General features: G+C 44.1%; 9 protein-coding genes, 1 long non-coding RNA gene and 2 pseudogenes across 14 annotated transcripts; 10 read left to right on the top strand and 2 right to left on the bottom strand.

Annotated features, from left to right (window-relative positions):
* The first annotated feature begins 13762 nt into the window (after positions 1-13762).
* On the top strand, positions 13763-14926 carry LOC133910177 (uncharacterized). The gene has a single exon (XM_062352690.1). The coding sequence runs from the start codon at positions 13865-13867 to the stop codon at positions 14831-14833; it is 969 nt and encodes a 322-aa protein (XP_062208674.1). The 5' UTR covers positions 13763-13864; the 3' UTR covers positions 14834-14926.
* A 13408-nt stretch (positions 14927-28334) lies between these two features.
* On the top strand, positions 28335-30099 carry LOC133909240 (E3 ubiquitin-protein ligase PUB23-like; annotated as a pseudogene).
* A 10493-nt stretch (positions 30100-40592) lies between these two features.
* LOC133909235 (UDP-glycosyltransferase 91C1-like) lies at positions 40593-42771 on the top strand. Its single transcript, XM_062351572.1, has one exon. It carries the CDS (start codon positions 40691-40693, stop codon positions 42113-42115), a length of 1425 nt encoding a protein of 474 aa, XP_062207556.1. The 5' UTR covers positions 40593-40690; the 3' UTR covers positions 42116-42771.
* An 8466-nt stretch (positions 42772-51237) lies between these two features.
* LOC133909239 (uncharacterized) lies at positions 51238-113494 on the bottom strand. Of its 2 annotated transcripts, none has more exons than XM_062351576.1 (2): positions 112936-113494; positions 51238-51330 (listed from the first exon to the last, which is right to left on the bottom strand). In XM_062351576.1, exon 1 carries the CDS (start codon positions 113396-113398, stop codon positions 112949-112951), a length of 450 nt encoding a protein of 149 aa, XP_062207560.1. In that variant the 5' UTR covers positions 113399-113494; the 3' UTR covers positions 51238-51330; positions 112936-112948. The 2 variants fall into 2 exon arrangements, with proteins under 2 accessions (XP_062207560.1, XP_062207559.1); XM_062351575.1 differs by lacking the exon at positions 51238-51330 and adding an exon at positions 111026-111221.
* On the bottom strand, positions 53896-55620 carry LOC133910176 (uncharacterized). The gene is made up of 3 exons (XR_009908490.1): positions 55120-55620; positions 54833-54973; positions 53896-53934 (listed from the first exon to the last, which is right to left on the bottom strand). It is a non-coding gene; the product is annotated as an uncharacterized LOC133910176 (long non-coding RNA).
* On the top strand, positions 56967-60498 carry LOC133908177 (IN2-2 protein-like; annotated as a pseudogene).
* On the top strand, positions 69817-74098 carry LOC133909234 (uricase-2). The gene is made up of 8 exons (XM_062351571.1): positions 69817-70144; positions 70239-70331; positions 70424-70499; positions 71487-71596; positions 72170-72261; positions 72601-72774; positions 72894-72987; positions 73770-74098. Exons 1-8 carry the CDS (start codon positions 69944-69946, stop codon positions 73851-73853), a joined length of 924 nt encoding a protein of 307 aa, XP_062207555.1. The 5' UTR covers positions 69817-69943; the 3' UTR covers positions 73854-74098.
* Positions 85708-92322, top strand: LOC133909233 (serine/threonine-protein kinase Nek5-like). Of its 4 annotated transcripts, none has more exons than XM_062351567.1 (15): positions 85708-85958; positions 86259-86495; positions 86583-86649; positions 86743-86808; positions 86894-86940; positions 87026-87071; positions 87158-87238; positions 87315-87357; positions 87449-87498; positions 87690-87771; positions 87853-87902; positions 89503-89576; positions 89921-89972; positions 90063-90707; positions 90787-92322. In XM_062351567.1, exons 2-15 carry the CDS (start codon positions 86398-86400, stop codon positions 92071-92073), a joined length of 2688 nt encoding a protein of 895 aa, XP_062207551.1. In that variant the 5' UTR covers positions 85708-85958; positions 86259-86397; the 3' UTR covers positions 92074-92322. The 4 variants fall into 4 exon arrangements, with proteins under 4 accessions (XP_062207551.1, XP_062207552.1, XP_062207553.1 ...); XM_062351568.1 differs by lacking the exon at positions 85708-85958 and adding an exon at positions 85971-86141; XM_062351569.1 differs by lacking the exon at positions 85708-85958 and adding an exon at positions 85972-86132.
* Positions 93126-93824, top strand: LOC133908147 (NDR1/HIN1-like protein 10). Its single transcript, XM_062350237.1, has 2 exons — positions 93126-93404; positions 93504-93824. The coding sequence occupies exons 1-2, from the start codon at positions 93126-93128 to the stop codon at positions 93822-93824; spliced, it is 600 nt and encodes a 199-aa protein (XP_062206221.1).
* Positions 104328-105413, top strand: LOC133909236 (NDR1/HIN1-like protein 10). Its single transcript, XM_062351573.1, has one exon. The coding sequence runs from the start codon at positions 104510-104512 to the stop codon at positions 105221-105223; it is 714 nt and encodes a 237-aa protein (XP_062207557.1). The 5' UTR covers positions 104328-104509; the 3' UTR covers positions 105224-105413.
* Positions 111170-112154, top strand: LOC133909237 (NDR1/HIN1-like protein 10). Its single transcript, XM_062351574.1, has one exon. The coding sequence runs from the start codon at positions 111341-111343 to the stop codon at positions 112034-112036; it is 696 nt and encodes a 231-aa protein (XP_062207558.1). The 5' UTR covers positions 111170-111340; the 3' UTR covers positions 112037-112154.
* Positions 113495-141352: 27858 nt separating the features above from the next.
* On the top strand, positions 141353-142722 carry LOC133910175 (transcription repressor OFP8-like). The gene has a single exon (XM_062352689.1). The coding sequence runs from the start codon at positions 141624-141626 to the stop codon at positions 142275-142277; it is 654 nt and encodes a 217-aa protein (XP_062208673.1). The 5' UTR covers positions 141353-141623; the 3' UTR covers positions 142278-142722.
* Positions 142723-144179: the final 1457 nt, after the last annotated feature.

Here is a 144179-nt window from a genome sequence, read left to right as displayed (position 1 = left end):
TAGATTTTGTGTATATGAACCGTATATAAAAGTTAAGAGATATAATTTAAGTGGAGTTATATTTATTAAAAAAAAATATCTGATTAGTTGTATTTGTCTGGACACGCCGATATGACTTTTTATTTGATTGACTGAATTTGAAGCTACATAAGCAGATGTAAGAGTTAGAGACTATAATTGATTGCTTGTATGAAGATAATTTTGTAATACTGATAAATATATTCTTTTATATAAACGGATATATGAGCTTACGTTCGTCGGATCAAAGTGTAGACGTACATTTACATCGGTCAAACCAAGCTATAACAATGCATATGGGTAATTAAACATATTTTTCTCTAAAATTACACATCTTCACTAAATCAAAATATATTTATGCGAATAATTAATCGCACCCAAATGCACCGTTTGCCGCTGCAGTGTAAGGAAGGGAAGGGACACCCGCGGCACACTCCACCGCCCCCACCCCACCCAGGCGCCAGCCCAATCACACGAGCCGGGCAGCGCGTGCAGTTGCGTACCCGGGGCTTAACCGTGTGAGCACTGAGATCCCGCTCCCCACAGCGTACACGTCGAAGACGAACGACGGCCTCCCTCGGGTGGCGCGACGGGAAACCAATAACAAAGTCGTAGGCGATCCCGAGGGATTTGCTTCCCTCGCACCCCACCAGTCCGGGGCGCCTAGGATTTCACGTGGCCCGCCAGTGGGGAGCCGCCACGTGCTCCCCGGTCCCCCGCGCGTCGTACCCGGCTACGGAGCACCGTGCCGTGCGGGCACGTACGCGCTCCCTTGTCCCGCCCGTCGATCCACTGGGCGCAACGGCTCCGCCACACCGACCACGCCAAGCTCCGTAGCCATGCATGATGCATCTCACCTCATCTTAGACTAACCGAAGGAATTCTCTTTAGAGGTTAGATTCCTATGAAAGAATTTTTTTTTTCAGGGTTTTAACGATTTTTTTTTATGATTTCTATCACAAAAGAATTTCAGCGTCATTCCTTTCAGGACGGGATTATCTTTCTTTCCCCTTCGCGGTTCCCCTCGAAGAAAAACTATTGAAAATAAGAGAAAATAAAAGGAATAGGAACATGAAAGGGAATCAGGAAGAGAATAAAATAAAAGAAATATGATTGTAAATGATCTTACAACTAAAAGGCACTTCTCCATAGGACAAACTTAAATATTTTTCACCCATAGTAATACTCGTTGTAACGCTAGTTCTTCCCCTCTCCTCCTCTGCCGGATCATTTTTTGGCGATTCAAGATAGCAGTTTCTTAATCGTTGGTGTACATGAGATAGTAGCTTGTTCATTTGGAACACAGAAAAAGTCAGGGAAGTTCATATAAACTTGTCTATAGATGTTTTCCCTTGGATTTTTTATCATGTTGGAGCGGGTTCATTGATACGGTGCAAAATGAGTGTCGAGGATTTGTAACTGATAATGTGTCTGAAAAATAACATGTTATTTTTTGAATCAGAGATCGAACATGAAGCGAGACACACAAGATGCATATAGGTTCGGGCATCCAGTTGGAGTAATACCCTACGTCCTCTATGGATGATTATGTATATGTACTCACTCGAGTACAGACAATGTGGCTAACATATTATAATGAGTAGATCGGATCTAGTCTAACCTAAGACTAAAGTCGTCGAGTTCCTTCTATGTCAAGGTCATAATGTTTGCCTCGAGTAGCCGGAAAAAGAGAACCCAGGGGATCTGGGTCCCCTCCTTATATAAAGGTGATGTACCGTCTCATATCCATCTGTGATCGATAGGGAGTCCTTGTTATCGTCTAAGTTGATAAATCTGTTATGGATACTAATCTTCTCTAGTTGGATAAGCAATCGAAGTTTTCCTAGTATACACCTTCTGGATTCCAGGCATATCAAGTACCACAGATTCAGTTCCATAATATTCGAAGTTATCAAGTATGCACACGACATACCCCATCCGTATATGATATACTTCTTATACGTATATACATCATAGTTAGATATTCGACAGTAGCCCCCATAACTCTACTCGGCAGGGAGGATTTCTATAAGCGCTTACTCGAGTACTACCAAGTCCAAGCCTGGTCGAGTAAGGTAGATCGAAGTTACAGTCGAAAGAATCGAATAAGAAGAGGCTCTGTTTCGAGTATTGAGTGAAAACACTTTTGGGTCAAGTGCGCTGCTATTATCCACACTTAAGACTCAATAAGGGCCAGTAATATTGACTTCTCGACATCCGTCTCCGAGTAGAGTTAAAAAACCTTTCAAAATTTGAAACGACGGGTATAAGCGCATTAAATGATTTCAGATGGGCGTGCAGAGATTTGCACGACACCATCATCCCGCTTTCCATGCCAATCGAAACGCCATAGTGACAAGATTGATTACCAAAGAAATATCCTAAACTATTTAACTATACAAACTTGAACTGTAGCAATTATTCCTTTGATACAAACCTCCATCTCTCTAAGCCCAAACACATGCTTCCACCAGAAAACATAGGTTCATGGATTCCAGTTCCCCTGTAAAGACCTCCGCTTCCTCCTCGCTGGAGAGAGACTCCAGCGCGAAGGCCGCCGACATCGCCCCCGAGTATCTAGATGAGATGAAGCTCTTGACCAAATCTTGGGCGATCTCAACGATGCAAGAGTTAAGGTTCAAGGAACTTAAAGCAGAAGGAATATTGTCTCGTCAAGATCTGGTCAACTGGAGGCCTGCAGCGGGTGAGGAATCCCCTTTCTACCAATTTGACCATGATATTGTGGCTTTTGAATCATTTTTTTGCTGTGGATTCAACATTCCCCCTATTAAGTTTCTCCTCAACGTACTTGACTGGTACCAAATTGAGCTCCACCACTTGAATCCAAACTTAACCACAATGCTTAGCATTTTCGTTCACTTATGTGAAGACTTCCTTTGCATCGAGCCCACCTTGAATTTGTTCTAGTACTTCTATCATCTAAAGAGGAATAAGGAGAACAAATGTGTTAGAGGTTGTGGTTTCCAGTTGCAGCCTGGAATGAAGAACTCCTATATTCCAGTTGCGTTAACCTCTTTTTGGCAGAAGGTTTGGAAAAAACTCTGGTTTTACATCTCCAACCCTGAACAAATCCATTATCCCCTAATATATAAGAACCTTCTGCCCCACCAAAATCCATCTTGGTTGAAAAAGCATCGCGAGTTCAACCACACTGCCTATTATGTCACAAAAACTGGTGAACTTAGGCAAAGTGACTTAACCAGGTGGCATGTAGCAAAGGATTTCATTAGTCGAAGGTTGAGTCCTTTGAAAATGTGAACTCACTTTGCCTGGGAGTATTCTAGAGATAAAGACAACTCTAGGGATGCGGCCAAAAGTAAGAGCACATGGCACTTTGCTACATCTATTGTCATAGTAGAATTCTTTCAAGTAACTTTACCTCGCCTTTTTCAACTTTGTCTCTTTAGGATACAAGGCTCGATTGATCAAGCCCTTCTTTGATGAAGCTCAAGAGTTCTCTATTCAACTTTACTCCTGTTTGAATCCTCGACCAGAGGTGGGGATTCTTGAGCAAGAAAGTAGTGCTAATTGCTGCTCAATCATCCTGACTCGTTTTTCTGATAACAAGCTCCAGTTCTACATCAAGAACACATCTTTCCGACCGAGGTCAATGAGCTTGATGGTTCCTCCTCTAGCGCTGGCGACAAGGGGAAAAAAACCAGTAGATGAATGGGCCAAGGGGTTTTTCGACAAAGAGATTATCCTCTCATTTGATCCTCTACATGATCCAGAGCTTCTCAAGCGCTCTCAGAGAATAAGCCAATTGGTATTGACATCGAGTTAGTAAATAATTATGTATTTTCTATTTTGGTTATCGAGTACTCACTTGTTGACGCCTGATTAGTATGAGTGGTCCTTTGACAGGGAACATCCGAAGCTCCCTCTCGACCGCCTCTTCATGCAATCAACGTGCCTGATGACTCAATAAATGAGGTAACTCTTAGCAAATCGTCTCTCTTACATTGGTCATTCTTTTTAGCATTGGTTCAATAAGTCCAGAATGATGATGAACATTATGGGCTGATTTCTTGCAGGCACTGGCGACTTTGGCTTTATCCGATCCCCTGATCATCCCTCATGCACAATGAACCATACCGCCAATATGATGAGGAAGATAGTAATCAAGAGACAAAAATCAAAGTCAAGGCACTTATCCCTGTTGCCAAAAGGTTTGGTTCGAGTATTTGTATTAATCTGTATCCTTCTATCACATTCCTAATCTCATTTCTCGCAGCTTACCGATTCTGGAGATGTCCAAAGAACATATTGAAAGTGGTTTGGTCATCCAACTGAACCCATCTTCCACCGTTGCTCTACTGCCGCCTTCTTGAGTAGAACAACCTCTTGCTGACGTTCACGCATCAAACTTGAAGCTCAACGAACCTGAAGCTCCTACAAACCTTCTTGTTTTTGAACTCTAGGCAACAATAAAGTCTCATATTATGGCTATCTATGGTCAGGTAGCAACGGTCGAGTCCTAGCTTCTATCAATTGACCCCAAGAGCTATCATAGTGCTCTTGAAGAGAGAGATAACAAGCTAGCTACTTGACAAAGGACAATTTAAAGTTTGTTTACTCCTTGATCATTAATATATGATTTGTACATTGAGCAACTGATGATAACTTTGATCGTTTATTCCTCTAGATCTTGAGTCCTCCTTGGAGACAAAAGTAACCCTTCTCAATAATACAATGTAAGTCCTCGACGAGAAGTACAAGTACCAAAAGAGGCTCAAATATGCTTTAGATAAGGCAAAAGCTGATCGAGACGCGATGGTTGATGCTTTAAATAAGGCAAAGGCTAGTCGAGACGCCGTGACCGCCAGTTGGGATACTGCGGTTGCAGCACTCCAAGAGCTAAGTTATGACCCAAATCTTAACACCTTAGTTGTGACGACGGGTTTCAGATGCTCTGCAGAGGAGGTAGCACAAATTCTGGAAAGCATTGAACCTCTGATCCCTGCCTTCTTGAATCTTTAAGGCTCAACTTGTCTGACTATGAAAGCGAGGGTAGCCCTTCTAATCTTTAGGGCTCAATCTTTAGGGCTCAACTAGAACTTTAGAACTTTTTTTAGCCGTTAGGCGTGAGATGTCTGACAATCTTTTATGTTATTGTGCTTTATTAGGTGTATTTGTCTGTTATAAACCTAACATATGCCTCTACTTTCTCTTATCCAAAGCAGTCAATGCAAAGCTAGATAAAATTTTGCAAAAGATATATACATGTTTTTTGAAAAGTATGGTATTATTATGTAGCCCCTGACGCTATGGTCAAGGAGAAGATTACTCGATCTAAGAGTAGAAAAAGGACACACGTGTACAATTGAAGATATATGTTGCTATAGCTATCGACTATCTATTCAATGACGGAATCGAGTGAAGAGTAAAGCCATAGCATTGAAAGTATGCGATGTAGTCCCTGACTCTCTGCTTGATGTGATAATCAAGGCAGAGAATAGAGCATATGCATCAAAATAGACCTGACATGGCCCCTATCTCTTCGCTCAATGACTGAATTCGAGTATAGAATGGAGCATAAGTATTCACACAATGTGGCTTCTGGCTCTCTAAATGATACGATAACCAGAGACAAATAGTGAAGCAAAAGCATCGATGTAGCCCCCGACTCTCTACTCAATGAATGAATCAAGTGGAGAGTAAAGCATAAGCATAAAAAAATGCGCGATGTAGCCCTCGACTTTCTGGATGATATGATAATCAAGACAAAAAAGAGCGTATGAATCGACACATTACTCTCGACCACATGCTCAAGAGCACTAGCCCCCGAGCTCATGTCTGTGAATATTTCACGATCATCGAGTAAAGTCGAACAGACGAGTAAGTGAGTATTAAAAACCCACTCCCACTCATGCTCGTTTCAACCACAACCCTTGATTGATGTGTCATCACGACTATGCACTCCTCTTTACTGAGATTAGACATGTCATAATACTGCAGCGATGCCTCGACTTTCACCAGACGTGCTACGTGACCGAGGTGACCTCACTATCATGCCCAACGATATCGGATCTTGACGATTTTGTGTGTACAATGCGATCCATTCCTGTCACTATAAATAGAGGGGACTCGAGGCCATTTGTTTTTTACCTCGTGTTCCTCCTTTCTCCCTATACACCCAGTAGAACTCGTAGAGCTTGAAGCCATGTCCTCTACTCTACCGTCGTCTCCAAAGCCCGGTCTAGAAAGTGAAGATATAGGATTTCTCACCCTAAGGCCCCTTGTCATGGTTCCTCCAAGAGTCATCATTATTTCTTCCGATGAGGAGGAATCGAATGAGAGGCCTGAGAGGAAAAAAAATAAAATGTCCGTCAGAGGTCATCGACCCTTCACCCACCACATCCAGCGTCTCCTTGACATCGACGTCATGGAACGATCGACACAAGAACCCGCGACACGAGTCATGCAAGAGGGAGATGAAGATGGTGGTGATCTTGATGAAATCATCAACCAGGTCACCGACGAGGCCTTCGGTGACGAAGCCCCTGAACCTCCGGTGGTAGTGGGAGTGTGGTCGTCTTCTCTGTCGACAACCACCAGATCGCCTTTACATCCTATGCAGGACCACTCAGCATCACCAGCGCCAATCAACAACTCCAGCAATGTCTTCACCTCAGCTACTCTCCCTAGCCTTTACGCTGACAGGCGCCCAATCCCTGGCGTGATCAGCTACAGTTCGAGGGATGAGTGTAGATGGTTCCTCAACTCGTTCAAGGGGAAGTAGAACCTGCACTATTTGCAAGAGCTAGACGAATACTTTCTATCAATTTTGCACTAACCACGCAAGTTAGATGGAATAGAAAAGGAATGTAATTGAGTAGTTAATCGAATCAAATATAACTAACTTACCTGTAATTTATCTTTTTTATGAATGAAACTTTCAGAGTTGGTCGATATTCCATGAGTGCTTGAGTATCTCGCCGTTTAGGGTAGATAGTTGTACTGATTCTGGTTGACTAACTTCGACTACTATGTAGGATCCATCCCACTTAGGCAATAACTTATGGCATCGGGCCTGCTTCTGCACCTATCGCAGGACAAGATCCTTAGCAGTGAGTTTCCTGGGTTGGATTTTCTAACTATGATATCTACGCAACACTTGTTGATACTTAGCCACTCGAATAGATGCTCGATCGCGATACTCCTCGAGTAAATTGATATCATTCACACGTAACTGCTCTTGTCCCTCATCCGAGTAACTTTCCACTTGCGGCGATAAGAATTGCAACTCAGTCGGGAGCACTGCCTCTGCTCCATAAACTAAGAAGAACAGAGTTTCGCCGGTGACCTTGTTAGTCGAAGTATGAACAACCCATAATATCGAGAAAAGTTCTTTCACCCAGCGTTAAGAGTAAGTCTTTAGCCTATTGAAAACCCAAGTTTTGATGTCCTGTAAGACTATACCATTAGCACGTTTAACTTAACTGTTACTTTGTGGGTGAGCTACTGAGGCGAAACATGTTTTGATGCCAAATTCTTCACAGAACGCAATGAAGGTCCCGCTTTTGAACTGGCTACCATTATCCGTAATTATTCGATGCGGAATAACAAATCGAATAATTATGCTCCTCATAAACTTCTTAGCTACTTTTACAGTTATCTTTCCCACGGGTTCGGTCTTGATCCACTTAGTGAACGTGTCGATAGCCACAAATAGGAATTTATAACCAAATTGGGCCTTTAGGAATGGTCCCAGGATATCCAAGCCCCAGATGGCGAAATGTCATGAAAGAGGAATTGTTTGCAGAGTTTGGGCTAGTCAAGTGGTCTACCTTCGGAAAAATTGGCAGCTCTCGCACTTTTTTACCAGCTTGGAAACATCCTGGTAGGCAGTCAGCTAATAGAATCCTTGGTGAAAAGTTTTTCCTACCAAGTTGCGGCAAGGTGCATGATTACCACACATGCCTCCATGGATACCAAGCAATGTTTATTGCTCTCTTCCTGCGTGATGCACTTCATTAAGATTTCATTCCCCCCCTCCTTTAGAGCTTACCGTTTACCAAAACGATGAGCTTGGACTTATGAGAAATTTTCTCTGCAAACGCATCATAATCAGGAATGTCTCGACCTTCGAGATAGGCTTGGTACGGAGTCATCTAAGTTATTTCGTGTTCGAGTAGTGCAGCATCCATGTCTGTAGGTTCAGCCTCGCTAACTGGACCAAACTGCTGGTCGAGTTGGGCAACATCCGTTCACCAAACTGTTGGGACAAATGGTTTGAGTAGTTTCTCAATGAAGACTCCTACGGGTACCGTAGCTCGAAAAGAAGCAAGTCTAGCAAGTTCAACCACACCAGAGTTGTCACTCCTCCTTATGTGCATTACTTCTAGCCCTTCGAACTTTTTCTCGAGCTTTCGCACCTCTTTCAAGTAAGCTGCCATGTTGTCATCTGAGCGCTGGTACTCTTTTTTTTATCTTGGTTTATGACTAAATGTGAGTCCCCCTCCACTAGAAGTCACTTGATTCCAAGTGATGCAGCTATGCAGAGTCCATTTACAAGTCCCTCGTATTCTGCAATATTGTTGAAAGCTTTAAAATCTAGTTGAACAATGTACTCAGTTCATCGTCTGTTGAAGATTTGAACACAATGCTAGCCCCCCGAGACCTGAAGCATGAGCGATCCATCGAAGAAAAGCGTCCAGTGATCCTCGACCACACTTGGCCTTGTTTCTTCAACGCTTGTTCATTCGGCAATAAATTCCATTAACACTCCCGACTATATATCAACTTCTGCAGTTGTGGGTATCGTAGCTTAGCATCGTGTAGAACTTCGCTCACGTAGTAAACAGGTTTCTGGACCTTGGTTTTTTTTCTCGGGGCATTCTCGTTCGACCACCAGGACCGTGCTTACAACTTGTGGGGTAACTGCAATGTACAAAAAGAGCTCATCTTTTTCGTTAGGCTGTGTAAGAATTAATGGAGATGATAAATATCTTTTTAAGTATTGGAAGGCGCGCTCTACTTCTTCCGTCCACTTGAACTGGTCATGCTTCTTCAGCAACTTAAAGAAAGGCATCCCTCGCTCGCCCATCCTAGAAATAAATCGACTAAGAGTTGCAATGCATCATGTTAATTTTTGAACCTTCTTCAATGTTCGAGGTGACCACATCTAGTTAAGAGCCTTGATTTTGCGTGGATTGGCCTCAATACCTCGACTCGACATTAGGAAGCCGAGAAGCTTGTTGGATGGAACGTTGAACATGCACTTCTTCGGATTGAGCATCATACGATACATCCTGAGGTTATCAAACATCTACATTAGATCGTCAATCAAAGGATCCTCGATTCTCGACTTGACTACAATATGATCGACATAAGCTTCCATATTGCATCCAATTTAGGGTTATAGATAGTTTTGCATGCACCATTGATAAGTAGCACCAATGTTCTTTAAAATGAAGGGCATCTTTAAATAGCAAAATACACTGAAAGGAGTAGCAAAATCAGTTTTATCCTCATCCTCTATTCCCATGCTAATTTGGTGATACCCCAAATAAGTATCTAGAAAACACAGCAATGTACAACCCACTGCAGAGTCGATGATTTGGTCAATGCGTTGAAGAGGAAAAGGATCTTTTGGATAGGCTTTGTTGAGGTCGGGGAAGTCGACGTACATTCTCCATCTACCATTAGCTTTCTTGACGAGGACAGGATTTGCGAGCCATGTAGGGTGACAAACTTCTAGAATAAAGCCCGCCTTAAGGGTTTTGTCGACATCCTCCTAGATTGCTTGCCACCTATCCTCCTCAAATCTTCGCTGCTTCTACACCATAGGTTTGGAGTCGAGCTTCACAGCTAGTCGATACTCGATCACCACGCTAGGGACTGTAAGCATATCGGACAGTTTCCACGCGAACACGTCTTGGTTTGCTCGGAGGAAAGTGATGATCTCGAATTCCAATTTGGAGTCAAGGTTAGCCCCAACCTTAACCATCTTGGCTGGTTTAGACAGGTCGAGGGGCATCGCTTGACGCCACCATTATTCTTTTTATCGTTAGCGTCATCGTTGGTCTCACCCATGGTAGCATCGTTAAACTTGGAGGTGTCAGCAAGACTTAGATTGGAGTCCTTGATCTCAACGGTGGTTTGATGCTTCTGACGCTTGGAAGCCGCGCCTTTAGAAGTTGTTACCGCTCGACTAAAGTGTTTGACCATGTCCAATCTCCGCTTGTCACATTTGACCATCGCACGTTGATCTCCCCTGATAGTTATGACTCCCGTGGGACCCGAGATCTTGAATGTCTAGTATGCATAGTGCACAACAGCCATAAACTTGCCCAACATTGGGTGGCTTAGGATCATGTTATATGCTGTCTCAAAATTCATGACATCAAAGGTAAGCTTCTCTGTACGGAAGTTGTCAGGCGTGCCAAACGTGACTAACAACTCGATCTGACATAGGGGCATGGTCAATAAGTTGGGGGTTATGCTATGGAAAGGTTCGACTCCCGCCTTAAGCTCCAACCTCTGAACTCCCATCTTGTGTAGGTTAAGCGAACTACCACCGTCGACCAGAGTTTGAAAGACTTTGATGTTAAGGATAGTTGGTTGGACATTAATCGAGTATCGATCAGGGTGTGGAACTGTGGCTGGATGACCAACTTGATTGAAGGTGATCGGAACTACCAACCAATTGAGGTATCAAGTAGGCCCAATCAGAGCCAAATTAACCTCTTATTCAACTGCCTCGTACTGCCTTTTAGATTCATACATGGTGGATCCTATGAAGATATGTGCTAGACTTTGATTGACCTTGTGGAATTTGGGCTCATCACCGTTAATGTTCAGCTTGGTCTGTTTCCTGTTATGCTTAGCAACAATAGCCTTGAGATTTTCTTCGACCTTCTTTTTGATGATGTAGCATTCATCGAAGTCGTGTTGGCTGGTCCGATGGATAGGACACCACTTCCCACCACATCGACTCATGCCCTTGTTGTCTCCAATGTTGTGCGACTTGCTCCTATCAACCGCAGTTATGATTGTATCTAGACCCTTGCGCTTTTCACCAGATTTGTTCTTCTTCCCCCCGTTCTTCGAGGACTCAGACTTGTCCTTGCCAGATTGAGGATTTTTGGTGCTACCTAGGTTTTTTATCGCTTTGCACACTTATCAGTCAACTCGAAGAGCTCTTTGACTATGTGAATCTTCCAAGTAGCCATCTTTTCGAGCAAATCTGTGTCCCAAACACCTCTCTTGAAGGCAATGATGATTGACTCGTCAGAGATGTCTGGGATCATATTACACCTATCATTGAACTAACGAATGAAATCAAAGAGTGATTCGTCCAAACCTTTGTTCATCTGATGGAGATTGTTCTCCATTCCTGGTCGGTCGAATGTGCCTCGGATGTTAGCTATGAACTGAGCCTTCAACTTGGCCTATGATCGAATCAAGTTAGGAGGCATGTTCAATAACCAGGGCCTGGCAGGTCTATCGAGCGCGGTCAGCAGATAATTGGCCATTACCATGTTGTCGCCGTGTGCATCTCAAATAATCATGGTATAGATCTGTAACTTCTCGTTGGGTTTGATCTTCCCATCATACTTCTGGATAGGGCCCGCCTTGAACTTCTCGGGCCACCGTATCGACCTAAGCTCATGTACGAAAGCTTTACAGCCTTTATTGAATTCTTCAGGTGGGGAGGACTATCACACCTGTTCCTCAAGCAGGGGAGTCACATCGACCATCTCGTCCTGGAGATCTACAATCGTAATAATGGCGGTCGTCCTCGTGACGTTCCTCATGGCGGTTGTCTATCACTGTATGTAGATCATGCCGATTTTGGGGAATGCTATTCCTCATGTCTCCCTGGTTCCTGCGCCTATAGATAGGGTAGTTACAGTTTGGCCTGCAAAGTGGTGCTCAAACTTGATCACCTGAGTTTTCTGCCTTGGATCCCTCGACATGGGGATTCTCGTGTATGTGGCTCCTTGAACTAGCACCTTACCGGTTGGGGCGCCTAGAGTTGCTAGGATTGTTCGCTTGAGCAGCTTGGATCTGGACCGTGTCGAGTAGGGTCTTGACCTGGTTAACCATAGGGGTCAAAGGATTCGCTAGATCTAACTTCAAAAGATATCTTAGAATCAGATGTGCTTCCTAGACATTAGCATCTGGAGTGCTGAAAACATTGCTGCCTAGACTTAGCTGTGATCGAGACGATGCTGCTCCACGGTTTATATTCCGAGGGAGCTCGTCCCTTGATGTTTGAGCCACTGGAGGTGGAGGTGTGCCCACCGAAAGTCGTTGTTGAAGACCAGGAGGCATTTGACCTCATGCGGTTCATCGTTGGAAAGTTGCATCAAGGACACATAAGGCTCCAGCTGTTGATGTCTGTGATAGCATATTGCCAGCAACACTGGTATCATGAGAGGCCACTACCACTGCTGGATCCTCAAGAATTTTCGTGCCATTGTTTACCATGATGTTTGGATCTACCGCCATTGGGTCAACATGTGGGATATTAGCTCTCTTGGCCATGAATACGAATCAATTTGTTCGGTTGCTCTGGCTGGTGGTGGAGTTGTCGTCACCACCCTTGTCGTTGTCGGTGTCTATGCACTAGAGAATATTTGGCTCCTTGGGATCAGTTCACCTTGATTGTCCCAGCAGAAGATCATAGTTCCGAATGTGATCTCTGATCCGGCTAGGGGCGATTCGAGGGTGATCTTTGTTGACCCGAAGTGGTCGTATAAGACGTGATTGGAGAATTCGGTGCCGATGTGTACTCGAAACATAGTCAATTCTGAAAAACAGAAGACCCCTACTTGGCGCATCAAATATCGAGGATTTGTTCATGACAATGTGTCCAAAAAATATCGGGATTACCTTCGTGAATCAAATATTGAACATGAAGCGAGTCACACACGACATATACATGTTTGGGCCTCCAGTTGGAGTAATATCCTACATCATGTGTGGATGATTATGTATATGTATTCACTCGAGTACAGATAATATGGCTAACCTATTACAAGGAGTAAATCTGATCTAGTCTAACCTAGGGCTAAAGTCACCGAGTTCAGCTCCTTCTGTGTTAAGGTCCTGATGCTTACCTCGAGTAGCCGGAAAAAGAGAACCCCGGGGAATTTGGGTTTCCGTGATGTACTGCCTCCTATCCATCCGTAATCAATAGAGAGTTTTTTTTATCGTCTAAGTAGATAAATCTGTTATGAATACTAGTCTTCTTGAGTTGAGTAAGCAATCGAGATTTTCCTAGTATACATATTCTGGATTACAAGCGTATCAGGTACCGCTGATTCGGTTTCATTATATCCGGAGTTGTCAAGTATGCACACGGCTTATCTATCTGTATATAGTATACTTTTTATACATATATATTCTATAGTTAGATATTCGATAATAGACCTAGCTTGAATTGAGTATCATTTTAGATGTAAAATTCTTCAATGTCCTTGGATCATTTGCACAGTGGTTGTAGCATCATTATGCGATAGCAAGACTACTGTATCCACTAAAGGGGACTGTACAAGGACAGTTTGTTGGGTAATTAATTACGAGCTGCCTAATTTCTTAAACCACAAATCAAAGCATACTATTTTTCTTACTAGTTTTACACTACAACTCAGCCCAAATCTATGCTGCACAAACTCACATGCACACGCACGACTCAACCAGAAAAAACTCCCACACTAGCTCACCCCATATAAAAACCCCATCACCTCCTCTCAGTCTCGCCCTCCCCCCGCTTCCAAGTTCACCTCCTACCCCTCTCACATCACCACGTTCTTCATTCTTGGTGAGTTCTTCCGACTCCAAGCTCCAGTTCTGACCACCTCTGAAAATACAAATGTTGTCTTCACACCACGAGGCCATGATGCCGTACGCGCCGCGGCCGCCGTCGCTGTTGGTGGACCGGCGGTACAAGCAGGGCGGCGAGGCGGCGCCCAACTGCCCGCGCTGCGACTCGCCCAACACCAAGTTCTGCTACTACAACAACTACAGCCTCAGCCAGCCGCGCTACTTCTGCAAAGGATGCCGCCGGTACTGGACCAAGGGCGGCTCCCTCCGGAACGTGCCCGTCGGCGGCGGGCACAGGAACAACCGCCGGAGCAAGTCGTCAGTGCGGTCGGCGGCCGAGTCTATCGCGGGCGGACGCGACGCGGCGTTCGTTAACAGGTTCCCCGGCCCTGTCCGGCCCGACCTGTTCCTGGAAGGCATGGTGGGCAACCCGGCAAACCCCGGCCAGGCGATGCCCAACGTGCCCGCCGTGGCCGATGCCTCCACCATTGACCTCGCAATGCTGTACGCCAAGTTTCTCAACCACCCGCCGGCCGAGGCAGGCGTCGGCGCCGTGACGCCGGAGTCGGCAGGACAGGTCGACGAGGCATTCGACACGTTCAGCTCGTCCAGCGACCTGAGCCCCGGCGTTCTGGTGCCGGCGCAGTTCGATCCTGGCCACGACGGGTTCGGTGAGTGGTCCGGGCCAGTGAGCAGCACTGACCCGACGAGTACGACTAGTACTACCACCGCAACCACCATGCTGTGCACAGACATGAGCGTTCAAGCTGCGCTCGGCGAGCTCAACTTCTCCATGGATCAGAGCTGCTTCGACTCGCTTGGGTTGCCCACCGATGTTGGCAACCTCTCGTCGTGGTGTTCGATCGTGCCCAGCTTGTCGACGTTGGAGGATACCAAGTACGACTCGTTGGATTCGTTCCCCGACGACGCCCTGAGCCTCAATGATGGCATGATTAGCGCGGCTTATCAAGATTGGAGCGTGGATTGCCAAGGATTGGAGGCTCTCTACATGCCTTAACTACGCTCAAAATTTTCTTCTTCTTTTTACTAATCTGATGGTTGTTCTTGTGATTAGTTTGTTACATTTTTCTCTTTCTTTTCTTTCATTCAATTTGGTTTGGAACAAATATATATAGATATAGATATATATGTATGTTTTTGAAGAGAGGAGAGGGAGAAGTCGCTCATGTAATGGAATTAAGGGTTTGATATACTTGTGAGATAGAGGCAATACAATGAATCTTGGAACTAGTTGTATCTAATTACATATTTACATGGTGTAATTACCACAAGTCTTTTTTTACCGCGCATGCATGTGCAGAGTCTATGTACTTCTATCTTCGGTCTCTACATGAGTCTGCTCGTTGAATTGTTCACAGTTTCACTCAGCTATTTACCTAGCAGGGTAGAACTATCTGCATTGAACCGAAGATTTTTGCAAGAAAATTGATACTACTGACACCAAAAATTGATAGTGGGCAGCACATATATATGGATGGCACTGCTGATTCTCTTGGTCAGCATCTTCACAGTACGAACAGACTTCGTTATACTAGACAGTTCGGAGTACATGGCGTAACTTAGGAAGCAAATAATCTTGCATGCCAAGTATTCAACAGTGCATGTGTCGCTTGTCTCCCTTCTGCTCTGTCGAAATGGTTAGTCAAACAAAAGTAGTGCAATCAACTCACATGAAAGGAGTAGCTACCATTACCTAAATGGTTAGCGGGATTGCTCCGATCAAATTGATACACCTCTAGGTATCACTTTTTTATTTTAGAAGTAATTTTTCATGTAAATTTTACAACTAACTTTTTGTGCACCACTTTGTTAGCCTAAATTAAAGCTAAAATTGACCAGCAGCGGATTGAAATAGATCAACAAGCTATGCTTGTGATTCATATTCATATATAATGTTTTGTACCACGCACCAATCGCTATAAAGCGAGCCTGTGCTCTTCAGAATTAGTGAACGATTGGTCCTCCATGAAAGAGTGGTTATTACTTAACAAAAGATAATACTAGTAACTATCTTGATTGGCTGACCTTACATGCTCTTATATGTGAGAACTCAAGAGAGAATTGTGTGTTAATGATGAGAATTGTTATTTAGAGCCTTCGGTTTGCAAATATATTTCAATTATGTTTGATTATGTTCATGGCAAACGGGGTGAAAACAGAGGATAGCGGAGAGACATGTTTCTTGGCTCATGATGTGTAGGTGTATAGATGCGATATGGTGGTCAATGGCAAGGCGGTGAAGGGAAAGTGGAGGCTTAGTGCCAACGAACCGTGCTAGGCTGGGTGGAGCCATGGGCAATCCGCTCGCTCACATGGAGGGCGTAAGAAAATATAGTGGGAAGAAAAGGTGATGATGAAGATGGCGTCGACCAAGTCAAGGCGGAAATGCGATGGCAAATCAAGAGGCGGCCCGATGGCGGGAGCGCAAAGACTTGAAGGCGTCAAAGGTCATGGCGGAGGTCGGACACGCGTCGACATGGAGGAGTCATGCTTGGAGAAGCATGTAAGGCGGTTTTGACAGTTTTTCCTCAAAACCAGGGCGAAGTCGGAAGACGCATGGCACCATCATGAAGCTTTCTTGGAGACGAAGTAGAGTGGTGAAGGTGTTGAGTACATCCTACGGACAACAAAATAGCTGTACTATTTTTGCCCTTTGGGGATAATATCTATGTATTAGTCTTTAGGGGCATTTTGGGAATTGTTCAATTACCTATATATATATGGGAGAGGGCTGGTGCAGAAGTAGGCATCAACACCTCTCGGGAACCTATTTTTATTTGGATATTTCTTAGGCTTCGTTAGATTTTCAAGAGAGAGAAGTTAGGTTCATAGCTCAAAGCTTAATCTCATCAAGAATATGAGGATGAAGGGTGGCTTCCAAGCTATGTATCTATGAATCTTGCTATGTTCTTATTTCTATTCATCAGTTGTTTAGCAAATTTGAGATGATGTTGATCTCTCCTATTAATCTCTTGTTCTTGAAGATTTTGTTGATTTTTCACTCTTTGCTTTTGGCAGTGGTTTCGAGTGATTTTGTTAGGGCAAAAGATTGCTAGGACATGTGTGAGAACATCCCGAGTGATTCCAAAACAATTTCCTCACACGAGCACCTTTCAATTGATTTTCTCTAAAATTTCCCTCTCAGTGTGATTTTGGTCAAATCCACGAAATCTAGGGTGTAATCTTGATCTCTTTGAGAAGATCTTTTGGATAAAGATTCGCCATGTATGTGAGAAGATTTGGCTAAAATTTTGTTGCATTTGGACTATGTTTGGGTGGATTTCTAGTTTAGATTTTAAGTTATGTGCTGTCATTTTTCAGTTCTGCTATTAGTTCGAAACTTCCGGTTCCTATCATGAAATTCTATGAATAGTGCTTCAGCAAACAGATCTTTTTTAACCTTCCTGTAGGCCGGAGTTACTGTTCACAAGTACTGGTCGGAGTACTGTTCATCAGTGTTGGTCAGAGTACTATTCATCTGATCGGAGAACTTTTGGTGCTCGCTGTGAGCGCTCTTTCATATTGTCTCTGTTGTTCATTTTGTTGCGCTTAGTTGTGATTTGTTCTTGAGGTGCGTCAGGTGCAAATTGGACATAGGCCTTGTTATTTTTGAAGAATTTTTTATAAGTCTCCTATTCACCCCCCTCTAGTCGTTGTTTCGGTCTTTCAATTGGTATCAGAGCCTGGTTAAGGATCATCACACCTTTATCGGCTTTGTGATCCAAGAAGGCGACAATGGAACGAGAAAGCAAAGTTCCGTATTTCAATGGTTCTGACTATGCCTACTGGAAAACTTGCATAAGATCCTACCTTAAAAGCCAAGGGTCTGCAGTGTATAGTGTAGTTCAAAATGCTATATTTGTGGTTCTCGATGTTCGTATTAGCCAAGCTCAAGTTGATGAGTTTGAAGCTAATAGCAAGGCGAGAAACATTCTCTTCTCTAGCTTTAGTTGCTCTGAGTTTGATCGTATCTCTGATCTTACTACTATTTATGCTATTTGAACACGATTGCAAAACTTTCATGAGGAAACTACACAGGTCAATGCCAGGTTGTTCGACACATACCAAAGAGAGTATGAGAACTTTAGACAATTGCCTCGTGAGAGTGTAGAGTCCATGTTTAGCAAGTTCCAAGGGATAGTGAACAAGATGGGAGGGAATGGTAGACTTCCCTATGATGATCATGAGAGAGCTATAAAACTACTTTATAGCCTAGATTGCAAGGTTTGGGAGGTAAAAACTGCTGCTATCATTGACTCCCTCAACTATGAGACTCTCACTATGGATGAGTTGTATAGCAAGATTAAATCAACCGAGATTGATAATGAGACTAGAGCCAAATATGAGATTCTGTCAAACTCTTAGAGTATAGCCTTGGTTTCGGGAGGTGGTCAGTCGAGTGATAGTTCTAGTTTTCTTAACATCTCACAGTTTAATTTTGCTTTATCATCTCTGGTTTCTGTCACAGAAGGACATGCGGATGCTCTTGGAGATGAGGAGCTAGTGCTGATCATGAAGAAGTTCAATTGCTTCTATGACAACAGAAGGAACCGAAGGAGAGGTAACTCCAAGGACTGTTTTGAGTGCGGTGATCCAAATCACTTTATCGCCGACTACCCAAGAAGAAGAAGAAGGTCGAGGCTGACAAGCCCAAGTACAATAAGAAGAAGGACTTCCGCAAGAAGTGCAAGGCGAAGGAACACGCCTTCCTTGCCTCCCTCAGTGACTTCGATGTCGACTCCAGCGATGATGATTCCTTAAGCTCAAGTCAGGACGAGGACAAGAAGAAGAAGATCATCGACAACCTCAACGGCTTGTGCATCATGGCCGATGACAATAGTGACGCTGAACTTGACTCGGAGGTATAGCTTTCTGCCGATGAGCTCTCTATGAAAGTAGATCAACTAGAAGATGCTTTAGTAGCTCAAGATCACAATCTCAAGTTAGTTGTGCGTGAGCTTAGAGAATACAAGAAGAAATTTGAAAATGCTACCATGAAACTTGAATTGCCAAAATCTGTTCCCGTAGTTGTAGATAAGACAGAATGTGATACTTGTGGTGTTTACATGATTCAAATATCTGATCTACAAACTAGGCATGCCTCTATGGCAGATGAAATTGAGAAAGCTAAGCTTGTTTTAGAAGAATTTAAATCTAAGCTTGTTTTGTTAGAAGCTTGCAAAAATTGCTTAATCTTGAAATCTAAGATTTCTGATAAATATGCTAAGCTTAAGGATTTCGAGAAGAAACTAGTTAATGCTAGCTCTAAGGTTGTTATCTTTGCTTGTGATACATGTGCTTTCTTGTTAAATGAATTGCATACTTGTCAAGCTGAAATGCTTAGATTGGAAGATGGGAACAAGTTGCATAGGTTTGTGTTGAGTTGGGTGTTTACCAGTGAACCATAGTTGGGCATGATTGTGGAATAGTTCAAGAGAAAGGATAGAGCTAGTGTTGGACGTGACTACACCAGAGTGTCTTATGAGTATGGGAAGATTGGAGAGTGCAATGCCTATGGAGTGAATGCTTGTGAGAAATCCACCGTCACCAACACACAAAACAAGTGTGAGGTTATTCTAGTTGAGCCACCCAAAATTCATCCTAAGGAACATATATGGATACCCAAACCCAACAAGTACCGAAACAAGCTTGATACCTTACCACCAATTCCTAAGAAAGGCAAGCCTAAAAAGCCAAGACAGTCTCCTAGAGTGAATCCCAAACCTAACAAAAGAGTTAGATATCACTGTGAATACTGCCACCATGAGGCTATGGCTCATGTGCTCGTGGTCATGATTCTCAAGGCTTTGACGGACCACGTTTTCCCCATCGTGGTGCTCGCTCCTTGCCCATGAGAAAGGATGAGTATTATCGTTCTATTCCTGTTTTTGAACGAGTGGCTCGACAGTGGAATGCTTCATATTTCACTAACCCCAGTGTTGAGTCATTCACTCATAATTTCTCTCATTCTCAGTAGGAGGATGAAGGCTTGGAGAACATGTGGATCATGGATTCCGGTTGTTCACGCCACATGACAAAAATAATTTATCACTTTTGGGGATGACAACAAAGGAAATGTAATTTCAGTTAGTGCCATCAAGGTAAATGGTTACTTTGTACTCAAGGAGGTCGTTTTGGTCGACAACTTGAAGTACAATTTACTTTTAGTTTTGCAACTTCTTGAGGATGGCTTTGAAGTGCGCTTTAAGAGAAATGCTTCCCGTATTATTGATTCTTCTGGAGATCTTGTGTGTGGTATTTATCCAACTGGACGAGTGTTCAAAATGGATTTTTCAACATCTTTTGGTTCTTCTCGTTACCAAGTGATCTTGGAGAAGCATGCAAGACGATTTTGCTGGTTTTTCCTCAAAACCAGAGGCGGAATCGGTGGATGCGTGGCACCATCACAAAGCTTACTTGGAGATGAAGCAGAGTAGTGAAGGCGTCGAGTCCATCCGATGGACAACAAAATAGTTGGACTATTTTGCCTTTTAGGGATAATATCTATGTATTAGTTTTTAGGGGTATTTTGGAAATTTTCCAATTGCCTATATATATGAGAGAGGGCTAGTGCAAAAGCGGGCGTCAACACCTCTCCAAGACCTATTTTCATTTCGATATTTCTTAGGCTTGGTTAGAGTTTCAAGAGGGAGAAGTTAGGGTTCATAGCTCAAAACATAATCTCATCAAGAGTTGGAGGATGAAGGGTGGATTTCAAGCCATGTATCTATGAATCTTGCGATGTTCTTATTTCTATTCGTCAGTTGTTTAGTAAATTTGAGATGTTGATCTCCCTCATGTTAATATCTTGTTCTTGAAGATTTGGTTGATTTTTTACTATTTGCTTTTGGCGGCGTTTTCGAGTGATTTTGTTGGGGCAAAAGGTTGCTAGGACATGTGTGAGAACATCCCGAGTGATTCCAAAGTGATTTCCTCACATGAGCATCTTTCTGTTGATTTTTTTCTAAAATTTCCCTCTCACTGTGATTGTGGTCAAATCTACAAAATCGAGGGTGTAATCTTGATCTCTTTGAGGAGATCTTTTGGATAAAGATTCACCATGTACGTGAAAAGCTTTGGTTAAAATTTCGTTAAATTTAGATCACGTTTGGTGGATTTCTAGTTTAGATTTTAAGTTCTGTGATGCAGTTTTTCAGTTTTGCTATCAGTTCGGAACTTCCAATTCCTATCCTAAACTTTTATGAACAGTATTTTCAGCAACCATATCTTTTTTCAGACCTTCCTCTAGGTCGGTGTACTGGTCGGAGTTACTGTTTTTCAGTACTGATTGAAGTACTATTAATCAATGCTAGTTGGAGTATTGTTCGTCTGATCGGAGAACTTTTGGTTCTCAATGTGAGCGCTCTTTCGTATTGTTTTCGCTGCGTATTTTGTTGTACTTGTGATTCGTTCTTGAGGTGCGTCGAATGTATATTGGATATAGACCTTGTTCTTTTAAAAGAATTTTTAAAAAGGCTTCTATTCAACATCTCTAATCATCGTTCCGATCCTTCAATATGCATAACTGGAAAGCTAGTCTTCTGAGGTCGATCTCTGTGTTGGATCATGATAGATTACTATTACTACTAGTTTTACTGTGCCTCTAGACTACTAGTCTCGATGCATAAATCTTTAACAGTTATGGACAAAAGATCGCGCAAAAAATGGTAGTATGAAGAAGAGAAACACTAAAAAGAATTCCGTTGACCAAGGAAGATCAGGGGCGGTGCTGATCACACTGCACTCCCCGTGCGCGGAATATTATACAAGGTCAACGCCTGAGCAACGGATCCGCGCGCCATGTAATTTCGTAGGGGAGAGAGCTCTACGTTCACGGCATCATGCGCCCTCCCTTGCATCTTATGCTTGGCATCCACTGCTCGTCCGAGTTGGGACAGTAATGATCAACCTTGGGAGCTCCCCTCTGCTCCACAGAAATCAAGGGGCCTATGGCTGCATGCACATGGGTTTGGATCGGAGAGAGATCAGAGAACAAGCCGCTGGCCCATGATCCAAGAAGCGATACACTGCAATACTCATGGTGATCACCGGTGCAAGATATCTCACCATCTCTCTCCTTACCCTTGGCTTATCTTTGCAGCACACGCCGAACAAATGGCACCACCGCTTAGCATAGTTCCCTCTGGAACTAGAATAAAGTACCTTATGTGTTGACTGAACCCGTACTCCTCCGCATTCCCCTCATCTTACTAGCCGGCAACATTTCGCAACTGAAACAGAGATATTTTCCCGTCATCTCTCTTCTACTAGCATATATATAGCCAGGAGAAGTAAACAGAGCACACCAACTTGTCTCGGATGGAATGCTTAAAACTGTTACTATGTCGCATAATTCCAACCATTTTGACTCGTTTCTTATCGTGATCTGTAGGGCTTCCTTTGACTAGAAGAATCTGATTACTTGGACTGACTGTTCATCGGTTCATTTCGCAACTTGATTGCCTGAAACTGTTGTTTATTTTGCCTGTTGCGCATAATAGTGTCTCGAAGCTAAGCAAGCCTAGTCAGGCCCAGTTACACCAAATGTAGTCTGCCGGAGAGTAGTGGGCCTTCAGTGACCGACTAATACTTGGAAGACGGTGCCTGCGTGGCTGTGTTAGCTCAGCCAGAAACCTACATGGGCCAAGTCCACCAGCCCTAAATACATGGGCCAAGTCCACCAGCCCTAAACCTACATGGGCCAAGTCCACCTCTATTATGCGCATTCGAGTGTTTCTCGATAGGGAATCACGTGCTCATCTCGCGCTCATTGTGGTCGTGATTCGTGAATTTATCCTGGCCTCCTCTACTCTGAGACTTCGCTAGGAAGCTCACTGGCGTGTGTACGCTCACGCACGTAGGAATTCACTCGTTATTTCCCGTGGCTTTTGATTACACACCGTAACCCAATACATCCCAATTCATCTCCCTCTTTTTTTAGATAATGCGCTACATCTCTCCTAATGCACACCTACCAATGAGACCGAACAATTAGTAGTACGACGGAAGCCATGAACATCAAACACCGACGTTTACCAGTACCGACCATCTTGAGTTCTTGACAACGACACACTTTTAGTGAGCACTTGGATCGGTCAGCCTTTTTGCAAGCTCAAACCAGCCAGCCAGCAGCCCAGCACGAGTTGCGAGTTCTTCACATGTTCGAACTCGGTGATGGTGAGAGCTCAACGCCGCGTGCGTTCTCACTCGCACAAGCTCCTATCTCCCATGCAATTTCCCAAACGGAGCAAGTCAGGAGCAAATCAATAAAGGTGAAAAGTAAACGACGATGTCGGCGTTCGATGGTCAATCGCTACGATCAATCGATCCACGTGGTACCGTTCGCCGCCGCCCAGGAAAAGGTCAACTCAGAATTGTTGGGTTCGAGTTCCTTACGGAGAGAATATAATATCATTATCGTTGACATCTTGTAAGTTTCATGGGCAACTTCCAATGATGTCATGAACATGACTCACACGAACGTGAGAGAACGTGCATGGTTAAGGGCAATAGCCTTCTGCGTTCAGCTGGTAATAGCTGTACGCAGGGATTAAAGTTACAGTGAAATTTTACGAATTTCGGAAATTTTAAAGAGGAACCGAATATCTAACTTTTGAATTTTTTTTACTGATATATAGAACTCATATAGTAGAGGACGAAAAATAAATGAAATTTTCGTAAATTTTAATATTTTCATTGGTGAATAAAAAAATAAAACGAAATTGAAATTCCTGCGGTAACCGAATGGCACCCGAGAGTGGGATCAATGATGAATCGACCCATAGATTTGACAAAACTATGAGCGAACCCACATGATCGATCCGACGGTGGACAAGTACCTGTACCCTTATTAATACTAGATTAGGAACAACAAAAATTGGCATCATGAACGTGCCGACGTGCTCCAGCTAGATCCAGGTTTCAAGTCTCCAGCAGTTGAGCATTGATTATTCTGATAATCTATTTTTCCCCTGAGCATACTATCCTGATCATTGACAAAATAACGCTATATTTTGTTGGTAGCTGTCTAGTGGATTGTTGGTTTTCCTCTTTGTTGCCATTACTAACTTGCAACAAGGTGGAACACGCTACATCCATCTTTGCACCATCCATTTACGTACCACAATGTTTTTTATTCTTTTTGTGGAAAAGTTACATGGTCCAGAACAAATCTAACGCACTATATATGCACAACTTAATTTTTTTAACAAAAAATCTATCAGTTTCAAGTTGATAAGACAGATCATAGCCTCAGATAGAGGAAGCTAACGAAAGATTCTGAAGGTGATGATTGGAAAACTAAGCATGACGGGTATAAACAGATCGTATGTTCAGATCAGGTGAGATATAAAATGATTCATAATTAGGTGGGACAAGCAGAAGGGTCACCGGATGCCTGATCCAAACTGAATCTGCGGTGCCCACATCTCTAGAGCTGGAACATGAATAAACAAAGTGTTCACAGAGCAGAGCCAGCTCCAATCGCTAGGCCTTCTGACTTTCTCGGTTTTTGTTAATCCCGACGTTTTCCAGGTCAACCATTGAGCCTTCCTACTCTTCCAACCCATCCCCATGAAAGGCGACTTTGTGAAAAGACGCCGGACCTTGTGAGCATGATTGGCACTCGTATCCTCTGACATTAAGAAGCAATGTCACCGAAATAAACAGAAATTTGAGTCTGAATGAACAGTACCATAACATTATTTACGGTAGCGATTTCTAGCAAAATACTATAGTGATTCTGCTGTATATTACTTTACTGTAGCAAGTGATCAGATACACTCGCTTCAGATCTAACGGTTGACGAGGAGTTAATGTCACCGCTACTGTTCACCGGTGATATTGCTTTAGCAATATTAGAGGATGCGAATCTGCATGATTGACTGCCTACATCGTGTCTATCCTGTCCTGACAGATATGTGCAATCTCAAAAAAACATTGTTTGACTGCCTGCTTGTACTTCCGGCATGTTCCCGCATGTGCAAAAATACGCCCTCGTCTCACCCCTGCAGTGGCGGAGCTTAGTTGTGGTCAGGAGGGCTATGGTCCCACTGCCAAACTTAAACTCCACTGATTAAGAAGCAAATTAGCTACTGTTTATTGATATTTAGAGCTCAATTACTTAGAGCGGCCCCCTCCACTTGTTTGCTTAAGCTCCGCCACTGCACCTCTCACCCTGCTGGTCACCCCGCCGCCCTACCCTCCCCCGCTACTCACCCCACCCCCATTGCTCCTTGCACTCCGCTCCTTCTCCTCCTTGTCGTCCCCCGTCCTGAACCGCTCCCCTCCTGCAGCCATGCGCAAGTGAGGCCCGACTCTCATGGATCAACTGATTTTAGGGTTTATATTTTGGTTCCTGTGCGTTTTGTTCAGAGATCTTGGGGGGGGGGGGGAGATTAGCGAGATAATTCTTAGACCCTGCTCCATCTGTTTGATTTTGGGGGATTTTGTTCAGATATTTTGGGAGATTTACTGATTTGAGTAAATCCTAGAGCTTTCCGTAGACTTCTTCCTAAAGCTTGATTTGATTAGACTGCTCCATCTAAATTTGAGTGTTTAAATTGCTCCTTGATTTGTTCTTCTAAATCTGAAGCACTCTGCTGCTCACAGGAGCTTGCATGCGTGTTCAAAGTACTACCCTATGCGCACCTAAATCTAAATCTATGGAATACAATCACTGGATGCTTGGATTTTTTTTTTGTTTCTTTAATTTGTTTGCACTATCCTATGTGCACCTTTACTTAAGAAACAAGAAGAAAGGGCATAGAAATGTCAGCATCAAGAGTAATGGCTTCAAATTTATCATCAGGTACAACGGATTTTGCTGTTCATGTCAAAATCATGCGACTAGTATATACTAATAATCATTTTGCAACAGATCACATTGAATTAGTTGAAATAGTCTTCTGTATTGTTGGTACCTTTTTGGCGTTTTGGATTTTTTTTTAAGTAACATATCAGCTTCAACTCGTAATCTCATATGATAATGCTGAAATGAATTGCATGAGTTGCCTAAGGGTATACATGTCTGTAGTGAATTGTAAGATTTGGGCATACATGTCTGTAGGGCTGCTCTAAAAAAGAAGACACATTTCTCCAGGGCATATATGTTTTTTTTTTGACATAGTTGTCGACAAAAAGCCTGCTAATATGTATTTTTCTATAGGTGATGACCCGCTCCTACGCTGCTCTTGGCAACTATGCCATCTATCACCAAGTTAGCCTCCCTACCATGCTCCATTGTTTGTTTATGTTCTTATTTCCTTTTTTTTCTCATTAACATCTAGTCTGATTGCCTATTTGCTTTGCTCTGACTTGCACTTTTCATACCTTGTATGAACCAAAGCACATGCAGTTTTACCCCTAAATTTGATGCTCCTGAAGATGCTTCATGTTGTACTCCAGAAGAATTAAGGATGCTCCTTTGAGCCCTTCAACTATGACAACTTTTCTTTGTGGCCGGTTATAGAACATTTTACTTAGAATCATCTGTTATAGGCTGTAGAGCGGAAACTCATGCCTCTAATGAATTATTTATTCTGTGATTTGATCTGCAAGACAATGTGGATGTTGCATTCTGATTTCTGAGTTTAGTGAAATCCTCTAATAAAAGAATTTGACATAGGGATGTGAACCGAGTCCAAAACATGTTTCCACAGTATTCATCAATTGTCATGGATACATACAAAAGTAAATTAAAAAAAAACACACACACATCACGTTTTATATATCACGTCTTATGAGGCAGTGACAACCGAGTGGCTGCTACATGGTCTGTCTGCAATCTATCAATGATATGAATGTGTATGATCTCGATGGAGGTAAGCACATCACTTCTCATATGCAGAGTCATCATAATCATTCTCATGCAGATAATCAATTATAACCTCAGCACATACATCCCCTCATACAGCTTCAGATCGATCAATCGAACAAAAACTTAATTTAACCTATCCAGACACATATAACCAATGAATACTCTTTTTCAGTAAATACAGCTCCACTCAACCCGTTTACTCTCAACCTACGCATACGGTATACACAAGCAAACTCTCGTAGGAACAATCAATCACACCGTATATGTGTTTGGAGGAACAGCCCCTGATGCCGATGGTTTCCAACAAGATTGGTGTTTTGTCCTTGTATTTATTACAACCACAACACTTCAAAGCAGAGGCTATGTATTCTTACGTTGAAAAAGTAGAGTTTCGATGCATTGTTACTAATATATAGAGTTTTTTTTTGACAAATTCTGCACTTTCACTTGTAGTCATAAAAAAACATGTGATGAATCTATGTTTTTTTACTATCGAATCAGAAACACAAAAGTAAAATGAAAATCTCTTGGTTGGAAGCTTCCCGGCTAAGTGCCACGCTCTCCAAAACAAGTAGCCCTAAATATGAGTGGTTATCTTTGTTAAAGGTATTGAGTGAACTAGCTAAACTGCAATACTAGTCAAAATCTCTCACCCACGGAAAAAGTCAGAACATGCAATGCTCACACATTTCACCCACGGAAAAAGTCAGAAAAACCTAAACTCTTCAATGCTAACGACTAAGGGCTGTTTATTTGGGTTTTTATTTTTGAGTTTTTCTGAGAAGTTATAGTCTTGGTTTGTCTGAAAAACTGTTTTTGAAAATAAATTATTGGCTTCTATAACAAATTTTTGGTTTCTAAGTACATAATTTCTTAGAAAAACATCTGTTAGCGAGCTTTTCAGCTTCAGTTCATTTTCCTCAGACTTAGGTTTTTGACTTCTTAAAAAACACTTCTTCAGAACTCCATTTGTTATAGCTTCTAGCAGCAACAGAAACAGAACTAGAAGCAGAAAACAAATATGACCTAACGAGGTCGCCTAAAAGTCAGCCAAACCAAGAGCCGACCAAAGCAAAGGACCACTCTCCTAATTTACAAATTCCCAACGGCCAAATTGCAAGTGCAGCACAGCTCTGACTAGAGATGACAACTAATACGATACTCACATGTTGAAGCTATATAAGTTTATACCCACGAGTTAATTTTCAAACTCGCGTTTGTATTCATTAACCGTCATAGGTAAGAAATAGCACACGCGTCCGCCACCCGCCTGCTGGCACGCTCGTATTCCCGTCAATCAATAGTGAAGAACGTGGTAGTAGTGGTAGGGCGGACGGGGTGTCCGTTACCGGGGCAAGATTAGAAACTGAATGAGATGAGAGAAAGTATAAAGATTGCTAGTTTATATATCTCAAATAATTTAAGTTTATATGTTAGATGTTTGAAGTGAGTAACAGATGAAGTAAACACGGATAAAACTATTTTTCATAACTATGTCTCTGTACTTATTAGATTTAACATTAAACCCGCGCTCAATAGGATTTTTACGCACGGACCTGTTGTCATCCTAGCTCTGACCCAACCGCGCGGGACGAGTAAACAAAACGCTCCGGGGCGTGTGAACGCCACCACCCAACGAAACGGAATCCCCGGCTGGCACCGCGACTTAATTTAACCCACGAGAACCGCCCGGGCTCCCTCCCCTTCCTCCTCTCCCCGTCGAAATTTCAAAAGTGTCAACTCTCACCGGATCACCGCCAGTCCACCCCCACCTTATAAAGTTTGCTTCCGCGGTTCCGCCTCACACCTGCTCATCAAACCGGCCCGGGGTAGCTAGGTAGCTAGCGCCTAGCGACGATGGCAAGCGCGCCCGCCGAGATGCCGTCCCACTTCATCTGCCCCATCTCGCTGCAGCTCATGCGCGACCCCGTCACGCTGCTCACCGGCATCTCCTACGAACGCGCCGCCATCTCGCGCTGGCTCGCCGCGCCCGGCGGCCGCACCTGCCCCGTCACGCGCATGCCGCTCGCGCTGGAGCCCCAGCTCACGCCCAACCACACCCTCCGCCGCCTCATCCACTCCTGGCTCGCGTCCCTCTCCCCTGGGGCTGCGGTCGACGAGGACGTGGTCGCGCTGCGGGGGCCCGCGTCCGGCTCCGAGATGGCGGCTCTCCTAACGGACGCCGCCGCGGCGCAGGTCGGCGCGCTCAAGAGGATGCAGGAGCTGGTGGCAGAGTGCGAGGACAACAGGGCGATTCTGGAGTCCCAAGACGGGGTGTTCGACATTCTTGCCCGCGTCGTGAGCAGCGCCGATGCGTGCTCGACGACGCGTGAGGAGGCGGTTGGGGTCCTCGCGTCGCTCCGGATTCCCGAGCCGGAGCTGGTCGGTGTCGTGGCCAGGCACGGCAACAACCTTGGGGAGGCACTCACGGCCGTGCTCCGCTCGTCGAACTTGAAGTCCCGGGAGAACGCCGCTCTGCTTGTGAGGTCTCTCTCCGACGCGGCCTGGCCGGTCTGGGTAATCGGGCTGAGCAAGGAGCTCCTCGCCGAGGTGGTCCGCGTGGTCCGCGACGGCATCTCCACGCGGGCTACCAAGGCGGCGCTCCACGCGCTAGCCGCGCTCTGCCCGTACGGCCGGACCCGCGTCAAGATCGTCGGCGCCGGCGCTGTGCCGGTGCTCGTGAGCCTCCTGCTCGACGACCCCGAGAGGCGCGTCTGCGAGCTCGCGCTCGCGGCGCTGGACCGGCTGTGCACGTGCGCCGAGGGGCGCGCCGAGCTGGTCGCGCACGCGGCGGGCCTGGCCGTCGTGGGCAAGAAGGTGCTGCGGGTGTCGGATGCTGCGAGCGAGCGGGCAGTGCGCGTGCTGCGGTCCGTGGCGCGGCACGCGGCGACGCCCGCCGTGCTGCAGGAGATGGCACAGGCCGGCGTCGTGGCGAAGCTGTGCCTGGCGCTGCGTTCGGAGCAGTGCGGGGTGAGGACCAAGGAGAAGGCGCACGAGGTGCTCAAGCTGCACTCAAGGGTGTGGAGGAGCTCGCCCAGCTTGTCTCCAAAGTTTTTTGGCGCTCTACCCTTCATGACAAGTTCATCGGGGACTCTCTCTTGTTGATTCATTCTTTTCTTAGCTTGATTCCTAGGGCATCAGATTGTGCCTGCTGAAGAGGAATGCATCCGTGCTGAGCTTTTGGTTTGGTTACCCAGTGGCCAGTTAGTTTAGGATGATGTAATCTTGGTCATTTGTTCAATTCAACGCACTGTGATTTGTGCAAAGATCTTAAGATGAAAAAGAATCCCTTAATCGCTGAACTCAGATTCAAGTACTAAATGAAGAAACGATGGTGCTGACTTGATGTCAAGAAAGAAAATTGCACAAACTCCACGGATCAGGGAGGAAATTTACAACTACAAGAACAGTATCGAACCCCAAGGCCCCAACCCTTCAGACAGACGACCCAGTTCTGGTATGAACAAAGGGGATCGATTTCCAATATGGAAAACGACCAGGGATAATAAGAATGGCAATGGCTCTGTCCTGTTGGGTTTCTCTAGAATAGACCCTATACGAAACCTAATTCTTTAAATTCAACCTAGCCTCAAAATCAATACCAGATACAAAACCACCTCACCACCAGCCCGATGGGGACCCGAAACCCGACCACGCTGTAGGCCACAAGATGACGGCAACCAACATCCATGGCAACAGTGCGGCAGCTAGCCAGAGTAAAAAATCAAACCACCACCTCGATGGCAACAGCTCAGTAGCTAGCCAGAGTACAGAATCGAGCCCACAACACATCTCAATGGCGATAAGGCCGGAGCATATCCACTTCAACGGTCACAGTACGAAGGCCGGCCGGAACACACTTGCTTCGATAGTCATGGCACGAAGGCCGGTCGGAGCATATCCACTTCAATAGCCACGACACGAAGGCAACTCTACAACGCAATGGCGGGAGACATCTCAACTCCGGCACAACAACTCGATGGCCGGCACCCTCCTCGGCCAATCTGACTGCAGCGTGCAGACCAAATCCGTCGGTGGATTTCCCTCTCCCACGCACAGAGCCTCGTTAGAGGTGTGGAGGGTGGGGCTAGCGGCAGTGGGGAGCTGGGGACGGGGGAGATGGTGGGGGAGGTGGAGACAGGAGGGGGCGGGAGCATGAGATGGGAGGGAGCTAGAGTGGGCACCAGCGACCAATGGCTCGCTGGCTCCAATGATGGCACCGACGACTGGTGGACAAGGACTACCGGGCGAGTGAGAGTCATGGGCTCATGGCTATGGGGGAACAAGAGTGATGAGGGATGGAGGGAGAGATGGAGAGTTGGAGTGGGGTAGCCCGGATTTGGCAATTGGCTAGCATGGGATTTTCGGGTTTCGGTGGTCCCGTGGGTGGAAAATCAAACTTGGACCAAAAATGATTGGGATCGGGGATCTGACCCGACGGGACCAACTTCTATCCCTATGGGATATGTCAAAATGCCATGCAGATGGTTTTAAATTGAGTAAAATACACTAGATGTATAACAACTTGCACGGTAGATGCAACATGCAAGTAGGTAACATTTCTTGCAAAATGTTTAGACAAGTCACACAAGTTGATTTTAGAGGTGCATTAGGTGACGTTGTTGGTGTACTTTTGTAATGTGACCCTCACATTACCCATGTTGAGTATCTCATTTTTTGGATCCCCCTTCATGATCCACATGACCATGTGAATGCTTGGAAATTGGCACTGAATCCCCCCCCTCACACCCCGGGGCTCTCACTTGCCGGCAAAATCCCCCCTCCTGGACGTGGTAGGGTCATCTCATCGTCTATGTGCCCCCAGCAACGAGCTCACGATCATGTCGTGAATGAGCCCCGATTGGATCACGTCGCTCTTGCGCTCGGTGGCCGCTAGCCTCGCTCGAGATTACTTCATCATCGACCTGAGCTACACGCGACCGACCAGTATGCCAAATCAATACTCTTTCCTTAAGTCCTATGGCAATGAACACTGTTACAAATCACACCTCGACATCTATCGGCTCCTTGTGTCCCTGCTATGGACTGACGATGTCACGAGCCAATAGAACAGTGATCAACTCGTCGTACGCACAAGGAAAAAAGTGTGGTAGAAACAGAGCAATGGCTCCATTTCAAAATAGCCGCCAGTCTATGTGGACGTTGAGTTGGCACTTGACACCGGGTGGCATGCTCCTTCCCATGATTGTCTGTCCATGTCACCAAAGGCACACTTAAAAAAAAATTGTGACTCATTCGAGCATTTTGCAAGATCTATGACCTATTTACACCCAACATGCAATTTCTTGTACCTCCGGTTTATTTTACTCTTTCAAATTATTCTTCTATTTGGAAATGAAGTCTTCATTTAACTACATATAGAGATTTCACCACAAGGAAGAATGTTCCATGCAAGCAAGCACTGATGCAACTCGTCCGAGTCGAAGCTAAAAAGCTTGACTTTTTGGGCTAATTGTTGATATCCAGGTCTGGACCCGTAGCGATGCCCCAATATTTCTTGGTAATACATGGCCCACGAAGCAAAGACGGCCGAGGGAAAGAAGCCTGTGAAGTTGCACGCAACCAAACATGACGACCACAAATCCTAAAGCGCATCCAATAGCGTGGAATTTGACTGAAAATACAAAATATTTTTAGTCAAATGTTGTTTAGAAATTACGTTCTTTTTTGGTGGAACATATTTTGGCATTTTGGACATCAGTACAACGTAGCCTTACCAAAATTAGCGTGCCTGGGCTTAGGTTGGGTCGGTAAAAAGCCCAGTTTTTTTTCCAGCCTTCAAGTGATTTGAGGCTGGCTCATTAGATGCATTGGGCCCGGCCTTCAGCTAGCTAATCCAGGCTATTATGGGCCAAGGGCCCTTGGGCCAGGATGGCTAGCCCAACCCAGAGGCGGCAGCAACCGGGGTTATGCTACTTCCCCGCCTCCCCTTGCTGCCTGCCATCTTAATCAAGGAGTCAGTCCAGCGGACCATTATCTTAAATAGGAAGAGTTCTTTAAATTAGATGTCAAGTTATCTTTAAAGTAGGACGTTATCTTTTATAGTTTACTTAGCGGGGACTGCCCCCACGTGTAGCGAGGTGACTGGCATTTAATGTTGGTGTAAATGTTGACCATTTGACATGATGACACAAGTGGTGGTCATGTGACACGATTGCGCAAGTGGTGGTTATCTGACACGCTGATGCATTGTGGTGCTAGAATGGACAACCCGTCGCTAGAACAACCGCCTTATCACCGTAGGGATAATTTACCGGGCTAGCCTGCTCTCTGGTTCTATAATATAAGGTATATCTTTGCTTGCCTCCTATGCATATTTGTATTTTTTACATTCTGAATATTAGTATAAATATTGATCCTTGGCCATCAAGCCAAAGGTAGAGAAAAAGATTGCTCAGACAAACTTGGTGTTCCTTCCTTCCTCGTCTCCCCTTCAAGCTTAAGCCATTCTTGTGACTTGACTCTTGTCGTATTTTATTTGTGGAAGATAGTTTCTTTCACTAACAGTGGCACCGTCCGTGGGGATCAAATAAGTGTAGAAGTAATAGGAGAGATAGGATGCCACCAAAGAATAAGATTGTCGGGGCGATGGCCCAAGCCGCTGATTTCCCGACCACGCCTGTGTGAAGGTTTACACGACCGCTGCACCCAAACTCACGCTTCGCTGACACTAGCCTCTCCACAAGCCAAAACGAGGACCTCGGGGCCAGTAGCAGTGCAGACAAAACCCTGGTCGTGGTTGACACCAGGGACCTCGCCGGTCTGAGGGCCATGCGACGGCAAAAAGTGCGGACCTCGGGGCACCCCGGGGGGGTGTGGCTAAGGCCACGACCGCACAAGCTGCCGCGACCGGCCAGTAGTCACACACAGTGGCTCTCCTAACTTAGCTGGAGGAGCTGCAGGCAGCCCTACGGGTGGCACAACCACCTATTCGTACGACCGTTGTGGCACTCGTAGTGGCCAATGTTGTGCTGGCCCGGGCTCTGGGGGTCCAACGAGGGCCTCCTCATCATGACACATCATCATCATGCATTGCCCACGATTGACCAATAGGTAGCGGAGCCCCAGACTCGTAGACGTGAGACCCCGCTCGTCTACTTCAACTCTGCCCTTCAAGCGGACTTCTAGGCCGTACCCTTCCCAGATGGGTTCTAGACCCCCAAGTTGAATAAATCCAAAGGTGATTCGAACCTGAAGGAGTTCACTCGTGCATACTCTCTCGCCATTGAGGCCAACGGAGGCGGGTATGCCACCATGGCCCAGTGTTTTCCTCTTGCTCTGGAGGGGGTAGCCCTTTGATGGTTCTGTGCGCTTGAGCCCGGGTCCATCTATGCCTGAGCCTAACTTAGGGGCTCCTACTGCAACAACTTTCAGGGTGCCTTCATCGAGCCGGTAACCTCGGGGAGCCTGTATGCAATTAAGCAACAGCCCAGTGAGACCCTCTGGCAGTACTTTTGGAGGTTCGCCCAAACCAAGGCCTAAGTAAAAGGGCATTTCAGAATTATCAGTCATCGATACTGTAACCCAAGGCCTGGCCTCTGGACCTCTCTTCGATAGGATACATCGATGCTCGGTGCACTCGGTGAGCACCCTCATGTGCAAATTCGAGGAATACGCATGGGTGGAGAAAGAAAGGCTCTGTCGGGAGGTCGTGCTTCTCACCACGGCCCCCAGCGTTGGGCACGAGAAGCCGACCTCACAAGCAGGCTCCTCGCATGCCCCGCCGCCTCCGTCGGCCAAAATAGGCTCTGAGGAGGCCGAAGGCTCCAAGGTATGAAGGCCCCAACAACGGCAACGGCGTGGCGTTCACAACATCGCTCAAGCCCAAGCGGCTCCGAACCCATCCTATTCCAAGGGGAGCGGAGCCTTCGACCTGAGTCGATAGCCAGATAAGGGATACTGGTGCACTCTACATGGGGCAGAACTGTCAGAGGATTAACTCCGGTCGCAGGGATCCCGAGAGACCCCTTTTTAGAGATTCGGCCGGGGGGATGATCCTGAATACGTTCGTCGGAGAAATATATGGGAATGAATGCAATGGCCGGTGGTGGGGGTGTTGACCTAGCGCAAGAAGTAAATGCACCGGAATTTAGACAGGTTCGGGCCACACGGGGGCGTAATACCCTACTCCTGTATGGATGCTATAACTGTCCTGAGGAAGTCCCTCAAGAATGTTGCTGGTTACAAGAATATTGGTCTATCTAAGAGCTTGGGGCTCCTTGTTCTTCGGCTGGAACTGGGCTCAGTCTTCCTCACAGTATTTTCTTGTGCCGTGTTCTTTTCACTTGGTCTCTGTTTTTCTATTCTTTGTCTCCTCTCTTTCCGTTTGTGCCGCCGGCTGCTTTAAGTACCCGCCGGCCGCGACATGCCCCGAACGGAAGGAGGGGGCACGAGTTCTGAGACGCCATAAATGGAAAGGGCGTCATCATTTCCTCTGGCAAAGTGACCGGGGGTGGAAAATGCGTCGCACGCCCGGTCATCCGTCACCATAAATGCCCTGGCAACGGGCGCCGTGGAGAGGGCCCACCGGGCAGCCGCAGAGCAACCCGGCGTGCCCGCCTTGTCTTGTTTCCCTGCCACAGCAGCGCGGCAGACAGAACACCTTGGTCCTTACGACGTTATCCCGAGACAAGCCGGATGGCACGGGACGGGACCCGTGCAATTAATAACCCCACGCCTCTCTGCCAAACATGGCAGGAACTGACGCTGAGCGCGGCGGGAGCAATTGGAGGCGACAGGCCACGCACGCTCATTAAATGCGACCTCGGGCCTTTGACTGGTTGACACCTCATCGGTAGGCCCCTCGGGGGTCTTTCTGGGTCGTCGGCGTACCGAGTGCTCGGGGGTACTATTCATATCCCCGAGCACTCTCTCCCGAGAATGCCTTTCCTTGTCCTCAAGGTGCCGAGTGCTTGGGGGTACTGTTCACCTCCCCGAGCACTCTCTCCCGAGCACTCTTGTACGGACCCTCGGGGAACCGAGTGCTCGGGGGCTGCCGCATGCAGCCCCGAGCACTCTCTCCCGAGCACTCTTGTACGGATCCTCGGGAAACCGAGTGCTCGGGGGCTGCCGCACACAGCCCCGAGCACTCTCTCCTGGAACTTAGCTCTCCTGATCGTCGGGGGACTAGGGTGCTCAGGGGTGTCCGTACACCTCCCCGAGCACTTTCTTCCCGGTACTTGGACTCCGTGGATCATCGGGGAACTGGGGTACTCGGGGGCCACCGACTGTGGCCCCGAGCACCTTCTCCCGGGACTTGATCTTTTCTCATCCTACAGGAGAGACCCCGCGGGATGGCTGAAAGGACAATGATGTCACCTAGAGGGGGGGTGAATAGGCGTTTTTATAAAAATTCAACCCTTTGTACCGTTGGCCTAAACTTGCAGCGGAATATGAACTAACGAGTTTTTCACAAGAGAAAAACCTAAATATGCTAGGCTCAACTAGTGCACAATCACCCTAAATAAGTGTGGAAATTACAATCCTAAGGTGACAAAAATTACTCAATTCTAGCAAGAGATATGCAATAAAACTTAAATTGAGAAAGGCTGAAAACACTGTTCATATGCCTGAAATTACTGTTCACCGGAGACTCCGGTGTAGTCCGGATACTCCGGTGTGTACAGGTCCGGAAACTCCGGTAAAGGCCGGATTCTCCGGGTTCTGTACAGAACTGAGCCCGAAACTGAATAAAATTAATGAGTAGAGAGTTCTAGCTCAAACCAAGTGATGTCGTGTGTTCCCGGAGATGATTCTAAGTAGATTCACGAAAAACCTACACTCAAATACACACAAACAAGTAGATCGAGCAATATGCACGAAGATTTGAGCAAGAACATAAAAGTCAGGAAACAAGAGAGGAGACACAAAGATTTATTTCCCGAAGTTCAGATTCACCACCGTGAATCCTACGTCTCCGTTGAGGAAGCTCCAACGAGCCGGGTCTCTTTCAACCGCTTTCCTCGATCCACTAGCTTTATCTCTTCCCTTTCGGAGGCGAGATCGACCTTCACAAACTTTCCCGCGGCTCACCACACGCGCGGGATCTCACCGGGCAACACCTAGCCGGCAAGGAGGCTTCACCTCCAAGAGTAACAAACGCAATCGAACTTCTTGCCGAGAACTCAAGTGCTCAAGATTGGATTTTAGCTCACTTGCACTCAATCTTCCAATCTCTCAACCCAACTCACTTTTCTTCTCAAATCACACACTAGAATGGAGTGGGATGGAGTTCTTTTGGCTCTAAAAAGTGTTTCTTTCGTGCCCTTGCAGCAGCCCCAAAGGATGGGGTGAGTGGGGTATAAATAGCCCACTTCAAAAAACTAGCCGTTGGGCTCTTTTCTGGAACTTACTGGAATATCCGGCCTACATCGGAGTCTCCGGCCACTCCAGGTACCGGAGAATCCGGTCTTCACCGGAGTCTCCGAGTACAGCACAGCTGACCTCTGAAAAACGGCGATAACTTTTGATTTCGGAGTCCGATTTCGACGATTTTGGACTCTATGGAAAGCTTATTCAGAGGGCTACACATCACAACTGAATTCATGACCTAAAACACATAGGAACAAATTAGGAACACTCTAAAACCCATTTTGGACACTTCCGCACTTCCCGCTCCGGACTCATAACGACAAACTCTCACTTTGGGTTTGGTTGGGAACTCTTGAGCACTGAGACGCGAAAATTAGCTCACGTTGCATCCCTCTTAATAGTGCGGCATACCTATACTCAAATTCAAAGATAAAACTCGTTTGAACCACTTTGAGCATTTGAAAACTTTCAAGTACCGCTTCTTTTTCTTTCAAACCTTGAGGGTTGCCAACTTCCATATATTCTTCACTCCATCTCTTCTTGATTCTTCATATGATTGATGTGAATCATCCATAGCTTCACATAGCCTCGCACGGTCCATCGGCGCAAAGCCTTCACTCGCTCTTCACCACCGCCTTGGTCCTTCGGCGCCAAGCCATTTGCTTGCCCTTCACCATGGATGGTCCATCGCAGCCGAGTCTTGCTTACCCTTCACCGTCTTGCCATAGAAAACCACTTTGTATTCGACATCTTCAAGGAATTCACTTTTTCATATATGGAGTCCACTCTTGTTCTTTACTCTTGGCATATATGATTTCAATTCAACTTATGCCTTTTTATGGATCCTAACCCCAACTCACTCTCAAGCACAAAGTACATGGGTTAGTCCATAAAACCTAAATGACAACATTTATACCTTAAGTTACTTGATCTCCACAAGTAACTTATTAGCCTTCATGCATATTGTTAATCTTCATATAGAACCTAACCCCACTCATTCTTAAACACATAGCACACGGGTTAGTCCATAAAACTCTATTAACAAGTCATACCTTTAGTTACTTGATCTCCACAAGTAACTTAGCATTCAAGCTTATTGCTAATCTTATTGAGCTTCTTCTTCTTTTTATGAGCATCACTAAAAGCTCATTTATTTAGATGCATATTTCTCCTCCATGCATCACATCCGAGCATCACCTAGAGCTCATTCATCTTGATGTACTTTCAATCTTCCCATTCACCTAGAGTTCATGCATGTCTCTTCTCCATGCATCACCTATTGAACAACCTACTAACAATCTCAACAACATTGTTAGTCCATATGTATTGTCATTAATTACTAAAACCACACATAGGGGCTAGATGCACTTTCAATGGCGCCATGTGACGGATGGCTGGCCTGGCCTCGGGATTCATGGACCCCCGGTTCCTGATACACCGACAAGAACGTTCCCACAACACCAAAGATTGCTAGACCCTCATCACCTTACAAGAAGAATACCTCTAGAGGCAGGCAACACACGTAGCAGGGGACAGGGCCGTCGACGAGCAACACGAGGGTCGTATGATAGCAACAAGCCTCCAGATTGACCACCTGGCCTTGCCGCACCATCCACTGCTGGCTCTATCTCTGCCACCATCACTTCCCACAATGCGACACATTGACGAGGGCGATCATGCTAGGAAAGTAGTCCTCGCCATAACAGGAGGGGGACCTTCCGGTGGCTCCTCAAAGTGGTAGCGACAGGACTATGCGTAGGGGTTCAACCATGTTAGGGCCACCGTCATCCACTGCCAAATCCCCAGATAGGACAAAGCGCTGGTGAATTTCACCCATGACGATGATATGGGGGTAAACTTCCCCTATATCGACGTGCTGGTCATCACCACCAACATGACCGAGGTAGAGGTCCAAAGGGTGATGATCGATGGGGGAAGCTTCACGGATATCCTCTTCGTACATGCCTTCGACCAGCTCGGCATTCTACGGAGCTGACTCTCCTCAGCCCGAAGGCCTCTTCAAGGATTCAATGGTGCTCCCCTCGATACCCTAGGTCGAATAGAACTACTAGTCGTCTTTGGTGAAGGCCCTGCTATGCGAACCGAGATGCTCGTCCAAATCCTCACCTTATAAATTGGGGAATGGGTCGGTACTCCTCGTGGTGCATGCACACATCCTGTTTCCTCTCTTCACATTCATGGGTAGACGGAACCATTCTCCACGACGCTCCAATACCAAGGCGTCACGTGTCCACTATCGACCATACGGACGTGACTATATTACCCACCGCAGGCTGCATTTATTTTTCTCCGCCCACAGGTAATGTTAGGTATTCAACCTGCACCCCTAACCGACACTTCCAAGGTCATCATCATCAGAGGGTTGAGGACTCAAGTGCGGAGCCAAGGATCGCTGGAGGCCATGCTTCGAATATCGCGGGGATGGCTACTCCGCTGGCCATCCTCGTGAATGACTACTGTTGAGGGAATCACCATTAAGGACCCTCGATGTCCCTTGACCCCTGCGATCTAGGCCCAAAGGCCGCCGGGCTTCGACCCTCTTTGTGGCCTGGGGCTCCGGGGCGGTCCCGGAGGTCATGCCTTTAGACCCCCGGAGTCTTTAATCATTCACATAGATCAACCAACAGGAGGCCCCAGGCCGCCCCCACATGCAGCGAGGTGACCGGTATTTAATGCTGGTGCAAATGGTGACCGCCTGACATGATGACGCAAGTGGTGGTCGCCTGACACGTTGGTGCAGTGCAGTGTCGGAATGGACAACCCGTCGCTAGAACAACTGTCTTACCAGCCGTAGGGATAATTTACTGGGATAACCCGCTCTTTAGTAATATAGTATAAGACATATATCTCTGCCTGCCTCCTATAGGCATATTTGTATTTTTTTTACACTATGAATATTAGTATAAATACAGACTCTTAGTCATCAAGCCAAATACAGAGAAAAAGATTGCTTAGACAACCTTGGTGTTCCTTACTTCTTCACATCTCTTTCAAGTTTGAGCCATTATTATGATTTAGGTTTCGTCACATTTTATTTGTGGAAGACAATTTTTTCACCAACAATTAAAATGTCCAATTGCATTCAGACATTTCTGTACCAGAAACACCTAGTTTTTTTTTAGAGGGGCCATGTTTTTTTTTTATCAATTTTTATCTTATTTTGTTGTGCAGGCCCACCGCAATAGCCATTAAATCTACTGGATCTTTTTCTTTCTTTCGCTCAAATATGACCACACGTGTAATCTCAAAATAAACAAAAGCTATGGTCCCGTTCGGAGACATCCGTTAAAAAAAAAACTACGAGCACAAGTGAACATGAGAGAGATCTAAATCAGACCCTTTTTAAAAAAAAAGACCGATCTAGATCAGTGCAAGATAATGGTAACAAATTGTTACTTTATTTGCGATGCTACATCCGCGTGTGGTGATTGGTCAGTAATGACACGTTGGCACCACATCATCCGTGACACAGCCACACTGATTGAGTGGTTCAATTTTTATATGATCGCTGCCTTCCCTATTTGACTATCGAACTAGGAGAGTTCAAACAGAGGACGTCCTCAAACTGAAGAGTATCCGAGTCTTTATATCTGGACGCTTGCATAGCATCAAAAACACAACCATCTCCTCCAGTAGCCCAATCTCCTTGAAAAAACTACGTTTCCCATTGCCAAAGCAATACGGATGGACACCAGCAGCGGCAGCATACACGTCGTGATGCTGCCATGGCTGGCCTTTGGTCACATCCTCCCCTTCACGGAGCTCGCGAAGCGCATAGCTCGGCAGGGCCACCGGGTCACCCTCCTCTCCACGCCAAGAAACACCCGTCGGCTAATCCGAATCCCTCCGGACCTCGCCGGCCTAATCCGCGTCGTGGATGTGGCCCTGCCGTGCGTCGAGCGCCTGCTGGGGGATGCCGAGGCGAGCATCGACCTTCCCTCCGACGACCTCCGCCCGTACCTGCGCCGGGCCTACGACGCCGCCTTCGCCGGCAAACTGACGGAGATCCTGCAGGAGCCGGAGCCGTCGAGGCCGGACTGGGTCCTCATCGACTACGCGGCGTACTGGGCGCCCGCGGCCGCTGCGAGGCACGGTGTGCCGTGCGCGTTCCTGAGCCTGTTCGGCGCCGCGGCGCTCAGTTTCTACGGCCCCGCGGAGGGGCTCTTGGGACGCGGGAAGCACGCCAAGACGAAGCCGGAGCACCTCACCGTGGTCCCCGACTACGTGCCGTTCCCGACCACCGTCGCGTACCGCGGCTACGAGGCGCGTGAGATATTCAGGCCGGGCTTGATCCCGGACGACTCCGGCGTGTCGGAGGGATACCGGTTCGGCATGTGCATCCAAGAGAGCCAGCTCGTGGGCATCAGGAGCAGCAGAGAGTTCGAGCCGGAGTGGCTGCAGGTGCTCGGCAAGATCTATCAGAAGCCGGTGATCCCGGTTGGGCTGTTCCCTCCATCACCAACACCAGACGTCGCCGGCCACGAGGCAACGTTGCAATGGTTGGATAGGCAGGTCCCAGGCTCCGTCGTGTACGCGGCCTTTGGCAGCGAGGCGAAGCTGACAAACGCGCAGCTACAAACAATCGCGCTCGGCTTGGAGGCTTCCGGCCTGCCGTTCCTCTGGGCATTCAGGCCGCCAGCCGACGCCGAACACAGAGAAGGCACGGGCGGGTTGCCGGAAGGCTTCGAGGAGCGGGTCAACGGCCGGGGACTCGTCTGCCTCGGCTGGGTGCCTCAAGCTAGGTTCTTGGCCCATGAATCGATTGGGGGGTTCTTGACCCACGCCGGCTGGAACTCCGTAACCGAGGGCCTCGTGCTCGGCGTCAGGCTGGTGCTGCTTCCACTGATATTCGATCAGGGCCTCAACGCCAGGCTTCTGGAGGAGAAGAAGATCGGCATCGAGGTTGCGCGGGACGAGGAGGACGGCTCATTCGAAGCCGAAGACATTGCAGCTGCTCTGAGGAGGGTCATGGTAGAGGACGAAGGCGAGGAGTTCGGGGCTAAGGTAAAGGAGCTCGCAAAAGTGTTTGGAAATGATGAGGTGAATGATCAGTGCGTGCGAGATTTCCTCAGGTGTCTATTGGAATACAGCAAGCAGCAACAACGATAGTTCCATTTTAGGGCTGTAAGTCATACTATTTGATCAGAAAAGGGCAAGGAAAGGGAAAGGGTTTCGAACCATTTCAGGCGTGATGTAATAGTAGCAAGATTGCGCCATTATGTCAAATAAAGACAGAAAAGCGATGCGGGAATACCATGTTCAAAGTGGAAGCATCTTTCGGTTTCCATGAGAAGGCAGGTACTCTTTGTCCGAGATTTTCTGAAGTTACTGGTCATCACACTTCAGTAAACCGTGTTGTTCCATTGACATGCGAAAACACCATGATTGTGTGCTCAGCTATTATCAAATCAACGGATCACGGTCCAGCCGATCCACACAGTCAAAATTGTCGCCACGCGTCACTCAACATCAACTTCTGTACAACCGCAGACCATCCTTCTCGCTGAATCCAGTGGTAAGTATAAATGATCAATGGTGCAGAACAATTCACCGAGGAACAAGTCTTGGAGTTCCATCATCCCAGGAAGGCGCTCGATGACGTGGCAAAGGAAAACTGCACCACAGAATCCTTTCCCAGTGGCACCATCTGTATTGTTAGCGAAGTCTTTAGCCTTACCCCTCAAAATCTTAAATGTTCTTGGCGACTGTCATCGAATGCTTATGCACAAAGTATCTTAGCTTGAACTCCTGCAAAGAATAGTTATTTCTTAAGAACCAGAGAACTACAACCGATGGTGATAATCAAGAATAGTAAGACTAACCAGCATTGTATTCACTAACGTAAGCTAACATTAGTCATTTGGAAATCATATCTTAGCTAGCAGGAGTGTAGCGAAAATGACCATATTAGATCATGATTTTAGTGATTAATAATAATATAGTCACTGAACTAATATGTTTGTCAAGAATATATGTAAATAGATTTCATAGATGCAATATATGAAGAAGCCATCGAAGCCGGAAAAAAGTTTGGTTTAATAGAAAAAAGTCCCAGGAAAAATGACTACACCGGACGGTTCGGTGCTCTGATATTTGCACACACCGTAGTATTATGTTCAGTAGGGAAGAGAAAGCAAAAGACCTCACAAGATGGTCCGATGATCGACACTGAGTAACACTGGAGTTTTTATTTGGGACACCATAAATTTTAATGTGATCAAATGGATGAATTTCTGAATAATCTTGTAGAGCTCTTTACAAGCTTTTCATAGAGTTCAAGATCATCAAAATCGGAGTTCGGAGCGAAAAGTTGTGCCCAAAATACATAACGTTGTTCAGCTGAAATTTGTCTGACCGGATAATCCGGTGCTCACATCAAAATTAGTCCGGTGCTACATAGGATAATCCGGTGAGAATAATGAAAAATAGTTTGGTGTTCACATAAAGTTTGGAGCGAAGTCTTTTGCCTCACCGGATGATCCGGTATTCACAAAATGAACACACCAGACTATTATTTTCAAAGAGCTCTAAAATGAACATATGCACATAGGATAATCCAGTCTTCACAGATGAGTTTGAGTAGGTTTCAACGGCTAGTTTCTTCTAATGTACTCACTGGATCATCTGGTGTTCACAGTTTTTCTGAGTCATTGGGGGCAACGGCTAATTGGTGGGTTTGAGGCTATAAATACTCCTCAATTCAGTCATTTGAAGGTGTAGCATGTTGATGAAGTTCAGGGAACCTCATAGACACTTGAGAAGACATCCAAGCCACTAAAGTGTTTAAAGTGATCATCCAAAGCGATTAAGCACGAGATTAGAGAGTGATTAGTGCTTATAGGCCTAAAAAGAGTTGTAGCTAAGTGCTGCGACTTTGAGAGGGGATGAAGCAGTGATCCTAACTTGTACCAAGAGGTACGCCGGCACCTTCAAGTGTTGGTGACTCGCCGGCAAGTTTGTTGGCCCTCCGACTTGGTGTGGAGCGGCAGCAAGACCTTTGTGACTCAAGCTTCGAAGTGATCATGGTGGCGAGGAACTGGAAGAGAGGCTAGTGGTGAGACTTTGCCTTGGTGGTTCATCCGGGTGGATGCCTTGTCTTTGTGACTCGGTGGCTCAAAGGCCATGACCGAATACCGACCGAAAGTATATCCTTTCTGGAGCTTCAACGTGGACTAGGGGTCGCATTCATGACATCGATATCACGAGAAAAAAAATCCTTATGCTGAGTTTACTCTTTTTACCTTATTTACTTTCCACATTTACTTATTTGCAATTTACCTTCTTAGATGGGTTGCAAGTGATTTAATCGGTAGAGTAGACATACTAGATAAACCTAGAGCATATTTAGATAGAAATTGATATAGGTTTATCTTGTATTGTTTTTGGAACCAAAATAGTTTTATGTGTCCTAATTCACCCCCCTCTTAGGATGTCACTGATCCCTACAATGGGTATCAGAGCCTCGTGCTCTTGATAGGCTTAACATCCTAAAGTTGTAATGTCCGGAGTTAGGATGGATTCCTATAGTACTCCACTTTTTGATGGTATAAATTTCCTACGTTGAAAAATTCTAATGTCTTGTTATTTGCAAGTTCGAGGCTTAGATGTTTGGAGAGTCACCGAGGAAGGGATGTAACCTTGTATCACCAACAAGGAGAGACAATTAGATGCATTGGTAAAAAGTATATTTTTATCATTTATATGAGTTGATGCATTTGATTGTGTTTATTCTCTCATCAATGCATATGATATTTGGAATAGTTTCATTAAAATACATGAAGGCACAAAGGATATGCGCAATGAGAAATATCATGTGTTTTTTACTAAGCTCAATAGCGTCAAGCAACTACCCTATAAAAGTGCTAATGATATGTATTCTCGTTTGAACATTTTTGTTAATAAGATCAATATGTTAGGTTTGACACCAATTGAAGATGATCAAATGATGAGAAGAATACTTTAAGTTCTTCTTCCGAAGTACAAGTTGATAATCTCCATCATCTACGACAACAATGACATTAAGAAGATGACTCCAAGTCAAGTGCTCGGCAAGATCACCGCACATGATATGACAATGAACATGTGAGTGAAAGTTTCTTCCTCATCCGATACCAAGAACCTTGCTCTCACAAGCAAGTAAGCTCAATGTCAACACATAAAGGCAAGGATGAGGAGATAAGAGCAAAAATCAAGCTCAAGTGAAGATGATGAAGAGAGCTATGAAGAAAATGAGCAAAGCACTTCAAGCGATGAAGAGATGGATCCTAAAGTCGCCAAGCTCATCTCACCAGTGGAGAAGAACATTAAAAAGATCAATGCCAAGATTGATCACTCAATCTCCATGAAGGACTTGGTCAAAATAATTGATCATATCAAGAAGGAGAAGAAAATGGCGAAGAACAAGAAGGAGACAAGAGGAAGAGCCAAGATATTTGCAAGCATAGGAAGATGAGTGAACGACGATGAAAAATAAAACTCAAGTGATGAAAGTTTCACCATCCTCCCATCCAAGAAAAGCTCTTCCTCAAGATCATCATCATACAAGTCATCTCGCAAGCCATCTCACAAGTACCTTATAACCAAATATATGGATAGCAATGTAAGTGATGATAAATCCGATGAGGATTCTCCCTCCTATGATGAACTCTTTCATTTAATCAATGGGCAACAAAGGGTCCTTAAAAAACAATCTAAAGACCTTAATAAATTAATGCAATTAATGACATTCATGCTACATTTGTTTCTAATTATGAACAATTATTGTGCAATTTCAATTTGCTAAACAAGGAGCATGAATAGCTTAAGGGTAAATTTGAGTGCATTGAATCTCAAACTAAAGTCCTTTTGAAGCAATCTACCTCTCTTTTTAATTATAATCCTAAGGTAGATGCTTCCACTTCTTATGATGATTTATATACTTTATCTAGCTCACCCCTTTGCAATGAGATTTGTGTTGAGAATGTTGTTGTAAAATAATCTAACGAACTCATTGCACAAAATAATGATGAGCTCAAACAAGAAGTGGAGAAGCTCAAGCAGAACTTAGCGAGATTGAAGAGCAAAGGACATATCCAATCTCCTCAAGATAACTGTGCTTTCATGGTGAAGAAACTTACGGAGGGGTCAACCGTGATATTCTTTTAATGTCATCAAAAATGTCACAAGTCCTTCCATTGTAAGCAAGTGAAGAAGGATACTAAGGAGAAGAAGAAGATGGTAAATTTCTCCAGCAAGACCTCCAACCTCTACACCAAGCCCAACTACAAAAACAAAATAAAGAGCAACCACTACAAACTCAAGTTGAAGGAAAATAGCAAGGTGGTTGCACACATGATTGGGAAGAAGGATCGGAGGTGGAACCAACCTATTTAGGTGCCTAAGAAAGTTATCATCAATATGAAAGGGTCACAATAGGTTTAGCTTTCCTTAGAATGCTTGAAGCCCCGAAGCGGCTATAGGGATTTGAAAACTTGACTTACAAAATGAAATGAATATTCAAGCAAAGAACACAAGTATACAAAATTGGCGTATTAATGAAGTTCATGATCATCACATACACAAATCCCCAATTAAAGGTAAAAGAGGTAATAAAGCTAAATGCAAAGTCCGTTCATTTTTCGTAGCTCTTTTTACCTCAACTAGGGTTGCATGTACTCATTTCAATTTATTGTAATGCCTAGTGTAAATCTCATATAGTAGTTTGCTTGTATTTCTCTCTAATCTATAAGCAACCTACATAGTTTATTAGTGATAGGTTTCTTTTATGGCACTAGTTTTATAATTGATACCTTTGATTTGCTATGATCTAATGTATAGGATAAGTCTCCATTGTTATCAATAATAAGTACATATATCTTACAAGTATTCAACACTTGTATGCACACATTTAGGGGGAGTATATCCTATAGGTTGTGATTTTGAGACTAACATGTGTTTCAAGTTGCATCTTTTGGAGTCTCATGGAGCAATCAACATGTCCCCAGAGGTATGCAATGTTCAAACGTTTCAATTGGTATCACTGTCAAATCTCTGTTCATTTAAGCTACCTCCATACATAATATAGCTTAAACTTTCTGTCTTGACATATTGTCTACTTGTGCATATGTTTCTTTCTTATCATATGTATGCATATATATAGGTAAAGTTTAGACTATATTATGTGAGTTTCATGAATTATGATCTATTTGCTTTCATCCTTTTCAATTGGTTTCATTCTTTTGTATGATCCATTTGCTTTCATCCTTTTCAATTGGTATCATTCTTTTTTATTAAGATTCCTATAATTGGTATTATTACAATTGATATCATTTTTATTTGAATCATGATTTGTGAAGCTCTCTCCCTTGTGCTCTAATATTTTTCCTTTTAAGTTCAACATGTGCATATAGTCATTTTTGGGAGATTGTTGACAAATAGGGAGAAGTTTGACGACCAAATCAAGGAATGCAAGATGAACAATATAGGAAGATTGTAGCAAGTGCAAGATACATGAAGATTAACAAAGGGAGAGAAGCTCTTGCTTAAGTCAAATCAAGGGATAGTGGTAATGGAGAAAGGGGGACCACAACAAAGGGGAACTAAGTGCTAAGAATATGCATCCAAGTAATGTGGTAAGATTTTGAGCTCATTTATGCTCTTCACATTTGGAATCATTTGTTATTTGCCATTTGTTTTGGTTGTGTTGTCATCAATCATCAAAAAAATGGAGATTGTAGCGAAAATAGTTCTATTAGGTCATGATTGTGATTTTAGTGATTAATGACAACATAGTCATTGAGACTAACATGTTTATCAAGAATATATGTTGGTAGGTCTCACGGATGCAATACATGAAGAAGCCACCGAAGCCGGAACAAAATTTGGTTGAACTGGAAAAAGTCCCAGGAGAAATGACTACACCGAATGGTCCAATGCTCTGATGTTTGCACACACTGTAGTATTATGTCCAGTAGGGAAGAGAAAGCTGAAGACCTCACTGGATGGTCCGGTGATCGGCAGTGAGAAACACCAGAGTTTTTATTTGGGACACGTGTCCAGAAAAAGTTGGAGTGTTACACTGGATAGTTCGGTGCTCAGAGTTGAAGCTATTGAAAATTTTAGATCAACTCACCGGATGTTCCGGTGTTGAAGGTATACACACCGGATAGTTGTACCGGAGCATTTTACACAAAGAAGCTCGGACAAAGAGTGAAATAAATTGGACTTGTTTCATGAATTTTGATGTGATCAAATGTGATGGATTTCTGTAAAATCTTGTAGAGCTCTTCATAAGCTTTACATAGAGCCCAAGATCATCAAAATCGGAGTTTAGAGAAAAAAGTTGTACTCAAAATACATAACGTTGTTCCGTTGAAATTTGTTTGACCGGATAATCCGGTGCTCACATCAAAATTAGTCTGGTGCTACATAGGATAATCTGGTGAGAACAATGAAAAACAGTCCGGTGTTCACAGAAAGTTTGGAGCGGAGTCTTTTTCCTCACCGGGTGATCCGGTGTTCACAGAATGAACACACCGGACTATTATTTTCAGAGAGCTCCAAAATGAACATATGCACATAGAATAATCCGGTGCATTTATCCGGTGTTCAATGAGTTATCATAGGATAATCCGGTGTTCACAAATGAGTTTGAGTGGGTTCCAACAGCTAGTTTTTTCGGATGTACTCACCAGATGATCCGGTGCTTGTACTACTGTTATCACCGGATCATCCGATATTCACAGTTTTTCTGAGCCGTTGGGACACCAGCTAATTGGTGATTTTGAGTCTATAAATACCCCTCCACTCAGTCATTTTAAGGTGTGACATGTTGCTGGAGTCCAGGGAACCTCATAGACACTTGAGAAGACATCCAAGCCACCAAAGTATTGAAAGTGATCACACAAAGCGATTAAGCACAAGATTAGAGTGATTAGTACTTCTAGGTCTAGAAAGAGTCGTAGCTAGGTGCTGCGACTTTGAGAGGGGATGAAGGAGTGATCCTAACTTGTACCAAGAGGTATACCAGTACCTTGAAGTCTTGGTGACTTGCCGGCAAGTTTGTTGGCCCTCCGACTTGGTGTGGAGCAGCGGTGAGGCGATTGTATGGGGACGCAAAGACCCTTGCCTTTGTGACTCAAACTCCGAAGTGATCATGGCGGTGAGGAACCGGAAGAGAGGGTAATGGTGAGAACTTTCCTTGGTGGCTTGGTGGCTCATCCGGGAGGAGACCTTGTCTTTGTGACTCGGTGGCTCAAAGGTCGTGACAGGATGCCAACCAGGAGCATATCCTTTGTGGAGCTCCAACGTCGACTAGAGGTGGCATTCATACCATCGATACCACAGAAAAAAAATCCTTGTGCCGAATTTGCTCTCTCTACCTTATTTACGTTTCCACATTTACTTATTTGCAATATACCTTCTTAGATAGGTTGCAATCGATTTGATCAATAGAGTAGACACACTAGATAAATCTAGAGCATATTTAGATAAAAATTGATATAGGTGTATCTTGTGTTGTTTTTGGAGCAGAAATAGTTTAAGTGTCCTAATTCACCCCCCCCCCCTCTTAGGACGTCACCAATCCCTACAAAGAGTTATGTGTGTATATCAACAAAAACTGATATTCAGTATGAACTTACAGCAACATCAGTGATATCACCAGAAGCAAAAATATTGCTTTGGCCTTTCACATATTGCTTTGGACAGGAGTGTTGACAACGTAGAGAAGTACAAGGTGGCGAAGAAGACCGCAAAGCGAGCAGTGAGTGAAGCAAGAGGTCGGGCGTATGAGGACCTCTACCAGCGGTTAAACACGAAGGAAGGGGAAAGGGACATCTATAAGATGGCCAAGATCCGTGAGAGGAAGACGAGGGATGTCAACCAAGTCAAATGCATCAAGGATGGGACAGATCGACTTCTGGTGAAGGAAGATGAGATTAAGAATAGATGGCGAGAGTACTTCGACCAGTTGTTCAATGGAGGGGGTGAGAGCTCTTCCATTGAGCTGGACGACTCCTTTGATGATGCTAATAGGCGTTTTGTACGAAGGATTCAGGAGTTTGAGGTCAAGGAGGCTTTAAAAAGGATGAAAGGAGGCAATGCAATGGGCCCTGATGGTATCCCTATTGAGGTGTGGAGATGCCTTGGAGATATAGCAATTGTATGGCTAACTAAGCTTTTCAACCTCATTTTTTGGGCAAACAAGATGCCCGAAGAATGGAGGCGGAGTATATTAGTACCAATCTTCAAGAACAAGGGGGATATTCAAAGTTGTACTAATTACCGTGGGATTAAGCTGATGAGCCATACGATGAAGCTATGGGAGAGAGTTATTGAACACCGCTTACGAAGAATGACAAGCGTGACCAAAAATCAGTTTGGTTTCATGCCTGGGAGGTCGACCATGGAAGCTATCTTCTTGGTACAACAACTTATGGAGAGATACAGGGAGCAAAAGAAGGACTTGCATATGGTGTTCATTGACTTAGAGAAGGCCTATGATAAGATACCGCGGAATGTTATGTGGTGGGCCTTGGAGAAGCACAAAGTCCCAACAAAGTATATTACCCTTATCAAGGATATGTACGATAATATTGTGACAAGTGTTCGGACAAGCGATGGGGACACTAATGATTTTCCAATTAAAATAGGACTGCACCAAGGGTCAGCTTTGAGCCCTTATCTTTTTGCTTTGGTGATGGATGAGGTCACAAGGGATATACAAGGTGATATCCCATGGTGTATGCTCTTTGCAGATGATGTAGTGCTAGTCGACGATAGTCGGACAGGGGTAAATGGAAAGTTGGAGCTGTGGAGACAGACCTTGGAGTCGAAAGGTTTTAGGCTTAGTAGAACTAAAACTGAGTACATGAGGTGCGATTTTAGTACTACTAGGCACGAGGAGGATGAGGTTTGCCTTGACGGGCAGGTGATACCCCAGAAGGATACCTTTCGATATTTGGGGTCGATGCTGCAGAAGGATGGTGAAATCGATGAAGATGTGAACCATCGAATCAAAGCCGGATGGATGAAGTGGCGCCAAGCTTCCGGCGTCCTCTGCGACAAGAGAGTACCACAGAAGCTAAAAGGCAGGTTCTATAGGACGGCAATTAGACCTGCGATGTTGTATGGCGCAGAATGTTGGCCAACTAAAAGGCGACATGTCCAACGGTTGAGTGTAGCGGAGATGCGCATGCTGAGATGGATGTGTGGCCACACAAGAAAGGATCGGGTTCGGAATGATGACATACGTGATAGAGTTGGTGTAGCACCAATTGAAGAGAAGCTTGTCCAACATCGTTTGAGATGGTTTGGGCATATACAACGCAGGCCCTCAGAAGCGCCTGTACATAGCGAAAGAATAAAGCGTGCGGATAATGTCAAGAGAGGTCGAGGTAGACCAAACTTGACATGGGAGGAGTCTGTAAAGAGGGATCTGAAAGACTGGAATATCACCAAAGAACTAGCCATGGACAGGGGTGCGTGGAAGTTAGCTATCCACGTGCCAGAGCCATGACTAGACTTGCAAGATCTTATGGGTTTCATCTCTAGCCTACCCCAACTTGTTTGGGACTGAAAGGCTTTGTTGTTGTTGTTGTTTTCACATATAGTTTCATCAACAATAAATCTTCCATCATTATCCAAGTAATGTCTCAGCTTAGAGTCACTAATCCACGATGAACTCATTGGCCTGTCGAGGCATAAAAAGTAGCAATCAGCTGATACCTCAAACCCCGATGAAGTTCTATATCCAAAAGAACTTAGACATTTGTTGATCTCAGCTAGTGCAGTGCCTCCTACCAAGCATTTTGGCCAATAGGTCCTAACAATCTTGGTCCATTATGAACCAAAGTGACCTTCTTGTCTGGATAATTCACTACTATCTCGGTAGCAAGTTTAACCTGAGAGCCCACCCCTAGCAATAAGAATAGACTCGGAACATTTTATCTTTTTTCTCGAATACGCGGGACAGCTTCATATCTTTGTATTAAGAAAGAATAAAGATATAGAGTCTTACACGACGACCTTGGATAGGTAATGGGTTAGCAATATTATAGCCCTACGGCTTTACATACGCGCTATTACAAAATGAGGGAACAATATGAAGACAAGGAACTGCTAAGATCACAAAATCGAGCCCCATTGACGCAACCTCTATAAAAGAACAGACAAGTTCTTCACCCCTGCGACGCACCATCGTTCGACATCCTCCCATATGTAAGTAACTAAAGAGTCTGTAGAGATGCGGTGAAAATTGAAGATGATGTCATTGCAGGACAACCAAATGCGCCAACAAGTTAGCAATAAGAGGGAATCCAAGCCCTTACGGAGATCCGCGGCCACGTGCCCTCGAAGGTCAAGCCACCAATCGAGAAGAACGAATCCATCTACTGGAACTTGGACGTCGAGGATGCACCACCAAACCTCGTGTGCCAAAGTGCAATGCAGTAGGAGGTGATCAATCATCTCCGGGAGCTGTGAGCAGTGTGCATGAGTCGTCCGGTTGGAGGTCATGTCGCTTCCATCTCACCATGGTCCAGAGGTGGCTGTGGAGGCCGAGCCAAGTAAAGAACTTCAATTTCATTGGTGCCCAAGCTTTTCATAGCAATCGAGCACCACCAAACTGGACTGACCCTTGAAACATGACGTGATAGGTAGATTTGGCCAAGTATTCACCAGAAGAACCCCAACGCCAGATGACTCAATCAGGCACATCAGTCAGGTTAATGGATCCCAACTACGACCAAAGTTGTAAGTACTAGATGATCGTGGCAATGGAGAGCGGCCCCATAGTGTCTCAGACCCAAGTATGATTAAGCATGGCGTCCTTTACCATTCTGGTCGTGAGACGCAATTGAGCGACGCATCGGAAGAGATTCGACGCCGTCAAGCGAATAGAGTAGCCCTCCAGCCAAGTGTTAGTCCAGAAAAATGTTGATCCCCCATTGCCAATTTCGAACCTTGTGGAAGCTTCAAAGAGAGCCACGACGTCGCACTCATGATTGAGCGGTAGGCCTAACCACAGCTTCGAGGGGTTTGAGTGTTGCCACTCATTTGGGATGGGACGACAACAATCATGTACTTCCTCTTTCTTCGTCAGTTCTTTGTACGCTACAGATCAGATGTGCAGATAACCAAGATGGAGAAGCAACCTAACAAGCGATGAAGCAAAAGGCAAAGAAATATGACAGAAGATAGATGAATCAAAAAGGCATTGGCATGTTCTAAGGATCATTTTGGATGGGGCGACAACAATCCAATCGTTTGGGATGGGATGACAACAATCCATGTACTTCCTCTCTCTTCTTCAGCTGTTTGTACGCTGCAGATCAGATGTGCAGACAACAAGAGCATGTAAATGTGTCATTAGATTGAGGTGCAAACGACGATAGTTTAAAAAGAGTCGTAACACCCATTGTATTCCATACATTCGAGCAAAGTAGGCAGCAAATATACTATCAAATCATCACTCCATATTGCCTATGCCTAACCATGTTAGTAATATGAATGCATTTATAAAAAAGAAGGAGAATTTCAGCAAATCCAAAACCATCTAAAGTTTAAAAAAGGAAAATACAAAGAAAAGAGTCTAGTAGGCATACCCTCCATATCTCTTGGTGTGATAAATGTGTTTGTGCAAGATCGAACACTTTTGCATAATTGACTGATGATTGCGCAAAGACCCATAAATTTACTCCCCATAACCAAATCATCAAGGCCTGAAATAAAGACAAGAATCATAATTACATAGATAATTAGATATTCAGTAGGACCTTAGCTTATCGTCTTTTCCACAGTAATGACCCATGATACATATACAATATAAAAAATAAACTCACCACAAGAAGAAGAGAATTGTAGTATAAGAAAGCCTCATAAAGAAATAAGTCTCGAGATTCAAGGTTGACCTTGTAACAACATAAGCCCCATAGGAGAAACAATACAGCCTGGAAAAGGCACAAGTCGGTCAGCATTTTGAGGAGTAAAATTAAAAAAAATGAAGAAAACAAATACTTTTAGTACAAAATATAAAAAACTCCCTGGGAGCAGTATACGCGTAATAATTTAGGAGCAAAGAAAAACTGAAGCGTAGATGTGTATCATATATGATCAAATGCAGATATATTTGTGCCATTTAAAAGCAATTCAATAAACATGATAGGAGAACACAAATAGAAGCTCAAACCAGAAAAATGTTAAAGATCAATTGTATCATCCATTTATCACAATACATTTCATGAAAAGTCAACAGTATGCATTTAGTTGGTCAAAGACATGGCATGCTTGGAAGTAGCAATGAGTAAGGAAAAACAGATGTCTTACTCTTTGGTGTGCTTTCTGAATAATACAGCAATTCCTCAAGAAATTCAATAGAAGCTCTTTAGTTCCAAATGGAGTGAGAGAAGGGCATCGGTTGTAGTCAAGTGTCAGGAAAGATTAGTTTGTATGGAGACTGGTAACTTTTCCTCAATTCTCAACACTCGTTCAATAATTAGTGTCACTACAATGTGCTTTGTGATTAAAATAGAGCAAACTCCAACGAAATTCGTTCGTTCCAATTGGGGCCTCAAAAGATGCTACCAATTCACTCTTTTTGGGGAACATGCGCATCCCTTTCAGACAGGGCAGAACACAGCGGACCTACTCTTGTGACTAAACGATAATTCAATGTATACTGCCATACTAACACGGATATGTTATAACATGTAATAGCGCGTCGCAGTACATCTAGAGGTAATGTGAGCAATGAGCACTCGAAATGTGTGACCATATAAATGGGGGTTGCACCTGTAACTCATTCCATTCCACAGCACGACAGGGGAAACGGCTGGAAGGCTATGCTACCTTAAACCGCCAGAAGAAGAGCGCCGAGGGCATGATTGCCACCGCGACAGGGATGCCCCCGCCCTTCATCTCGCCATCGGCGCCACCGAGCCGGTGCGGCCTCCGCGCCAGGGAGCGAGCCTAGACGTCCGACGAGAAATCCTGCAAAACAAATTGGCATAAGAACCTCCACCACCGTGCAATGCAGCACGTGAATCAAATTAGCAGCGAGCTGGATGGATTGGATTCTGATTCTGAGTTTGATTCCGCAGAACCGGCACGTAGGCCTTCCATCCTTGGTTCCTTACCAACAAGAGAAGAAGCCGATCAATGCGACAACCCTCTCCGGACTGATCTCCTCGCGGCTCCACCCCGTGGTAGTCCTCCTCTCAGGAAGGCAGGGGAGAGAGGACGTCGCTGACGCCCACGAGGACGAGGAAGGGAGCGAGGCGGAGCTTGCGGCATGAGGGTCGGCACCTAAACTATATGGAGGTGTCCAGCGTGGCGGAGGAGGAGGAGGTGGAGGGCAATGGCGAGGGCGACGAGATCTGGGAGGAGGGTGATGAAGAGGAGGGCATGAGGCGGCGTGCGAATGGGAGAAAGGGAAACGGGCAGAAGGTGAGAGGCAAGCATCGGCAGGCGGCGGCTGGGAGTGGAAGCAGAGAAGGGCCGGCGATGCGGTTGGGTGTAGAGATTGGGAAGGCAGCGTGATTTGGGGGAGGAGGGGCAAGCGGAACCTGCGCGGGCGTGTGATGTGGGCGAATGAAGCGACGGACGAAGGGGCACGATCGGATAGCGATGGTTCATGCGGTCGTCCGCCTGGGGCAAACGGACGAAAATGGGACGCATGGGGCGGGCGGACGGACGAACGAAGGGATGGGGCGGACGAATGAATTCACTGGAAACATTTTAAGCAGTAGAGATTAGCGGCAGTAGTAGTAACAACAACACATTGTTATTTGATAGTTTTAGGTGAAAGCTAACATAATTATATTTAATTTTGTCTTTTTTATTTGTGTATGGACTGATTATCAATTAGGCGAGTTTTGTGATTGTAAATATCATATTTGGAAGGAAAAAATGACATGAGACAAAATTTTATGTTGTTAGTTGTTTTTTTTAGTTCTCCAATCCTAACTGTATTTTTATAGACTAGATGAATTACTATATCCTAAACAGTAAGAGCCATCACCTATTTCATTTGGCTCGGTTTGGTGTCGACTGTGTTAGAAAATTTGGAGTTTCACAATAGAATGTGGATCTATCTCGATTTCTTGAAAGATTTGATTCTATCTTTTAGAGATTTTTGCACTATATATAGGAAGCAAAAAGTCATCATTATAAACACAGATGAATAAAAAATAATCAATTTTTCTCCTACATTATGTCTCCTTTACAATTATTCTCTCGAGGGATCGCTGGACTACACCCGGTAGTAGCGGTTTCTCAACACGTTATCAGCATGAAGCTCTGATGGAGACCAAGCTAGCGAAATAGATTTACACTGCATCGACACCAACATCATGCGGGCAAGTTATGGCCTAGCCTATATGTCCTATGCAGAATGAATTTGCCATGACATGAACAGTCTACAGTATGTGTGTAATAAACAAACATATTATTTTAGAAAATAGATATGTTTGCTAGAGCGTGACTTGTAATTGATGCCCATGAAGAAGGGATAGAGCTTATGCGCCAACCATGCTGAGCCGATTGTAGTTCGGCCGTCACCAGTAAGTGGATGTCCTCAGGCAGAGGAAGAGAATCGGCCGGAGGCCTTGCTTCCGCTGCCCATGGCGCTGAACAGAGATTGGCCAGCAGGGGCGGATCCAGCCCAATACTAAGGGGGTGCTGAGCCTCTAACTATTGGATCAAATTCATGGTTTATGGGTTAAAATGATACATTTTTCTGAATTTTCTCTTTCTTTCTCTGGGTTTAATAGGCTTGTGGACTAAAATGATATTTTTTTTTCTGAATTTTTCTCTATCTTCCTCTGTCTTCCTGAGCCGAGCCCGTGCTACAGCCCCTCCAGCACGGGTCCTGGATCCGCCCCTGTATGGCCAGAGACCTTGTCCGCCATACATGCACTGAATGCATGCAAGCACAAGCACGAGAAGGTGCAGCACCACGCCAAAACACATCGTTCATGCAGCCATGCTGCCGTGCTCCCCGGCCACATGCGGCCCTACTCCTGCACGCGCCCATCTTGCTAGCCTGCACGCCATTCAATGGCCGGAAGCCCTGCCGCCCAGCCGCACCCGTCCTTGCCGCTGTCCTGTAGACTGCCAAGTACCGGGCCCCCTGCCGTCCCACCTTGCCCAATTGTGCATGCACCAAATCGGCTATAGGCCTGCACGATGCCCTTGCTACACGCCAGGTCCCTGCTGCCATCATAGAACGCTGCTCCCTATGGCTATGTGCCGCACTAGCAAGGAATCGACTAGCCGGAAGCACATTGAAACTAATTTGTACTGAAACTTCACTCCCATTTGCCACCGGGGCCGCATGTCAGTGAGTCGGATGAACAGTAAACGCCAGGGAGCTGAAAACAGTACCTACAGCTAAAATTCTTGTGTAATTCAAACGAAAAAATGCCAAAAAATGTGTCAATTTTTGTAGATGCTCTACAATTAATAAGCAACCAATTTTAACTGAATTGATCTAAAAATCTTGTGTATAATTCAAACTAAAATTCCCCAAAATGTGCTACTTTTGTAACTTCTAGCAATTTTTAAGGCCTTACAAAATTCCAAAAAAAATTGGTAAAATTCACTAATAATCCTCTAATGTGATTTACTAATTTCTAAAATTATCTCAGACCCTATGTTATAAGTGAAAAGGTGAGCTCCTTTGTAATAGGCATTACTAATAAATTAGTACATCACATTATAATAAATGGGCATTACAAAGGAACTCACCTTTTCACCTTACAACCTAGGGTGAGAGATAATTTTATAAATTAGTAAATCACATTAGAGGAATATTAGTGATTTTTACCAATTTTTTTGGAATTTTTGTAAGGCCTTAAAAATTGCTAGAAGTTACAAAACTAACATATTTTGGAGAATTTTAGTTTGAATTCTACATGAGATTTTTAGGTCAATTCAGTTAAAATGGGTTGCTTATGAATTATAGAGCAGGTAAAAAATTGGCACATTTTTTGGCATTTTTAGTTTGAATTACACAAGAATTTTAACTGTAGGTACTGTTTTCAGCTCCCGGTTTTACTGTTCATCCGATTTCACTGACATGCGGGCCGGGTGGCAAATGGGAGTGAAGTTTTGGTAGAGTGGCATTTTGGCGTGTGCCATTGCCCCGCACGCCGGCTCGCGACCTCCGCGCTGCCGCCCTGCGCCGCTGTGGCGGTCGCGACTTCGCCACCGCGACCCCGCTCTTCCCCAAATGCCCCCATCCGCACCACCACACGCACGGCCGGCACCAAAAATAAGCTAAAAATATCACCACAACGCCGGCCAGCAACTCCCAAGAACAGCGGTGAGCATCTTGCCTCGGCTGCCGCTCGCAGGGACTGGAGCTTTCCGCGCAGGGCCTCGACTTCATGGACATGTCAGCCTTCTACGGCCCCGCCAAAGCCCGAGGTGGACATGATCGCGCTCATCCGTCATGCCGTCACCGCCGGCATCACCTTCCTCGACACCTCCGACATGTACGGCCGCACATCAACAAGATCCTCCTCGGTAAGGTCGGCTCAAAATTTGGACCTTTGCTGGGTTTTTTTTTTTTGCTTTGCAGCTTGCACTGAAGGCGTTCGATGTAATGCCCGTGAGCAGGCGCTGCAAGGCAGGGTGAGCGACAAGGTGGATCTGGCCACAAAGTTTGGCATCTCATTTGCTAATGGAAAACGAGAGATCCGTGATGACCCGGCGTACATGCAGGCCGCGTTGAGGGCAGCCTCAAGTGGCTCGGCGTTGACTGCGTCGACCTATACTACCAGCACCGCATCGACAAGAGGGTGCCTATTGAGGTTACAGTTAGTGTCTACTATCCCTTTTTACTGCTTGATTTTTTTTCCCTGTTTGTATTCATTTCTTTTCGGACAATGCTATGTGTTTGTTAAATGGGGATTGTGGATGCCGACATACAAGGGAAGGTTGGTATTGAGGTTAAAGTTCTAATTAGAGAGTGAAAGTGATCTCAGTTGGTGGGGGTTGGTTTGTTGAGGGGTTGGTGTTTAAAATGATTATCTCTTTGTAAGCCTGCCGGATAATACTCTTTATTCCTATCCAGTATGTACTACCACACTATCTCATCTCATATTGAAAAGGTATGAGTTCAGTGAGGGTCCATTGCTCTATTTTCTACTTGTCTTATAGAAATTTTGCCTTGCTGCAACTTACGCTTATGTAGTTGTAAGGCTGGTGCACAATTTGGACAGTCTCTTCAGACATTGGAGTTTGGATCCATGCAAGTAATTAGATCAAAAGGAGTTTTGGTGAAATTGTCAAAAAGAATCAGGCAAAGTAAAGGTCATTTTGAATTCAAAGATTAGTTAAGTCGACTTGAGAAATGCTTGGCACTAATAAATCTTACGTTGACATTTGCATTTAGGGACTTCCTAGCTCTTTCGAAAGTCATGAATCACCTTTATTTATTGAGTGAATTTTGGAAAACTAGAGATAGTTGAGCAAAGAAGGCATGGTGGTCCATGATACAATCTTTCTCTTTTATAATCTGTATGAAACTAGCAATCCCAACCACCATCTTTAATTTACCAACAAAGAAAAAAATGCATAATGGATCCATCTCGTGATATTTGGCAAGGACATAGACAGATACGTGAACCAATAATAAATAAGGAGAGGTCTGAAAATTAGTGGAGTAAAAAGATCTAATTTTTTCCCATAGTTTTCATGCAGGATAAAATATACCGAGCTTGTGTTTGTCTGATGTGCAAATAGGAATTAAGCTGATACTGAGTTTGTGTTTGTCTGATGGGTTCGACATGTTCCCGACTTTATTGGTTGCAGATGGATCATGCATGATAGACAGGAGGATGGAAATACATGGTCATCCTCTTGAAATCCAAGTAAGTCATATTTTAATTGCTTAATGCCTTAAAGAATGATCTTCCCTGAAACTGTATTTTAATAGCTCCAACCTTGAGCTTTGCCAAAGTTTACTTTTACTGAAGTGTGTAATTTTTTCCAGAACGGGTTAACCCTGAATTTCATTACGCTTAGGCAACGAAATTACAACCTATCTGTTCCCCCGGTCCAAGATAATTACAGCAAAACGAGCTAAGCTCAAAGGTAGAGCGAACAACAATACTAACACAGCACCTAGGGCTGCCTTCTAACCACCACAGCCGCATCGAGAAGCAAATAAAAGCAACCATGATCAAACAACGGCGCCAGATAAAGGACCAGCTACAAACTACACGAAAGCCATCACGCCCAGGAGCTGAGCCAAAAGCCTCCACGCCAAGGAGCTGAAACCTCCAGAGACCCTCCTGCTGTAGCATCTAGGCCCCTAGGTAAGAGGTAAGCGTTTCGGTGATTAATGACAACCGTATCATTGTGACTAACGTATGCGTTTTGAATAGTATCAGAGAAAAAGAAAAACTTAGTTCACAATGATGCTTTGATACTCTTGGCCCTTTAAGCGCTTATACGGACGATCAAAGGATCGATGCATGAAGATTAAGTATCTTCTAGTTCTAAGTGTCACAAGGAGATGAAGGACACTTAGAGTAGTATAGATTCTATTTCTTTTTAGTCTTTTGACCGTACTATAAAGGGGGTTAAGAGTTGTAGCTTAACCTAGATGAGTCTAGACATAGTTAATGCACACTTGTGAATTTCTAGAGATAGGTTGGTCATACAAGCTTTTGGTTCAGTGTCACCGAAAATTCAACTCACCGGATGATCCTCTGTATGAAGAGTACTCACCGGAGTTTATTTTGGTCGAGGTCGGCAGAATTCTTTAGCTTGGTTAGGATGGTCCGGCGCCAAAATTGTTGTCAGCACCGGAGCAATTTCCTAAGAGTTCTGAGTTGTAAAATTGTTGAAGTCCACGCCGGATGGTCCAGCGTTCGAGTGGTGAGATCACTGGAGCAATATTTGCAGTGCAGTCTTGGCTTGATTCTACACGCCGGATGGTCCGGCGTAGTGAAGAGTAAACGCCGGATGATTTTATACAGAGAGGTTGCAAACTATCATCTGGCCGGTTTCAATGCGTCGGATGATCCGTCGTTAGTTTGGATGAAACGCCGGAGCTTTAACGGCTAATGGAACAGTTAACGGCTATTCTGTCAGGGGTATTAGCACCGGATATTCCGATGTGGAGAGAGTTATTCACACCGGACCTTCCGACGTTAAGAAAAATTCTGGGTTGTTAGGCAACGGCTAATTCTTGATCCTTAGCCTATAAATACCCACTCATTTGGACTCATAAGTTGCTCTTGCGACCCTACAGCAGCTCATACACTTGGTGTGTCATTTAGAAGCAAGAGAGAGCACTTGTGTTTAATTTCCAGTTCTTAGTTGAAGATTAAGGATATCTTTAGTGCTTGGAGAGTAACAAGTGTGCATCTAGCTGTTGTCTAGGCTTTATCTTTTGTCAAGTGAAGCTTGAAGCTTGTTACTCTTGGTGGTTGGCAACACCTAGACGGTCTTGCTGATCGAAGGTGTTCTCGGTGAGCTCTTGGAGGACTTGTGGGAGCCCCGGGAAGAGATGATGTACTTGGTTTGATGCCCGCTAATCAGGAGATGGAGAAGGGGCAATCAAGAGGGAGCACTTGAGTCTTGGTGACTCAAGGGGAAGCTACACCCTTGGTGGATGCTCCAACGAGGACTAGGGGGAAGTGCCAACTTCTCGAAACCTCGGGAAAAAATTGGTGTTCTCTTCTCCAACTATTTACATTCCCGCATTTTACTTTGAGTATCTTGGTTCTTGCAAGTCTTTCTTTTTACCGTTCTCTATCTTAGTTATCTTGCTTGTTTAGTTGCCTTGTCCTAGTTTAAATCACGTAGTTGCATTCTCTTTTATCTAGGCTAAGGTTGTTATTTGTTTTAGAAAGCGGTAGAAGTTTTAATTAGCACTCAATTCACCCCCCTCTTGGGCCATTCGATCCTTTCACCTGCTCTCCACGCCAGCCCATTAGTTGCTCTCGATGACAGCATCGTTTGTGACATTCTCTGTTCTCTGACCTCTGGCCGCCATAGTGGAGTCGTCCTGCTTCTTGGGGTGAAAGAAAAGCGCCGTTTCCTGCAGGGCCTGCGCTCCCACCTCCAACACAACTTTGTGCCGACCATCATGTAGACCTGCCCAATAGCGCAGAAAGGAACAAATACAACACACGATCTCAGTAGGAGATCGAACAGGTTTATTATCGAACACCACTCTATTCCTCATTCTCCAGATGGCCCATACAACAGCCGCTAAGCTCGTCAAATAAATGGATTCCCCACCAGGGAGGAAATGCTTGACCCAAATAAAGTACTGCTCAAACTTTTCTGGGCGGCAGTTAGCCCCAATGACCGAACCAATCAAACTCCAGATATACCTAGCTATAGAGCACCCAAAGAACAAATGATTGATGCCCTCAGGCTCACAACAGAACATACAATTTGGGTTCCCTTTCCATTTCCTTCTAATAAGGTTATCTTTGGTAAGTATGGCATTTTGATACACCAACCATATGAATATTTTGATTTTCAGAGGGATCTTTGCTTTCCAAATTATGCCATTATGCAAGCCAACCTGAGTCCTGCATAAGTGATTGTACATTGATCTCATAGAAAACTTCACAGCCCTTCCCCAAAGCCAAATAGGCATGTCCTCCTCATAGGACAGAGCACATGTCATCAGAACATCCCTCAACCTTCTCAGTTGGCATTGAAGCCCTTCATTAAGCCATCTTCTATATGATAAATTCCAATGTTTACTTGCAGCAGCAGATACAGACAGATTTTGGTCATTACATATCTCGAAAAGTCCCCTAAACTTGTGAAAGAAGGAAACTTCACCACACCATGCATCTCTCCAAAAATCAGTTTTTTCACTATTCCCGATTTTCATTTTTCTGCCGGCCAAGTACAGGTGCTTCACCCTTAGTAAGTCATTCCACACAGGGGAATACTTAGGGTTTGGTTTTATTTGGGAGATGCATTTATCTGTGATGTACTTTTTTTTCACAATCTGTTGCCACATACCATTATCACACTCCAGTTTCCACCACCATTTGCAAAGCAAGCTGGTATTAAGCTTTCTTAGGTTCTGTATACCTAGACCCCATTTTATTTTTGGACTATACACTTTATCCCACTTAATCAGATGATATCTTTTTTTGGTCCTGCCTCCTTGCCAAAAGAATTTCTTCTTAGTTTTATCCATTTTCTCATGTATAGTTTTAGGAAGGAGGTACATGGACATATGGTAAATGGGCACACTGCTTAGGCTAGAATTAACCAGGGTGGTTCTGCAAGGGACAGAGAGCTGCCCTGCCAGCCATCTAGTCTTTTAACTAATTTTTCATCCAAGGGAAGCCAGTGTGACACAAGGAGTTTACTGCTAGAAACTGGGACTCCCAGATACTTAATAGGCCACTCACCAGTGGCATAGTTGAACATTTCAGCGTAAAATTGTTTTTTTTTTTCCTCCTCTGGGCCTATCATGAGAACTTCACTCTTTTGAAAATTAATTTTGAGGCCAGACATAGCTTCATAATTGTAAAGGAGCAACTTCAAGTTAATTGCCATTTCTTCATTGTCTTTCAAGAGAATTATAGTGTCATCCGTATATTGCAAAATAGCTACCCCATCCTCAATATAATTAGGAATCAAACCCTTGATGAGGTGATTTTTTTGGCCATAGCAATCATTTTAGCAAGTGTATCAGCAGCTATATTGAAAAGGAAGAGGGATAAAGGATCCCCTTGTCTAACACCTTTTTTGCTCTGAAAATAAGGCCCCAAGTTTCCATTAACTTTAACACTGAGGGTGCCACGAGTTACAACTACTCTCATCCATTTGCACCACTTCTCACTGAACCCCCTTTGTTCAAGACAACTGAAGAGGAGCTCCCAATTGGCCTTATCATATGCTTTTTCAAAGTCAAGTTTCAGCACCAAGCCTTTCTTCTTTTTTATTCTAGTGTCATGCAGGATCTCATGAAGACACATAATCCCCTCCATTATATTTCTGTCCTTGATAAATGCATTCTGGCACTTTTCAATCAACCTGTGCATGCATTTTTCGAGCCTCAAGGTCAGCACCTTAGTGAATATCTTATAACTGACATTTAGGAGGCAAATGGGTCTATATTGTTGAATTTTATTAGCCTCTTTTAGTTTTGGAAGGAGAGTAATAGTCCCGTAATTTAGTCTGCAGATGTCTAAATCATGTTCATAAAAGGCATGGAACAGATTCATGAGATCTAGCTCAATGATGTCCCAGCATTGTTGGTAGAACTCAATGGGTAAGTGGTCAGGCCCAGGAGCTGTATTTTTCTCCATATAGATGACAGCAGCTTTAACTTCCTCCACTGTGAAAGGTTTGGTCAATGAAATATTTTCCTCAACATTGATTTTTTCATCATCACCCCAGCAATTTGCATCAAGCTTGAAGAGAGGTTTGTCACCAGGACCAAAGAGCTGTTTGTAGTAGTCAGTAGCATGCTGCAGTAAGGCCTCATCACCTTATATAATCCTATCTTCCTGCTGGAGGCAGAAGATAGTATTCTTCCTTTTTTTGCCATTAGCTATTCTATGGAAAAATTTAGTGTTATTGTCCCCCTTCATCAGCCACCTCGAGTTAGATCTTTTATTCCAATATATTTCTTCTTCTTCCAACATGTGCATCAGCTCTAATTGGATCTCACTTTTTCTTCTGAGTTGGTTCTCATTAAGAGTATCATCTTCCTCTAGCTTTTCAAGGCTAAGTAATTCATCATTGAGATTTTTCTTCTTTCTTCTGGTCTGGCCTCTAATATTGTCTCTCCACCCTTTCAGAAATTTTTTGACCCTTTTTTCTTTAATCGCCCAAACCTCCAAGCTAGATTTAGCAGTCACTGGTTTACCCTGTATTTCCGCAACTTTTGGCCTGAAGTCAGCGTGGGAGAGCCATGTCAACTCAAAACAAAAAGGTTTTGCTTGTTTCTTAGTGTCATCTCCAGTGTTCAACACTAGTGGGTTATGATCAGAGGTATATCTTGGGATCTTTTGAAGGGTAGAAAGGGGAAACATCTGTTCCCAATCTTTATTCATCAGGATTCTATCCAATTTTTTCAATATGGGGCTCACCCTATTATTACTCCAAGTGTATTTGCCACCAGACATAAATAGCTCTCTGAGTTCATAAGAGTTTATAATGGCATTGAACATATCAGAGACTTTGTTTTCTTGAAATTTTTTATTCTTTTCAGAGCTGAATCTAATAATATTAAAATCTTCACCAATTATCATGGGAAGTTTGTTGGCTTGACAAATGTTAGACAATTCGAGGAGGAATTGCTCTTTATCTTATTCTTGAGCAGGACTATACACATTGGCAATAGTCCATTTCTTACTAGACCTTTTATCAGTCACAGAGGCCAGGATGTGAGCCTTTCCCGAAGAGAAAGCATCCACATCGAAACTATCCAAATTTATGCCACATAAGAGGCCACCTAACCTACCAGAAGAGGGTAGCCAGTGCCAAGCATAGGATTTCCTAGCATCAATTTTTCTAAAAAATTTGTTCCCAAATTTGTTCCTCATTGTTTCTTGCAATCCAATGAAATCAGCGTGCTGTTCCTGTATCAAGTCCCTCAAGAAAGTCTCCAGTTTTTTGGAAACCCCTCTACAATTCCAAAAGATTTCTATCATTATTTATACTTTGGTTTGTTAATTGGCCTTTTTCTAAGATTCCACCCAGCGCAAATCATGGGGGTCTCTCCTTCAGAAGTAATTTCGCCATCAAGAGATTGGCTTTTTACTTTTCTGGTACACCTATTAACCTTTTGTTTACTCAGACTTTTATGATTCTTCTTCTTTTTCCTAGATGAGACAAGTTGGAAACCCTCTTTGTCAGATTCCTCAGATGCTAGACATAGAGTTAACTGCTCCTCAAAGGGGAGAGTATTTTGGTCAACTTGCTCAATAACAGATGATTCTTGATCCTCCATAGCATTCCTGACTTTCAGGTTTTGCCTTGCCACCTCCAAATCCTTAATAACATCAAATTTTTGCAAGTCATTGACAGAAATATTTATACCCATTGCTCTAGCTCTAGACATCAATTCTAAATTATTGAAAACAGCAAAGGAGTTAAACTCAGAAAAGGATGTACCTTCGAGATTTTTCCTCTTAGCCAAAAGAGAGGCTTTATCAGCAATATTCCTGCAATTGTGTGTCTGATTTTGAATTCTCTCGCTCTGCCTGACTTGATTGCTACATTTGTCATGATCCTTTTCAGCCCCCACTGGCAAGGACTGATCCACCTGCAGGCAGTCTTCCTCCACCCTAGCAACAGCCTCAGCTTTAGTTTGTTTCTGCTGTTCCGCTTCATCTTGGCTGATTTCCATGGTTGACTCGTCGGTTCCTCCCTCAGTGCTGAAAGAGACTGTTTCTTTCCCATCAGCACTCTCATTTTTTAGCACAGAGGGCTCCAACATCTCTTTGGTCTCAGCAGAGGTGTCCTCAAGGACAGGGTTTTTTTTTCTTTCTTTTCTCCATTTCCCCAGTAGTGATGGCTCTCTTGGCCTCCACTGCAGCCAAAGAATCATACTTAGATTTGGACCAGTTAGAACCATATTCATTGATAACAGTAGTTCCAGAAGTTGTCATTTGAATAGCCCAAAGCTTCCTAGTTTCCTCATTTGCCATGTGGTCATTAGTTTTATCAATCATCAAGGATTCACCCCTTGGGGCAATGATGTCCCCAATTAATAGTCCTTCATCACTTTCCTCTTCCTCACTAGGAGAAACCTCTATAGCTTTTCCTTTACCAATGTCAGCTGCAGGGGTAGGAGATGGGCACATGTAGCTGTAAGTTTTCTGGGCATCTGCCAAAAGCTTCCTTACAGGAGGCTCAGACTTACCTCCCTGCTGAGTAGGCTCTTCCTTATTTTTTGGCTTTTCCCAGTGACCAGAGGGCTTAGGCTTCTTAGGGGAAGGCTGGTCAGGTTTGTCCTTATCCACCCTAACCCATTTGTTTCCAGCAACATTAGTAGCACCTTCCTGGGGGACTTCTCTTTGGAAGAGAAAGTCATAAATATGAAAATCAAGCACACCTTCCACCACTGCGGCACTTTATTCACAGCCTTACAAGCAATTTTTGATCTGACATATTCAAATTTACCGAGGTTTTCACTGTCCACCTCCATTGCCAAGCCCACCAAGGAGGCTACATAGCAAATAGTAGTAGCGTCTCTTTTGTCAAGGGGTATACCTTTGATTCTAAACCAAGCCATTTCAAGAGCTCCTTTGGAACCAGCAGAGGAGTTCCACTGGCTAACTTTGATGATTGCCGTTGGAACAATTCTCATTCTCATTTCCAAGAAGTGTGATAGCTCCTCCACTTTCTTCTCAGATGGAAACCTCAGCTGGAATTGTTTGTCACTCACTTTCTTGGCATACCATCTCCAAGTGGAGCTGGGCCCGGCAAGGGTTCTAAATTCATTCTCAATTTGCCTAGCAGTGACAATTCCCTCCTTGATAGTGATCAAAGCACAGCTCGCCATGTCCCGGGTCTTTTTGTCACTAGATCCAGCAGGGATCAAGTAGAAGCCAAGCCCAGGGACAGCTGAGCCACAAAAAGGTGCGATAAGCTCCCAAGGATTTCTCAGAGGGACATCCTGTAACCTTCCAGCACCATCAGCATGGATCTGAACATTTCTGATGGGGTTGTCTGACTTACCCTCGCCATCCCTATCCCCCCTGAGTTCCGGCTGATCTTGTCTCACTTCTTTGCCTTTTGAGGTCTCTCCTTGATGGGATTGGGGGTCTGCAGCCATCTCCCATTCCAGGTTGCTTTTCCCTTGTTGCCTCTCGTCCTCCCTCTATTTTCCCCACTGCTCTTGGTCGATCTGTGGAGGATCGATGAATCTGCCATTTCGCCCTCTCCCGAAGCCTCCGCGGCCACCAGCAAGTCTAGCTCCGCGGCGGTAGCGGCCAGAGCCGACGCCCCCGCGACGAGGAACAAATCTCTCACGACCGGCCATTTTCTGAGCTACGCGATGGGGCTCTTTTACCACCTGCACGAAGGATCTTGAATCCCCCCCTAACGAGGACCACACACCTCGCTCGACCGAACCACTGAAGTGTGTAATGACAGTAGACTGGAGTATTCAGTGCTTATGTCATAAAAAAAACTATACTTTGGCAGGTTGCTTGATGTAATACTTGATATTGGTATCACCATACATCTTATAATTTTCTTGTTCTTTCTGATCTGCATTATTCACCTGCTTGTTAACTAAGTAATTGGAAGTGCAATGTATGTCTACTTTCGTGTAGACCTTAGACCTTTATTTTTTTTTCTTCTAATGAGAACCTTGCCATTTCCTTCCATGTAACTAAGTAGTGTGGATCATCACTTGAATGGCGTGTAGAAGTTATTCATGTCACTTGCTGGTACCTATACATAGCTCATTGCCTTGTTGGTATATACTGTAACACATTTGAATACAAGCAATACAAGAGCTTACCTAGCAATAAGCATCGGTTACTTAGATCTCTAGAGCAATAAGCATCGATTACTTAAGATCTCCGTTATTCCTCTAGCTGCTTCGCCATGTCCACCCAACCCTTTTCTTGCTCTCACGCTCGTCCAATCGAACCCCACAAAAACCTCATTGATCACTAGAGTAGCTCACCTCGATTCCAACTTTACATGTAATTGGTTTGCTGGAATATGTTGAATCAGTTACTTTGTAAGTGTTTCATCCATTCAACTATAATATCTTGTGTGAAAATATTCATTTCCCGTTGCAACGTACAAGTACGTAACTAGTATTATCTATTTTTGCAATATACCTTTTGGATTTTGGCCAGCTTGCATCAAACTGTTGACATTGGCATGTGTCAATGATTATCCGATGATTCAGCAGCTGTTGGCCTCTAGTGGAGTTCATGGGTAAATTTATCCGTCAATGACCATCCGATGATTCAGCAGCTGACATTAGCATGGGTCAATGATCATCCGATGATTCAGCAGATGTTGGACTGTGGTGGAGTTCATGGGTAAATTAATCCGTCAGCAAATCGCGTCCTGTTCGAAGCAGCCGCCATCATCCAACGAAAACAGTGGGCTGCAGCAGTTACAGAAAACAGTGTGCGGGGTTTTTAAAAACCGATCGAAAACTGCGTGCAAGTAGTGGGTTTGTTTCGGCACTGGAATTGTTTTCTTCAGTGTTCACAGCTCAGGCTAGAGTTGCTCGACGAAACGCCTAGTCAGGGACGGGACGGAGGCATCTCAGCTTCATGTCCTGATGAAATGCGGGCAATCTTAGATGTACAGGGTACTTCACGTCAATAATGAATCCAAAAAATTAAAGCACTAAACTTTGCTGAAATTACAGAATTTCAAAATCTTACAAGCAAACTACAAGATTAATTCGCTAAAGCGGTTAGGGATCAAAACTTCAAATTTGGAGTGGACCTTAGAAGTCCTATGCAAAATCCTCTCTTACAGACATCCCACAAGTAGGCGGCGTAAGCCTAGTAATGATTTTTGTGGGTACGAACTTTACAAATTGGAGCAAGCGTGCGGCGGATGTGCCACTGGGATTTACTTTTTTGGAGTTGCCCCACCGACGTGTGGGCCAGCACTGTCATCCAGATTCTCTCCGAGCCGAGGTATCTGCTCGCTACACTATAGACCGAAACAGAGTGCAAGCGTGGAGCACGCCACTTTCGCCCGCTGTAGCCGGGCCCCGCACTCGAATCCAGATCTCGTGAAGTAATTTATGAGAGAGGCATGATACTGTAGCAACAAATATCATACATCCATCTGAGGATTCAACGGCTCACAGGGAGAAATGAGAGTCAGAGGATCCCAGTTGCCCCGCGCTCGCCTACAAAATGCATCCCGTACTCATGCCTTCGGCGCAGAGCAGCCACCGATCGCATCGCATCAGAGTCGCGCCGCATATCACACAACAGAGTCAGATCTCGGCAGTGTGCAGTGGCCATGGCCGAGCGCTTCCAGCTCCAGGGCCAGCACGGCAAGTCCGGCGTCCGCGTCTCCCGCGTCTGGGGCCGCCCCGCCGCGGCCGGCGGCGACGTCATCGTCGAGTGGAACGTCGCCGTCAGCGTCGTCTCCGACTGCCTCCCCTCCTACACCTCCAGCGACAACTCCGCCATCGTCGCCACCGATTCCATCAAGAACACCGTAAGTACCCCCTCTCTCTTTTCGCCTTCTTTCTTGCGCCAGCGGCGGCTCTTGCAGATTCTCGGCTGATTTGGTACGGCTTTTCTTTGGGCAGGTGTACGTCAAGGCGAAGGAGTGCACGGAAGTGGTGTCCATGGAGGAATTCGCGGTGATTCTTGGAAGACATTTCACCTCGTTGTATCCTCAGGTAGAGAAATTCGAGACTTGTATGCGGATTTGCCACTGTGGGGAAAAGGTGGGATTTTTATGGATATTCTCGGCGCGTTCGTGTTTGAGCAGATCTCGGAGGCTACGGTGACCATCGTGGAGCGCCCATGGGAGCGTGTATATGTAGACGGCAAACCACATTCGCATGGTGAGAAAGCTTCTGGGTTATTCTTGCTGTTTGATTGATTCTGCCGATATATTAGATGAAGAAGAGGCGTGAACGTTTGGTTAAGATAAAATGTTTCTCGACGGTAGGATACTAGGATCCGACAAACTTAGAAATTGGGACGTTTGCCTACAGATCAATACGAAGCAAGTGCTGTTAAAATGGTCCCTGACAAAACCAGACAAATATGTCCAACTTTCATGGATTCTTGGAGTCAATCCCCTATCCTCGTGTAGTCGTGTCTCATATCGAAAGCTTCACTTGCCACTTCGCATCTTTGAGTTTGGGTCAAAATACCTGTCACTCTCACCATCAATAGCTTTTCTCATTGGCACGCCCTGTCGAAATATGCCAAGGATCTGAATTCTTAACACACATAGCTCACATCATACTCATACCATGTACTTGCTGCATTTAGCATAGGGGATTTGAAAGAGCTAATGCTCAATGGACGCAAGTCGCTCACATAAATTACAAAGTTTGATCCATTTCCAACTCTTTTAAACGATTCTCTTTGCTATAATGCTGTTCCGTAACACTAAATATAAGAATATTTTATTTTAAAAAAATAATTTTCAGTTTCCAAATGTGTTACAGACTAAGTAAAAGTGACCTGTTAGCCTCGGGCCCATATCAGGAATCCAGGATCTCACCTATACCACGATTCTTTCCAAGTTGAATCCACTAGGAGTTGTACAATGGAATAAAGAGTGACGTGGACAGTTTTGTTCATCTAATTCAAGAATCAATTTTATTTTAGTATATAGCTGAATGACATTTATTCATGGTGACCACATCTTTTTAGCTTTGAATGCCAAATTTTACATAAGGTTCAAGAGAACACTTAAACATAAAATGCCATCGGAAGGGAGAGATGTCCCTTCCGACTATTTTGTACAAGAGATCACTTATATATGAATTTTTCCAAAGTTACCTGATAGCTCGACATAATGTACTACTGCTTCATAGGGTTCAAAGTTGGTGTTGAGAAGCACAGCACAGAGGTCATTGTGAAAAAATCTGGAAGCCTGGTTATAAATTCTGGAATCCAAGGATACTCGCTGCTAAAGACAACACAGGTATTTTTTTTCAACTTCTTTTTCGTGGTCCTCAGGCCATCATTCCCATTTAAATGCTACACCATGTTATCTTCTACTCTTTGTCTCTGTTTGAGCTCGCCTAGTTTTGTATAAACCAGTGTGCTAGTGTGTCCTAGCTGCAGAAGTTTGGGATTATGATGTGATTTAGACCGATATTAGCCAGTGTTTCCTTGGGACAAGGCTCTAGTCAAGCGGCAGACCAGCACCTAGCACCTAATCGGCAGGATAAATTGGTAAGGCAGGATGTTGTCTCCTAGGGAAGCACTGATTGGTGCATCAATCGCAGACTGGCCCTATATAGGAAGAAATGTGTAGTTTTACCTGATAATATATACTCATGAAATGGTCCTTGCAGAAGATTCTTGAATTAGATGGAGGTTATAAGCTCTGTGGTGATTGCAGGGATTTAATACAATTGTTGCAGACCGGCACTTTGTTAGCTGAAGTTTCACCCAAAACAAAAGTCTTAAATCAACTAGATCTGTTTTTCTTCAGTTTTACAGAAATAGGCTGCAAATAGTAGACGCTAAACTTTTGACTACTTTGTCTCAGTCTGGGTTTGAAGGGTTTGTGAGGGATCGCTATACACTTCTTTCAGATACAAGAGAAAGGATAGTAGCAACAGAAGTAACTGCTTGGTGGAGGTGTGATTCTCTTTCCTTCTCCCTGAGAAATTCCATTGCCCTCTATATTCATAATTTTCCACAGTTTTAGTACTTAACCTTCATCAATAATTATGAATATTCAAGAACAGAAAAATAAGTCGGTTCTCAGATTGTCTTTAACTATTTCAGTCGTTGCCTTTACATACAGTTGAGAAACACTGCTGTTACAAGTTTCTTGGACAAGCCATTACTGTAGATTATATTTTTGCTATTACCTTTTGCTTTAGGGAATTCTTGCAAAATGGCAAGAATGAGGTAGGGCCTATCCAGTTATTTATCACAGTGCTTGGCTTCCACCCTTTTTTCTTTTGTATACAGGTATCCTTTTGAACATGTTTCCCAGCTCCCATCAAAGCCGTTCTGCTTTACCCAAAGATACCAGGATGTAAAGAGGGTTCTGGCAGAAACATTCTTTGGTCCTCCTGATGTCGGGGTGTATAGTCCATCAGTACAGAATACACTATACCTCATGGCCAAAGAAGTTCTTACCAGGTAGTAGCTTTGATTTGGTCATTGCCTGTATGTAATTTTTCTAATTACGTTTGAGTGCTTTTCTGTATGTATACTTCTCTTTTTATGAGTGACACTGAATATATATGCACATTTTAAAGGTTCCCAGACATATCATCAATTCAGCTTAGAATGCCCAATCTTCATTTTCTTCCTGTCAACTTGTCGAGCAAAGAAAATTCAGGGTTGGTGAAGGTAAGAGGGATATGAACTGTATACTATATGGCTTTTTGTTGTTTTCTCCTTGCTTATATTTTCTTCTTATGGATAGTATTGCATTTTCCCTTCAGTTAAAATGCATCCTGACAGTTGTAATTCAAATACACTCTTGAGGTCTATTTAGGTAGAGAAGCGTTGGAGCCCCCATACCCTAATTAGCTAAATAAAAAAGATTCAGATAAAAATGGAATTCGTTGCTTTGTTTCCTGACTTCAATGGAAGTAATTGTTGGGGATTTCTTCCCAACATGGGAGAGAATAGAGTGATTCTCAAATGAGCTTCAGAGCTTCAGAGCTCATGACCCCTTTAGAGTCTTGTATACATGGATGGGGAGGGGATAAATTTCCTTTTTTGCTCTCAGTGGGGTACATGATTTACATCACATGCCATTGTTTGGATCGGCCCGATGCTTTACATAGGCTTATTCCTAGGTTGTTTGGGCTATCCCTAACAGTAATGGCACTCAAAATGATGGATTTATTTCACGATGAAAATTTTCATTTCGAATAACTCTCTTTTCTTAGTGAAAAGGGATTTCTCTTAACTGATTTATGCTGCTGTAGTCCATATAACTGTGCTGGGTTCCTGGATTGAGTGAATACTTGCAGAGACTGCCATATTGTCTGCCCACATCAATTTTTAATAATGTTTCTGCAAGCACACAAGTTCACGAAAGAGACGTCGGGCGTTCCAACTTAAAATGCTTCAGAGCTTTCATATCTTATCTGATTAAACTGAAATATATATGTGTTTAACAGTTTGCTGATGATGTGTACTTGCCGACGGATGAGCCGCACGGAACTATTGAAGCAACTCTGAGCCGCCCCATGTCAAAGCTGTAATCTAGTGATCAGGCTGGTACGAATTGCGAAACTCCTGTTTCGTTTCTTCAGCGCTCCCAGGCTGGTACGAATTATGAACAATAAGCTGTAGAAAGAAAGAAAAAACTATCGTAACCCCTATGCTAGGGGGTAATAAAGTGAATAGTCTTGCATGTGTTCAGCAAGCCAAGTTCCATCATTGTAAATCTGTACATTTCTTCATGTATGAAACTTGTAACCCCTGAAAGCTTGCTCTTTTTCATGTATGAATTATGCCATTACATTATATGGACCATGGATATATTGGCCTGTGACCGCTCGCTTCTGGGATATTGGGTCACCTCTTCTTCTAGTCCATCTTTCTTTCGTGCTACATCGATCCTCTTGCTCTGGAGCTGGAGTCCTGTACAACTTGCAAGCAGTCAAGAGTAGACAAAAGTAGGAAAGCGACGCTGACTAGCTCGTCATCGTTGTTCACTCGTTCTCCCACACGGTTCGTCGCTTGGATTTGTTGGGCCAGAAGTGGGAGCCATCTGCTTGCGCAGCTATTCTCCGGCCGTCGGACCCTCGGACCTGCTGTGCGAGCTGCGTGATTGAGAGCATGTGTGCACACGGAAACAGAACATGCCTGCACGCTACTGCTGCGCAGAGTGTGGTTTCCTCACATGCTACAGCCCTGCCGATGTCACCAACGCGCACAGAAAACTCCGGCCAAGTAACCAACACCCTGGGGTCAATGGATCGGCGATTGCACTCGCCGATACGCTAAAAGTTTGCGCCGAAAGCCGTCGCTTGGTCACTACTCGACTCTCGAGCCATGGACCACAGCACAGAACCGCACGCACGTTCCTTGGCGCTCCACGGTCCACGCATTATCGAGGGCCCAATCATGAGCGCCAACATTCTTCGTCGCCGCCGCCGCCGCCGCCGCCTCGCTTCTCCCGTCCGCCTTCCGTCTCCCGGACTCGATTTTTCACGACGAGGACTCGCGACCAGCAGCGTCGTTTGGATGGATCGGACAAAGCTGTGTGATACTGATAAGTCGACGAGACGAGGCGCTGTTTCTGCAGATCTTGGCGCGCGGCGCGGCCAGGCGTCCGTCCATCCTGGCATCGGCCCGGGCCCCGGCCGTGGCACATGGCGCCCACGCACACCGCAGCCTGGCGCCAGCGGGTTTCCGCTGTGAGGTCTGGCGCTACGTTGGCTCGCTGCTCGTATCCGTCTCGGCGCTGGGGGCACATGGCGGAGATGCTCCTCTGATCAGCTCGCCAGCTCGGCTAGCTGGACCAACAACGCTTGACCAGGCGCCTGCGTCCCCTAGCTACTACTGCTGGTAAAGTAGTACTGCTCCGTACCACCACAAGTTGCGAACCGTTCGTTCCTCCTCACTCCACTAGTGGTCAACTCAGTCCATGCGCTTGGCACCGGTACACAACCAAGAAGAAAAGATCGCAAGGGAGGCGATGTGGTGACAACGAACGATACAGATAATAGCTTAGCGCGCAGAAAAAATGAGTCGAATAGTAATAAGCTGCTAAGCTGATTCGAGGCGGCACATCTGAATTAACCATTTTTTGCGAAGCGAACGAAAGTCTTTCCCACGTGAAGACGCGGGGTTTGAATGGCCAGCAGGAGTTGAACGTGTGCCTAGGCGAATTTAGTGATTGCTTTCTCGTCTCTTTTCTTTAGTAGTTAGGGGCTAAGAGTTATGACGACGATTATTTGGCATGCATCGACCGTCAATTAGAAGCCCTTTTTTTTTTATATGAAACAACCTCGCTGGCTCAGTTACTTGTTAGTTCGTATAGTTGGGTACCTTTGCAGTCATTTTTATACACCTAGCGTGGCACACGGTGCGAACTCCGTTTGGATGCATGTCTATACTCTATCCTTTACATAGCTCTGTTGGTGGTTGCACCATCCTTCTCCCACCTCATGCTTAAAAGGGGGTTAACCATTTCTTAGATATCAAAATGGCAACCTCCTTTATTTATCCAAGAATAAAGGAAAAGGGAAGGGGAAGACTTGGGCATCTTGCTTTTCTCTTGACGCCAATGGTACACCTACCTTGGGACAGCGTTCGTTCGTGCAAGTATTCAATTCTATCATCAACTAGTGGCAATGCAAATCGATGATTCTCGCCCCCCCCCCCCCCCCCCCTCAAAAAGAAGAAGAAGAAGAAGCAGCAGCAGCAAATCAATGGATATGAACGACATGTAGGAGAGGAACTACATGTGCTATCAATAAAGCAGAATATGCACCTAAAATAAGCTTGGTTCTTGATAATGGCGATATGGGAAAGCTAAAAGCTTACTACCTTATGAAAATGGTTAGTTTTTTCTGTTGGCACTGTGGTGTTTAGTTGCTATATATAACTCCATTATTAGTTGGTCGTGCTAGAGATATGGCCAAGGTCCATCCTGATCGCTGCAATAATACGAGTTCGATGGCAAGTACGTACTAACTATATATATGATCATATCGTATGCTTGAGTACTGCACGCGTTTGCGATTAAATGGCTGCACTTTTTGGTTTGGGGCAAAAAGAACTGAATTAAACTTATGGTGTTCGATCGGAGGCCTATGCGTCATGGACGGCATGATGGCCCTGAGGACTTGAAAGTTGTAACTTTTTTGAAGTCATAGTTGAGTCTTCTTCATTCAACCCTGCTGAAGCTTAGCACAATACTCATGGACACCGTTTTGTGCTCCTTGTCCTTGCTACGCTCCTCCCTCCCGCCCCCTTTTTTTTAGAGCAGCTACACTCCTCACCTAGATAGGGGCATCGATCAGTAGTTACGTACACTGTTGATGACTTATTAGGTTATTGTGTTGTAGCAGTACCTATCATGGTCCACATCATGGCATTAAGCTGTGGTTTTCGGTGAGCAGCAATTGAGTGGTACATGGCAATGCTCACTGGCGGAGCCAGGGCACCCCTCCTATCCAAAAATACTATTAATAATAGTTATAATAAATAGTAATTTACTATAGTTATGATGAACAGTAAATACACAAACACCCCCTCATATATGTGTTGGCTTCACCCATGGCAATGCTTCTGCATTTTGACAAGTGAAGCTAACTTCTTTTGTAATTTTTTGACGAGCAGCAAGTGAAAGCTAACCTAGGAGCTCAAATCTGCTAAGACTACCCCCAACCATATTCCATTCATTTCGTTCCCTTTTCCGTTCCCATTCCCTTTATTTCCTCTCATCTCCAACAGCTTCCCTTCGAGGGGAATCGCGAAGGGAACGGAGAGAGAATCCCGTCCTGAAGGGAATGACCCTGGGAATCCCGTCGTGAAGGGAACCGTGAAGGGAAACCGTTGGGAGCGCTGAAGGGAACGGGAATTCCTTCACGACGGGAATCTGGACCACGAAGGGAACCTGTTGGGTTTGGTCTAACTGTCTCATGGATGCGGCTCTGTAGTCTATACTGTACTGGAGGCACCATATCGGATGCTTGCCCATCTTAAACTTAGTTTGATGATAGCTTGTCAGAGTTGGCACGTGTGTTTATGACACAACTGCAGATGCTGTAGTTCTGCACTGCATATGGGCCCTGGGGAACAGCTCCTTTGATTTACTAAGCAAAGTCAGAGAGTGATTAGTACTGTGACTTTGCTTGGATTGGAAATGAACTATCCAGATTAGTGCTACAATATCATTACAATATTCATGTATAGTAAAACAGTGCACGAGCTATAGCATTTCACTGCAAATTATTGTTCATGCTCTCACAAATTAATGTTCATAGTACTGTTCATCTCTGCCTTTGCTTAGCAACATCAGAGGAGCCGATTCCAACCCTAGTAATTACCAGGTGTCTATGTGTGTAGAGCTGTTGGTTCCTCTGTCTTAGTTGTAAGAGCAAGTAATCGTATCGACCGCCATGTCATCTTGCTAGATGAGGCGGAGGAGAGAGGAAAGGAGAAAAACGAGACCTTGTCGCTCCTACTAATCGGCTTGTGAGATGGGATCTAAAGTGTATACATCCAAGGGAGGTCGCATTATGTATATATAGGCACATATAGATAAGATTACAATGTTTACATCTTGGACGTCAAGGAACCTGAGCAATATGGGCAATGTCGCTACTTCTATCTATAAACAATAATTTTATCTATAGAATACAACACGTTTGGTAGAATATCTTAACAGGCCCCCTCAATCACAACTTACACAAGTTGAGATTGATCTTGAAGTAATTCATCTTGTTTCCTGTCAATGCTTTCATAAAGCCATCGACCACTTGATCTCTTGAAGATATAAATCGAATATCTAGAAGTTTATGTGTTACTCTTTCTCTGACAAAGTGATAATCCACTTCAATATACTTAGTTCTTGTATGAAATACTAGGTTGGCAAAAAGATAAGTAGCATCAATGTTATCACACCAAAGAATCGCTACTTTCGGCTGAGCCACACAAAGCTCCTTGAGCAAAGTTTGCACCCAAATGATCTCAGTTGTAGCATTGGCTAATGCCTTATACTTTGCTTCAGTGCTTGATCTGGAGATTATTGCTTGTTTGCGTGCACTCCAAGACACAAGATTAAAACACAAGAACACAACGGAAGCCTCATGTAGACATTCTATCATCAGAACATCGTGCCCAATCAGCATCTGAAAAAGCACTAACCAATGTTGATGTTGATTTCTTAATCTTCAACCTAGAATCAAGAGTACCACTAAGATATCTCAAAATTCTTTTGACCGCTATCCAATGTATATCATCAGAATTGATCCTGCCCATTGTATTTCTCACGAGTCGCAAGCTTCTCAAGCTCAGTAGTGATGTGATCTGTTGCTCCAGTATTTGTGTACCAGTTAGTATTGACACCATATGACGTGACAACAGTTGTTGCTGACTTCTGGAATGATGCATCTTCTCCGGAAAAGGGATGATCAAACCTCTTCCAACAACTATGGACCGTGTGCCGCTCCTTGGAACAAAGTTGACAGAGGGGGCTTGGTCCATCTCCTCGTCCACGGTCACCATGCCCCCTACCTTCACCGCAGCCATGACCACGACCACGGCCACGACCTCCGCGTGCTGCAACATTGGTCGATGAATGGAAGTGACTCCCATCGGCCTCAAGGTTCAAGTGGGCCTCATACAAAAGGAGTTGCACATAAAGATCACTCAAGGAAATCTCATCCTTGCTGGTCACACTTTAGACAAATGCATTGTAGTCAACATCCAACCCTGCAAGGATATACAATACAATTTCATTGTTGTTAAGTTTTTTTTTTCAGCCATTGCCATCTCATTTGAGAGACTTTACATCTTGGTGAAGTAGGTAGCTGGCGTTGCATCACCCTTTTGCTCCCTAGAGAGCTGGGAGCGGATTTGCACAATTCATGACTTTGGCAGCAATGAATACATCTTACCGATCGCCTTCCAAACTACAGCAATAGTTTCAAGATGTGCCACTACACCAAAACCTCCCATGACACAAAGGAGAGGAGATACCCGAGGACCTGTTGATCCTTGGCAATCCATTGTGCGTATGCCGGATTGTCAGCCTCCTTTGTGGTCTTGTTCTCCTTCGCAATGGTGACTGTTTTAGCCGGGATTGTTTTAGATCCGTCCAAGTAGCCAGTCAGCTACGCTCCTCAAACTGCTGGCATGACTTGAGCTCTCCAAACTAGGAAATTACCTCGGGTTAGCTTCTCCGACATAGGGTGGCCAAAAGATGATGCACCGAGGATGGAACTTGATGATGACAACGCCATGTGATCCTAGACGTGCTTGGAGAAGGTGGCTCTGATGCCATGTGAGATGGGATCTGAAACGTATACATCTAAGGGAGGCCATATTATGTATATATAGGCACATACAGATAAGATTACAATGTGTACATCTTAAACGTCAAACCTGAGCGATCTCGGCAATACCGCTACTTCTATATGTAAACAACAATTCTATCTATAGAATACAACATCTATGGTAGAATATCTTAACATGACGTATATCCCATGACGAGCCAAGCTTGTTGTAATATCACGCGATTTGTGGGATCGCCTAATCAAGCCGGTGGCGCAGCCGCACGCAGGTACGACACGCGGAGCTCAGGCCAGCGAGCTCGGTCGCACGTAGGAACTCTCTGGCGATGTCCTAGCCTCGTTGTCCAGCGGCATGCATGACATATTCCTCCTAAATTTGCGCATAGTAGCATCAATATCACCGTTAGTCTGTTACCTAGCCATGGCTAAGCTTCTCCATGCCCATCTTTCTTTTGCAAGTGAAAAACTGCAAGAAAATAGACAGGGATGAAATCTGTTAGGAAAAATGAACCAAGAACTGGGAAGCATATGAGATGTGAGGAGACTGTGTGAATAGTACAAGCATAAAAGATAAATCTTCCACTGCTTTTTCCAAAAACAGAATTGATGTACCCGATCCATCAACAAAACCCAAATATTTCAGTCCCTAATCAACTCAGATTATCTGAATGGAGCCCACCTTTTCCTTTTCCTCTCTCAATTAGAACCTGCGCTACCTTCCACGAGAGAGACGGAATTTGTGGAGCAGAGAAGATGAGCAGCTCCTTAACTTTCTCCTTAAATGGGTTAAGCTGCGAACCTCACAAATAATTGGATGGAGTTGGAGGTGATTTGGAGATTGACTTGTGCGGCGGAGGTAATCACGGCCGCAACGACCTCGGGGGAGTTGGAGGCGAGTTCTAGGCAGCTGCGAGCTCCATGGTGGGGTGTGTTGATGTGGAAGAGAGGGGGAATCAGGATCCTCTAACTTCACATCAAACAGAGTTAGTGACTTAAAAACCGTTTAAGCCATTCTATCTTAAATAGATATAGATAATTTGATGCTACAATGTTTTTGTGACCAACACACCATGCGATGTAAACCGTGAACTCTGGTATTGTGCAAACATTGTTTCACCTGTAAACCTATTGTACCACGCATCATAATCATTGTTACCCTCCGACTACACCAGTGAGAGAGGGGGCGATGGGTGGGGTGGGAAGTAGGGCCCATGAAATAATCGAATAGTTGTTGATGGGAGTTGTGTAGAGACAAATTATTATAGGTGTTTATATGTAAAAGTATCTATTGTTGATGTGGCTGATGTTCTAGACAATGGTTATTGAACTTGCTCTACGGGTGCCGCTGCCATTCAATGGAGCTCAATCAGCTCATCACACCCTCAACCCTGGGAAGCACACAGTGTCCACTGGAGCCCCTGATCTGCAGCCTATGCTCAACAACAGTACCAATGTTCATGACACACTCTTGTATAGTGTTCTTCGTGCACTTCGGCACTTGTTGTTGCATTTTTCTCGAGGTCCGTTGTAGCCTCAGCGTGGTGTCGTTGAGTGGTCACTATTGAGGGGAGCCGCGATGGAGTGGACAATAGTTGCCATCAAGAAGAATGGTCCCTCTCTATCTAACCGTTCAATCTCACCCTAAGAAATAAGGACATTGATTTCTCTAAGAAAGATCGTAACCTAAAAGAGTAGGAGTACTAAGGGCATGTTTGGTTGGTAACTAAACATGCCACAGCTAAGGTTAGGCATGAGCCACAATTATGCCATGCCTAACTTGCTGGAGAATTTAGGTTGTTTGATTGGTTACCAAGAATTACCTAACTTTTGGCAAATTGAATAAGGGCAGTGTTTGGATTATTACCATAAGACTTGCCACATATTCGGCAAAAGTTTATAGGCATTGTTTGGTTTGTGACCAAACTTTGATACAATCACCCTTAGGTATGAAGTGGTGAGGTTACCGAACTGCCTCACAATATTCGCACGTGGACTTCAGGCCAGTGTTAACGCGCTGGGATCAACCACCATTGTTCTCACATCTAACAATGTTATGGATGAAAATTCTTTCAGTAATCCAAACAAGGTTACCACTTCCTTTTCTTCCTCATGTCTAAATGGCCATATCAGTTAATTGTGTCATAATATTTAAATAGTTATGTTGGATACACGTTCCATGGACTCCCATAATCTGCTCAAGAGAGGCAAAGAAAAGGATCACATTGGAGTTTTTTTGCGACTCTGCTGATCTGCTTCATGCCAATATTTTTTGGAACGGTGACACTAGTGTGTTTCTTCTCTCAGCCCGCGTGCGTGGCCAAACAGTGGCGCTAGATTTCAGCGTCACGACTATGGCAAAAAATTCTTCGGCAAAGCTATTGACTGGTGCCTAACTTCTTGAGGCATCATAGAGTTTAGAAGTAAAATAAACGGTAGGCTAAACTAGTGTGGCACTACTAACCTGAAGTGTGATATGTTGGGGCTTCAATCCAAACATCCCCTAAGACTGTGCGTGAAGCGAAGCAATTGAATAGATCAACTCTGCATTGTGAAAGGCAGACATACCTGATTTCATACTAGTATGCTACATTTGAACGAGTAGTAATAATTTAGCTACCACGTTGATTTTATTTTATTTTTCCCAAAGAGAATAGGGTGTGTAGCGAAAATAGCTCTATTAGGTCATGATTGTGATTTTAGTTATTAATGATAACATAGTCAATGTGACTAACATGTTTGTCAAATATATGCTTTAGTAGGTCTCATGGATGCAACAAAAGAGAAGTCACAGAAGCCGGAACAAAGAGAGGAATGAATTGGACTTGTTCCATAAATTTTGATGTGATCAAATAGGATGGATTTCTGTATAATCTTATAGAGCTCTTCACAAGCTTTCCATAGAGCCAAAGATAATCAAAATCGGAGTTCGTAGCGAAAAATTATGCCCAAAATACATAACGTTGTTCTGCTGAAATTTGTCTGACCGGTTAGTCCGGTACTCACATAAAAATTAGTCTGGTGTTACATAGGATAATCCGGTGAGAACAATGAAAAATAGTCTGATGTTTACAGAAAATTTGAAGTAGAATCTTTTACCTCACCGGATAATCCGGTGTTCACAAAATAAACACATTGGACTATTATTTCCATAGAGTATCAAAATGAACATATACACATAGGATAATTCGGTGTATTTGTCTGGTGTTCAGTAAGTTATCACAGGATAATCCGGTGTTCACAGAGGCTTGAGTGGGGTTTCAACAGCTAGTTTGTGAGAGTGTACTCACCGAATGATCCGGTGTTAGTACCACTGTTCTCACCGGATCATTCAGTGTTAACAGCTTTTTAGAGTTGTTAGGTTAACGACTAGTGCGTGAGTTTAAGGCTATAAATACCCCTCTATTCAGTCATTTGAGTGTACTGAAGTTCAGAGAAGTTCATATACACCTGAGAAGACATCCAAGCCACCAAAGTGCTCAAAGTGATTATCCAAGGTGATTAAGCACAAGATTGTGAGTGATTAGTTCTTATAAGCCTAGAGAGTGAGTTGCTAGGTGATTGATGCCTAGAGAGTGGATCAAGGAGTGATCCAACAGTGTACCTCTTGGTACGCTGGTACCTTAGAGTCTTGGTGACTTGCGCGGTAAGCTTGTTGACCCTCTGACTTGGTGTGGAGTGGCGGTAAGGCAATTGTGCAGGGACGTAGAGACCCTTGCCTTTGTGGCTTAAGCTCCGAAGTAATCACGATGACGAGGAATTGGAAGAGAGACTAGTGGTGAGATCTTACCTTGGTGATTTGGTAGCTCATCTGAGTGGAGGTCTTATCTTTGTGACTTAGTGGCTCAAAGGCCGTGATCAGGAATATATCTTTTATGGAGCTCCAATATGGATTAGAAGTGGCATTCATGCTATCGATATCATAGAATTTTTTTTATACCAAGTTTACTCTCTCTACCTTATTTACGTTTCCGTATTTACTTACTTGCAATTTACCTTCTTAGATAGATTACAAACGCTTTGATCGATAGAGTAGACACACTAGATAAATCTCGAACATATTTAGATAGAAATTGATATATGCTTATCTTATATTATTTTTGAGTCAAAATAATTTTAAATGTATTAATTCATCTCTTTTTATAACGTCACCGATCCCAAAAGGGTGTCAGTGTAAGCCAAGTTCCTGATTTGAAAAACGCTGCTGTTGCTGCGGTTGGTTCAGCCATCACATTGCTTGGTCGGAGCGCTGCAACCATCTATGACAATTCATGATTGGTGTGCGTGTTTAATTTGTGCCCGGCAAACCCAAGACGGTTAGTTCTGTTAATCGATGTGAATAAAAATGCAAGAACTCTAACTGGATTTTCATCAGATATTCGGATTCAAGTTGAACCGTTGACTATCAAAGGTCACAGTCGGTACCTGAGCTATAGGGTTCACTGGAGCTGAAAGCCTGAAACCCCTCCTGATGAAGCAATGTGCTGGCTCTGCCGACAAACCTGTACTAGCGGTATGTATGAGCATCTGATTTGACTTACTCCAACCAAAATTTCAGATCGTGTAACTACTCACGGCCAAGCAGAGTAACTATTGTGGCCAAAGTAGAGCGCACATCGGTAATGTTCACTCCCGTCACAGGTGGGCGCCGTATTAAACATTGAGAATACAATTTTAACTGCCAATATATAGTGTGATATATTTTTAGAACCTAATAGAACTAAACTATAAATCGTTAAGTGCTTGAGGGAAATATATTCATACTTGTATCATTTTCCATGTGCCTAATCTAAGTATTTGTAGAAATGTTTACAGCCAAAATTATTATAATACGTTCGAATAATAAACATAACTTTTCTACTGGGGTACTAGGGCGGACCCAGCCATTCGTCATTAGCACCAAGGGACGTTGATCCATCACCTCACCAACTTACAACCTTTAAAATTATTAGGCAGGCTCTCTTTTTGCTGGATTAGAATTAGGTTGTCCATGTTGCCTTTTTGGAGCACTAATCCCTAAAGCAATGTAGCAGTACCTCAAGTTTGGCTGGTCATTGAACTGTTGCACATATCCAAAAGTTGAGATTTGGTTTACTGCTGCTTGTTAAACTTCATGAGGTGTTGGAGCGTCTCCCATGAGAGGCAAAATCATCAGACGCGAACCTTACAAAAGGTTTTTTCAAAGATGCTCTGGCTGAACGTAGCAGAGCAAGACGAAGGAGACTACCCGGCAGGCACACGGGACATTGTGATGGAGACACCTTTATCTCTGTTCTCTAGTCATATGGTGGATGCTCATCCACGAGCTGATTACTTCGGTATGCACATACCGGAGAAAGTGGCTAGAGAGCTGATATTTAGAAGGGAATGCAGTTTTTGTGCCTACCCTAAAACTTGATCGGAATTCAGAGAAGATATCGAAAGATAGTTAATTTTTGGTAATTTCAGGTACACAGAGGACATTAGAGAGAGTAAGAGGCATGGCCATCGTAAGGGTATTCACTAGGTTATACCAGCCCAGTCAGCATCGGCAAATGCCTAAAGTGAGAGGGAAGAAGCCGGAAGAAGAAGCGAGGTGACAGTGGGTAGCGTTGAGTCGGTTTGATATCATCTAGATTTCGTATTAAAATTTAAGTATAATATAACGTCTGAGAGAATATATTTCTAGTTTATTTGACTCTATTTCATGTTAATCTTAGTGTCTATGGTGTATTTTGTATTTTGACTATATATATCTTTGATATACAAAGTTCGGAGGAACTCTTTGCACGATTGTACCACTTAATGTAACGAAAATGATGGTAGAGCAAGCTAAAATTTATTCAGAATCTAGCTCACTGGTTCGTTGGTCACCGGATCACAAGGATAAATTTATACCAAATTTGCATAGCAGCAGCAACATGTTCCTGCAGAAATCCTTCTCATATTCCCGGAGATTAGAGAGCGCGCCCTCTCTTAACTTAATTGCAGCAAACTAATCACTCCACACATCGCTGTCACGTAGTACTAACCTCCCATCATTACCCGCGGCCATGGCGTATATAAGGCAGCTCCTCCCCACACACGCCTATTTAAATAACCAAAACCAAAAGCACACCGCAACAAAACCGAGCAGTCAGATCAAAACCAAACCAAACCAAATCCCCAACCAGAGGAGGCGGGAGTAGGCGCGGCCGCGAGACGGCGACAACTCAGGTGCGGGAGAGCGGAGCCGTCGGCGAGGCGGGGTGCCCCCACTCGGCGCAGCGCGGCCCCACCACGTCGCCGGCGGCGGCGGATTCGGCCGGAGCCTGAGCCCTCCCCTGCGGCCAATGCCGGTGGAGCGAGGCCAGCGATAAGGTCTCCGTCCCTGTCTCGAGCGGTGGCGGTTGGTGGGAAGTGGGAACTGTGTGCAGTGCGGTTGCTAAACTTCTAGCTTTTGTGTGAGGGGGCGGGTACGCTTTTCCTGTGCGTGCGCAGTACGGTGGCTAAACTTCAGCCATGGATTATGCGTGGTTCGGCTTTCTTATGCTAGTAGGTTAGGTGTGTTAAGGATGATAATTAAATTGGATGGAACAGGCGTAGGTTTTGTTCAAATTTGAATTCAAAATCGTGCGCTGAAGCTGCTTGATTCATGCCTGTTTTTGTTGGCTTTTGCAGAAATCACCGTGGGTATGGAGCTGACTGGAGCTGTGGTGCGTAGGGGAGATGCGAGAGATTTCGTTATTAGAGATTAAAGTTCTGCAAGTGCTTGTTGCTGCTCTCAAGTTTTATCGGCTGTGTTGAGAGATTGGGAGCCATGGAGTCACGGATGGATCAGTACGAGGTTATGGAGCAAATTGGCCGTGGCGCCTTTGGTGCTGCCATCCTCGTGAACCACAAGATAGAGAAGAAGAAGTATGATGCAAGTTGCTTAATTTTACTTGTAAGGTCTGTTGCCCCCTTAAGGTGCCTAGTTGACAGCTGCTTGGTTTGCAATCGCAGGTATGTGTTGAAGAAAATACGCCTTGCAAGGCAGACCGAGCGATGCCGCAAGTCTGCTCATCAAGAGGTCAGCCAAAAATGAGCATACTAGGCCTTCTGTTTTTGTCGGTCATCAATTACTACTATCTTTGAGGAGTTTACAAAAGAATGGAAATTGCAGATGGCCCTTATTGCTCGCTTGCAACATCCTTACATCGTTGAGTTCAAGGAGGCATGGGTTGAGAAGGTTTGTTCTTTAGGAACATGCACATTTGTATGCTTTTGTTTGGTTTCATCCAGGTTTAGCTCAATTTGTGCGTCATGCATGACAGGGCTGCTATGTTTGCATTGTGACGGGATACTGTGAAGGTGGCGATATGTGAGTGTGGTCTGCTTGTTGGAGGATACCTTCTCTGTTTCCTTTGCAATGACTCTTTTTGTCTCACTATGTTCTTTCCTAACAGGGCTGAATTGATGAAGAAAGCAAATGGAACATACTTCCCAGAAGAGGTAACTACGACTTTTCTAGTCTTTTTTCCCCATGCATTGAGAAAACAATATGTATAGGTGTGCTAACTGTTTCAAATAACCTCCAGAAACTTCTGAAATGGTTCGCTCAATTGGCATTAGCTGTTGACTACTTGCATTCAAACTTTGTTTTGCATCGGGACCTCAAGGTAAGCAACAAAGTATAGTAATGCTGTCAGTTTATCAATCAGGTATTTTTGCTGTAAAACCCCTCTTTTTTTGCAGTGCTCAAACATATTTCTGACTAAAGAACAGGACATTCGTCTTGGTTAGTTTCCTATGCTAATTCAAATATCGTAACCATATGTATCTTGCAAAGTTTCATTTCTGTAGTTTAAATATCTTTATTTCACTTGCAGGAGATTTTGGCCTGGCCAAGACTTTAAAGGCAGATGATTTAACCTCTTCGGTAACATTTTCTCTTATTTCCTCATTTTTTTCTTGGTACAAAACATTTCCTTCATCTTCTGCTTCTTTCTGTTTAGAAATCCTGCATGAAAAATGGAGCCACATATTACTAATCCTTGAATGTTCTACTTTCATTATGTTAGCTGCCTTGTCTGCTCTCAGAATCTTATGTTCTAAAATGACGCTTCTTAGGTTGTGGGAACACCAAATTACATGTGCCCAGAGTTGCTTGCAGACATTCCTTATGGATTCAAGTCGGATATATGGTCTCTTGGTAATATTTTGTTACTTTAATAGAGATGTTTAGAAGAATTAACATTTGATGTCTAGTTTTAACTGATATATGTCTGTACAGGATGTTGTATGTATGAGATGGCTGCTCATCGACCTGCTTTCAAGGCTTTTGTGAGTTCTTATTGGCTTATACTCCTTGCATCACTACAATTATTTAACACTAGTTTCTATCTAGAGATGATTTAATATTTGTCTGCCAGTGGATGCCTTAATTGTCAACTTGGGTGCAGATCCTATTTCTAACAATGTTTCATAGCATGTCCTTTGTATGTGGCAAGCAAATGATAAATTAACTTTGATGTGCTAAAAACATCCATATATGACGTATAAACCAATCAACTAGTAAAATGACGTGTCATTACAGATTGATAGAAAACTAGGTGGATTGGCGTGCCTACGCCACGCCTGTTTTTTTGTTGGACAGAGCATGACAAAGAAGACTAAAAAATTGGGTTCACCAATTTTGTGCATCTCAATATTTATTTATGAATTTATCAATATTTAACACATTCATTTAATTATGGGTAAAACAGTGGTACTTTCATGCATGCACATAATTTTAACATGTAGACAACAGTAACACAAACCTAACTAAATTTGTTTCATGATTTTTTGAGTTTTAGATATTTTCCTATGCATTTTAGATTATCTCAGCCGATTTATCAATATAACTATTATTAATTTTGCTATTTTCTGGAATTTCGGGAAAAATTATGTATACTTACACATACGTATGCATATACATACATATAAGTATATATACATATACCTATACATACACATACATATACGTATACACATACAGATTTGTATATATGTACATGCACATGCTTGGGACTCCACATGAACAGCAGCTACAGTACTTACCCCTGAAATTGCTCCAAATCTTGGCTCTTTAATATATGTAATAGATTAGATGCGCTGATTGATGCAGAAAGTCCCTTAGCTGCCAATTGGAAGGACAAGATTGACTAGAGCCCTTTGAAACAAATTAAGCTATTAGCTGTGCATGTTGCTGTGGAAAATGAAAGATAAACCAGAGCACCAATTACACTTTTTCATCAGCTGTTATAAATAGTCGCAATATGGAAACTATATGGTATTCATATTTCACAGTTCAGACCCTAGCCTTAGCAGGGAAGAGTGACTGGGCATCTTCCATTGAGAGGTTGTGGCCTTAGCATCTATGTGGAACAATTTAATTTTCACTTATTCTATTGCTTTCAATAAGTAGGCACCATGACTAGACAACAGAGAAAAAATAACCTCTTCGGTCTTAAGTGCGGCTCTGACCCTTGGTAGACATATGCCATTATCATAGAAATAATGGCTTTTCCAGATGTGAAACATTATATAAGAGAAGGATGAGTTTCTTTTTTCAGGTTCATAACATACTGGGTCAGAGTTCTTCATGATCCATCCATTGTGTCTGGACTTTGTGAATGATGAAGATTTTACGTCTCATGTACTTTTAAAATGTATTTGAAGAGGTCTACTACTTTCTCCGATTTTTGAATGCGAGCATACAATTTAGATAGAAGTTTCCAATTAAAACAATGATGTGAATATCAGTTCGTTTGTGTCTTAACTTATCAAATTGCTACTGTGCTTCAATTTCATATTATTGCACAGCCTTTACTATATGATGATGCTATTAATTTTAAAAATGCATCAGTCAGGTGAGCTTAAATTTGCTCCATGTTTGGTTCAGGATATGGCTGGACTGATAAGTAAGATAAATCGCTCCTCCATTGGCCCTTTGCCTACTTGCTATTCTTCATCTATGTAAGGACATCTGAACAATTATTCTTCACAGTACATTTGGCAATCAAATCGGTCATATATAGAAGTTCTCCATGCAGCTTTCTTGTTTGAAAATACTTCTAAGGTCATATCTAGTCCCTAATTTTTTGAAACATTTTTCTATCGTTTCAAAGCTAGAAACTGGTTCACCTTTTTTTATGGCACCTTACTTCGTCTTTCAGCTTCTTCAAGACAAACGATATCTGCTAGCAGATGCAGCACCTTTTTTTTCTTCATTAAAAAATGGATCACCTTTTTAATTGACATATTATGATGAGTTTAACGGTGTATGGCTAGCTAAAGGTCCTATTTGCTGTTGAATGCAGGAAAGCACTTATCAAAAGCATGTTGAGGAAGAGTCCTGAACATCGGCCTACTGTAAGCTACTATGCACATAGATACCTCCGCTGAATATTTGTTTGTTACATTTACAAGATTCTGAGAATATTTGTCACACTTTGTTAACAGGCATCTGATATTGTGAAGAACCCATACCTGCAACCTTATGTAAATCAATACCGCCCATTCGTTGATATATTACATCCTGGTCGATCGCTGGAGAAACCTATCACAAGCTCACGGAGCAGTCAGATAAGTATGTCTGGGAGTCAGTGTAGTAGCATTTCTGGAAGTGATATGGACGGTATACAATCAAGTGAAAGAAATACATCAGGACTAGCTTCAAGTTCCAACACCACCATTGATACTGAAGATGCTGAAACTACTGGTCATGTGTTGATTAAAAAATGTTCAAGACCTGATGATCTTCAGAGCCATAAGGACACTGCTGGTCCTGAACTGGAGAGACAAGACTCATCTAAATCCATACATATTAATCAGCATCCCAAACATGAGAGTAAGCAACCAAAAATAATTAAGAAGATACTAACTACTCTAAGAGAGGAGAGCAAGTTCAGAGAAAGTAATTCACCTGTGAGAGCTAGCGTAAAGCTAAATTCACCAAGTAATAGAGAGTGCTCATCTGACAACTCAAAGCACAACAGTAAGATTTCCTCCAGTTCAAAGTCTAGTGAAGTGATGTCACATGAATCAGAAAAAGTAAGTTGTGAACCTGTGAAACGAGGACAAGCATCTCCTCCCTTGAAGCTTTTGGTAAGGATCACTGTTTTTTTTTTTTTTGGTTAAACCGACTTTCTCTGCATTGCTAATTTGTTTTGGTACTATCTTGCAGTCACCAATTGTTGAGCATTCTCCGAAGGTTAAAACTAAAGTAGATGAGCCGCTGCAGGTAGACCCTGCCAAGCAGGTTGTGGAAGATGTTGATGCAGCTGGAGGGAAGGCTAAGAACAAAACACCACCCAGTTTTATTAGATGTCCTAGTATTCCTGCTCGGAGGCAAGGAGTAGCGAGTCCAATCCGTCAGCACACTGGGACAAAACGAGCTCACAATAAGGTCATGACAGAGCATGCAAAAAGTCCTTGCCGACCTGTCTATAGTCCAAATAATGCTCACGTGGAAATTCCAGGTGTTCCTATAATTCCTTTAAGTAATCTGGAAGGTATTCAGAGGAAACCTGCTCCACCTAGGTCTGTAGCAGCCAAGGAAGACAGCAGTGCTTGCTCCAGTTCTACAATCGGTTATGCTGAAAATATCAGCCTGTCTGAACCATCTGAACCTGACTCACCAACCCACTTGGTCTCATCATGCAAATGTTCAATCCCCGACACTACCATACAAAAGCATGGTGTACAAACTAAACCAATTTCTGAGGTCAACACTACAAATTTTCAGAAGGAAATGACTAGTAATGGTGATATTAGTCTAAGCTCAGACATGGAGCCATCTTTTGATATTACTGAACAGGAGTTTATTTGCAAGGATGATATGCCCTCCAGTGAGGTGGGCCAGAGCAGTGACACAGTCACTGTACAAAGTGATGAAGACAAGTTCACAGTGCAGGAATTGCTTTCATCAGTACCACATGTTGCTTCCTTTGTTCCAACAACAACCAAAAACATTGAGCCAGACAAAGGATCCACTCCTGTCCAGTCATCAGAGAAATCATCAGCTCATTTAAATCCACCTCCAGTTGAGGACGTTATACATGTCATTGGACACAGCAGTTTCTGTGTCAATGGTGCGCAGACAGTAAAAGAGAGTGCTGAAACGCGAGTGCAAATCGTTGACGTCGGCAAACCAGCCAGTACAGATGCGATAAAATTGCCCACCATACCGGAAGTAAATTTTAGTACTCCCGAGAGCAACAATGGATTTAAGGAGGAAGCAACTCCAGCTAAGGAAACACTAGATGTTACATCCTTCAGGCAGCGAGCTGAGGCTCTTGAAGGGCTCTTAGAGCTTTCTGCGGAGCTACTGGAACACAGTAGGCTTGAGGAGCTTGCGGTTGTGCTGAAGCCATTTGGGAAGCTCAAGGTGTCCCCTCGAGAAACGGCGATCTGGTTGGCTAAAAGCTTTAAAGGCATGATGAATGATGAAGCGAGCCGCAGTTCAACGTGATTACTTGTAGCCTTTACCTTTTCTATTGATATTTTGTTTTGTGCTCTGAATCTGCACAGGTTGTTTGTTCATAATACGCTTCTTCACATCGTGTGATCAAATTGTCCCATGTCTCCATTTCGATAGTTCTCCATTTTTTACAGCACATGGTGTAAATAGCCCAGATTTGTGAACAGAAAATAAGACATGGCAAAGATGATGTTAAAATTTACACAATTGCGGTAATGGAAAGGCTACGTTGGTCAAATATTTCATTGCCTATGTTTCCGATACTACCCAAATTCTACAAAAATGTACAAAATGTGTTTACTTTTGTTGTCGTGATTACTCTTAAAACATGCCACAAATAAGCATTTTGATAACACTACGTACCTATTTAATAAGCTGTTTTTAGCAGCTGACAGGCACAACTCTTATTGTCTATGCAGGGTTGCATGCTGTGTGCAGTAGTTGCACTATACCCTGTCAGTTTTTCTGAGCTATTTTTACTCTTCTTTCGTACTATTGGAACCGCAAAACTAACATCCTACAAGCATAAGTGTTCTTTTGTTACAAGTGACGCTCAGTTGCTCACACTGTCGGAAGTTGGGACAGCTTCATTTTATTAATTTTTCGATCGCAAGTGGTAGACTTTAGCCGCGGAATTGCCACAGCTGTAGCCTTATTGCCTTGTTGTAGTCGCCCCTCCATTTGTTTCCAGACAGCTTTTAAGCTTTGCTCATTCCGCCATCCGGTACTGCGGTCTGGCATTCTTAAGCATCTCTTGCTGTCGTGTTGCTGGTCTGGTTGCCTCTGCTGCCACTGCTAGGACTGAGTGATGTCGTCATTTGCCATGATTCATGGGCACTGACCACTTGCCCAAATTTCTGAGAGGGATCGACGGCTGGACCAATGGTAGCTCCGAAGAGCCTCGAAGGTTTCGTCACTTGTGTTCAGATGGTATCACACATATCATCAGTCTTGAGCAAGGCTGCCCTCTATCTGTCGATTCCTTCATGTCAGTACTCATTAGTCAGTACCTCATCTCCCACCAGGCACACCAGGCACCAGCCATGCAGCAAACACATCAAGGAGTTGTCTATGGCTACAGCGAGGTAACTATCGTGTCCAGCGCCGGCGCTCCCCCGTACCCTGAGCCACTGCCACAGCCTCCTCCACGCCGCCGTATGAGCCCGTTCCGCATCCTGGTCAGGGCCTTCATCGCCGTGTGCTTCTTCATCGGCGCCCTCTCGCTCCTCATCTGGCTCATCTACCGTCCCCGGACGATCCAGGTCGCCGTCATTACCGCGACGCTCTCCCGCTTCGACCTGAACTCCACAGCGAACGCCCCGGTACTGTCCTACAACCTCACGGCCAAGCTGGGCGTCAACAAGCTGACCTGAACCCCATCAAACGCGTTACGCGTCTCCATCTACTACGACCTGCTGTAGCCGGAGGGGTTGTACCAGGACGCGCGCTTCGGCCGCACCGCGCTGCCGGTGTCGTTCCAGGGCACGAGGCACACCGACACTGTGCCGGCCGTGCTCGCGGGCAGCTTGCCCATGAGCTTCGGGGACTCTGTCGTCGATGCGTTCCGTGGTGACAACAGCACGGGGGTGTTCCCTGTGGACCTGTGGATCAACGGGGTCGTGCGCTACAAGTTCGGCGAGCTGACAACCACCACGGAGAGCACGCTGTCGGTCAAGTGCCATCTGGCGCTACAGCTGATGGTGGCGTTGGGTTGGGTCGAGTGTACTGTGATCGACTTCTGATTAGATTGGAGTTCGTATGTCTGTAGCCTCGCCTCGTCTTGGTAATCTTGGTATGTCTGTAGCTCATTATCCGCTGCAGAAAAAAAGAATGGACAGAGTGACTGACTGATAATCTTGGAGTTCGTATAGTTTGTCTACATGCTAATCTGACAATGATTATTTGGTGACGAAAAAAGGTTAGGGTTAAACTGTGCTCTTGGCTATTTACGGCCTCTTTACACCCATAAGCACATCTATAGCTTGGACAAGACATCTAATCCACCATTCGAACAAAAATTATCCTCTGAACTATTAGAAGCACAAACTGCACTGAGACACAACACACTATGTCATAAGACCTTTTCAGCTGCAGACCACTCCAAGTAAAGGTACATATACGAAGATCAGCTTGTTTCTCTAGCGTAGTCAATTGGTTTACGGTTCACCTTGGAAGCTCACGAACTTAGAAAGGTCAATGAGCTTATAAGAAAAATAAAATACAGGCTCTAAGAAAAGAATGTGAAGAACGACCAGGAAGGTGCTTCTTCGCAAGGCGAAAAGAACAACAGACTTCCTGTTCATTTAGCCTTTGAATCATACAACAACGATCCGTCAGGTAGATCTATTCCAAAGATGCACATAAGATACTACTGATGCAAACCTCTTAGGGACACAACACTAATATACAATAACAATATGGATACAATCGGGTCTTAAAAAAATATGGATACAATCAGAACAAAAGTAAACAGTTAGAAAGCTCAACACACTACTTACAGCATGGAGCAGGGGAGCAGCAATAATGGTCCCGAATTTTGTTGGCCACGAATTTGGCCAAAAACTTCCTTGGTTATGAACCAAACAGCCCTTAGTGTGTCGAAGGCTTGGGCTGGGCAACGGTCCCAAAAATAATCCTACCAGATTTAGTTTCACGTATTTATAATTTAGACTTAATTTATAGCATAATATATGATAAAATTTATCATAAAACTTACAACGCAACCAGAAAAAATTATGTATGAGAAAACAAGGAAGAATAAAAATTATCATAGCTAAGTGTATGTGCGTTATAACGAAAACACAAATATTAGACGATGTAATATCAATCATGTAGCGAAAATAGTCGTACTAGGTCATGATTATGATTTTGGTAATTAATAACAATATAGTTAATAGAACTAACATATTTGTAGGTCTCATAGATGCAATGTATGAAGAAGTCACTGCGGCTGAACTCAAAATTGGTTGAATTGTACAAGTTACAGACAAAATGACATTTGTAACATCCTGAGTTTTAGTATACTAATTAATATCAAATTTCCTTCCAAATTAAAAAAAATTGTAATTACTTAACCAATTAAAATCAAGGGATTACATTTATAGGTTTATATACGTATTTAAATGTGTTAAATTGTCTAGGTATTTCAAAATGCACTAGAGATTCCTTTCTAAAATAAATCCCCACATTAAATTAGTTCATATGCATTGGTTTATGGTTTTTATGATTTTTTGTGTGAAGATTTGAAATTGAATGTTTCTAAATTCAAATATATTCTTAGAGTCTATTCAGCCTAAATTCAAATTGAATTCAAATCTTCTTCAAAATCTCAAGTTCTAAGTCCAAATCACAGTTTAAATATGCTTACCTGAAATTGATCCTAATCCAAAATCAATTTCAAATTCAAATGCCTTAATTTGAATTTAAACTTAATTCATTTTTCCTTTTTCTTTCTCCTCGGGCCGAATCTCCCTCCTATCTCTCTGTTCTGGCCCACAGCAGCCGGCCTAGCCTCTTTTCCCTCTCTCCCACACGTGCAGATAGTCGCAAAACCACGCGGCCCAACTCCCGCGTCCCTGGCCCGCTCGTGCGCACGCCCGCACGTCAGCTCAGCCGCCCATGTGTCGGCCATCTGTGTCGCGCCTCCATCGTCTTTCTTCCTCCTCCAGCATGACACATCGTCGTGCTGTTCGTTGCCATCGCGATGGCCACCTTCCCCAGGGAAATATCGCCATGACGCCTCCGCTCTCTCTCTCTCTCTCTCTCTCTCTCTCTCTCTCTCTCTCTCTTCTCTCTCTGCCCATACTCACGCTACCCATGCCACTGCGCAACGCGACTTTCGCGCCCATGCCATGAAAAAAATGGTAGGCGCCACCCCTCCAAATCGCCGCAGCGCTGCCCACTGACGTCACTCACCCACCGCCTCGCTTCACCCTTCCCCTCTATAAATAGCACAGCCCGAGTCCTCTCCTTCCCTTAGGTTACACCGGAGTATCTGATGTTCAGGATGACTTTGAGTGGAATCCAACAACTAGTTTTTGATTATGTACTTACCAGATTGTTCGGTAATTGTACTCTGCTATCACCAGATAATTTGGTGTTAACAACTTTTTTTAGTCTTTAGGTTAACAGCTAGTGTACGAGTTTGAGGCTATAAATACCCCTCCACTCAGTCATTTGAAGGTGTGGCAATCCAGAGAAACCCATATACACTTGAGAAGACATTCAAGCCACCAAAGTGCTTAGAGTGATCATCTAAGACGATTAAACACAAGATTAGAGAGTGTTTAGTGCCTATAGGTCTAGAGTGAGTTGTAGCTAGGTGGTCTAGAGTGAGTTGTAGCTAGGTGCTGCAGCTTGAAGAAGGGATCAAGTAGTGATTCTAACTTGCACCAAGTGGTACGCAGGCGCCTTAGAGTCTTGGTGACTCACCAGCAACTTGAGCCAGAGTTGCTCAAGCTTGTTGACCCTCTGACTTGGTGTGGAGCGGCGGCAAGACACTTGTACGGGGATGCAGAGACCTTTACCTTGGTGGCTTAAGCTCCTAAATGATCACGGGGGCAAGCGACCAGAAGAAATGCTAGTGGTGAAATTTTGCCTCGGTGGCTTGGCGGCTCATCTGGCTTGAGGCATTGCCTTGGTAGCTTTGTGGCTCAAGAGTCGTTCCGAGTGCTAACTGGGAGCATATCCATGATGGAGCTCCAACGTGGACTATGGGTGGTACTCATGCCATCGATACCATAGGATAAAAATCATGTGTGCCAAGTTTGTTTTCTCTACCGTCTTTACGCTTTCGCATTTACATTCTTGCAATCTACCTTTGTGCATTTACTTCCCTAGATTAGTTTGCTAGGATTGGCTATAGGTTGCAAACCTTTTAAGTGGTACAATAGACATACTAGATAAATCTAGAGCACATTTAGATAGAAATTGATATATGTTTATCTTGTGAAGTTTTTGGAGCTGATTTGGTTTAGGCTTTTAAATGTCTTAATTCACCCAACCGGGAGCATATCCTTAGTGGTGCTTCAACGTGCATTAGGGTGGCATTCATGTTATCGATACCACGGGATAAAAATCCCTTGTGCCGAGTTTGCTTTCTCTACCGTCTTTATACTTCCGCATTTACATTCTTACAATCTCACTTTGTGCATTTACTTTCCTAAAGTAGTTTGCTAGGATTAGCTATAGGTTGTAAACCTTTTGAGCAGTAGAATAAACACACTAGATAAACCTAGAGAAAATTTAGAAATTGATATAGATTCATCTTGTGAAGTTTTTGGAGCTGATTTGGTTTAGATTTTTAAATGTCCTAATTCACCCCTCTTAGGACGTCAACGAGCATTTCAAATCACAAACTCAAGTTATGAAGATATGAATGCGCCAAAAGAGCACCACTGAATGAATACGTCTTGAGCGATGTCGTAATTTGATTTCAGATATGATTCTAAATATAAGGAGGAGATTATCTGCTATTTTTTCTCATAATTTCTTCATTTATTTTTATTATTATAAAACGGGTCCTATATCTATAACCGATAAAAGATGTGGAGGCTAGAGAAATAGAGTTGATGGCAAAGTTAAGTAAATTATTGAAATTTCAAAGGTTTTTATTAGATAGGAGGCGAGTAACGGAAAAAGTGATGCGGGAACCAACTTATATCACATTATAAATTGAGTTCAGGACACGAATACATGAGACCATGTTTGATTATTTTCCATGGTCCCCAGTGGCCCTAATAGGAACACGAAAAAAATCACGATAGGTGGCGTGTGCCGCTACTAAGCTAAAGTGCAGGATGAATTCTATGGTGAGATCTGTTGAGAAACCGCTGCTACTGGGTGTAGTCTAGTGATCCCTCGAGAGAACAATTGTAAAGAAGACACAATGTAGGGGAAAACTGCTTATTATTTATTCATCTGCGTTTACAATGAGGTGTTCTTCCTCGTACATATAATGCCAAAACCCTCAAGAGATAGAATTGAATCTTTCAAGAGATCTAGATGGACCCACATTTGGCTGCAAACTTCAGGTTTCCTAACACTTTCCCTTAGTGACTTCTCGCGAAATGCCTATGTCTCATTAAAACTCACCAAAAACCCATTGGAAAAAATTTAAAGAAATATTACATAGTTCGCGACATCGTCACACGAATTGCCTTATTAAAAACCTTAACATGAGAAACTTCAGGAGAACTCATCTAAGGGAAAAATATTACAATCCACCCAAAATAGTTCATATAATATTCATGATTAGCTTTTGGGCACTTAATATTCTTGACTAAGATTTAATTCCTTATATCAGTATTATGTGAAAATTCTCCCCCTAAAATGTACCTATCTAATCCTCATCATCCCAATGCTATAAACACATCTTTCAAAACTAGATGCAGGGAGAGACTTAGTGAATAAATCTGCATGATTTTTACATGATTTAGCATGCATTACCTTTATTTCATTCATTCTATACAATTTATGAGCATAAAAGAACTTGGGGTTGATACACTTCTGTAGCGAAAATGACCCTATAGACTATGATTGTGATTTTGGTGATTAATGATAATATATTCAATGAGAATAACATGTTTACAAGAATATATGTTAGTAGGTCTCATGAATGCAATACATGAAGAAGCCACCGTAGCTGGGACAAAGTTTGATCAAATTGAAGAAGTCATAGGAAGATTTACCTCACTAGATGGTCCAGTGCTGTGGACGTTGAGCTCACCGGAGTATATTTGATAAAGGGGAAGATAGGCCTGAAGACCTCACCGGAAGGTCTGGTGAGTAGCAAGTATGCTCACTGGAGCAATTCTTCCAAAGAAGGGTGGCGTGCTGAAGAATAAAGGCTAAGCCTCACCGGATAGTTCAGTAATCAAAGCATGGCAACACCGAAGTGTTTCTATCCAGAAGGTAGAATGGAACACCCCACCGGATAGTCCGGTGATCAGAGGAAGATACACACCAGAGTATTTTCATTAGAGAAGGTTGTAGCCGTGGAAGATCGAAGATTAACACACCGGAAGGTCCAGTGACGAAACAAGGCTACACCAAAAAATACACCATACAATGAACAGTGCAAAGAAGCAGAACGAAGTTCAAGCCATTGGATAGTTCAGTGATGAAGTGATGTACACCAGGTGCTTACATCAGAGCAATTTACACAGAGAGGATGCAGTTGACTCGGATGCTAAGTATATATTCACTAGATAATTCGGTGATGGAGATGATGTATACACCAAAGTGTCTGGTGTTCATAGAGGCTTGAATGGGGGTTGGGAACAATTTAAGAAATTAGTCCATGACATGTGAAGAATATTAGTGATTTTCCCCAAAATTTTGGGAATTAAATTGAAGGTTTAAAAATTTGTGCAAGTTGAAAAAGGTTGCAAATTTGGAGAATTTTATTTCAACTTTGTCTCAGGACTTTTAGGTCAAACAAGTTAAAAAATGGGTTGCACAAGAATTATAGAATCCAACAAAATTTGTTCCACAATTTTTAGACCAAAGGAAGACTGGTTTTTGGATTGGAGAAGTGGAGGGGATATTTTGCTTCGGTGGGTTACTTTTCATGGACCACCTTCATTCTCTATGCCTCTCTGTCATCGCCATTGTGGACTTTGGAGGTCGGTCAGCACGCCACGCCGTCGAGTCACAACCACCGAGCTGCTTCCAGGGGTTTCGGTCGATGCTCTTATCTCCCCATGGCCTCTCATCCCTCTCTTTCCCTCACATCTCTCTTGTGCGCCGAGAGCATCCGAGAGCAGGGCATGCACACACACGGTTGGAATGAAGCCTGCATGAAGGCCCCCGTACGGGGACGAAGGCTTCCTTACTCTTTGGAACCAGATCCCCACGGATTGACGCCAACTGTTGGAACTATTTCCATCTACAGTATCGAATGGATTTATTCCAAGCAAAGAGAGAGTGGAGGTGGGAGGAATCCCCCCTCTTGACCTCTTGGGTCCTTTATATAGGTGAGGGAGAGAGGTGAAACTTCATCTTCAACCCTTGGTGGAGTACAAGTATTATAAGGAGGCCCTTTGGCCTTTACATGGGCTTTTTTGTCTACATGGGCTCTTTTATAGGCTTGGGCCTTTCACCCAACAAAATTTATTTTTATCAAAAACGTAGTCAGCGAAATGGGCCATATGCAGATTTCCAATTGTTGGTTCTAAGTATCGGATTATGGATACAGTCTCATAACCGACATATATTCTAAGTTTTTGCAAAGGTCCCATAACGGTTCGCTCTGGTTGCGGTATTGGCACATAAACCATATATCCAATTTTGCGTAAATGGGAAATCTTCGAAATTACTCCTTGCACTAGTTGCATTGGTGAATGCATGTTATATGAGTATGGTCTATAATTAATGAGAGATATCGCATGTAAGACTGCATGTCCTCAATATGTAGCAGGCAAATTACAATGCTGCAACATATGTCTAGCAATGCATTTTATTCTTTTTATCAGTGTTTTGGCTAGTCCATTCTGAGTGTGGACGTGCGGTACAGAATGTTTAACTTTAATTCCCATACCGATGTAATAATCATTGAACGCTTTAGAAGTAAATTCTTTAGCATTGTCCATTCTAATGGATTTCACTCGGTAGGAAAATTATTCCTGATTTGTATGATCTGTGAGATCAACTTTGCAAATGTGTGATTGCGAGTAGATAATAGACATATATGCGACCACTTCGAGGATACGTCTATCAATATTATAAAGTACCGAAATGAGTTAGAAAGTGGCCGAATAGGGCCACAAATACCCCTAGACTCGATCTAGGAATACAGGGAATTTCATCTTGTACCGTCAAGGTAGACTGTCTTATAATTAATTTCCTTCTAGCACATGTAGGACATACAAAATCTTTATGATTCGAAAAATTCTTCACATTTATGCCATGATCCTGTGAGTTAGTAATTATGTTCCTCATCATTCTGAGACCATGGTGACCGAACACTTCATGTGCTTTAATACGAGTGTGGTACAAGTCACTGTTCATGGAGTGAAGTTTTTCTAGTATTATCATTTCACTATCACGCGACTCCCTACCATCTTTTTCATCAGTTTCTACATAGAAACCGTTAGTTCAAATATTTTAAAATTTAAGAGATTTATTATAGTTTCTACATGGAATCTGTTAACAACAATGTTTTTTCAATATGCAAAGTAGTTCCCATAGGTAGTATGATTATGGCTCTTTTAGAATCTATTATGCATTTATTACTTCTAGTGATAGTCATTATTTTTCCAGTACTATTTTTAATAGACTAAAAATACATATTTTCTCTTAAGATGATATATGTGGTTCCACTATCTACAATACACACTTCCTCCATACGGGTATCACACATATTCTATAAATAAAAAATACAATTATTCACATGCGAGGAAGTAACAACAATACTAAATATTTTATTAACTATCAAAAATATTATTTGTAGCTAAGCTTGCTTTTTTAGAGCTTACATTTATTCAATTATCCTAAATTCAGCAACTAATTAATTGGTTAATCACTCTAATTCTAGATACAGTCTGCGAAATATCCGACCACTTCTTCTTCAATGGCTTTCTTTTCCACTTCAATCTTCATGAAATCTTCTATGACAGTGGAGGAGGGCAAAGTAGAGGCTCTGCATCCTTCATTTGGAGGTCTTTTACTGCCTATGTGAGAGCATCATCAACTTCCATGTGAGATGTTCCCCCCAATTGTGGTTCTTGCGTGCTTTGAAAGAGCTATGATTGGCTTCTAGGTCACTGTTCTTCCCTCGCAGCTGGGATAAGAAATTCTTGTTTATGACTTCGTCATGAACTTCATGAAGCTTTAATACATCAATCAGTTCAGAATACTTCTTATATTTTGATTGACGGTGATTGTGTGTGGATTCTATCGCATTCGGGTGGAAAGTGAAGAGAGCCTTCTCAAATTTCTCCTCTTCTGTGATCTTTTTCCCACAGAGACACATGAATGTGCAAATATGGTGCAGCGCGGAATTGTACTCTCTGACATGCTTGAAGTCACAGAAATAGAGCTAGACTCATTCTTGCTCTGCAAAAGGCCTGATGGTGTTATTAAAGCGCTCAAAGCACTCCTGCAGTGCGTCCCATAGTGTCTTAGCACTGGTCATTACCATGTACTCATTCTTCAAAGTGGGAGAGAGATAGTGGTAGAGAAAATAAAATGACTGATCATTCTTATCCGCTGTGGGAACTATTGCACTGCTTACTCCTAGGCCAATGATAGCACAAAGCTTTTCTGCTCCAAGTACATTCTGGACAAACCATGCATAGGTGAGAAAGTTACGGCCATCTGCACTTGGCTCGGCGAACTCCTTATTTGTGATGCCATCTATTTACATATTTAAATGACGCAAGTATTACTACTAGTAAAGTTGTATTGTGTAGCTAAATAGGGTGGCTGCAAATTTTTTGATATTTTCTATGCTATTATATGAATATTACTGAATTTAAACACATAACAGACAATTTAAACAGTAACAAGAACATAGAAATAAATATTGTATAATTTCTAAAATTGATGCAAAATTCAAATTCCAGAGGTACTTTTCTGCAAAGTATTCGGGGTTTTCTGCAAAGTCTCAGGGTTTATACGCAAAACTTTAGGATTTGCGTAATTTTTAGAAACCACAAGGTCTAATATGCAAAATTAGAGCCTCTAGTTAATTTTCAAAACAACCAGGGGTCTAAATGAAAAAAATACAAGGGCTATGCTCAACAGAAAACCTAGGGGCTAAAAGTAAATTTTTAGATTTTTCCCTTTTTTCTTTTTTTTTACCGATTTTCATCCGCTATTAGGCCGGCCTGGCCCAACTGGCCCACACGCCACCTATACAAGGGGTCGCTAGGGTTTCCAAACCCTAGCGGCCACCGAGATTGGTGACCTAGCCGGGAGGCACGGTTGCCAGAGGCGACACGGTGTCCATCGGCTGGATGATGCTGTCCTGTGCTTCCAACGTGGCCATCGGTCGGCGCTGCCGGTGCAGCCAAGCGGCGATGGCTCGGCTTCGGATGGTGGCGTGCGACAGTGGCTCGGCTTCGAGATGTGTGAGCACATGACGAGTGGCGACCTGATGAAGTAGCTTTGGGCAGCGCGTGCGGTGCGACGGCACGCGCTTCGGACGGCGGGGCGGTTTGGTGGTGCTGCTTTGGGCGGTGCGTATGTGCAGGAGGCCGGCGGTCGGTGAGCAGCGTGAGATTGACAAAGCGGAGGTGGCCGCCGCTTCATGTGGCATAGTGAGAAGGCCGCCGGCATAGAATCCTCTCTTTTTTTTCTTTTTCTTTCAATGTATGGCGGTGGTCATCGTGCCATCGTGTACAGGGACGGGTCGCCAGCTTCCGGTTGGAGGTGAGGGTGTTCATCGACTTCATGCCGGTGAGGTGCCATGCACCCCCTCCCTTTTTTATCTGTGCAGAGGTGCGGCCTCCGTGTCACAACCGGCACTAAGGTGGTGGCTGCAGGCCACACCAGCCATGTTCACGTCGACGATGCTATTGTTGTGTTCTTTGCAATTCAAGAGATTGTACGATATTGTTCATGTATATGCTACTGTTCATGCGATTGACTGTTGTTCATGTATTGCAATTTCATATCTATTTTGATGCAAAGCAGTAGTGGCTTGGATACGTATCGAATTGATAGTACATGTCAATTCTTGCGAACGATTTGTGCCATGTAAGGTATATAGGCTAGATTATGACTTGCTTACTTGACGACGATGTCCAATGTAGATCGGTTGCATGCAAATTTGTTCCATTAGCTTAGTCTCTGGTAGTACTGGATACTGCGAATAACATGTTGAGAAACCGCTGCTAATAGGTGTAGTACAGCGATCCCTTGAAAGAATAATCGCAAAGGAGATACAATATAGAGAAAAATATACTTTTTTTTTATTCATCTGTGTTTATAATAAAGAATCCTACCCTTTATTTATAGTGTAATAATCCCTACAAGATAGATCGAAACAGGACTATATTCGGGGATCTACAATAAAGCACTGGAGAAGAATTCACTCCAGTCAGACAACTTTTCGTTCTACCTTACCTCCGCGAACAGCCATCGAAGTATGCGAACTTTCCACGAAAATGTCCGTTCTGGCTCTCTTTCGTGCTCCGATTTTTCAACACGGGAAACGCAAGCGGCAGAGCTCACGTTGCCGCGCAAACGTGTCAACAAAAGCAACGACTCCTACCAAAAACCAAACGCGTCAAGAACTCTGAAAACTTGACGCGCTTCCGGAGTTCTGGATCTTCCGTTTCCTCTTGTATTCCATCGTCTTCCTCATCTCGATCGCTGTATATAAATATCACTAGACAGCTACGTGATTGTTCATCCGTCGCTCCGTGCAACAATCGATCACCATTTCAAGCAAATCAAGCACACACGCTTAATCACGGTCAAAATGGCGGCCTACGAGAAGCAGCAGCCGCAACAGCAGCCTCAGCCGCAGCTGAACGCCGCTTACTACGGCCCGCCAATCCCTCCGCAGCCGGCGTACTACGGCCCACCACCCGCCGCCCCCCGCCGGCGCGGGCCGCGCTGCTTCCTCTTCATGGTCGTTGCCCTAGTCGTCATCGCCCTCGGCACGGCCTCCCTCGTCCTGTGGCTCATCTTCCGCCCGGACACCCCTAAGGCCTATGCCGACTCCGCCGCGCTCTCCCGCTTCGACCTCGGCGCCGGCAGCGGCATCAACGGCGGGGACCTCCTCCAGTACAACCTCACCGTCAACATCCGTCTGCGGAACCCCAACCGCTTCGGGATCCACTACGACTACGCCGAGGCGCATGCGTCCTACGACGACGACCGGTTCGGGTTCCACGCCGTCCAACCGTTCTACCTGGACAGCAAGAGCGACGGTAGGATCACCACAACGTTCAGCGGCTCCTCGGTGATGACCGACGACGACGTGCGGCGCACGTACCGGAGGGAGAGGACGGACGGGTTCTTCTACGTTAAGGTGAAGGTTTACTCCGATCTTAGATTCAAGGTGAGGGTGTTCAACGTGCACGACAAGAGCAAGATCACCTGCGTGCTGCGGCTGCCGGTGCCCGCCGCGGGCGACGCGAACTCCACGGCGATGACAACGCTGGGGACGAGGTGCGACGTGGACTTCTGATCCTTGTGCTGGCCGGGGATGACGCGGTCGACTATGTCTATATATATTTGGCTGGTAGTTTGTACATGTCATTTGAGATCATGTACACAGGTGTGCTGTGTGCATGCATGCTTTTGATCAGCTTATACAGTCGTTTGTTTCTTATGCACATATGAATGAATGGATCTGTATCCTGCGTTCGTTCGTTTCATACTGCGGTGCGATATATTGCCTCACAGATTGATACGGGAACAACCCGTTCTTCTCGATATATGATCAATAAAGATAAATAATAATAAATCAAGATGTTCACTCGCTGTCCTTGCAGGGACTTACTACTCTTTAACCCATCAAAAATAGAACGTACAACTTGCTAAATCCGTAGCCATATACTCACTGCTATTACAGGGACTTACATCTCTGTAGACTCATAGAGTAACACACTCCTCAATTCCCAGTGAAAAAATAAATACGATCTTAATTAGGGCGTTCTATTCCTCTCTATATTGATTATACCAAATCATACGAAGTATGGGTATGATACCCTCGTCATGGGACTAGCAAATAGCTAATATTTCTATTCTAATGCCAGTAGCGCAAGCAGCCCCTGATGGGCTGGTTTAACAGGGCTGTCCGGCCAGATGAATTCTGTCTATTCTAAAGCCCGTAGGGCAAGCAGCCCATTGATTGGCTGATTTAACAGGGCTGTCCAATTGCGATTGGACGGCCAGATGAATGTGCCTACAGTTGTCCTGTTTCCTGAGACTTCCAGCGAGCCCTTATCAGGCCGGCGACGCTCCCAATGGACTCTGCCTTATGCGATTCCAGAGATTTCGAGACAGGTCCTTCTAATCCCAAATCCTAGCCACCGCTATCTATTCTCCTGAGCCCAATCCAAAATCCTCCCACCGATCTGTCGCCGACGCCGAGCTGCTGCTAGTGGTGGATAGCTGCTCCGGTGTGCATTTCCGGTGAGAACCTCACTTCTTTCCCCCTCCTGCACAAGCTCGTACACCCACGGCACAAGTACATCGAGGCACCCGAAAGTCCCCTTCGCCCCGGCCACCACCGTTCGTCGCCTGACGGGGCTTCCTCCTCCATCTCGTCCTTGTTGCTCCACCTGCAGGAAAACAAGCTCCCATGCAATCCACAATCGGCCGCTCATATCCAACCCCCTACCGCCTTCGCCCTCCATCTGTGCCACCGGGCTCCGCCATGTCTTGTCCCCGGCCCTCCATCGGTTTATCCCTCTCCTTGCTTCTCTCTCTCTCAGAATCCCTCCATCTGTCTACAGAACAAGCCAACCGCCGCCCTTATCTCTTTATTCCTTTCTCTCACCGAATTGTGGGACCCTGCTCCTGATTCCATTTCCGCTTTGTTAAATTTTATCCAGTGGTTGTGCAATTGTGGGAAAATAATCTGCGATTTGTACAATTTGGTAGTGGGGTTGTCCTGTATTTGGTACAAATTTTGGTATTGGTTATGTGTGATTGGCTAGTAATTCCATAGTCACTACGGCAAAAAAACATCTCAGTACTGGTTGAAAAATAGCATCAATACCGATTTTTCAGTCGGCATTCTTTACTCGATACCGATAGTCGATTATTATCAGTGCCGTTTTGTCACTCGATAGTATTGTTATTTTCACAGAATAAAAAAACAAAAAATTGGTGGCGGCGGGAGCGGCATCTGAGTCAGCTCAGAAAGAGCTGGCTTGGATGCAGCTCCCGCCGCCGCTCCTGTTACCACTAACGTGCTCTCGAGCCCGCCGCCGCTGCCACGCTCTTGGACCTGCCGTCGCTGCCACGCCCTCGGAGCCACCTTCGCCGCTGTCACTCTCTTGGGCCTGTCGCTGTTGTCGCTCTCTCGGACCTGTCGCCGCTGCATAAGTCAAACAACATGCAAGTGGAGTACAACAGATCGAAGAACACCAACAACACATGTCAGACGCGAGCAAGCACATGCCTGCACTGAGGATTAGAGCATGGGGCTTGCTGTGGTGAGGTGATGACGAAGGGGAGAGGTGGTGAGGCAGTGAGATGGCTGAAAAAGCAGAGGGAGGATGGAGTGGGACAACAACGAGGAGCTCCTGGTAGAGTGAGAATGGAGGCAGAGTGAGCGGATGAGTGCATAAGGTAAAGAGAGATTGAATGAGCACGTATGCGAAGAGATAAGCCCAACACCGATCGGATGCGAGAGAGCTCAGGTCGAAATGGTGGAAGTGTCTGAATTGGTCTTCGGAGTATTCCTAGATTTGATCAAAAGTGTTTGAGATCATAAATTCAGTAGGGATATGTAGCTCTCTAAATAAGCTTTCCCTAGAATCCGAAATCGTCAAAATCGGATTTCAGAATCAAAAGTTATCGTCGTTTTCAGAGTGTTAGCTGTGCTGAAATCATAAATTCTGATGTGTAAGGTCCGAAGTTCTGATGTCAGTAGAAAAGTCCGATGTTTTAGAATCTGGACTCTCAGGTTTGGATAAAGTTTAATCGAAAATTCCGATGTGTGAGTCGGAAGTTCTGATGTATGATTTTTCTCAGATTTAGGTTGGTCTGTGTAGATCAAATATGTTGTTTTGAACTGATCGGAAGTTTCGATGTGGATATCAAAACATTCGATGTGTGCTGGGAATATGTTGTAATTGCTAATTTTCGACCGTTGGTTTCTTGAGATCAGAAGTTCTAATTTGTAGGATCGGAAGTTTTGGTCTATGCAGTCTGAGTCTAACGGCTAGTTTTTCAGAGTGAGGTATTTATACCTCTTGGCCTTATTTTGTGGGGCTGGTTACTTAGAGGGCTTTGTATTGCTCTTGTGAGGTATTTTGAACTTATTGTTCCATCTTAGTGCTTCCCTTCCGTCTCTAACAAGATTGGGTGAAAATCAAGCCTTGCTGGTTTAGTGAGTAGAGAGAGGTGTGAGAAGGTGTGGTGCTTTGGTAGCCCACGGATTGCTGCATATGTTGCCTGTGTTTGAGCACTCGATGTTGATTATGCGTGAGTTCGGGAGTTTGTTACTCCTGGATACCACCGTCTCCTAGACGGCTCGGTGGTGTATTACTAGCGATCTCCTCAAGTGAAGATTGTGAGGAAGCTCAGAAATGGTTGTGAAACTTAGCATCTCCGGAGTGGAGGAAGAGTTGACCATAGTGGAGGTGAGGAGTGCATGTGTGCAACCTCATGAGAAAAATGGTTGAAAAAGACCTGATTTAAATGTGACCGAGCTTCCTCAACAAAGACATATGATATTGGTGGATATCCAAACTTCGGTAATAAATCATTTATCTTCGTATTTCCTTACTCTTGTGTATTACTTTGATATTCATACTTATATACTTATTTGTATATGCATAGAGTTAATTTCATGATTCTAAAATATATTGTTTTGAGTTGATCAGAACTTTTGTTTTGAGCTGATCAGAACTTTCGATTTTAGAATCGGAACATCCGATGAAAAGTAAAATCAGAAACCTCCTATGAACCGTACCAAACTTTTGATAAACAGTAATTTCAGAATTTTATATTAGAATTATCTTGCTTGATTTGAATAATCTTTATCTCACCCTAAGATTGTAAGCTTCATATTAGTTTAGGGTGTTTGTGTATTAGTTGAGTCTAGCATATTTAGGTTTTTCACTTGTGAAAAATTCGTTAGTTTATTTTCGCTGCAAGTTTAGGTCAAATAAAAAAGGGACGAAGTTTATTGAAACTTCTATTCACGCTCTTTAGACGATATCATTGTCTTTTCATATTCTCATTTTCTCACATTCGATTCTTCAAAGATGTTATTAGTAATTTATTGTTCATAGTGCTTTGATCATAATTTCTAAATAAAGGACAAATTTCATTTCTTGTACTTAATTTATGTGACATGTCCTTTATTTTTCTTTTCTACTAAGTACTGATGTATGAAATGAAAGACTAATGTGATATTGTGATTAGAAAAAGGTACAAAATTTACTTGAATGATATTTTATTTATATTACTGTATTAACTTTTGTACTAATAAATTGCACTGTTTTTTCTTCAGATGTTATCAAATAAATATTTTAGCTAGTTATGTACAGTTATTATAGTTAAAATGTTGTACCCACCAACCGGAGCACCTTAAAAGAAGGTGGATTCGGCTAGCTAAGCCACCAAGCCATGGGATGGTAGAGTTAGCCGTTTGAACTTCGGAGGTCGTTCTTACACATGAAAAGTGAAAGGGAGGATGGGCAGGTGGAGTTCAAATGGTTGATGTGACTTAAAGTATGGTCGATTTTAGTGAATTAGCAGGGTGACTTACGTTAATAGTATAATTAGTCTTGTTGTAATATTTTGTCTTGATAATTTTTTATTAAAATGAATAAAATTATGTTAGCAGAAGAGAAAATTAATTATGCTACAAAGTTGTACCTAAATCGTATACACGTGTTGATTTAATTCGTATATATTTTGATCAGTCCCCAAAATCCTAGGTTAGGAATAGGTTTGTCTTGCTTGCGTGTTATGTCTTGCCTTTGCTTGCTTGATACGACGATTTTGAGCTACACGGTGCTCCTTAATCTATTATCTTAATAATTTTTAATTTTAATTTTATTTCTATTAGAATTTTAGTTATTGATTAATTATATTTTACATGGACTCTTTATTTAGGTATTTGATTTTTATAATATTTTTATTTTTTCTAAGACTATATTTGATATGGATCATTCTTTTTTTCTATTCTAACCCTAATTTAAATTATTACTTATTTTATTTTATTTAGACTCTTTATTTAAATGTTTTGCTTCCCAAACCGTATGAAAATCGATATGCTAATTTTCTATAATTTTAAATTCCGAATTTAGTTGTTTATTAATCGTATTTGATATGGACTTTTTGATTTTCGAATTTAGTTATTTATGAATCATATTTGATATAGGCTCTTTGGTTTAATCTAGACGTTAGATGTTAACAGCAGTGAGTGATCTAGATCATTTTTTTTCAATTAATATGGTAATTTTGTGACTTTCTAAAAGGGATTTCATTTTCTGCAAGAATGCTGAAATTATAAGGTAAATCACTAAAGCCAACTAAGATTTGCACAAAGTAGTTGATGGGTATACATGTAAATCTTTTCTAACGTCTACCCAAGTAATTCTGTTATGCCAAGAGTTGTTTGCAATATTATATTGTTTCTTTTGCTCTAAATTGTTTATACGTAATTTCTAGCAAGCTATCTTTAATGTACCACGTTTCGATAATCAAAAGACTGATATTAGACTTTTGGAGCATATTCTAATTCCCTATAATCCTCTATGTTAAACAGGTTTGAGGAATTATTCGAATCATTGATCCATTTAAAAATATTTACCCATCACTTGATCGTCTTTAAATTCAACAAATTCTATAGTCCTAATCGTACTTGGTAAGTCACAATAGTTGAAGATCTAATAGTTATTATTAAAACCTAGAAATCAATGATTTAGATCTTTCTTTTTTTTCCTATTTGATAGGTACTCTTTGTCTAATCTAGACAATCAGATATTCATAATAATAAGTGATTTATATACTTTTTCGATTAATATGATAATTTTGTGACTAAAAACGAACGAGGTAGCTCTTTTGCACATTAAATATTAAGATAATAGATTGAATTAGGGAATATCTATTTTATTCCAAAAAACAAGGGATCCTCTATTAATATTCGAGTGAAAATTCAGCGCATGTCACTCAGCATTCAAACACTGGATGCATGCGAACTCAATGGATCTAAAGGCAAACCGGACATATAATTTGATAGTTAATCATCACAACGCAGATTCAATGATAAATATCGCGTGATCTTTTTTTTTTTTTTTTGAGAGAGAGAATAGGTTCCTATGCATGAATTTTTAGCTCTGCTGCTGACCTGCTGTGCCCGGTTAGTCAAAACCAGAGCTCACGCAGTCAACGCCCGCCTGCCAATTCTCGGGCTGCCTTTTCAACGGCGTTCCTTGCCCGCCTCTCGTCCAAGGTTCCGAGTGTCGTGAACCTTAACCTTGTCGGTCCAAGAAAGCCTGCGCCCACACTATAGCATTCTTAATTTCCAGTCAAAATTCGGACAAATCACAACACATCTATCTATTTGCTCAAACTAGCTATACATATACACCCATCGATCAATCACAAGCTGGAGATGGCGATGGCCAGCCACGAGCACAAGGTCGACCACCTCGACCAGCCCTACTACGGCTCGCCCATCCCTCCCAATGAGCCCGCCGCCGCCGGCGGCGTCCGTCCCGCGCGCCGCGACACTTACACGCTCCTGTGCCGGGCCTTCCGCGTGCTCACCCTCGTGCTCATCGCCCTCGGCGTTCTGGCGCTGGTCCTCTGGCTCGTCTACCAGCCCAGCAGCCTCAAGGCCTACGTCGACTCCGCCGCGCTCACCCGCTTCGACCTCGCCAACGGCACGCGTCTGCGTTACAACCTCACCGTGGGCGTGAGCATCCGCAACCCGAACCGGAAGCAGGCCGTGCTGTACCGGCGCCTGGAGGCCGTGGCGCTCTACGGCGGCGAGCGGTTCGGGTACGTGGACCTCTCGCGGATGCGACAGGAGCGCAAGAGCACGGTGGAGATACGGCCGAGCTTCCACGGCGAGGGGGCACTAGTCGGCGCGCCGGCGGTGGCGTTGTTCAGCAGGGAGAAGGAGGAGGGGTTCTTTAACATCAACGTCAAGCTCCACACGAGGGTGCGCCTGAAGGTGATCATGGTGAACAGCGTCGAGTACAGGCCGGACGTTGACTGTTACATCAGGGTTCCCGACCCGACCAACGCGACGGCGATGGCGCAGGGGTTCACGCCGACGCAGTGCCATGTCGACGACTTCTCGTGACAGAACTGAAGATGCTAGCTACAAGTTTCAGATGTTACGTCGATGTGTTGATCGGTTGATTTAGTTCATGTGTTGTCTTTTGCTTAATTTTTTCTTTTACGATGAGGATTTTACATTATCTAGCTAGGCATGTTGTACAGACCTTTATATTGTCCTTCTGAACTTGCTTTTAGAGAGAGAGAAAAGAAGTGCTACGTGTGATCACGACTAACAGCGCAACCCATTTGGTAGTTCATGAATCGATTAATTCGACAACTATAAATTTGAAGAATTGTGTTTGTGAATATTTGAACTGATTGTGTCTGTGAAGGTCTTTGCTACTGGTACTTTTCCTACTGCTTTCCGATGTCAAGTCTGGATGGCTAGCGCATCCAATCTTTGACTTGTGGCAACATGCATGCACCGTTCTATGATCTATTGCTCAAGCACGATCGAACACATAATAAATTCGATCAGCCCTGAACACATGGGGCGTTTCTTTTCCGAGAACATATTGCACGTTCGAAACAATGAAATCAATAAATTTTGCTACACTATCTGATAGAACACTGTCAGAAAATTTCATTCATCTGCAAATACTCTCTCCAATTACAAATATAGATCGTTTTAGACTTGTGCATAAGGATTAAGAAAGTAGATCAAATGATCTTGTTGCTCTTTATTTATTCTGTATTATAAATGATAACTCATTCATTCGTGAGAGTGATAGTATTTATTGAATAATGATCAGAAGAGAATGAAAAAGAAAAAAAATACATAAAAGTTCGAGAATAATTTATATTTAGAGAATAGTTGAGTAGACTAAAATGACCTATATTTGTAATCAGAGAGAGTATTTTACTACTGCTTTTGCTAACCGTTACTGCTCAAGAGTCGTAAACAACAACACTAGAAAGTACCGAGGCTTAAGCCTTAAACTTGCACCGCGATGGAAGCCATGTCGAGAGCCCGGGCGTCTCTCCGGTCGGGCGACGCCGGCGGCGTGCAGAACGCGGGCGTGGCGATCGGCGTCATGTCCTTCTCCGTCACCTCGTCTATCGTGGACAGGCTCCTGGTCGGGCCACCGAACATCTTCTTCCACCTTGCGAGCTCGTACTGGTCCGGCTCCTGGTCATCCGCCACCTCGCCGGAGGACTGCTCCCGTGGCGCCCGCCGCCGGTTCCTGTCCATGGACGGCCTCACGGCGCGGCGCAGCCTGTCCTCGTGGAAGCAGACGTCGAACAGCACGAAGCCGCGGGTGGACGCCTCGGCTTCACGACGTCGCCACCAGTGCCTATAGAGAAGGACGGCGAGCAGGACGAAGAACAGGACGGCGAGGGCGGCCGTGAACGCGACGGCGAGCGCCATGCCCGCGCCCCCCATCTCTTCCCCTGTTGAGCGAGCGTTTCTTGCTTGCGACTGTTCGAGGTACGCGGAAGCTGTGGCATGCGAGAAATGTACTCCGCGGTGACAAGTGTTCAGACTTCAGAATGCCTGGAGGCAAGTCGTCGCCGGTCGTCCCACTCCCCAAGTTGCTAGCGACAGTGAAAACGCCAGGTTCATTTGCATCTCCGGAGACTTAAACGGTGATGCTGCCCTGCTAGGCGTCTAGTTGCTTGTTTATCTGGACCGATTGTCAGATACCGCACATTCTCCCGCTACTGGTTGTCTTCGGCAGTTCGTTGATACAGACATTTCCGGGTATTTTTTTCAGAGACGACGATTCTTTTGCTTTTGTTGGTTTGCAAAGCTTTTCTGCTCGCGAGAACGCTGTAGCCATCAAGCAGCGGCAGATGCCGGTCCGCTGAGTTCAGAACGTCATATTAGTAAAACTCTCCACCTTCGAGCTGAGACGAGTTAGAAATTCTGAGCACCTTCGATGTTAGGTAACGGACAGACTACGTTAGTTTAAAATAAAAAAAATTATCCTACTCATTCAGAAAACTATATTAATAGAAGATCATATATCGTTACTACTCAATACGCAGTGCAGCGGAAAAAAAGTTAGAGTAGATCAATCTAATGTCGTGGACGTCAAACTTCTCGAGCAGCTTTTCGATCAGATCCGCGATCAGCCCCACGTGGGTGGTCACACCCCTCAACCAACTCTAAGCAGGTGGTCGTGCTCCTCGACCAGCTTCCGATCAGATCTGTCGCGTTCTCGACCAATTTTGAGTGATCGTATCGTGCTGTCTAACCAGATTCCAGTGGTCGTGTTGTGCTCCCCGATCAGATGAGCAGGTACGTCGACCAGTTCGTCATGACGGGCGACCAGTCCCAAACACATCGCGATCAATTCACTGAAAAGATCAGCGCCGCAATAGCAATAGCGCCTCTACGGTATCCACACGTACAGGACGGAAACGCCATGCGCCAATGTGCTAGCACCACACGCGCGACTAGGGTTTTGAGAGATCGTGTAGAAGGCTGCGGCTAAGGTTTTAGAGTGACTCAACCTTAGCATGTACTACCCACACCTCTCCTTATATAGAGCTCGCCAATGAGCTACCACGTTGGAAGCTATTTAGGACTCTAACTTCTCATGGATCACAATTAAATCAAAACCCATATACGAATCCAATTCGTATATTTTATTCCAACCCATTAAGTATGTGACTCGTTAGGTTCATGTACAAACGGCTACGACTCAAAACTCTTTTCAAACCGAAATTAATAGCGGTCCCTAGTATGACATGTTGACTCCCAAGTATACACAAAAAATTATATCGGCTGAATCTTGATATACACATGCACCGATCTCTTCGCCTTACGATATCAGTCAAGCTCAATGCGAGATATGCACCACCCTTGTGATAGCTCGACCATTCACTCAGTCAAGTAGTGGATTCATCATGATCAACTCTTTAATTATATTGGCATGGTCATACACTTTCTCGATCCAACTATCTCGGGGGACCCAGAAATATCTCCTCTGTTATCAAAAGGGGCAAATTTCATCTTGATCGCTCACACCCCATGAAATGTTTCATGACAAGCCCAAAAACTACCTTTATGACTACCTAGTTACGGAATAGTGTTTGCCAGACTCAAAGTTTGTCACTACACATTCTGGGAATCAATAACGATCTCAGGTCTAAAGATCCTACAGGTACACCATTTGAGATAACAACTGATGGTACATCATAAATAACAATCCCAACAATATCTTAATGTGAGTCTATCCAAAATCATGTTCTCTAACATAAATATTCACATTATTGACTTGGTATCTCTATACCTATGATTCATGAAATGTGATCATCAATCAATACATGTGCTGGTCTTATGTATCATCACAATGATATGCGACCAGGGATCAACTAAGAATAACATCATGATATAAACAAAGAGTTTTATGAACAAGTCACATACTTGCCAATCAATGTAAAAGTTGGTCATTCTTAGAATAACATATTATTCAAAAGTACATTAATATAGGCGTATGATATAATCATCTTTATGATTGCCTCTGAGGCATATCACCTTCAATCTCCCACTTGCACTAGAGTCAATTATGTAAGTATCTAATACCCATAGCTCTCATGTGCGCCTCATGCTTTGGCCGTGGGAGTGGCTTTTTCAACGGCTCAGAAATATGCAAATTTGTGTGCACCTTACATATCTTCACATCACCCCGATCTAAAATCTCACGAATAAGGTGATAGCGCCGCAGTATATGCTTGGACTTCTGATTCGACCTAGGTTCTTTGGCTTGCGCAATGGCTCCACTATTGTCACAATAGAGATTCATTGGCTTAGAAGCACTAATCACTACACCTAACTCAGAAACAAATTTTCTGATCCAAACAGTCTCCTTTGCAGCTTCAGAAGCTACGATATACTCGGCCTTCGTCATGAAATCAGCCACCGTTTCTTGCTTGGACTCTTCCAACTCACTGCCCCTCCATTGAGGCAAGACACAAAACCAGGTTGCGATCTCGAATTGTCCTTGTCGTTTTGGAAGCTAGCATCAGTGTAACCATTTACAATGAGCTCATCCTCACCTCCATAGACTAGGAACATATCCATATTTCTTCTCAAGTATTTGAGGATATTCTTTACTGTTACCTAGTGAGCTTCACTCGAGTTTGATTGGTATCTACTCGAAACACTTAGAGCATATGAGACATCAGGGTGTGTACAAAGTATGGCATACATGATGGATACGATAGCAGAAGCATATGCGATCACACTCATTTTCTCAAGCTCATCAGTGGTCGAAGGACACTGACTCTTGCTGAGAGCGATGCCATGTGACATCGGTAAGAAACCCTTTTTAGAATCCTGCATATTGAACATTTTCAATACCTTGTCGATGTATGTACTCTGGCTTAATCCGATCAGTCTTCTCGACCTATCTCTATAGATCTTTATGCCTAATATGTATGCTGCCTCTCCTAGATCTTTCATTGAAAAACTCTTTTGCAACAAAGATTTGGCACCATCAAGCATCTTAATATCATTCATGATCAGTAATATGTCATCTACATATAAGACCGGAAATACAAGTGCGCTCCCACTAGCCTTTCTGTAAACACGAGGCTCTTCTTCATTCTTGATGAAACCAAACCCTTTGACCACCTCATCAAAACTAAGATTCCAACTCCAAGAACCTTGCTTCAGTCCATATATGGACTTTTGCAGCTTGCATATCTTCCTAGCATTTTTCGGATCGATAAAACCTTCAGGGTGTGTCATGTACAAATCCTCACTTAGGATTCCATTAAAAAAGCCATTTTGAAATCCATCTGCCATATCTCATAGTCATAATATGCGGCAATTGCTAGGATGATCCGGATAGATTTTAGCATTGCGACGGACAAAAATGTTTCATCATAATCAACACCTTGAATCTACATGAAACATTTTGCCACCAATCGTGTCTTATAGATGTGAACATTTCCATCAACGTCTATCTTTTTCTTAAAAACCCATTTGCACTCAACTGCTTTGACACCATCAGGTGGATCAACCAAGTTCCAAACTTGATTATCGTGCATGGATTCTATCTCGGATCTCATGGCTCCAAGCCATCTCTCAGAGTCTAGTCCCGCCACCGCTTCCGAGTAGGTCTTAGGTTCATCATTGTCCAACAATAATATATCGTGCTTGTCAGTGTATCAGGAACCGGGGGTCCCTGAGTCCCGAGGCCAGGCCGGCCATCCGCCACGTGTCGCCATCCCACGAGGTCCCTCCGGCGGGATGAGGAAAGTTCAAGTCCCGGGAGAAGGTGCTCGGGGCCACAGTCACTGGTTCCCGAGCATCCCAGTTCCCCGATGATTCGTAAAGTCTAAGTTCCGGGAAGAAAGTGCTCAGGGAGGTGCCCGGTCACCCCCGAGCACCCTAGTCCCCCGACGATTAGAAGAGCTAAGTTCCGGGAGAGGGTGCTCAGGGACTGCGCGCGGCAGCCCCCGAGCGCTCAGTTCCCCGAGGGTCAGTGTGAAAGTGCTCGGCAGGGAGTGCTCGGGGTTGCACGTGGCAGCCCCCGGGCTCTCGGTTCCCCGAAAGATCTATGCAAAAGTGCTCGGGAGAGAGTGCTCGAGGTTGCACGTGGTAGCCCCCGAGCACTCGGTTCCCCGAAGGTTCGTGCAAGAGTGCTCGGGAGAGATTGCTCGGGGAGGTGAACAGTACCCCTGAGCACCCGGTACCCCGAGGGCGAGGATAGGCATTCTCGGGAGAGAGTGCTCGGGGAGGTGAACAGTACCCCCTAGCACTCGGTGCCCCGACGACTCATAAAGACCCCCGAGGCACCCGCCGATGGGGTGTCAATCCGTCAGAGGTCCGAGGCCGCATTCAATGAGCGTGCGTGGCCTGACATCCCCAACTGCTCCCGCCGCAGTGTTAGTTCCTGCCATGTTTTGGCAGAGAGGCGTGAGGCTATTAATTGCACGGGTTCCGTCCCGTATCATTCGGTGTGTCTCGGGATAACATCGCCAGGATCAAGGCGTTCCGTCTGCCGCCCTGCTGTGGCAGAGGAACAAGACAGGGCGAGCACGCCGGGTTGCTCTGCGGCTGCCCGGTGGGCCCTCTCTACGGTGCCTGTTGCCAGGGCGTTTATGGTGACAGGTGACTGGGCGTGCGCCGCGTTTCCCGCCCCCCGGTCACTTCGCCCAGAAGAAATGATGACGCCTTTCCCAGTCATGGCATCTTGGAACTTGTTCCCCCTCCTTCCCGTTCGGGGCATGTCGCAGCCGGCGAGTGCATAAAAGAGTCGGCACACACAAGAAGGAGGAGAGAGAGAGAAAAAAACAACCCAACAAGCGAACAAGCAATCGAGCAAGAGACCGCAAGAATCGAACCATAGACCAACTCAAGGCATAGTCCCTGCCCAAGAACAAGAAGCCTCAAGCTCTTAGTTAGACACAATATTCTTGTAACCGGCAACATCCTTGAGGGACTTTCTCAGGACAGTTATTACATCCATACAGGAGTAGGGTATTACGCCCCCGTGCGGCCCGAACCTGTCTAAATTCCGTTGCATTTACTTCTCTTTGCACTAGATCATCAGTCCCACCACCGGCCGTTGCCTTTACTCTCATTCATTTCTCCGACGAACTTATTCAGGATCATCCCCCGGCCGAATCTCTAAAAAGGGGTCTCTCGGGATCCCTGCGACAGGAGTTAATCCTCCGACAGTGCTGCTCCGTGGTCAGTAACATAAACCTCTCAGGTGCGCAACTGATCCTTCCTGACCGTCGTGGGGCTGGTGTCTCCACAACATGTTCTGCAACATCAAATTGTGGTGCATTAGGAGCTAAAACACTTTCTGATGGTTCCCGAATCTCTTCGAGTTGTGTCGTGCTCCCACTGATGTTCCTTGAGAGAAACTCTTTCTCCAGAAAAGCACCATTCTGGGTGACAAATACTTTGCCTTCTTCTCGATTATAAAAATAATATCCTTTAGTTTCCCTAGGATACCCCACAAAGAAGCATTAATCTGATTTGGGCGTGGCCTCACAACCCCAGATCTTAAGGAAAGATAACCCAGGATGCTTCCTGATCCATATCTCATATGGTGTCTTCTCTACAGCTTTAGATGGAATCTTATTTAAAGTGAACGCATTAGTTTCTAGAGCGTATCCCCAAAAGGATAATGGAAGATCAGATTGGCTCATCATGGACTAAACCATGTCCAACAAAGTCTAGTTCTTCCGTTCTGACACTCCATTCCATTGAGACGTCCCCGTTGGAGTCAACTGTGAAACAATTCCACATTGCTTTAGATGATCACCAAAGTCATGGCTCAAATATTCACCTCCATGATCAGATCGCAGAAATTTAATTGTCTTACCAAGTTGATTTTGTGCTTCATTCTGAAACTCTTTTAACTTATCAAAGGACACAGAATTGTGCCTTATTAGGTAGATGTAATCATATCTACTAAAGTCATCGGTAAAAGTAATGAAGTACTGAAAACCACCTCTAGCGATAGAGCTCATTGGTCCACATACATCAATATGTACAAGGGTTAACAACTCACTCGACCTCTCTCCTTGATGGGTGAAAGACGTCTTAGTCATCTTGTCAAGTAAACAAAATTCGCATATATCAAATGATTCAAAATCAAATGAATCAAGAAGACCATTTTTATGGAGCCTCTCCATGCGTTTCTCATTTATATGACCTAAGCGACAATGCTAAATAAAAGTGGGATTCAAATCATTAAGCCGAGGCTTCTACGAATTAATGTTATAGACAGGAACATCCTCAAGATCTAGAATATATAATCCATTCACCAATGGACAATTATCATAGAGCATACCATTCAAGGAGGGGGCAAATTCCATCTCCGAGCTGGTGGTCATGCTCCTCGAACAGTTCCTTGACCAGCTCTTGATCAGGTCTGTCACATCCTCGATCAGTTTTAAGTGGTCGTGTCGTGCTGTCCGACCAGATTCGAGTGGTCGCGTTGTGCTCCATGATCAGACGAGCAAGTACGTCGACCAGTTCGTCACGGTGGGCGACCAGTCCCGAACACGTCGCGATCAACTCGCCCAGAAGATCAACACCGCAATAGCAGCAGCGCCTCTACGGTATCCACACGTACTGGGCAGAAACGTTGAGCACCGATGTGCTAGCACCGCACGCACGGCTAGGGTTTTGGGAGATCGTGTAGAAGGCTGTGGATAGGATTTCGAAGTGGCTCAACCTTAGCACACCCAGCCCACGCCTCTCCTTGTATAGAGCTCGTCCATGGGATCCCACTTTGAAAGCCCTTTAGGACTCTAACTTCTCGTGGATCACAATCCAATCAAAACTCATATACGAATCCAATTTGCATGTTTTGTTCCAACCTATTAAGTGTGTGACCCGTTAGGTTCATGTACAAACGGCTACGACTCAGAAACCCTTTCCAAACCGAAATCAATAGTGGTCCCTAGCAGGATATGTTGACTCTCGAGTATACACAAAAGATCATATCGACTGAACCTTGATATACACATGCACCGATCCCTTCGACTCACGATACCAGTCAAGCTTAATGTGAGAAACGTGCCACCCTTGTGATAGCTTGGCCATTCACTCGATCAAGTAGTGGATTCATCATGATTAACTCTTTAATCATATTGGTATGGCCATGCATTTTCTCAATTCAACTACCTCGAGGGGCCCAGAGATATCTCTCCCGTTATCAAGGAGGGGCAAATTCCATCTTGATCACTCATACCCCACGACATGTTCCATGACAAACTCAAAAACTACATTTATGACTAACCAGTAACGAAATAACGTTTGGCAGCCTAAAAGTATGCCACTACATATTCTGGAAATCAATTAAAAGAGAGCAGAGGGAAGCCATTCAGTTGCGCCAAGCTAGCTTATGCCCTCTTGCTCCCTCATCCTAAGGAGCTCAAGGTTAGGTCATCTCGAAGCTATCACCTTTCCCCCAGGTTAGCCTAGTCCCGCACTATTTCACTATGGCCTAGCTTCCTCTCATTGGGCCAGCCCAAACCCAGGCGGACGCCCCCTGCCTTCTTCCTCCTATAGCAGCACAAACACGCTAGAGACCAAGCCACACATGCCAATCCCCAGCCGAGCACCCTCAAATCGCACTGAATCCACTTGAAATCGGATCCCCGTTCTATCACTATCTGATTCCCCCTCACAATCTCAACAGAATCAGAGCTTTATCTCATATTCGAGACTTGAACCGCCACCCATATATATCGCAGGTTTGATCTGTTTGTGGAGGGTGGACCGAAACGAGAAGCGGGCGAAGCCCTGCCACACCGCCGCCTCTATGCCAAGCTGAAGACCCGCCGGGTACCAAGCCACTGCTGGCCTATACCCTACTGGTCGCCCATCCCCTATTGTCTATGCCTGTGTCAGGCCTCTTGCCGCCACACTGAGAAGAAGTGGAGCAGTGTCCCTGCGCCCCTACCGCGGCCCGGCTGGCCGCCAAGATCTCGAGTGCCCCTACTGGCCGAGGCCTGCCTGCCACTGCTCATGCACTAGGAGAACTGGCTGGAGGCCTGCCCACATCGAGGCCCTACCATACATGGCTGCAACCCCTGTCACCGCCATCAGCAAGGTATGTCACCACAGCGTCATGCTTAGCATGGCTGTGCCATCAAAGCTGGTGCTCCGACTGCGCTGCATGCTCTTTCCCTTTATCTATGTGATGTCTGGTCATGCTGTTGTGCTCTCTATCTAAGCCCAACCTCCATGTCGTTGTGCTGATCTTCGGCCGCCAGCTCATCCTCTAGCTACCCCTTTGTCGGGTGGCCAAGATGAGGGCTGCCGCCTCTAATCCTTCTCTGTGATGTATGGCTCGGCAGCCGTAAGTTTCTCTCAGTTGTTGTTCACGTGCGACATTGTGCCTACTCCAACCCGGCTACTATGCATTCTCTTGATGTGTGGTTGTGCGTCGTGGTACCCTATGCGTACTCGACTCGTGTGTCACTATGCTTCTACTATTTTTGTGACCGGCCTTCGTGCCGTGGATGCCTCGCTTCGTCCACATGTTGTAGAGACTCATGTTGTGGCTGCACGCCATGGATGCCACGCTCTGGTTGCATGCCTAAAGCTTCAAGCTCTGGCTACATAGTTGTAGCCTTGAGCTTTGATCGTGTTTATGCCATTGTAGCTTCGAGTCCCAGTCATGGTATACCTTGATAGTGTCACGCTGTTGTCTCTGGCTGTAATCTTGACGGCTTGGTGCTTGCTACTTCAAGTGCGCTAGCTACTATTCATGGCGACCATCCTCCTACTATTTCCTAATACATGGCGTGGTCTCCTATTGTTGCAGTCCTATTGTTGGTTTCATATTGCCGAATGATACCCTGTAGAAAGTTGTGATCACTTTGGTATTGAGCCTAATGCTATGATGCTACTATTGCATCTTGCAGTTGCTTGCCCTATGGTGGCCTTGCTATTTTGATGTGCCTGTGGGCAGCTTCTCAATTCATATGTGCTGCCCCTTCCAGTTTGAAGTCAAGAATTGCACTATACTGTCTTCTGTTGTTGTCGATTTTGATACACATTGGTGGCTTATTGCTGTTGGATCTAATAAAGCTTATTGCAAAGGATACAGTGCCTTCATGACTGATGCCTTTGTGGCTCACGGTGATCACCCTGCCTGTGTGGCCGTCCGATAATGCTTATAGCAGATAATATAGTGCTATAGCAAAAATGACCCTATTAGGCTATGATTGTGATTTTGGTGATTAATGACAATATAGTCAATGGAACTAACATGCTTGTCATGAATATATGTTAGTAGGTCTCATGGATGCAATACATCGAGAAGCCACCGTAGCCGAGACAAAGTTGAACTGACTTGGAGAAAACCCAGGAAGATTTGCCTCACCAGATGGTCCGGTGCTCTGGATGTTGAACTCACCGGAGCATATTTGACAAAGGGGAGAGAGGCCTGAAGGACCTCACCAAAAGGTCCGATGATCAGAGAAGATACACACCGGAGCATTTTGTCCAGAGAAGGTTGCAGTCATTGAAGTTGAAGATCAAAGCATTGGATGGCCCGGTGATCAATGTGTTGCACACATCGGACAATGTACAATGCAAAGAGGCAGAACAAAGTTCAATGCATCGGATGGTCTGGTGATGAAATCTGTGCACACCAGACCATTATTTCTAGAGAGGGTTGCATTGGCTCGGATGACTGAAGTCAACTCACCGAATAGTCTGGTGATGAAGTGATGTATACCGGATGCTTTCACCGAAGTAATTTACATAGAGAAGAAGAAAAAACTCGGATGGCTTAGGATAACTCACCGGATAGTCCGGTGGTGAAGATGAATTATACATCGGAGTGTTTGATGTTCATAGAGGCTTGAGTGGGGTTCGAACGACTAGTTTGTGAGAGTGTACTCACCGGATGATCCGGTATTAGTACTATTATTCTCACCGGATCGTCTAGTGTTAACAATTGTCACGTCCTAAATTCTGTAATCACGTAATTAAGCTTAATCATGTGTCATTAGCATCATAATTAAATTTGAGGTAAAATATTTTAGCACACAAGAATACTTCATTTTGAGTCAATTGGATAAGAGAAAGAAATTTGGGGCAGAAAAGAATGGAATTCGTAGTTAAAATAGACCCTTTTTCTCCAACACGTGAGCCCCACAAGTGGCCCCCACCATCCCAACCACCAAAAGGGACAGCACCACCTGCTCCATCTCTTTCCTCCTCATCCCACAGTGCCCCTCCTGAGCTCCAAACCGGCCAAGCACAAGGGAGCACCCCCTCTCCCCCAAGCTCTCTCTTTCTCCTCAGATTTCTCTCTCTAGGAGAAAGATCAATGTATGCATGTGGTATCTACACGATCATGAGCTCATAAGCTATCAACCCTCCAATTTGTTTGCTCTTTCCCGAAGGATTCGAGTCGATTTTGACTCATTTTGGTGTTTAGGGTTGAAACGTGAGGAACACCGGATTTCTTTATCTCCTGGGCGATTTCCTCCATTCTCCGTCACCCGATGATCACCCAACTCCACAATCATCTTGGGTACGCATGTGAATTCAATTTTAGTTGGTCAATTTCGAGTTTGAGTAGAGTTCTTGAGTTCTTGGGGTTTTGGAGCAATTTGGGGAATTTTGATGAAATTGAGTTGCTAGGTTGATGAGGGTGTTCTAGACTCTATAAACTCTCCTAAACATATTCCTCTTTGACTTGGAGAGGCTCTCAAATCAAACCAACCAATTTTTGCCCTCAAAACGGCTATTCTGGAGGAACCCGGAGTATCCGAGCGGTCATAGCCAAAGATGACAAAGGACCCCCACCCTGAGGGTCACCCGGAGACTCCGGAAACCGGAGTGTCCGGCCCAACCCGGATAATCCGGATTTGCTATTCGTCAAACTTTTTTCTTTGTGTTGATAGCTTGTAAAATTCATAGCTAATTCATACGAGCTCCAAAAATTATGAAACCAATTTTGTTGCCTTCATAATAACCTCATCTACCTGTTAAAAATGTCCCCAGCTATTAAATAGTTAGTTAAATTTCTGAGATTAATTAATTAGGTTGAGGCTTCATTAATTCACCATTAATTTTTTACAAGTCCAACATTAGTGAAACCAATTTTTCTAGTTCCTTATGACTTGTTCTAACTAGAAAAAAATGTTTTCATGCTTTATATGGCATATTTTATGGAAATTCATCATATGCATATTGTGGCATGTATTATTGCATTTCACTCATACTCATCATTGCATACGCTTTTCTTTAGTGAACAAGGAGCATACGACTATGGTTGACGACGACTCTAATCTTCTGAATTTCTGCTAGTGTTGCTTGGGTAATTATAGGCGGTCACCTGAGCAGCAAGACAAGCAATTAAGCATATTGCACCTTTGTTCAATTGAATGAAGTCTAAAATTGATGAACTATGCTTATATATGTTTGCATCTGTCGAGTCGAGATCAGGTACAAATGGGTAGATCCTATGTTGAATGCATTACTTCTACCTTGAATTGTTGTTCATACTTTCCTTGTCGCCTTGAATATGTTGTTGGTGTCTAGTTTACAAGTTAAATTGAAATGCTTAACAATACATAGGTCATTCGGTAGAAGTCGAGCGGTGAATTGTTTCATCGTTCACAAGCATAGGCGTTATTTACTTTCATAATGATCACAATGTTGGTTATGGGTTGATGATGTTAGACGAGTGGTGAGTATGAGACAAGATGTGGGCGATGCTAGAGGTGTTATCTGCTCCGGAGGAAAGTCCTGGGGGCAGGCCGGGAGAGGATCCCGGACACCGTAGACCGCTTGCATCATTTAAGCACCAATCGTCGGTGTAGTCGGCTTTAGCACTTATCTTACTCACCACATGCCGATCTAATGGTAAGGCGAGCTGAATACCTCTGTAGCTGTGATCATTTGGGCGTGAACATTGACTGTGTGAGCAGGCGGGCTTGTAAGAGGTGCTAATTTGCTTCGGGAGTAATTATAGTACCTCCGCACCGAGCAATGCATGATCCAAATGGTTGGGGCTTATTGGGAAAGGTTGACATGAGTACCCCTTGTATAGATCTGTGTGGTCATGCAAGCCGTATGGTCCTCAAGTCGTGTGGGTCTAGGAGTATCCCCTGCAGGGTGTAAAAACATTTTGAAATGCTACGCTCTTGGTCATGAGCATGCTTCTGTCCATCTGCATCGGTCATAGAGTTTTCACTTGTGATTGATGGTTGGATATGTGGGAGATGGTTGAGCTGGTCTTTGTTACTCATATGTTCTTATGTTTCCAATTATTTATGTTCAGTTGGTTATGGCATGGTAGAGTTATGTTATTATTGGTTAAGTTAGTTGCTCACACATATATGTCTAGGTTGTTAACTGCTTATATTTAACTTAACCATGTGGCTTTTCCTTGCTAATATCTCAATTCATAATCCTTGGAGTTGAGCTATGTATATGTGCTCTATATGGTTTAAGTCTTGCGAGTACCTTCGTACTCATGCATGCGTTTTCAGGTGCTGCTAGTGAGGAAGAGCCGGTGTTTGGATACTTCGTGACTGTCATTCCGGGTAGCGGGCAAGAGTAGTTCATCCTACTCTCAGAGGTCGTGCTTTTAGGGTGGAGCCTAAGGGCATGTGGCTCCACTCTCTTTTGTTGTATAGGTTTATATTTTCGATGCGTAGATGTTGTTGCCTTTTGATGTAAATTGTTGAAAATAGTTGCATGTTAAAGACTTGTAATATAAATGTTAATTACTTGATCTTTCTTAAGCTATGTTGTGATGCTAAATGTTGAAAGGCATGTGTTTCGATCTTGGGCACAAAACACGTGCTGAGACTACTGGGATGATATTCTGGTTAATCATCGAGGTTGTGATTATAAATAATGATCCTCCCGATGATTAATTAGAATATTATTTAGACGGTTCCTCACAACAACTTTTCTGAGCGGTTAGGTTAACAACTTGTGCACGGGTTTGAGGCTATAAATACCCCTCCACTCAGTCATTTGAAGCTGTGGCATGCAGCTGAAGTCCAGAGAAGTTCATGTATACTTGAGAAGACATCCAAGCTATCAAAGTGCTTAATGTGATTATCCAAGGTGATTAAGAACAATATTAGTGAGTGATTAGTGCTTATAGGACTAGAGAGAGTGTTGCTAGGTGATTGCTCCCTAGAGAGTGGATCAACAAGTGATCCAACCTTGTGCCAAGTGATACGCCGGCACCTTGGAGTCTTGGTGACTCGCCGGCAAGCTTGTTGACCCTCCGACCTAGTGTGAAGTGGTGATAAGGTGATTGTGCGGGGACGCGGAGACCCTTACATTGGCGACTCAAGCTCTAAAGTGATCACGATGGCAAGGAACAGGAAGAGAGGCTAGTGGTGAGACCTTGCCTTGGTGGTTCATCCGGGTGGACACATTATCTTTGTGACTTTGTGGCTTAAGAGTCGTGACCGGATGCCGACCGAGAGCATATCCTTTATAGATCTCCAATATGGACTAGGGATGGTATTCATTCCATCGATACCACAGGAAAAAATTCCTTGTGCCAAGTTTGCTCTCTCTATCTTATTTACATTTCCTCATTTACATTCTTGCAATTTACCTTCTTAGATAGGTTGCAAGTGCTTTAATCGGTAGAGTAGACACACTAGACAAACCTACAACATATTTAGATAGAAATTGATATACGTTTATCGTGTGTTGTTTTTGGAGCCGAAATAGTTCTAAGTGTCCTAATTGACCCCATCTTAGGACGTCACCGATCCCTTTAGTGCCCTTGCGGCTAATGCCTTCGTGGCTTGCTAGTGATTACCCCACCTATGTGGCTTTTTCCTTCATGTAATGTTGCATGTTGCCTTTGGTTGGCCGATGAGGATGCTTCTGAGGCCCCGAGGGAGTTAGTAAGCTAAGCACGGCGCCAGGCTCCTAGTCACAACCTAGCTACCGTTACCGGTAGAAGCTGCGTATTGTGCTGTGCTCCTAACTCACCTCTTTCATTTACACTATACGGAGGCCGGTGATGACCAGGGTTGCATAAACAATCAATGAAGTGATGCTAGACTATTTTCTCATCTTTCTTCTTTTATTATCTAATGCTCTGTCTTTGTCACGTGTTACTACAGCCTTACTGACTCGAAGATATACTTGATATGATGACCGCTAGTGTAGTTTAATCAAAAGTAGCCTGAAGATGGGCGTAATTAACCGGAGAAACTTCACGAAGCCCCAGGAACCAAGAAGAAGCAATCGCATATTATACAGTTAGATTGGTGTGTGCGTTGGGAAGTAACATGTATAATAGGAGAAACTTGTCCTTTATGATTTCGATGATGAATCAATAAAGTTTACATATTTTCGATTATTACAATCTTCCATCTCTCATATACTCTGTATTCTAGCACGCCCGCATATTATCATATTCAAAGTTAAACATATTCGACACAAGTTTTGAATACGTGAAACAATAAATAATGCTAAATTTAAAAAGGATGGCAACAATGATTAAAAGTAGGGTATAGGACACATCGGATCTATGTAGCTAGTTGGTCGTGCAGATCGGGAGATGATCTACATATTAGTGAATAAATAAGATAAAGATTAACCGTAGGAATGAAATATGCTTGTCACTTGGGGTGACACACCCTAATCTTCTCCTACCCTCCGATCTCTTATGTGGGCCATTGGATAAGAATGATCATCCTTAAGTGCACACAACACTATCGCCATACACATCTATTAAGGGACAAATCTCGAAATAACACCTTGTGTGCCATGGTTTTACCATCGATTCCATATGAAACTTCTTTGTTGCAGTCAGGTAGAGTCCCTATCAAGACATGTACAGTCCCTACAATCGAACCACAATCTATAACTTGGTCATCCATACAGTCATTGCTTCCCTCTGTAGACCTAATCCTTCTATTTGTGGCCAAACAAACATTGAAGAGGTGAGAGACAAACAAAAGGATTTGCATAGCAAATGATAATGTTAATATTACTCCCCATCTACACTAATGGTACATTACATGGCACCTAAGCATCATGTCTCCCTAAGGGAACTATCTGCTCATTGCAATGGAAATTAAACTCATAACAATAATAATGAAGATCATCATCAAATAAATGAAGAACATAATTGAAGGCAAACATGAATAACTTCCTTGATGCGATAAATATTTACACCGAGAAATGATGGAGGAGACACATTACAATTGATCTAATTGATGGAAAATGGATCAAGTATGGTGAAAATGGTTGTGACTAGATCTCTTGATGGCCTTTCGATGTCTTGTGGTGATTCTGTGGTTGCTCCTTTGACGTGGATCAATATCGTCTAAATAACCAGTGGGATAATGTTTGTGCCGCCTATGAAAGTCATTTGACGCCATCACCTTTATGAAAGTTGTTTGGTTAGAAGCTAGACACAGAGGGTGGTGATACGGTCAGTAGGTATAGTAGCTGGTGGTCGTACCGCACCCTTATAAACCTTCTAGAAACTCCAATCGAGACATGACTGGTACGATTGGTTTTATTTTCGTGAGATCTTCGCGTCTATCTACATGAATTGTGCAATTTTCTGATGAGTTAATTGTAGTTAATCAATGATTAGTCTAGCAATAATTATCAAAGATATTCATAAATCACTAGAAAATATCATGTGTATTTTGGACACATCACCCTGCACACAAGCTCCTTGGGGCGAACAGCCGCCACTGGATCCACCCTCCCATATAGGATCCGCTGCTGGGGGACGAGTAGCCGCAGCCGGTTCCAAGGACGAGTAGTTGCAACATCCACACGAGCTCTTAGGGGACGAGCTTGTTGTGGAGCTTGATGGTATAAGAAAGAAGTATGGGCATGATGTCCCCCACATCGGGGCGTGAAATGATGACAATGGAGGCATGTGGGAGCTCGTCGAACCTAAGTCGCGTCGAGCACCCAGAGCGATGCCAACGCGGATGCTGCTAGGACCTCCGGCTACCGCTCGGGCATCGGTGCTGTCTTGTTGGATAGTAATTTCAGTCTAAGGTGTATCCTAACTAAGCCGAGAATAAGGGGGAGTCTATCCCCACCACACGTCCTGATCAAGGGCAAAACCAACTCTTTTTGGTTATGGTCCCGTTCCACTTAGCATCATAATAAATAGGAAATGCTGGGGCTCGTGCAGGGGAGAACCCACTAAGGGATAACGGTGTACAGATGTACATCCAAAATTTTATACAAATTTTTTCCTATATATCATATACATATACTGTCCATAGCCCATGGCGCAACAGCCTAGTGCACAGCTCACAATGCCACACAACCCCATGGCCCAGTGGCGTATCGGCCAATAGCCCACAACGCATGGCGCAACGTGAGCACAATTCTAGAGGTGCATGGCAGCGACAGCACCAGCGAGGTGCCGGTAGGGCAGAGCGGCGTGTCGGGCCTGCTGCTGAGCAATCATTCATGTATTGATCCGTGCTGTTGTTCACCTCACCTCATGATTGCTCGCGGCACTGCTGCCCTGATCCACACTGCTGGTTGGTTGCCTCCCCGTGCTCTTTGATCTGTGATGCCACCCGCGCCCTCGCATCACTGCTCTGCACCATCGCCCACCTTTACCGTGCCGGCGGCTAGCTAATCCTCTCACCATGCAGTGAGGGGCGACCAGCATGTCGGGCGAGGCTATGAGCCGGAGGACTCGTGGCTACCGCTTCTGCTCCACTGGCATTCATCAATCTTGTGCGAGCTAGATGAAGGCCAAGCGTTGTCCCCGTGCTTTCCGTTGCTGGTTATATTCGGATCCTGCTAATTGGCGCGCGCCTACTCGCAGCGCTCCATGCGAATCTCAAACACCAAACAGACAAAAAGCACTCATGAGTCGCCCGCCACCTTCTGTTACGAGGTCGCGCATGTTGGTGTCTTACGGTCTCACTCGTCTCACCGTGCGAATCTCACTCGACCCGATCGGTAGCCAGCAAAGCAACAGTGAGCAGTGGCTCAAAAGTTCTGTTCAAATATTTTGAGAAAACGTTTAGCTTAAAAGTTCGGTTGAATTTTTTTCTAGAAAAAGTTTGTATCAAAAGTTTTGAGAAAAATTTTGGCTCAAAAGTTTTAAGAAAAAAATTGTCTCAAAAGTTTGGCTCAAAAATTTTGAGAAAAAATTTATCTCAAAAGCTTTGCTCAAAAGTTACAAGAAAAGTTTGGCTGAAAAGTTATCGAGAAAAAGTTACCAAAAATAATTATCGGGAAAATTTTTTGAGTAAAAGTTATCGAGAAAAATGTTTTGTGAAAAAATTATCAAGAAAAAATTTCAGCACAAACTTTTATCAATAAAAGTGTCCCCCCACGTGCTCTACTCCTTTGGGCCAGATCAGCCACGCGTGCTCTCTTTTTCCCTCTATGGGCCAACGAAGCCCAGACCGGCTTAGAGGCCGCCCCCCTCCACCACTCATTTTTCCCATCGCCCAAATCGGCTCGTAGTCGGTCCCCCAATCCAGCGTGAGTCTGTCCGCGGGCTGCTCAAACAGTGTTTCGCGACTTGACCACCCGAGGGCACGCTAAAAATAGTTTTTCGGTTATATTCGGAGGTAGCAACTTATGTGGATTTCAGTTAGCAAATACTCCCTCTGGTTGCAAATATAAGTCGTTTTAGCCTTATCAATTATCCTCTAAATATAAGTCATTCTCGAACTTCTATGTATTTGTTTCTCTTTTGTTCCCGTCTTGTCTTTGTTTAATAAATGATACTGCTCTCACAAATGAATGAGTTATATTTTCTAATGCAGAATAAATGAAAGGTAACAAGATCATTTGATCTACTTTTTTAATCCTTATGCACAAATCTAAAATGACCTATATTTACGATCGGAGGGAGTAACGTCTTGCCGCTAATTTATATTTGGATGGAAAAGTCTAACGCGTTGATTTTTGATGATTGATTGTACTTTTGTTAACTCCGTCCTAACATAGATATGCAGCTGTTCATTTATGCCTATGCCCCCTCAATAACCAGTGCAAGTACTGAGCTCATGTATTCATTTTTTGCAATTTTATTTATTCTGATCATTCGATTGCAATTTGAAGCATGTTAGGATTCATGTTCACCTTGCCCTTCTGATGTTGTGCAACAGTACTAATGTCTTTTTAGCATTATTTTCCTTTGTTTGATTCAACCAGATCAAATGATACCAAATATAAAATCGGATGCGAAGTGAATCTAACTAGAAAAGAGTGTTTTCTATAATAACTTATGTGAAGAATAAGCTAAGAAATAAAATAAGAAGTTAATATATGAATGATTGCTTGGTCATACTTATTGAGCAAGATTTCTTTTTGCAAGTTGAGGACGATATCATCATAGCTACATTTCAAAAGATGGAGAATCGAAAAGTTGTATTATAATTTCAATATTTTAGTTTGTTTATATTACCTTAGATATTGTCATTATTATAAATAATTTGTACTTTGGATCTTATCATTATTTTATATTTATAGTTATAAAAAATTAGCTATATACAATATACTATGTACATCTAACATGAAAATCATGGGCCCATCACTGTGCTTATAGGTTATCTATCTTACGTATCTAATGCTATCCCTACATCAATACCCTAGACCAATCTTCCTGGGGTGCTGCAGTAGAGCGAATGTTGTCACCGGCATCTACACCACAACGCCAACACAACTACACCGAGCTCCTCCTCCACATCGCCATCGTCTTCACTGGACCAGCCACTACTACGTCAACTACACGCGAGCTCCACCAACTCATCTATATCTACACCAACTACATCGACTCATTTAAGGCTGAGGTAGAAAATCAACACAATGTAAAGATTAAAGTAGTGAGATCGGATCGAGAGGGAGAGTATTATGGAAGATATGCCCCTTACGAGCAAATTCCTGATCGTTTTGCCAGATTACTTCAAAAAAATGGTATATTAGCCTAATATTCTACACCTAGTGAACCTCAGCAGAATAGGGTAGCTGAGTGATGCAACCGTACACTTATGGACATGGTGTGAAATATGTTCAGCTATTCTTGTTTGCCAATTGGATTATAGATACACATAAGATGACCGCACGCATTCTTAATCGAGTTTCCAGTAAATTAGTTCCAAAAACACCTTACAAGTTATGGACTGGAAGAAAACCCACTTTGAAGTACTTACGCATGTGTGACTGTCCTGCTAAAGCTAAAGTATTTAATCTACATATTGAGAAATTAGATTCTATGACAGTTAATTATCACTTTATCGTGTATTCTAAAATATCAAAAGGGTATTGCTTTTATTGTCCAGATAGCATCATTAAGTTCGTAGAAATAAGACACACTGTGTTTCTTGAGAACGGAGATCTAGAGCCCAGAGAAGTTGGTCTTAAGGAGAAGCAGGTTTATGTTTCTACGCCACTGATCCAAGAGGCTTACATTCTTGTGCCCCAGATGGTTGCACCTTCAATAAAAAATAATGTCAGTGCGCCCCATGTTGAGGTCTCTAAAATTCCTACCAATGCACCTAGTGATGAGCATCAGCAGTCCCCTACAATACCCAATCATGGTCCTGCGGTGGCTAATGGACCAATCAGGAGATCGCAGTGTGATCGAAGACCTACCATCTTGAATGATTATGTTGTCTATATGAATGAGGATTCTAATGACATAGAGAAGGTAGAAGATCCCAACTCATATAAAGAGGCTGCGATGAGTGAGCATGCACCTAAGTGGCTTAATGTCATGAAGGATGAATTAAATCCTATGATGTGTGGAACCTAGTAGAAAACCCTGATTTAGCCAAAATAATGGTGTGTAAATTAGTCTACAAAATCAAGTATGAATCTAAAGGGAACATCAAAAGGTTCAAAGTGAGGCTCATAACAAAAGGCTTCTTGCAAAGAGAAGGAATTGACTATAATGAAACTTTCTCTCCTATATCAAGTAAAGATTGTTTTAGAAATATTATGGTGCATGTACCTATGATTTAGAGTTGTATCAGATGAACATAAAGACAACACTCCTTAATGGTGACTTCAAAGAAAATGTTTATATGACTCAACCAAAAGGTTTTGTCATAGAAGATAAAGACCATATGAGACGTTGCCTTAAGAAATTAATTTATGGTCTAAAACAAGCGTCCAGATAGTAGTATCTCAAGTTTGATAAGGTTATTATAAATTTTGGCTTTAAGAAAAAGAAGTTGATAACTTCATTTATGTTAAGTTTAAAGGGGATATTCATTATCTTACATATTTATGTGGATGATATTTTGTTGGCCAGCGGCGATAAGGATATGCTATTTGAGACTAAGAGATTTTTTTCTCTAATTTTGACATGAAAGATCTCGATGAAGCTTTTTACATTCTTGGCATTGAGATTCACCGAGATGAGTCCAAAAGAGTATTATGTTTATCTCAAAAGGCACATCAACAGAGTACAGAGGAAATACAATATGCATAAGTGATCTGCCTCGCCTGCTCCTATTGGTAAGGATGGTAAGTTTGGGATATTTCAATGTCCAAGTAACCAATGTGAAGCTAATCAGATAAAGTCGGTTCCTTATGATTTTATTGTTGGAAGTATTATATACGCTCAAGTATGTATGCGCCCTGATTTAGCTTTTGTAACCGGGATGCTTGGTAGATATCAGTCAAATTCAAAGTCGGATCACTAAAAAGTCGTTAAGAAAATCATTCACTATTTGCAATACACTAAGAACTAAATGCTTATTTTTAGTAAATCCGATAACCTTGAAGATGTTGGCTATTTGGATGCAGAATTTACAGGGTGTGTGGATACTAAGAAATTCACGTTAGGTTATATCTTCACTCTCATAAGATGAGCTATATCGTGGAAAAGATATGGCATCGTCAATGATGCAAGCTAAGTTTGTAGCATGTTATGAGGCTATCGGGCAGGCTGTATGACTAAATAACTTTATGTCGAGATTAAGAGTGGTAGATAACATTTCAAAACCGCTTATGTTATACTACGATAATCAACCCACAGTTCTCTATACAAGTAATAACAAGTCGAATTGTGCTATCAAACACATCGATATTAAATACCATATTGTGAAATATAAATCTAGGATCAAACAATCAATGTCAATCATATAAGCACTAAATCAATGCTTGTGGATCTACTCACTAAAGACTTACCACCCTATATTTTTTGGTATCATGTTTTCAGCAGATGGTTATTGAAAATCCTCTAATTTTAGATAAGAGAACCATAAAACTAACTAACTTTCATTAAGCATAACAAATTTTTATTTTGAGATGGAGTAATATACTATAGGTTTTTAGATTCTAGTGGTATTTTATTAGTCGTTGTAACACTTTGACTCGGTGTGTTATTTCATAAAGAGTGCGCTTATAATGTTAACCTTACTATCAGGAGGGAAAATATTGGATATTGATCTTGGCCTATAAACCGAGAATAAGGGGGAGTCCGTCCTCACCACGTGTCCAGATCAGGGGAGCAACCAACTCCTTTTGGTTGCGGTCCTATTCCACACATCGCCATAATAAAAAGGGGAAACATTGGGGCTCGCGCGTTATCTATCTCACGTGGCTAAAACTATCCCTACATCAAAATCCTAGACCGATCATCTTGAGCACTGCAATGGAGCGAAGGTCGACGCCATCATCCATGCCACAACTACACCGAGCTCCTCCTCCGCATCACCGTCATCTTCACTAGGTCGGACACTAATACATCTACAACACACGAGCTCCATCAACTCATCTATGTCTACATTGACTCATCTACAATCATTGATGGCTTCTTCCGGATCGGCTTCACCAATTAGTACTAGTTTTTGTGAACCGACAGTAATAACTCGGTAAAGATGAGATGTTCTGTAATAGTGCAAGTACAGATAGACACAACTTGATTGCGATCACACGAGTGGAATTTTTTAGCTGTTTTCAAAAATATATTTTAGAAATAGGCTTAGTATCTGGCGCCATTAGTCCACTGTACTATGTCACCTTTTTTAGCACCGTGATATGTCATATAGGCGTCGCAGGTCAGGACGCTGTAGAGCTAGCCCCACTTCTTTCACGGTCACATCCCCGTCGCACAAATCTCCGAGGTCACGCCGTCGTCTCGTTGCCCTCGGCCGCTACCCGAGCCCGCGCCGCCGCCACATCTCCCCTGGCCGTCGCTCGAGGTTGCGCCACCGTCTCATCTTCCGTAGCCATCGCCCGAGCTCGCGGTGCTGCCTCATCGCCCCCGGCTGCAGCCCGAGGCCACACCTCCAAGGCCCCGGGTCGTTGACAACGGATCCACCAAGTAGGCAGTGATATTTAACGCCAGCAGCACCAGTAGCCGCGTGCACGGATTTTGCTTCGACAGGATCCTGGATCTGCACCTCCGACAGGAACCCCGCTCCAAATCTTCTGATGGAGGAGCAGATGCAGAAGCAAATAAGCTTAAGTCAAGAAAGCACAGGAGAGTAAATTCTCAAGGCAAAGATGCAGAAGCTTAAGGCAAGAAAGTGCAGGTCTAAAAGGACGTATATGTTTCCCTATGTGTTTAATGAATTAACTATCAAGATTCTCAGGCGAAAGGGCGGAGCGGGGCAGGCACGAGCGGGTGGCCAGCGCTCGGCCTGGGGCGCAGGAGGGCGGGTGGAGTGGGGAAAGCACGAGCGGGTGACGCAGGCCAGCGGCGCGCGGCGCAGTGGCAGGGCGGGAATCACCGATATTGTCGACATCCTTGCCGTCGCAGCCAGGCAGCCATGGATCCATCGATGGTGGAGCTTGTTGTTTTATTGGTTGAATGCATGCTATCTGTGCAGCTAAAGCTAGTGGTGGTAGTTGTAGTACTTTGCATTTGGTTGATCTAAGTAGAGGCTAGTGAGCTAGAGAGCGGTGCAGCAATTGAGATTATTTTGTAGTGAAGACTGATCTGCCAATAGATAAAACAGGAGCCAAAGCCTAAGCAATTGAGATTCCATTTGTATCATCTCACACAAGAACGATTCATTTACAACCACATAATGCACTGCAGTGATTGTTTTTTTATATTTGATATTATCATCAATCTTCTGGTCTGATAGGACAAGTTGTTGCATAGAGCCAGATTTGCATGAGTCGTATGATTCTTCTGTTGCAAATTATACATGTTTAGGAACGATATTTGTATCATTCCTGTGTTGAAGCCAATATTAATCTGAAACGGTAATGGTAATCACCACCGTTACCAAAAAAACATGAAGTCGATTTGTTATATTCTATGGTTTTTTTACATACAGTTCCGTTGTAAAATTTCGCACATAATTGGAAGCAACAAAGTTTCAAGCATTAACCTGGGATGCCTCCCTATTTTCAGCTACGACCGAGTCTACAAGAATTTTCATAATTTCCTCTGATTAAGCAAACAAACAAAAAAGAATATCGGTGTTTTAATTTGCACAAGCACAAAAGATGGCTAGCCTGCCGTGAAATTCTTTTTACAGCGGGGAGTTCAACAGAGCTGAGGTGCGCACCAGCCTAGCCTGCCGTGAAGTTCTTTTTACAGTGGTGATGTTTCGCCACAAGATCAGGTGGAACAAGTGCCGGAGCATGTCGGCGCGCTGCAGATGGCATGGCGCCAAAACACCTGGCACAGTGCTATTGAACTACGACGTCGTGCTATAATACGTCAGCAAGTGCGTTTAACCTACATCTTAGGTGGCATAAAATGGTGCCAAGCCCGACAGTGACGTGTAATGGTCCAACAGCGTTAAAAGTTATAGCTACGTAAAAAGAGTCTATTTCTAAACATCTTTTACTAGGGGATCTATTTATAAAAAATATTTTCAAAAAAAACTAAAAAGTAAAAATTTCACATCACACGGCTTGAGACTGAGAGCTTCCTCTTTAGGCGCACACATTTGTCACTTCAAAACTAGGGCTGGCAATATTCAGCTTCCAAAAACCTAAGACCCGGTTTGTCTTAAATTGTGGTTTTTACAATTTCTAACTGAAATAAATAGGCATATTGTACAATTAGATTGTAGCGATTTGACCTCTAAATTGCTACAATCCAACAATCTATCTCTCCATAGCTTGCATCAGATTGTGAAGTACTAAGAGATTAAAATACACATTGAGCTTTCACGGTAATTACCCACCCTTGCTATAGTCCTAACCCCTGCCCCCGACACCCCCATCTGCACCCGATCGCACCCCTCGCTCCCTACCATCCTCTAATTCTCCTGGCAACCCTAGCCGTTGTCGACGCTGATTTGACACCGCCACCATCAAAGCAGTGCAGACCTACCAATATCGGCACGGATCCGGCACAAATAGATCCATTGGACCTCAACATAGAGGCGCCCAAGCTCGCCAACATCATCGCGTACAGGGATGCTTTGCGAGCTCCGGTGACCAGCGCAAAATCGATCTACGACATGGATGGCTTGTATTCCAGTGTGGATGGCACCACTACGACTCCCCCCATGAGCTCCCTTGCCTCCATCCTCCTTTCTGCAAGAGCACTGAGCACGCGGCCGTCTCTTTTCGCGATAGCAACCACACCGAGCCCCACCACCCCCGTCGATTCCTTGGCTACGGTGAGCTGTCGATCGAATGCTTCTATCTATGGTTTGCTCACATCATTTTGTGCCTCCCGGATCAGATCTCGTCGTAGATACATAGCCAACACCCTTTGATTTGAAGCTTTCCTTGCCGTGTGTTTTTCCTCCGCCGTCGTGAAGATGCTGACCGTCGACCCGCGGCTGCCGAGCTCCTCTGGGCTATCTAAGCACTTGGTGAGCTCCCGGTTGCACTAGTGCTGGTGCTACCCTCCACTACTGGATTCACTGTTGGCGAGTGGCGCCATGCTGGCATCCAGCCATGATGCCCGTGAGTGTTGCTGGTAGCTGCTACAGTAAAAAGTTAGATAAACTAGCTATGTAAGTTAGAACTAATGCATTCATAATCTTGTAAAAGTCATAGAAAAATAATTACAGCTTAAAAAAATATGAAAGAAATTTGGTTAGTTTTGTATTCATGGGGCCTACATGTTAAAAATGCATGCATGCATGAAATGTTTACTGAATTTTCTGTGCTTAATTAAACACATTATAAATTCTTAAATTCATGGTTAAATTTTAAACTATCTAAAATCATGAAACTAGTTCTGATGACTTTATTATAGCATGCTATATCTGATAAAAATATGTGCGCTCGTGAAAATATGTGTGCTCATGAAAATGTTAAAAACTATGAAGCAAAATATCTAAGTTTGTATGAATGATGTATCTTTTAAATTTTCTTTATGAATTTTTGTATTTCAAAATAAATTACAAGTCCAGTCGAATGTTAAACGTGTCGCAAAAGAATAGACGTGCCAACCAAAACAACTGAGGATATTATAGACTATTGATTTCTAAAAGCAGCAATCCATCCCTCAAAATACATGTTGTCAAACAACTATCAGATTTTTAGAATCCAATATTTCACAATCTAACTTTTCTTAATCCATAATCTATAAATTATTTTTTACTTTCTCTACCTGAAATAAATACTCCCTCCAGTTGCAAATGTAGGTCGTTTTAGCCTCCTCAACTATTCTCTAAATATAAGTTATTCTCGAACTTCTATATATATTTTTTCTCTTTTTCCTGTCTAGCCCTTGTTTAACAATACTACCACTCTCACAAATAAATAAATTATCTTTTTTTAATAATAAATAAATAAAAAACAACAAAATCATTTAATCTACTTTCTTAATACTTATATATAAATCTAAAACTATCTATATTTATCATCGACGGGAGTAGTAAATAAAACTACTCTCGTACCCCATGGATTAAGTAGTGCAGGAGTAATCAAACCAATCAGGATCGCGTTTTAAGATCGTCAATGCCAGCACAGACCACGGAGTAATTGAACTCTCTGTGCTGGCCTGCAGGCAGCGCATTGGGATCGATTAGAGCGGTCTTAAAACCTGAGGAGGGCAGAGCCGGATTCGAAGGCATGGGCAGAACCCGCCGTGCTCCCCGGCCGGTCTTGGTGAAGAGCAATGCACATGCATCGAGCTCCGCAATCGACAGCTCCTTAAATAATCCCGCTTGCTCGAGATTAAGCAGCGCCCGGAGTCCAACCCAGCGGATGGCCTCTGTACAGATCGATCGGCGTGGTGCCGTACGATTCACTGGCAAATGGAGGCTTCTATTCTATACTCCTTCTGCGAACCTTCGCGTGCATGCGCAGTGCCTTTCTTTTTTTCCGAGGGAAATAGGCATTGCCTCTGACTGTAGCCTTGGGAAGATCCTCTTTGACTTCTCTGAAATGGCGCACTGATTATACTACTAGTAGTAGTACTAGTACTAATCTGTTTGTAATGGCTTCGTTATACTACTAGTGCTAGTTGGATCAAAATAACTGGGATTTGTAGCTGGCAAATTCTTCTGGATCTGAGAATGATTAGCGATTCTTCAGCTGTAGCTGCGGCCGCATTTCAGCGCATGTGGTCATGATTAGCTTACTGGTACGCGTGTGTTTAGTGTATTTTGCACTGACCAAACCTCGCATGAAAAGAAGCTAGAGCTGCATACACAGTGAAAGTGCATGAGTGAACAGCCCAAGATGGATTGCATGCATGCTGCGCTGGTGGAACTTACGAGCCGTATCCAAGATCCCTCCGATCCCTGCAGCTTCTTCAGGCAAGGAGCCATAGAAAGGAGGAAAAAGTGACCTCACTGTTAACAGATGCAACACGCATACGTGTTTCAGGCAAGCCTAGGCGGGTGGCGATCCAGGCATGCAGCGCGCACTCCGCAGCTACTCCATAGAAGCTAGAGCGTGCAATTCGAAGGCACATAATTTTCCTCGAAGTGCACACGCGTGAGTTGTGCACCTCATCAATGTCATAGATCGTGTCATAGATTTCTTCCTCTCTCTCGTGTATAGATGCATGAAACAGGTTTTTATGTCGGAGTTTTGTACTTTTCATGGCACTTGAGCACTGTTTTCAACTTTCTCTGAAGATAAAATTGAGTAGGGAAAGTGAGAGCGAGCGAAAGAGAGGCAGAACGCCACAGAACTACAAACAGAGCAAGTACTGGAGTAGTACAGTGGCTCTATGAGGCCATGGCTGCAGCATTGTCCTATGACTGTTTTGCTGCAGCCTGCAGATCAAACGCTTGGATGTTTATCTGACCATATGTATCCACCAGAGGATCTTGGGCGCAGTTTTCTTCGTCGTTTCATTCGCCCATATTTCTGCGCCATCTTTGAGTACGTTTTTGCTCCGGTATTTCTTGATCGTACTATCTATGAAAATCTTGTTTGGTTTTGTCAGATGGCACCGCAATTGACACTTTTTCACGAATGAGAGCAACATATCAAAGTTTGAATGAATAAAGACAACGAAGTGCATAACGCTCAAATTAGTGTATCTATGATTCAATTGTCCCCAATATTTAGAGCTAGTTTCTTTTTAAAACTTAAGCACTGCACCTAGCAACATACAACTAAGAATAAGAACAAGTAGCAAGTCCCTTCAAAAGTTCAAGAGAAAATATGCATGGGAGCGGGGCCAGCTTGTCCTCACATGAACAGTTAGTCAACTCCAATAGCAGACTTCCGTCCTACAACCCACCACCAGAAATTCTTTACTACCCCAAGTCCCCAACCATCCTCTTTCCCATACGCTCCTGCCCAGAATTTACTGCGCAAAATTACCTCTCTGTCCGGTCACACCAGCCGTATTATGCATGCACACATCTGCAAGCCTCCTCTGAGGCTCTGACATGATCCTCCAGGATCCAATCTATACATGTTGCATCCATTCGCACGTCATCGCATGCAGACACAGCTTGTGCATGTATGCTCTCTCTCTCCTTTTACAGTATACTGTCTCAGCTTATTTTACCAGCATCACACTTGCCCTCAGCCCCTCACACGGTCACACCTCTACCCCCTTCACACGCTGGCTCCCCCGCCTCCTCCCTCCTCTCCTCACCTCACCTCACCTCACCGTTCACGTTGCTATCTTTACTCCCCCGGCCCATTCGTTCGTTTCCCCACGCTGTGGCGCCCCATTAATATATAGCTCCACCATCCTCCTGGCCTCCTCCAGCTCCAAGCTCCAAGAACGCAACAGCTCACTGTAGCCGAGCTCGTAGCCTCGACTAGATAGCTTCTCTCTGTGTGCGCGCTCAAGCACGTACACAGGTACACTACACTTGCACCAAGCATGTCTGCTGGCAGGTCATCCAGGAGGGGCACCAGCTTCACGCTGCGGCAGCCGCCGGTGGTGGACATCGGCTGCAACTGCCGCCGGCCGAAGCTGTTCTCCATCTTCTCCTCCTCCTCGTCGTCCTTGTTCTGCGGCGGTGGCAAGCCCAAGTCCCCCAACGCCTCCTCCACGTCCACCACCACGGCGTTCACGGCCACCACCGCGGGCGGGTGCAGTGGCACCACGGCCACCTCCACCGACTCCTCCTTGTGGGGGCCCGCGTCGTTCATCAACACCAACTCGCTGTACGAGGAGCCGGTGGCGGTGCCGCTGCAGGAGCGGGAGCAGGAGACGAGGCGGCGGCGGAGGCAGCAGCGCCGGCGCCGCAGGCGCGGGGCCGCGCGCCACGACGATGAGGAGCAGTACGGGCGCGTGGCCATGGAGAGCGTGCCTGTAGCGGTGGACTCGGCGGAGCCGTACGAGGACTTCCGCGAGTCCATGGTGCAGATGGTGGTGGAGAAGGAGATCTACGCGTGGGACGACCTCAACGACCTCCTCCACCAGTTTCTCTCCCTCAACTCGCCGCGCCACCACCCGCTCATCCTCCACGCCTTCGCCGACCTCTGGACTCGCAACGGCCTCTTCTGCCCGCCCTCCCCCTGCCAGTTCTAGGCGGCTCATCATCCACTGTCCAACGCTGTGCACGTACGCTTGCTTACTTGTTAACCACTAGCTAGTCTTTGTTTTACTACCAATACTCAATCATTCTGCCATGAACGGAGTACGCAGCTCATCCGTGACTGGGAGGCTATTAACGGAGGTCCCGGCCGGCGAGCTGCGTCTTGCATGCGAAGGTCTTGAGCTTAAGCTGAGCCAAAAAAGGCTATGCATGCATGGTTAATTGCTGCTGTTTGTTGTAGTGTATAACTAATCTATGTCATGTCATCTATGTAGTACGTGCTAAATGATGTGTGCGTGTGGCGCCACCGTTGGGGTGCAATGATATCTCGTGTTGCTCGGGTGTGATCCTACTGTGCTGTACTGACACTGGAGCTTTAATGCTGCTGCTTTTGCTGCGATTCGTTTGCTCACTGTCCTGTGATCCTGTCCCTCCATATACCAGCTTTCCGTTTCGTTTCGTGTGGAACAAAATTTTCGCGTTAGCGTACGTGATGATGTGGGCTGCGGCCGTGGACTGTGGAGTGCAAAAGCTGCGACCTGCTGCCTGTTTCCTGTGGGGCTTGTTGGCTTTATTTTTTTGGAGCGAGGGGTGGGGCTTGTTGGCTTGATGTGCTCTGTTGCAGTGATGCTCACTGTGTTCTGTGGGGCGAACTGACGCACCAGTTGTACTAGCACTGTTGTGGCGGACGAGATGGATAGAGAGCGATAGCTTGTGCGATCAACGTCGTTCATGCCATTCAACGGCTTCATCTGGCCACGCTACCACAGTACACCGGCACTGTGTGGGCTTGATTGCCTTTAGGCCCTCAGGCCTGCTTAAGAGTCACCGAAACAAAGGTAGCTGCTTGTTTACGCGTATTAATTGGCATAAATTTTTACTGGTCCTATCTCAAACATGTTCGTGTACGGCGAGGATGAGGTGCGCAATCAGTAAGCGTGCAGTACATATGGTACTGTTTCTGTTGCGTCTTCGTTAAGAGTTGCTCCACTGTGCGTCCATGGCAGCAGAGCCATCGGTGGTTCGGTGGAGCCGGATTAAAACTTGGGCCGGCTGGGCTCTGATTTATGGTGCGACAGTAAAACTTGAAGTTGCACTGACAATCATGCACATGCATTTGCAATTGATATTTGATACGATCATATTCATGGCCATGCCCATGCATTCACGGGTCATGCCGCGCAAACGCTCCCGGGCATGCTTCAAATTCAAGCAAGGAAGCAGAGCAATCGATTCATGAAACAGTGAAACTTGAAAACCTTTGCAGTAGTAGCACGAGCACCTAATTTACTCCTCGTTACCTCCTAGCTGTACGTACCAACATAATCCATGGACGAACGACTTTACTTGTGGGCAGGTAAGCGGCACAAGTGCACTACAATACCACAGCACTGAAGCCAATCCGCCAGGACGAAAGTACCACCGATGCCCGTGATCTTTCTTCTCAACTTCAGCACAGGCAACGTACTCCCGTGGTTTTTTTTTTTTGCGAAGGGTATTCCCGTGGATTTTCAGTCGTACCGTCGCAGTAAAATCAGCAAAACCACCCGGTGGTGAGACAGTGAAACACGACCAGCGATCACCACGATCCTGTTAAGGTGTGATGTTGCTCGATTTTTTTCTAGCCTATCTCGATAGACACGTACAATCTTATAAAAAATATATTTAACTATTTATATCTACTGTTATAGTTTAATTCGATAGATACAAATATATGATCTCATTTTAGCCTGAAAGTTTAAGCTTTACTTTACAGACTGGCTCTACGGATTCAGCTCTATATCCGTTTATACAGACGAACTCATTTATCAATATCATAAAATCTTTTTTACATAAATAAAAAATCATAATATTTAACTCTTACATCCACTCGTACACCTTCAAATTACCTTCAA

The sequence above is a fragment of the Phragmites australis genome, chromosome 2 (genome assembly GCF_958298935.1).
Source record: "Phragmites australis chromosome 2, lpPhrAust1.1, whole genome shotgun sequence".
Taxonomy (NCBI): domain Eukaryota; kingdom Viridiplantae; phylum Streptophyta; class Magnoliopsida; order Poales; family Poaceae; genus Phragmites; species Phragmites australis.
Note: the sequence above shows the minus strand (reverse complement) of the source record. Positions and strands in the feature narration are given on the sequence as shown.

Excerpts from the sequence above, each read along its gene's own strand:
- LOC133910177 (XM_062352690.1), top strand. The coding sequence starts at position 13,865 with ATGTTGTCTTCACACCACGAGGCCATGATGCCGTACGCGCCGCGGCCG.
- LOC133909235 (XM_062351572.1), top strand. The coding sequence starts at position 40,691 with ATGGACACCAGCAGCGGCAGCATACACGTCGTGATGCTGCCATGGCTG.
- LOC133909234 (XM_062351571.1), top strand. The coding sequence starts at position 69,944 with ATGGCCGAGCGCTTCCAGCTCCAGGGCCAGCACGGCAAGTCCGGCGTC. Across the intron at positions 70,332-70,423 it reads TCACCTCGTTGTATCCTCAG|ATCTCGGAGGCTACGGTGAC; the intron begins GTAGAGAAATTC and ends GTGTTTGAGCAG. Across the intron at positions 72,262-72,600 it reads GAAGTAACTGCTTGGTGGAG|GTATCCTTTTGAACATGTTT; the intron begins GTGTGATTCTCT and ends TTTTGTATACAG.
- LOC133909233 (XM_062351567.1), top strand. The coding sequence starts at position 86,398 with ATGGAGTCACGGATGGATCAGTACGAGGTTATGGAGCAAATTGGCCGT. Across the intron at positions 86,941-87,025 it reads TACTGTGAAGGTGGCGATAT|GGCTGAATTGATGAAGAAAG; the intron begins GTGAGTGTGGTC and ends CTTTCCTAACAG. Across the intron at positions 90,708-90,786 it reads CTCCTCCCTTGAAGCTTTTG|TCACCAATTGTTGAGCATTC; the intron begins GTAAGGATCACT and ends ACTATCTTGCAG.
- LOC133908147 (XM_062350237.1), top strand. The coding sequence starts at position 93,126 with ATGCAGCAAACACATCAAGGAGTTGTCTATGGCTACAGCGAGGTAACT. Across the intron at positions 93,405-93,503 it reads ACTCCACAGCGAACGCCCCG|CCGGAGGGGTTGTACCAGGA; the intron begins GTACTGTCCTAC and ends GACCTGCTGTAG.
- LOC133909236 (XM_062351573.1), top strand. The coding sequence starts at position 104,510 with ATGGCGGCCTACGAGAAGCAGCAGCCGCAACAGCAGCCTCAGCCGCAG.
- LOC133909237 (XM_062351574.1), top strand. The coding sequence starts at position 111,341 with ATGGCGATGGCCAGCCACGAGCACAAGGTCGACCACCTCGACCAGCCC.
- LOC133909239 (XM_062351576.1), bottom strand. The coding sequence starts at position 113,398 with ATGGGGGGCGCGGGCATGGCGCTCGCCGTCGCGTTCACGGCCGCCCTC.
- LOC133910175 (XM_062352689.1), top strand. The coding sequence starts at position 141,624 with ATGTCTGCTGGCAGGTCATCCAGGAGGGGCACCAGCTTCACGCTGCGG.